The sequence below is a fragment of the Pogoniulus pusillus genome, chromosome 24 (genome assembly GCF_015220805.1).
Source record: "Pogoniulus pusillus isolate bPogPus1 chromosome 24, bPogPus1.pri, whole genome shotgun sequence".
Lineage (NCBI taxonomy): Eukaryota > Metazoa > Chordata > Aves > Piciformes > Lybiidae > Pogoniulus > Pogoniulus pusillus.
The window spans coordinates 12,693,522-12,815,417 of NC_087287.1; the positions used below are offsets into that span (position 1 = coordinate 12,693,522).

Consider the following 121,896-nt stretch of genomic DNA (forward strand, 5'->3'; position numbering starts at 1 on the left):
AATACCTTCTTGCTAACAGCCTTGCAAACATGATGAAGTGTTCTAAAATTCCAGTAGATGTCACCACTTCTCCCCCAGCAAGTCCTTAAGTACATTTGAGAGAAGCTTTTGAAAACCCAGTTTGCACGACATCATGAGTTGAGAAAGCAGAGAAGCGCTTTGCTTTGGGTTACATCTATGTGTTTCAACAGAATAAGAATGTATCCAGTTTTCCAATCTGTGTCAAAGAATGAATGAAGTTATAGAACCAAGGCACACGGAGATCAGCCATCAGATGCATAGTGATGCTGTTGCTGCTGTAAAACAGTCCCTAGTGTTGTATTATTTTTTCCTGTATCACTTGATATCTCAGAAATATCAAACTTTTCAATGACACCTTAACTATAGCCCTGGTTGTAAATTCAACTGGTTTTCCACCTATGGTGTCCCAGTCCCTGCAACACTCATTTGCTTGAGTTTCCCAAGTTCTAACAAGCCCAGCAGCGTCTTCTCCTTAACACTTGGGTTCAATTCTTTACAGCTTTAACTTGCTGTTATCCATCCTATTCGTGAAAAAAGAAAAAAAGACTTCATGCTTCAGTCCACCTGGTTTTCATGGCTACATTTTTCTCCACTCCCACTAGGGACTAGAGTTCCTACACTATGGGAAAGGACTTCTTCTGGTCAGCTACATACAGACAGATTCCTGATACTTTCCCTTCGTACACTAAGTCTTTGTGGAAGATATCTGTAATTTAATAAGTAGCAGATTAAACTCAAGACCAGTTAATATCTGGATCTTTGATTAAGGAGATGCAACATCAGTGAATATTCATTTCTTTGTACTGACCTTGACTCCTTGCATCTAATGACTGAAGCATCTTTCATTGTTCTCTATAAAATTAATAACTTCATATTTATCTGCATCATGGAATAATAAAAAAGAAATTATTCTATTTTACAATAAATTCAAATCTACAAAATATATACAGCTTGTTCTACTACAGAAAAAAAATCTATAGTCTGAACTTCATTTTCTGAATAATTTAATATTCCTTTCCTTTAGAGACAAACTTTACTTTCTCTTAAAAAATACTGGAAGATACACTTATCTCAACAATTCCTAGGGCAATAAACTGTTTTGTTTGACTGTTTTTCATGTGACCAGGTGGCCCCAAAAGGAGCTGGCTTTTTGTCTAAGACTTAGAAGAGAATTTGGATATAAAGCAGTACGTAGTGATCATATATTTCTGATGAGTTCAACAGTGTATGAAAGACTTCACAAAGGTTCATTTGCAGGTCTGTGGATGATCTGATCTTACTCAGGTTTCATCCAGATTAAAACGTCCAAACTGACTAGAGACATTACACATGTAAGGAAAAGAGTCTCTTAGATATTTTAGGAAGAGAGATAAAATTCAAAAGCATCACTAAGACCATTTAAAGTGGCTTCATTTATGGGACTGGCTCATTTGAGCGAGTTAAAAAAAAAAACAACTATCAAGCACTTTTAAAGAACATTTAAAGCATTATTGTTACAATTCCTTTCCACACAGCTGTAAAGGGGCCTCCATATTAGTATATTGTCAGTGGGATTTGCAGAAGAGCAGCCAGAACTAACATGAGACTGAACAATAGCAATACTGTACTTGTGCTCAAGGAAAAAGAAAAATGCAGCCTACGGTAAAACCTTGGGCTGCTGCTTGACTCCTTATCTAAGATTCCTCTGATTGCTTGCTATTTCTTGGGGGAGGAATGAAATCAAACTTTCATTTTAAGATTTTTAAATTCTTTCCTTCTTTAAAAATAAGTTAGCATTAAACCAGTTGTTTTTTTTTTTTACCTGAACAGTTAAAAGCAGTTTATTGTCTTCACTGAAAGTCGGTGACTGAAGAGGAATGATATGTATGACTGTCCCTTACAAAACTGGGTAGTTGCTGACACTGCTTGATTGCAGTTATCAAGAGTTCAGAAAAGCCTGTTGTGTGCAAACAAATACTAAGGAAGATGGTTCTTCAGCAGGCAAGTGACAAATGAAGCGGGGAAAAGGAGGTATGCAGACAAAATTAGAATTATCCACAGGGCTTGCAGCTCTCAGCTGTCCTGATGTGAACAGACAGAAGACACTGTTTAAAAACAATAAAAGTAGACAAGTCCACAGAATACTGAAAGAAGGCAATACACATTTGAACTCACTAGAAGCCATGGAGCCTTCTCCAGTTGAAGCGGACATGGTTGAATCTTCAACAAGAGAAAGCAACTGCAGCAAGACTTTCTCTCTTTCTTGTCTTCATAAACTTTCTGGCTCTTGTTCTCCTATTTGAAACAGACCAGTTTGCTGGACAGGACTACAAAACTGCTGCCACTAAGACCAGATGTTTGTTCACTTCCCTGTGACTGAAAAAGTAGCCCCTGAGTGAAAGTCAATTTTCTTCTGGCCATTGATTTTGGAGTGCCTGGAGTGAAGTTTAAAGAATAAATATATACACAACCTCTGTAAAATATCCTGAAAGAAAACAAAATATGAGAACTTGCTTGGTAAACTCTTACACACAGGAAAACAGAGTATCTAGAACTGCTGAGGTGCTGGACACTTAAGAATTGTTTCAGGACCTTAGAACAGTTGGAAACTGAGAGGTTCATTCTACTTGTGCAGTTGCTAGACCATAGAACAACTGCTGAACTGAGATTGAGTAAAAGAATTTGTGTAATGAGGTTGGAGGGAAAGTTAGCTAACATGTTCCATTCTCAAATAAAATTAGGGTTTACTGATTTAGCTAATTCTACACCAACTATTTCAGTCATGCAAATCATTTTCTTGCTTTCCACCTCCCCTCAAGATCCTGCTATAGAAACTTACTCTTCTTTCACCAGGAACATTTTCCTGTCCAACAAAGCAACACTTCTGCTCTGCACTACTAATAAATTCATAGGGCATTAATGCATTTCTTCTGCTCACCATGTTTCCACTACACATGGTCTGGTTCTGTGGCTAACAGGATAATGTGAAGTCAATGCATCATTAGTATATAGTCCATGCAATGCTTTCCAGATTATTTTCAATCATTGACAACTGCAAGAACCAACATGTGAGCTGAAGTTGCAAACTATCAAAAGGGGAAAGTTCAACATAGTTTTTACTCTATTCAACTAATATCAGATGGATTTATCTGCTTTAGGTAGCAGCATGATGAATTAAAAGAAATAATCCATTTAGGCAATCATAAATTTCTAATTTACAAGGCTACAAGTACAGCTCATACACAGGAGCCATCCTCTGAAGGCAAGAATTGCATGGAAGCTAGACCTGAATTTGATAAATGGACTTCAATATAGAAAGCAAGATCTTTTACATCATTAACAACAACCCAAAAAAATCCGAAATATATCCTTTATCATGAGTAAAAATCACAACTGTGTCGTCAGAAAAACATCTCAGATCTGTGCCATTTTCTCACTGATATGCATAATGAAAAAAATGGGGGGAAGGTTGTGGGGAGAAAAAAAGGTGAACAATGTATAAACAAAGAAGGCAGAAAATCAACCGAGTGTGAGAAACAACAGAAGTATTGCCACATGAAAAGGGGCACTCATGAGCTTGCAAACAATAGATGTAACAATGGAAAACATGTTTGCGTTCAGCTGTTGTGTTTGAATGAGTGCCGCAGCTGAAAATGTGCTTGGAGATGGAAGGCAACCACCTCGGTTAAAGCCGTGACAGATTAACTGTGAAATAAGCTACAAGGTCTTTGCACACAAAGAATATCATAGATTCACAAACACAACGAATATACCTCAGTACCTCCACAGAAGCTGGCCTTCATATTAATATTTACTTAAAATATATTATCTCTGAGTGGCCTTAAATGAAATGAGGGACCTTGGAGAACTTCATGGCATGCAAAAAAAAAAAAGAGAGAGAGAGAGAAAGGAGCACTCCATTCCTGTAGTTCACAGCCTAAATAGGAAAGAGAGAGGAGAAAAAGAGAGAGGAAAAAAAATCATGCATGTTCATCTGATCCTCGCAGCAGAATCCAGAAATGCCATCTGGGTGTGCTTTTCACTAACTGTTCTAAGTAAAATGCTTTCAGAAGGGAAAAACTCAATAAAATGTGAGTATTTCAGGAGAAATGGTAATTTACAGCTGGCAAAACAACCAACCTTTAGCCAAGGTGACTTCCAAAGCATCTTTGAAAGCTGGGAGTGATTCCAGTCAGAATTAGAGGGGCCCTGCCTCCAACCAGCTGGAGGAAAGGGACAGCTGGGGTTATTAGACTGCATGGATCAGGTGGCTGGGCATGTTGAACCCACCAGTGTATAAAACTTGAGTAGATACAGGTATTCAGTGAACTCTGGTGCCATCAGACTATGAGAGCTCTAACCCATTTTTATTTCTGGTGTGACAAAGTGATGCCAGCAGCTGGATATGTTGGAAGCTGAGCACCAGAATGAAAGCCACAGTTCACTTTCACTTGGAGGGGTGGAAGGAGTCACTGGAATCAACTGCCTCAGGGTTGGAAACACAGCCCCTCCATTTGAACCAGTCATGATCCAGACTGTGCTAGAACAGGGTGAGCTCCAGAGCATCTGCAGTGAAGTCTGTACCACAAGGCAATCTCATTTTGAGTGAGAATGGACTGTGAATGACAGCACCAAACAACACACAACACACAGAGCTGAGTCTGGAAGGAGCAGGCTGTGTTAACACAGGACAGTCCATAACAGTTGTTCATTGCTTCTAAGAGAAGCATCCTCTCACAACTTTCCAGTTTTCTACCTCCTTAAGAAGCTGTTTAATGAAATCCTTGTTTAAATATTTGTTATGCAAGAATACATTTCTAAAGACAAATCTCATCAAGTTTTTGAAGTTTTGGCTTCAGATCTGTTCAGCATGCACTTTTCCTTTTTTTTTTTTTCCCCAGTCTCTTATTTACCTAATGCCACATTTAGAGCAAAGCATTTCGAGGTCAAGGGTAGAATATATTTATATATATAAAGCAGTAATTGTCACGAGATCTTTAATTCAAACAAGAAAATATTATATGTGAAGACAACATAATAACTGCACAAGATGATTCTAGAAGAAAGTTGGAAATGTAAGAGGAGGTTTTTTTTCTCATTAGAGCTCAGCTTATTACTTTTTGATAAAAAAGAGATACTGTGTTTGAGGGCTTTTTTTCCCCCTTTGTTTTCCAGTATTAGCTTCCCTGCCATGTTCAATGCAATTTATTAGCTCCATGGTATTTCAAATATTATCTGGATTAGCTCACTTTGGAGACCATTCTGAGCTAGTCATGTGTCCTGTTTTCTTTCTCCCTCTCTTTAAGTGCAAGAGATTTTTTCTCTAATAAGAATCATACAATCTGGTATAACAGTCTGAGCTTGATGAGTTGCTCCACCTCCTCCCTGATTTACAACAGTGGCAAACAGGAGTCATCATCTAGTGCATGCCAAACAAGAAGATAATGTGTCAGTAATTTCAAAGGGAGAGTCTGATGGTGCAAAAAAATCTGGTCTGATGGGAATTGTATTTGATATGTAAACAGCATGTGAAACCCTAGTTGAAAAAGTGACTTCCTTTTGTCTCCAGACTGAGTCTGGAATTCATCTCACATGATCTGAACTAATAGTTAGATGTCAAGGTGTTTAGACATCTACTCTAAACAAATCATTGGCACTTTTTTCCATAGCCACTTATTTTTTTAAAAGGCAAAAAGGCAGGTCCATGGCACTATGTGTACTCTGTCTTGGGAAGTCATCCTCAAAAAGAATTGCGCACTTCTTGCTTCAGTTTACAGAAAGTATCTAAATTACTGATCTGGACTGTACTTACACAAACAGATGAGAGTTTCCCCCCTAAAGCACGTGAAAGATTTCTTCTGACCAAGATATTCTAAATCAATAACCAGTCTAACTCATCCCACAAAGTTTGTGTCCTTTTAAGGATGAGATATTCACATAAAGGATTGGCTGTGCTTTACAATCACTCCCCTGTTTAGCCATCCCTAAAGACAGGCTGAACTTTTGAAATTGTTCATTTGCAATAATTGCTGCTCTGAAAAAGTGTGGCCTATTTAATAATTAAGCAGTACAAAAGTAGAGAGCCATGACAAAGGATGTTGTTGTATCTTGCTTTGGAAGTGGAACCAAACACTTGTAAACAAGCATGTTGCTTAATGTACAAAGTATAGTCCTTAAACATTACTGTCTGTCACAAAATGGTACAGGTTGTTTATCCTTAGCTTCAGATTTTGAGATGTTGTTCAAGTTTAGCTTATTTTATGTGTTACACCTTTACAGTTCTAATTCTACCAAGAATCATGAAAGTTGGGGGTTAGCTCTGTCTGTTCTTTACTGCAGTGCACACTGACTTACCATAGCTTCCAAGAAGGCTTTCCTAGATGCCTTGGGCCCATTTCATAACTTTTTATGCAAGTGCAAACACATATGGTAGTTTCTGAATCTTCTTGGATACATCTTCTTGATTTATCATAAACTTTTGTGATGGTTTGGGTGTTCCCCACCCCCCCCCATGCTTTAGAAATCACCCAGACTAGACTCAGTCAGCTGTGGAAATATGAATGAAGCTTATATTTACAGCAGCACAATATACAAGCAGATATTTACAGTATATACAGTAATATACAGAAATATACAAAGTAAAAGGTAATACAGGCACACAACAGCCCTCCCAGGCACCTGAATCCCTAGGAGGGGCTTCCAACCACCCCTTCACCTTCCCCTTACCCCTCTCAACCTTACCTCAGTCCCAAGGAAGAACGGAGGTTTGGCCAGGGAGTTAAGAAGCAAAGTGGATTAGAAAAGAAGCGGAGGGTGAGGTTAGAAGAGAGATGCAGCTCCGAGCTCGCCAGCAGCAGAAGTGAGACAGGTTAATCTATGTTTTGCTTTTTGCTCTTATACATCTCAGCAAGCCTATAAGAGAAGTAGACATCAGCCTTGTTTTCCTTTCACAGCCTGTAATCTAGTTCTTCTCACCAAAGCATTCTAGCTAGACTAGTGCAACTTTGCTTTACCTAATGAGCACACACAATGGACATACCTGGTTAGGTATATCCTCCCAGAACTACTTCAAAAGATGCAGCATTAAAATCAACCAAGCAAGCAAAACAGACTACATTTCTCTATACACCATAATCATTGAGTTACTTTGAGGATGTGTGCACTTACAGGTCACATTCTAAAGGCTGCAGGGGACATGGACAAAAGCTAGTTAAAAGACAGTAGTAATATCCAGAATACTTGGAAATAAAGGTACAAAGAGTGTACCTTTCAGTTAAATATTTGTGACAGAGGTGATAACAGCAATAAAAAGGGTACCACATTAGGCACACCTCCTTCACAACATCTGAGTCTTTTTAGCCCTTTAAACTAGCAGTATTAGCTACTGCACCTTTTGCACTGGTTTCTCATCGGTTCCCTTGGGTTTCAGGTGCCCTTGAATTAAACAAAAAGCCACTGACTAGCTGTTGAAAAAAAATAATCTGTGTTTTTTTCCAGTAATTTGTCTCTTGGTCTAATGGTTTTCCTTTGCTACTTGGATTCAGTGATTATTTGCCAGGGGACTATCAATTTATCAAGTTATAGCTAACAAGCCTCCTTGTAGTGTACCAGTACTTGAAAGCAGACTTTAATATCATGGAATGGTTAGGATTGGAAGGGCTCTTCAAAGGTCATCTAGTCCATATGTTTTCTCTCAAGTTTTCCAGATAATATCCTCATTCTTTCCCTGTTATGGGAACAATAAACATTTCTTTTTGTTCAAGGTTATCTAGAGTACATTTATTTAACAAGCAATTTTTGTCATTTAATTTTTCAGCAAGAACCTTAACAACATAATAATCAGCAAGACCAGATTTTGGAATTTAACTTCCTCTATTCAGATAATTAGCAGTTGAACAAATAACACTCTGAAGAGGAAAAGAAATTGCCAGAGCAAAGGAAGTATTTAAAGTAGATGACCCAGTGTTTTCCTTGTTACTGGTTCTTCAGCCTTTCCAAAGCTGAAACTATTCACCTGCCACCACAGCATCTAAGCACTTCCAACTCAGATTAAAATCCTTCAATGCTCAACATCATCTTCCCTCTGTCCTCTTAAAAATGAGAACACTGATGAATAATTTACTGTGTCTAGAGCATTACTTTAAATGCATTACATGTAATAATAATAATTTCAAGTGAAAATTAAAGCACATTTCTCAAAATACAAAAGCCACTTATTATGACTGCATATTGCTGTTATGTAAATGAAGGCAGTCAGCATACATCTTTGGAACAATCCATGTAAGATATCAGAATCAGTCCTCTCCTGAGGGAACGTGACCCCCTGCAGACAAAGTCCTATTTTTTGGATACTAACAAGCAGCCCTATAAATAGGTTAGAACTCTTGTAATACAATTGTTTTAAAAAACAGGTCAGATAACTAACATTCCCCATAAATGATTTATGTACCAAACACACAATAAACTAAGAAAAAATATTCCACAAATGAAACATCTGGGCCACAAATATCTGTAAACAGTTTAAAAACTAGAGCTGGAATTTGAGCACTTCGTCCAAGGTCACTGGAATGAAAATCAAAGTTGCAAAGAATCTTGCAGTCCACTGCACATTTGTCTGGCATTTCTAACCATATACAACATCTAAAATGCAATTTCAGCAGAAGGACAACATTTCTGATAAGCATGACAGTCAGTTTGCAGGAAGTGTAAGCTAATACCTAGGCTACATGCAGTCTCTATAGGTCAGTGAGTCCACATGTAAATTGATATATATAAACTTATTACGCATACTCTCTACTAACTGTATATAGATATACACAGGAAGGCCAAAAATTGATCCACCAAAACACATACTTCACTGAAAAAAATCTTTTCATATCAAATATTTTTAAATACTGCATGGTGGAGTCACCACCCCTGGAGGTGTTTAAGAAAAGACTGGAGGAGGCACTTAGTGCCATGGCCTAGTTGACTGGATAGGGCTGAGTGCTAGGTTGGACTGGATGATCTTGGAGGTCTCTTCCACCTGGTTGATTCTATGATTCTATTTCTACTGTCTCATTACAGAGAAGTTTTATGAAGGGGCAATTAACTGTGAGATGATATTTTCAAAATTAATATTTTTCATTAATTTTGATATTCAGAACTCTTGCCACCCCTGACCACTAATTTTAATAATAATTGGTTCTTTGCATGGTCATGGAAACATTATACAGATAATAACCTAAGATCTAGAAATAACTTGCAAAAATATATGAACATGAATTGAAGTGGAAGAGAAGGCTCCTGCAGTCAATACACCACTGGTGGTCAATATACCGCTTGTCCCCTAGATGGGCTCAAGGTGCACCTGTCTGCTTATGGCAGAAGGCAGTGGCGAGTCACAAGAGGCTCTAAGTATTTACTCTCAAAATGTTATCTCCCAACTCACAGGGCTAGCTACAGATTCCAACTGCCCAAACACTTTCAGGCAATTCTGTCTTGTCAGCTGCTGAGGCTTCTGGGGAAAGCAGGCAGACAATCTCTGACCTTTTATCCTGGCTCCTCTGGACGACCTGTATATCTCCAGGACTCAGCAGGAGACTTTCAGGTGTAGGCAGGATGTCTTGCTATGTGGTCTTAGCATGATGTCATCCTGGCTATGCAGGCGGATTGCATGGAGGCATTTAGAGCCTGTTCCTGGTAAACTCGAGACAGAGGAGTTTCCAGGTAATTCAGGATGCACTGAGGCAGTAAGCAATAGCAGCAGGCAAGAAGTAAACATGAATGGAACAGCAGAGCACGTTGTGTTACCTGCTCCACTCTTTTATCAATATAGCTCGAGACTAATGGGTCTTTGAACACACAATAGCCAATCATAATGGCAGTTCTCCAAGCCTGAGCATATTAGGTGAAACCATAGGCTTGATTTACCCAAATTTGGGAAAAGCATAGGCCTTGCACAAGCAAGCACAAGCTAAGCACGTATACCTCGTGTACCACAGGAGTAAAATAAGTCTGGGCAGGACAGAGTCCTTAAACCCAGTGGCTCCATGTTCTTTGTCCTCTTTGCCATGGTTGCTTCTCCCCAAAACAGGAGGGAGAGCAGAAAAACATTCCTGGGCAAGCCAGGACATGTATAAGCCCATTTCGACCTACCACGACAAGTCACTTCCAAATAAAATGTTTTAAATCCAGAACAATTTACAAGTAATGAGAAAATAATCATTGAGTATTTTAAGAGGAAAGGAATGAATACATATACTTTCTCATAAGCTTTACCATACACAAAAATAAAGTGCATAACTTTAGGTGAAAAATTCAGACCTAGAAAAAATGGCTTAGACGATATTGGCTCTTTTACCATATATTTTTCTACTACATATGTGAGGGTCACCTAAATGTATCTTGTTTCTAGAATGTGAACAGCCACATTCACAACATGAACCCATGTCAATGGGCAATATGGGCCTAGAATTATGGCTACATGTTTGCAGACTGAGAGTATCTCTAGTAAAATCAATTAATGTGGATTCACATTATTGTATCTGGGCAAATTAGACTCATTTAATGCTACAGCCCTCCTCACTGAATATTTGATTGACCTGTTAGAAATGGCTTTAGAACATCATGAGTCACAATAGCATTTCAGTAATAGCTACTTGAGTTCACTTTACTTGTGTGACATTTTTTTAATGAGATTTTAACTGTGCCTATTATGAGATAAACTCTACCTCATCTACAAAGTCCTGTCTCTGGTTCTAGTTGCAACTGACAGAACAAGTTCAGCACAGCAGATTCACAACAGAATTTGATGCAGTCTACTGTCTTAGGAACTATCAACATGATAGCAATGGGACCTTAGTGAATTCATTTGTTCATGAGATTTATCAGTTTACTGTTTACGTCAAGAATGTTGACTTTACCACTTCAAGCACTGATGGTTCATACACGTATTTTTCTGCTAAGTGAGGAAACTTAAAGTCCATCACTTGTCTAATGCTTTTAAAGTACCATACAATCTTAATCTCAAAAGTTCAAGGAGCTGCCTCAAAGCAAGCAAACAAGACAGAATTAATTTCTGCTCTTACTAGAAAATTACATCTGTGAAACATCTGATTCAGTGCTTATCTTTGAGTAGTTGCTTATGACTGAGTGAATTTTGTGTTTTTTTAATGTTTTAAAGTTCCAGTCAAGGCAGAGGTCCTAGCTAAATGAAGAGATCATGAGGAGGAAACTCTAAGGCATTTTAACCCATAGACTGAAGAGAAGAAGATGGCCACCATCTCTCACGGTTTGAAACAGGATAGATTTCTCTGCCACAGAAAATGCAGAAGGCAATCAAAGCCTTTCTTCTGAACATCACATAATACTAAATAAATAGTAATTCATTAAGTTGTTTAATGTATCTACAGAGTAAGTAAAGAAGAAATGTACTTACTGGTTTTGGCAGATGTCCTAGTGCTCTAAAGTCGCTGATCATAAAATGATCCAGAATCATAGTGGCAAGAAATCCAGAGAAGGAAAAAAGTCCACCCCACATAAACTTTCATGATCCACAGGGTGTTTTATGAGAAGCTAGGAACCTAGAGGGGGGGACACTCCAACACTCTCAATATACTGTTGGTTGAGTAATTTTAAATTTATATGGTTTCTTGCTGAAAATAAAAAGGCACATTTCAAGAGGAATATTCATGAAAACTGTAAATCTATTTTAAAAATCAACTCTATTCTTTATGTTGTATTCATTGGTAAAATCCATTTTTGTCAGCACCAAGACCTTCTGGAAGGCCTATTTCATAGTTTTAGAAATTATAGAATGGCTTAGGGTGGAAGAGACCTCAAAGATTTACCTAGTTCCAACCCCCTGCCACAGGCAGGAACTAGCCAGAAAAGTGGGAATTCAGATTACAATGAATTTATCTGTTCTGATTTAGTGTGTGCACGCACAACTTTTCACAAAAGCAAAAGCTTGGATATAAAAAGCATATCTGGACATGCTCATTTCCAGTCTTTATAAGGCTTAGAAAGGAGGGAAAATTACCAGTGTGTAATCACAGAAGGTTAGGGGCTGGAAAGGACTTTGAAAGGTCATCTAGTCCAACCCCCCTACCAGAGCAGGATCACCTATATCAGATCACACATAAACACAACCAGGCAGGTCTTGACTATCTCCAAAGAGGGAGACTCCACAACCCCCCTGTGCAGCCTGTAATGATTTCAGATTTTATGTGCACTGTTGATGTGTTTGATTTCATGAAGGCTTTTCTAGAATTCTCTCAATTTCCTTAAGAACCTTCAGTAAATATAAAGAAAAGAGTTGTCTACAAGCGCGTATCCTCGTGTGGAACACACCTCTATACAGCATAAGAATGTCCTTTAGCATCATTCCAAGCCAGTATTTGAAAACTTTCTGAAAAACATTTTCAGCTAATCACAGTTACTTATTTTCACAAGCCAGTTTAAAAATAACAGTAACAAACCAGATTCAGAGTGTAACATGCCTTTTATTTTTGCAAAATATATGCTTGCAGCTTTCAGAATTATTTTTCTTCCAATTCAGCAAAAGGTTGAGACAGAAGCATTTCTTTAAAAAACTGCAAAGTATTTTAACTGTATAAAAATATTCATCAGAAAACATTATTAGTAGTATTTATTCTTGGCTTTGTTACTTGGATTCAACTATAGTGAAAAGGACAAAAAAAAAAACTTTGTTAAGATTCAGTGACAAGGTCTGCTGATATGACTTGGCAAGAAAATAACAAATTACCTTTGCAAACCACTGAAACCAATTTGCTCATTGTGTTTCTTTGCTCCTACAAACAACACGTTCACAGTTTGTAATAAATAAGTCATAAATAACAATAGGACTAAAACTAAAGTTGTATTTGTAGTATCTTATTGTGTACCTATCAGCTTGGTTATTTTTCCAAGTGTTTTGGCTCACATTTACACAAAGCTCTCTTCCATATTTGTGCAGAGCAGAAAGGAATCCACAAGTCTGGGCTTTACTAGCTGCTGAAAATCTGAATCTTCAAGCCCATCAGGACTCATAACTGCAAGTCTCCGCAGAGCTGCCTAGAAAAACAAATCAACACAATTATACTGTTGAGCTTTGACAAAGCTTTCATTGCAGGAATCCATTGTAATGATCTCTAAACAATAGCCAAGGCTCAAAACTGAACTCTGAAGGTCTACAGACTTTTCTTAATGGGTAATATCTGATCACTGTCTTCATCTGCTAGATGAACACCCCTTCAAAGACAGCTATTAAATGATGGGGGGTTTGGTATCTCTGATCTGCTGCATGTCTCACACTGCATCTTTGTATCTCAGCTCTCAGCTTTTGTCTTATTTCTGAGAAGTATAATCCAACTGACTCAAAAAAAAATCTGCTAGGTAAGTTTTATACAATGCCCACAATAGGTATTAGTGTAGTAGAAAGAAGCAATATGTTTCAAACCACTTGGGAATAAATAAAACTGACAGTTCTGGTTATGAGGCCGCACAATAGAAGTTGCATTGATGTTTCTATTATCTTCATAAACTCTTCTCCTCCTGGAATATTTCACTGGATGAAAATATACAACCATGTCAGACCTTCTAGCAACCTGACATGACAAATGCAATGGGAAATCAGACTGGCTTTCCTCAAGAGCCAATATCATCTTCTATTAGTAAGGTCTGATGGCTGGGATCAGTTTATCACTTTGTCGTCAATGCAGGACTAACACAGGAGTTAATCTCCTGATTCAAAATATATTAAAAGTAAATAAACAAGCTAAAAATAGCAGACAGTACTGAGTTTAACTACAATACTTACTAGAACCTGAAGCAGTTTTTGTCTCAAGGACAATATTTTTTGCCACATTTATCAGAAACTGTCATTAGGCAGCTACTGAAATATCAGGACAAGGAGGAGAATTTCTGTGATGGACAAGCAGGTAACATTTGAAGTTACAGGCAGGAATTCAAGGAATGTGCAGCAACAATTTCAGTTTGCTGCCATCATTTTATGGCCTCTGCCCCAGCCATAGAAGAAGGCTTTTCTGCATGTATGAGGAATGACCACAGGATATCTTATGCTCACATTCATGCTTTCTTCATCCTGAATAAGCCCTGCTTAACCAAACAAAACTTCTTGTGTGCTAGTACAAAGCTGTCTGTTAACCAAACCTGCACTAACCGAGCTTTATTTCTACATTTAAAATAATGTTAATTCCCCAGAGAACTTCCCTCTCAGAGAACAGTAGGTGAAATTACTCAGCTCCAGCAGTTGGCTGTGACTCACAGCCCATGCAATGCAAGGCCAGCAGCTGGAATCATTCTCCTATGCAGAGGAAGTGTTAACGTCCTGTTGGTTGGCCCTTGGCTGGACATTATAAGGACTTGGCTCCTCAAATTAAAAGATTAAAATGGGTTGTAGAAAAGGCAAGAAATCTCCTTTCCTGTCTTCAGCCACTTCATGTAAATATTTCCATATGTGTGCAGAGGAAGGGCTGCTGTCCCTGTGATTCAAGACTCATTTCAGCAAACACAGCATCATCAGAAACTGGAATTCAAGAATTACTGAAACCTTAAATTCTGAAGTGTTCCAGTGAATTTTTTAGTGCTCAGTAATGTGAAGATGAAGCCATTTTTCCTTGTACACTTAAATCTTCAATCAAAGGATAAATAATTGACGCTGTAGAGAATTATGCTTAAGGGGAAAAGCAAGAGACCCTGGCATGAATCTAAAACATTGCTGCAATACTTATGCATTTCAAACTCTAAAGTGCTGTTTTTTTCTGCATTTTTCAGGATAAACATGAAAGAAAGATTTACATGTACTTACCAGGCATGCCACTAAAACAGAATCACTGTTATTTCTTTCAGTTGGTGATCTGCAAAGTTTAATTAGGCGAGGAATACCTGGGTGCACAGAAGAGTATTAAGAGAAACAGTTGAGAAAACTAAACTCCTCACTTTGAGATGGAGTCCTTTTTTTAGCTGTTTCATATTTTTTATCTTCCTTATTTGATATGATTTCTAATGCAAAGATGATATGCAAATACTTAAGGGACTGTCCATAGAGCTATGCACTTCAGAGCAGCCATATTCAATAGATGCAAAGAATAAACAAACAAATGCATTATTTTTACCTGCTATTGCAGTTTCAGAGTGGATATTGTTACCTTTATTTTTTCCCTATCCATCTTCCCATGCACCCTTAACATACTCCAGCCAAAAGAACATATTCCTTGCTGTTAATCACATCTGAACCTGCAGAGGTCCAAGTTTTCTGTGATCCTGCACAAGGGTTTAAACAAAGGAGTGGAGAAGGCAGCACTGTCAGTTGGCACAGTCTGCCACAGCGGTGTGTTGAGTGGACAGTGCACCTCAGGTTCCTCTGGGAAACAAGCCAGAAGTTCATTTAGCATAACATCCTCAGCCACTCTCTGGACAGACTGTATATGTAGCCTCGTCTATAAAGTGTACCAAGTGAGGCTAAAAATTAAAAATAGCTTCTCCACAACAGGCAATTCCTCCCTCTTTCAGCCTGCCATTAAGCTAGCAAATACATCCTTACAGCTGAGCTTCACGGCTGCATCAGCCACTTCAGGATCTCGGCTGAGTCGTGCCAACGTAACAGCAGATTTCTGCTGGACTCTCTCACAAGCAGCAACTTCTGCTGAATTTCCTGAAGATGATCTTTCAAAGAGCATTTCCATTAAAAGTTGAACACCTAAAAGGATGTAAGAGCCAATGTTATCTTCTCTCTAACAGCAATTCATTCAAAAAAGTAAATGTAAAAAGAAGCCAGGAGAAATACAGACCAATCACTGCCCAAACAGGGCATGAAGAATGTGTAAATGTGGACTGCCATTTGGCCATCAGCATTCAAGCACATCTAACCTGTGCAAAACTTTGCCTTTTTAGGAAGTTGCAGAACTTACAGAACTAGAAAATGCACTAACTCCTCCAATTTCCGAAGGTTAATCTTTCAGATTTCACTAATTTATTTCAGTTAAACCAAGTGCAGTTCCTTAGTTGCTTCGAAAGTAACCTGAAGGTAATGCTAACTTAAAAACCTGTGGTGACATATTTCAGAACTCCAAATGAAGATCTGTGTTCAGTTAAACCCTTTTTTTTGTTGTTTGGATGGGGTTTTGTGGGTTGGTGTTGTTGGCTTTTTTTCCAAGCCTTTTGAAGTCTTTAAAAGCTCCTATCTTAAACTCTTTAAGGGTATTTTAGAATGGGGAACCATTAAACAATGGAAATGATGAAAATCTGACTGAAGTTTACTGTGCAACTAACTCTTCACTTCCGAAGAGACAATGTCATCCGTGTTGAAATGGTTTCATTAACTTATTTCCTGTAGGAGATGATATTCTTATTGAAGCAGCACAAAACCAGATGAGATTGTACTGATTTCTATTTTCTAGATTACTTAAAATGCAACGACAATTATGTGCTATTAGACTGCACATGCTATTAGGCATTCAGATTACTTCAGGTAGCATCAGAGGATTTTATCTGTTAGAACATTTACATAAATAATTAAGAGAATTAGCATCAGAATCATGCAGCTAGATAATACTCAATCAACACATAAAAAAAAAGGCAAAAGTTGAGAAGAAAATTTATCTAAAATTTCCAGGACTCAAAAATGCTTCTCAGTTCATGAATCTGGCTTCTGACCAGCATCTGTTTGTTACAACATTAGGCAGACACAAAAAGCCTTTCTACACAAGATGAGCGTCTATCCTTTTTAAAAGCCTGGGGACAAATACCTCTGTGAGCTTCCATTTCTGCGTGCATATTCAAACCTTGTGCTTGCCAAGCCACATATACATCTCCACATAGTGTAGTATCTATCAGGAAGCTAGGCCTAGTTGGCAAGCTGTTAGTATATTTTCATAAACTTCAATCAAGTTTCTGCTGTAGAAGTAGATGAAATATGATCCAACACCTGTCCTAAACAACAGAAGAGTTTTTGGTGCGCTTAAGTAAATAGATATCCAAGTTACATGACCAATCTATTAATCATAAAGGAATGTGAAATCTTCCAGGGTGTATCTGAATCGTGAGTGCCAACAGCAGCAAATTAGACGACAAAGCACGTGTCGAAGACAAATCACCAACAGGATATTCTCTACCCAATCCCATAATTACAGACACAAAATGCAGGTATGCAGGGCTCGGTATCAGATGCTGCCTTTCAACGTGTAAGAATTGTTACCTTATACTGTGTAACCACCAGAAAAAAAGTTCTTGGAATATTTCGTACTACCTTGCTTTGCATCTGTCAACAAGTCATGCAGAGAGAGAGCAGCAGTAGTTGGCCATACATGCAAAGTTTTCTGAAGCAATGGTAATCTATTTCAGTTACATAGAACCACCCCAAGGATTTAGTTTGCACCCTGAAGCAACACACAGTATCTAGCAGAGACAGGATGCAAAAAGAAGCAAATCCTTTTTGCCTTCACTTGCAGCCACTAATTTTCCATCTACTCACATTCCACACAATCACAAGCAAAATATATATACACATACCATTTCCTTCAATGATTTCTGAAGCACATTGGTCCAGGACAGACATGTTTGCCAATATTGTTACTACCTGTTATTAAAAAGGAAACAAATTAGGAAGTTCAACCCTACCATTCAGTAATATTGAATACCATTGTGGTTTACAAAATTAGTCCAGCAGAAGCATGGCAAAAACAGTAACACTCAAAAGCATTCTTGTAGCTGATCAGTCTGTTCCCACCTCTGTGATTCCTCAGGGGTCTTTATTTTATGTATGGCTGCTAACTGAAATCTAGATAAGAACTTTTTCTCAGGCTTCTATGTCCATGCATAGAAATCTGTTGTATAGGAATCTAAATAAATCAATCAGTAGTTTAGTGGTGAATCTAGTAGAAAGGGGGAGATACTAAATTATTTAAATAATTTAACAGCAACCAACAGAGGAAACCCTGAAGCCCTGAATTCAACTAACAGGTGCCTGCCCTCAGGACCAATCTTGTAGTCACATTTCTTCTCAGGGAGAGCCCACAGTGAAAGCTAAAAACCAGCACATAACATATGTTTGGTGGTTATTGCTGCCCTTCTGCTTCAGGGTTCAGCTGAAATGTCAAATAATCCTCACAACAGGTTTGGGGTTTTGAGCCTTGATTCAAGGGAGCATTTAAGGAATACTTTTCAGTTTTATTGAAGCTAGAGCTTGTGTGCATGTGAGAGCACCGTCCCAAAAGGAGCTGGGTTTAAAAATCCATTTATACCTTTCCTGAGCCAAGGCCAAGATTAGGTTTCACACCAACAGAAGCACATTTTGAGATCACTATTTACAAAATTTCTTCTTCAAAAACGCACTGCCTGTTTTCAGCAGTAAATCACTGACAGAAAATGGATCACAAAGATCTGTTGGCTTTCAACAACTCCTTTTCCTTCAGTGGTGGCACATAATTCCTCAAGATATTCCATTTTGCTTCATCACTCAACCTGCCTTCTGTATGCAAACATATATCAATATTAACAGCATATGTGAGGGACCAAATAATAAATAGTAAGGTCTCCAGAATGCAATAGTGAAATAACAGTGTTATTTCTTAAGATATTTGGATTTTCTCTGTTCTAATTGAGAAAAAATGATCATCATCAAAAATTTCAGAGCTTGTTATCTGCTTTTTAATGGTACAGTGTAAGCTCACATCTAAGAAATTTGCTCATTTGTAAGTAGGCATGAGATCAAATCACCATTCTGATCTCACTTTGCCATTTAATAACAAGGATGACTCATTTTGGATGCTGTGACATAAAGGTCTTCCAGTTTTGAAGGTAGTGTTACTGTGTCATCTCTCTGAATAAATATCCTTGCTTAGAATGCAAACGAGTTGCTGAAACTACGGAGTGACAGGTAGAAATATGGTAACTCAGTATATGTCTATGTATTTATTCCATATTAATTATTAACTGTGTTTCAGGCAGAGTGTATGTATGTGTTTTCTCATTCTAAATTATATCCTGTTAATGAAAATTGCTTCCTCTATGCAGAATCTGTACCCCATGTGGCTCTCTAAGCCACAGATGAGAATTCAATTAACCACAATTTGAATACATGCCAATTATTCCACTGCTTCAAGTTATTTTGTCTAATAAGTATTTTCATACATAAAAATATTTTGTGTGTATCTTTTGACGCCAAAAATTATTTGAGGTTATATCTACACTTCCTTTGTGTTGATTATGTGGCCTCCCTATATTTTGCAATGTATTTGTGAACTAGTGTAATAGGTTTATATATAGTCTTCTCCAGAGGGGTTGATAAATGAGCCTCACCACCAGTAGCTGTCAAGTTCTACCTATGTCATCTTTTAAATTCTTAGATGTCATCTTTTCAATCCTTAGTAGGACTTGAAAGGCAGTTAAACTATAGATTAGTTCACTGCATATAGACAGATTTCTCTGTCCTAAAAAAAAAAACACATTCTCCTGTGATATAAACAATGTACCATGAAATAAACACATAATATGCAAGCTGAATAAAGAGTTGACTTTAAATGCTGTGTTTCCACTATACATGCCTATTTTAACATTCAGTATACATGCATCTTACACAAAAATTCCTCTGTAATACAAACCAAAGTTCAATGAATTTTAATACTAAAGATTAAATCTCTAGAGGGAAACACAAACTTAAATGTAATCTCAATTTGCTTTGAAGAGCAACACTTCCATGAGCACTGATACTAATGAAGTCTCATTTCTTTGGGATTTAGAGTTGGTCAAAATCCACAAATAGTTCTTTTCCAGTAGCATCTCTCCCATTGTAGATTTATGTTGTCTAATGATATGTAGGCTCACACTACAATCTTTATCTTAGCCTCTGTTTTCCCATTATCTGGCCTCAAATTTTATAAAGCCTTAGGCAGTCTCTCAGATGTTCACCAATTCAGATGTTTTTTGTGAGATATGGATCATGTAAACAGATACAGATAAAAGTGACTGCCTAAGCCTCATTTCCACCAGGAAAATAGATGGAAATTACTAGGAAAAAAAAACTGATAGCAAAAACTTACTTCAGAATTAAAATGAAATAATTGAAAGACTTGAAAATATTCAACCTGGAATCTCTACTGTTCAGCTGCAATATTTAGTGTCAATGTCATTAATTGTTCAAGACATTTCTTGTAAACTATTACATTCCATGATTAATAAGGACTGGCACCTGAGACAGTTCATGATCCTAACAATTTTTCTGGATTCTTAAGCCATGCAAGCAATTTATAGTCAGCTCAAAGTATAAAGAACATCTCCTCAAGACAGGCTCTCTTCATCTGCCACTGCTATTATGCTATACAGAAAGTCTGTGCTGAAACCACCCACAAATTGCACTATTATAGTGCTATCTTGATATGTGTGATCTGTACATGTGGGGGAAAAAAAGTTACTTCATCACATGTAGTTTGGGTTGGTTTTTTTTTTAATGAAGCAGCTGTTCAGCTGTTCTCACATTCTGTTGCTGAACATAATGCAGGATTATGGTGGACTGCCTTAGAAAACGTGCTGCAAGAACTGATCCTATCCAGTGTAATTCCCTGCCTCAGTGCCTGCATGTCTGTTAGGCACCTCCAATATCTGTATTCCAGCAGAGCTCCTCAGCAGACTAACCCAGTCTAGTCCAAACTCTGGTCTAGATCCATCAAAAACTGCAAATGTCTCCCAGTAGCAAGACTCAGATAAACCCAGCAGATGCAGCTTTTTCTGCAGGAACCAACAGCCAGACCACCACTGTAGTAATGAACACCAAAGCGAAACAGACTCAATCAACACATAATGAGCTAATACCTTTGTTTGCCACCAGATGAAAGTTGAATTATTCAACTCGAAGTCACCTGATTTACACTACTGAAAATAACCATAGGAACAGGCCCCTGGGGTTTATCCCTGCACTCACCTGCCTGATACATTCTATGCACATGGCACCTAAACCACATAGCAGTGAGTTAGCAAAACACAAAATGCCAGGAAGTGAATTTTCAGAGCAACTCATGGTTTAGCACCTTTTAAAGAGGCACAAACCTAACCAAATATTAACATGCAGATATTTCCACTGGAGTAGTAAGAGTCTTCATAAGAATAAGAGACACAGTAGTTAAACTTTGAGCACTTGTAAAAACATACCAAAAAAAAAATTAAGAAGCTTTTGAAGTTCCTTTTTAAATTCTTTGTTTGTGAGCTAAGAATGCAGGGATATTTGTAGGAAGGGAATTCCTTTTTGCTCCATGGTGGGGGGAGAAATCATTTAACAAATACATTTTAAAATAGAGATATTTAATCAGTACAGCAGTCTCACAGGTGTTCCAAAACAGAACCCCCACACTAAAATCTAAGCAGGAAGCCCTCTTCCTGTTAGCTAAATAAATACATAGTAAACAAATACCTCCCTGTAGTGACAGTATCATCCATTATTATAAAATTACCAGTGTCCTCCATCTTGTTATTCACTCTCACAGACAACATTTCTTTTTATAGTTTGAGAAGTGGTTTTAGTTCCACATAATTTCCTTTCCCTCACCCAGCCTTTCATGAACATCCCTCCTCATTTCTAGCCTGCTTTACACTGGACTAGAGTTAGTCTAATTGGAATCACTGTCTGAGTATGTGGGAGGAAACTTAATTACTCTTATTTTAAAGGAGGCAGAAAGTGCAAAGGACTAGTTCAACTGCCACTAACTCAAGCAGAGTGGTCAGGAAGAGATTTCTGGTGGCTTCCTAGAAAGCAATAGTAGCAAAACTTGTTATGAGCCCAGATGCTCAGAACCAAGACTGAAATCACAACTTTCACCTAGGCAGTGATTCTGTTTCAAAGGAAAAAAAAAAAGAAAGAGATGAGTGGCAAAACTCAGAGGTCATTTGAAACCTGCCATCTCATTTCCTGGAGGGCTGAAGAGAAGACAAGGAATGCAGCAAAATGCATACATAACCATCTCAAACACGCAGCTTTACGACTGGTACAGCCTGGAGCAAAGTGTGTATAATTTTTGCAGTGAACAGCCCAGCACCAGCCTGATTGTACTGTGAACATGGCAGGCAAGGGCAGAAAAGAAAAACTGCAAAGAATTGTGCTGATATAGCACTTTTGTTTTTTAGAAAGACTACACTGAGTAAGTTCAATGTCTGCCCAACTTCATAGATGATGAAACAGAAGTACAGGAAACTTAAATTGCTTCTTCAAAATCTGAGCAGCAGCCATATAAGGAACTGATCCCAAGGATACAGTCCTCACCACACTAAACTAGACAAGAACAGCAGAGTCAAGATTTTACTCTTCCAACTAATCCTCTTGTTTGTCAAGTTGGAGTATGTTGTTTCATCTTGCATCAAATCTAAATTCTAAAGGCAGAAAAAAATTCTTCCTAAACAGTCATTTTGTTTCCAAAAAATGTAGTGTTTAAGAGAGAGAGTCAGTGCTGCACCTTTGAGACGTAACCATCTGTAACATAAACCACACAATGCCAGCCAACACTGTTACTTACACTTTTGTGTTGGTCAAAGGTGTGTGTTGAGCTCCCAAAGGGATGTGGGGACAGGTTGTTTTGCCACTTAGGACTGTTAAATATTACTTGTAGAAGATCTTGAAAATAATTTCAGGATTAAACAGGAAGCTTAGGTCTACTGAAGTGAAATGTGACATGGGCAAACCACCAAGCTTTGTTTTCAACCTTGTCACTGGTTGCTTGAGTAACATGCCATAGGTGACCGAGGCCCAGGCTACCACATCGATTTCTTCTCTGGGAAAGACCTGCTGATTGCTCAGCAGTGGAAGAGGTATTCCTCTTCTGAGCCATCTGGGAGAGGGAACTCCCCCTTTCATAATCTTCTGCTTTAAGAAGCATAAACAAGGACTGTCTTCAGAGCCTGCAGCATCTTCCAAACACCAGCAGGAAAGAATTTAGCAGAGAAAGAAAAAGGGCAAAAAAATTTCCATTTTCTCCTTCCAACTTAAAAGCCTGTCTCCACCTTCAACTTTTTGAAGCCTAAATCACTGATTTTAGGCCTAGAAATAACCTCTTCAAAATGGATGTGCTCACTGCACATCAATTCTCTGGCTGAAGATCACAAGCTGTTAAGACTATACCTCCACACCTTCACAGGTAAGGTGAGAATACTAGCAACACTGAAGAGACAAGTGGAAATGCAGAGAGGAAAAAAATATTATACAAACATGCATATTTCATATATTCCTGTGTAAGGTCTAAGATGATGGTTCAAGTTAAGAAGGCCCTGAAAGATTAGGGGTTTAGCTTCTGACAGTGCCATTAAGGCATCTGATTGTACCCATTTAGGCATGAACCCTTCTAAAAGGCTACTGTGATATTCTCTTGAAGTAAAAAATATCTAAAAACTAAATATCTGCAGCATGAAAAAGAACATGACACATTCATCCCCAAAGACAGAGGCTCGTATATTCGGAAATTAAGTTTATCTGATGACATTTATGCATCTTAAACAAAATATTTTGTTATAAAACTAAGCCATCTCAGTGTAATAGTGCTGGATAATGATTATCGTGTTTAGCATTAAGTCCATCACCCACTCAGTTATAAATTTCTTACCTGACCTAATCTCACTGTCTGAGAAATGAAAGAGGAAGGTTGGCTTTCAGACACCAAAAGCAGGGGAAAATTGTTATTCACATGCTTTCCAAAGTCAGAAGATAGAGCACTGATAGAGGTGCTTGAGCAAGAAAATACTCTCTACAGGCAATACACAGTGTACCCAGGAGCAGAATGTTTGTTCATAGCATCATGGAAGGTGAGAACTAATCAGTGCTAGCTGTCCTTTAGAAAGCCTGTATTAAAAGACCATACTCTGATTTTAAGAGGAGATTATATGGCACAATTAGAAACAAAATTCACCATTTCTCTCTTGAATTTCAGACATCTTTCTTCCATCTTCGACTTACAGTCAGCATGCTGCAGCCTGTTTTAGAAATTACAAGATTCTTAATCAGCAGTGATGCTGAAGTAGTATTGTATTTAGAAATACTGGGTAGTTTTCTACAGGATAACTGTGTTCCTTAAAGTTCACTTTGAAGGCAGTTAAATTTGAAAGGTTCTTTTACAACATTTTATTATGATTAGACCATATTTCATTGCATTTGCTATGAATCTTATTCTTACTTGTCTCAACCTTTACTACATCTTCATTCTAATTCACCTATTTTACTGGCCAGGACTACTTGATCATTTACAATGGACAACTGTCCATAAAAACATGTTCCATGTGGTTGCATGTTTCAAAACAAAACTTTGAATCAAAAATTTCCAAACCTACTGAGCTGTAATCTACATGTCTATGGGCTGGGACATAATAATATATAATAGGGAAAATTAGTAAATATAACATGTACCTAAAAGGCAATCAAGTATATGCATCAAAAGCCAAAAGGGCAATCTAGAATACCCTGATAAAACGCTGTGCTGCTTTTCTCTCTAGCTAAGTGTGTTCTCATTGCAATGATGAGACAGAGAGCAAATTAAAAAGTAAAATATCCCATAAAATTGTCAGAGTTTACAGACACCCTTCCTCCCCTTACAGCACTGCTCTCTTTGCAAAAGGGTAATTGTTTCAATCTACTCAAACATTTATTGGCTCAGAAATTTCAAGGAAGACTTTCTTTTAAGGCTGTTGCATTATCCAAACTGCTTGTATACTAACACTGACAGTTCTTAAAGACAAGCTGTGCAGTATTTAGATTCTATTTGAACATCAGGTGCTCAGTTACAGACCACCACAAAGCAGGACTGTATAGTCCCCATTGCTGCAAAGAGCACACCACAGAAAAATTGATACCTTTTTGATCTGTTTTTTTTTTTCACTTCAAGAAGGAATGCAAGGGCTTTTTTGAGATAATATTTTTGTAGTTCTAGGAAGGAAGCCATTGAGTTCTCCATTCTTCTAGCTAATGAGACATCATACAAACTGGAAAAGTCCTGGAACTGGTCTGTTCCCTGAAGCCATGCACATTTAACATCTGTCTTCTTCACACAGATAAAAGACTTGCTATGTTACCTGTAGAGCAAACTCACCACTGACACCAGAATTAAGATGAGGGCAGAAATCAACCTATATGAGTGTACAGGATCAACAAAAATTAAATCACCTGAAGAATTGTCTATCTGTAATAATAGTATACAACCATGGTAATCACTACAGCTCATGGCCTTGATTTTGCTCAAAGAACAATACAGCAACTACGGATTAACTCCATCTCCTCGTAAACACTCCTGAGCTGGAAAACTAGGAGAAAGTTCTTCACTGAGAGAGTCATTGGACACTGGAATGGGCTGCCTGGGGAGGTGGTGGAGTCACCGTCCCTGGGGCTGTTCAAGGCAAGATTGGATGTGGCACTTGGTGCCATGGTCTAGCCTTGAGCTCTGTGGTAAAGGGTTGGACATGATGATCTGTGAGGTCTCTTCCAACCCTGATGATACAGTGATCATATGCTAAAGCAGCCCTAGCAATGCTAAGGTCCCCTGTGTCTTGATTTCTATGGCCTGGCTCTTCTTGAGGGGTTTATATGGCACTGCAGATCCCACAGCTGCCATAAATCATCTTTTAAGTACTTCAGAGACAGGAAGGAGATGGACTTGTGAGATCCAAGTTACAGACTTTTAGTTATATTCATAATGTCTCATAAAAAGAAGTAGGTTAACAGAGCTGACTAGCAAACACCAATCCTCAGTAATAACTACTGAAACTTTCAAGCCTCATCATACTTGTTACTCTGCTGAAGTAAAATTCATCACTCAGATGCCAAATAAGCAGTGCCTCTGAAGCATCCCATTGCATGGCAGTACCTGAGAGGAACAAAAGAATTCTCTCTGACTTACTCTGTGCATTAGCACAGACAATTAATTTTCTGCATCTCTTTACTACAAGAACTGACAAAGACAAAAAAAAAAAAAAAAAAAAAAAAAAAAAAGGAGGCAGAAGTACATCAGTAATATTTGGCAGTAAAACTTGCAAACCATCTACCACGCAGTTAGGACTTGATTCAAAGCCCACCAACGTCAATGGGCTGAGGATCAGATCCTTATTCAGCTTTTGGAGCTAATTCATCTCTGAACTGACAACTATATATTTAGGCTGCAGTCTCCATAGATATCTTATTTGCCTCAAAGTTCTGTCCAGTCAAGTTCTGAATACCTCTCAGGACTGAGGTCACATAGCCTCTCTGGTCCTCTGTCACTGTTTGGCCAACTTGATGTGGGGAAAAAAAAATCACAAACTATCATCTTAGAAATATGGAACTTTGCTGTTGCTTTTTTGGGGGTTGGGTTTTTGTTGGTGTTTCGGTTGGCTTTTTTGTTTGTTTGTTTTAATTTTCTTTAGTGGTTTGTTGGTTTTGGTGGGGGTGTTAGCTGGTTTTGGTTTAAGTTTTGGAGGTTTGGGGTTTTTTTAAATCACATTAAAAGCTGTGGTATTTCAGAGTAGTTATTATAAAAAGGAACAGAAGCAGATAAAGATCCACGCATTGAAAAGAAGCAAGAACAGAAGACAGGAGCCAGGGGTCTTAGTTGATTAAAAGCTCAACATGAGCCAGCAGTGTGTGAGTGCAGCCCAGACAACAACCATGTCTTGGGCTGCATCAAGAGAAGTGTGGCCAGCAGGGCAAAGGAGGGGATTCTCCCCCTTTATTCTGCCCTCATGAAACTCTACTGAGAGTACAGCATACAGTTCTGGAGCCCTGAATAAACTGTGCATCAGGACATCAAACTGTTGGAGCAAGTCTAGAGGAGGCCACAAAGATGATCAGAGTCCTGGAGAAGCTCTCCTACAAGGACAAGCTATAAGAATTGGGGGTCTTCAGCCTGGAGAAGAGAAGGCTTCAAAAGGACCTTGTAGTGGCCTTTCAGTATCTAAAGGAGGCCTACAGGAAGGCTGAGGAGGGACTATTTACAAGGTCTTGTAATGACAGAATGAGGAGTAATGGGTTTAACTTGGCAGAGGGGAGATTTAAACCAGATATTAGGAAGAAGTTCTTTATAGTGAGGGTGGTGAGACACTGGCACAGGTTGTCCAGGGAGGTTGTGCATGCTCCCTCCCTGAAGATGTTCAATACTAGGTTGGATGAGTCCTTGAGCAACCTGTTCTAGTGGGAGGTGCCCCTGCCTATGGGGGGCTGGAACTGGATGATCTTTCAGGTCCCTTCCAACCTAGACCATTATATGATTCTATGACACAAAAGCAACTTTGGTTTGACTACGTCAAATCAGAGCTGAGATGCGTTGACTTTTGCACAAATGTGCAGCCAGACAGCATCCTGCTGAGAAACCACTCACCTGGTCTCGGGAATATGGACTATCCACTATGTGTTTGTCTGAGCATGCTGCTAGAAGAATCTTCATTGCATTTAACTGGAGCAATATTTCACAGGCCATTGTATCAAAGAAAGTAATATTGGCAAGAGCTGCTGAAGCCAGCAGGAAAACATCGCCAGATGACGCTTCTTTGCACAGTTCTAAGAATGCAGAAAATAAGTTGAATAAAAGCCATTCTTTTATTACAAAAATCAAGCAATATTTAAAGCAACTTGCATTGATAATCCTAGCATCTAAGACCAAACACATAATGATCAACATTAAAATCAAAATGAATAAAAGAAAATTCTTTGTCTTGTCAGTTACATATTTTCATATAACTATTTATGTTGGAAATGACCTTTAAAATTGAGTCCAACTCTTATCCTACTATAGTCAAGTACACCACCAAACCATGCCCCTAAGTGACACATTCACACATCTTTTAAAATAACTCTGGGGACAGTGGTTCAATCACTGCCCTGGGCAGCGTATTCCAAGTCTTGACAGCCCTTCCTCATGCCAAATCAAAATTTCACTTGGCACAACTTGAGGCCATTTTCTCTTGTTCTATGAGCTCTGTGGTAAAGGGTTGGACTTGATGATCTGTGAGGTCTCTTCCAACCCTGATGATACTGTGATACTCAGGAGAACTTGCTGCAACCTCTTTTCGGGAAGCTGTAGAGGGCAATAAAATCTGCCCTCAGCCTCATCTTCTGCAGGCTAAACAATCCACAAGAAAGCTTCTGGTATTTGAGAGGGATGAAGCACTGTGTCAGAAATAAGAGGTCCCGCTCTTTACAAAGTAATGAGAACTACCATCTTATTTTGCTGCAGTTACGGAAAATCTCGCTGGCACTTTTGGCTCATTAACATGGACCAAAGGCCTAGAGAAGGAAGATTCTTTTTTAAAATTTATTTTCTTGTAATAATGCTCATGGATTAGACCATATTGTACTTTTCCTCTAAAGTATTACAGAAATTCAGATGCAGTTCTGAGATTGAGTTCTAGCAAGCTTAGAAAATAAAGCAACTATTAGAAATTGCTTTTGTTACAAATACAGGGCAAGAGGATATTTGTTGAATCTTTTCTGTGGCTGTTACAGCACAACTTCCAACAGATATTACTTTGACAAATTTGCATACATTCTCCTCAACTGTGAACTGCTCTGATTCAGAATTATAAATAACTGGTTTCATGTATCTATTAAGGAGATAAATGGCAAACTTTAGGGAGCATTTCTAATGAGAGTCCTACCCCACTGTGTTCTGTTAACTGGAAAGGCTCGGAAGTCCCATAAAGAACTTACTGACGAGTGCTGTTACAATTTCTTCCATGTTTTCCAGAAAGCTGCTGAGATGTTGAGTGAATGTGAGATGTGGAGATGTGATCTGTGCAATAACTGCTGCTGCCTCTGCGTGAGTAGCTTCAGAGTGGCTGTTATCAGTAAGAATGTCGGCCAGGCACAGTATCCCATCAGCCTATGGAAAACAACAGGTGTGCATTGGAAATACTTCACAAAAATACATCTGCAACCAAAGATGGGTTTACAGTTCTCCTTTTTTGGCTCTGCTAAAACAAAGCAGGTCATTTTAAAAAAAAACACACAAAAAAAAAACCAAAACCCAAACTTAAACTTGGGGGTATATATGACATCAGAAGTTTCAATTTAGCCAATGCAAATGAGTTCAGCATAGAAATTTGATGACCAGCAATAAATCCTGCATTTCCTTCTCTCTTTATATTGCTGCTGAACTAATTTTGGTCAAACCAAGATGCCCTCTCTGACAGATGTCTGAAGCTAGACATTAATCCAAAACCAAGCTCTGACAAGCAAATGCTAACTACTACTATGCCACACCCTCACCTGAGCTCTTGTCTGAGTGTGTCTTACTGAGAGAGTCAAACCTAAGGGCAGAACAAGTTTTTCAATTGTATTTTTCTTGTGAACTTGCCACACAGCCAGTGCAGGATCACAAAAATACTGTTAAGGAGAGACTCTGACCAACCCGCACCTGATGAGCTTGCACAGCTCCCACATTAAAGCTAAGTCTGTATATTCCTTTCCTACTTGGAAGAGAAACAGAAAGAATCATCGAAATATGCATAGGTTTTATGCTTTTAGCACATAAAGACTTAAGCATTTAAATATGGACATGCTTACCTCAAATTCACATTAATTCACTACTCAAATCTTCATAAAACTGATGTAGCCGTTAAAGACAGTTTACAAGTGATCAGTTGCTTTATGTGTTGCTTGGCTACAAAGAGGAGTTGTGAAGGCTTAGCATTGAAATGAACTTCAATGGTGAAGAAAAGCCAAACCCTCATTTGTGTTGCACTATTTTCCAGGTCTGTTCAGACTGCTTTCTCTAAAGCCGACTTAGAACATGCATGTGAAGTCCTATCCATTATCTCCGCAAAGGGTATTAAGCAAATCTCTTATTCACCATTTTATTATTCATTAATACTAAATGTTATCTTAATTACTTATCCTGCAGTGGGGATGAATTAAATTATTTGAGAAGTACTGACAGTTTCTGTGTTTCACAAGAAAAGTCCTCAGACAGATGGGAGCAAAAATTACCCTCTGGAAGATTATTCACTGGGATGCACTTCTTAATAGGCAATAGACTGTATCATTGGAACTCTAATAACAAAGATAAATACAAAAGAAATTACGTCTATTTTCCCTCAGATTACAAATGGGATTTAGTACAGAAGCTCAAGTACTGGCAAGAAGAGGAAGAATAAATTTTCAACATTAAACTTTTTCTTGACAAGCTTTCAACATTAATCTAACTACAGCAAAATATTTCCTCTTAGTTATGGCAGAATTCTACAGCTTGAAACAGCAGATTCACATAATTCACTTGGCTTCAAGGTATATTAATAGATCTCAGTGTCAAGAATTAATATATGTCCTCACAAGATGATTTAGTAGCCGAAGTGTGCGAGACAATATCGTATGCAAAACCCCCCAACTTTGTCACCTTGAAACCTCCCCAGATCACACCTTGTCCGGGGGCCGAAGGATGCTAATAACAACAGTCAGTGTAAAAAGTTATATCTATTTTGAGGCATTCAAAAAACACTTCACAAGAAACTTCTTCTAAGATCTGGTTACAGGATACAGCAGTCTTCAGCTCTAAATTTACTGGTTAAAATTCATTTTGCCAATTCCTACTCAGTGACCTTGACAAAATGACTTTGGAGTAGTTTTATGCTGTTGGGGGACAAGCAACAGCTCATGAAAGATGGGCACACGCACGTGGTTAGATTTTCCCATCACCACTGATTGTATCTATACCATAAACCAGAAGTTACCCCATAAAACAAGTCTGTACCCAACTTTTCAAGTACATTATTTGATTTTTTTTTTACATGCTAAGTAATTATTTTTAGAAATTGGGAGTTGTTGAATTGTAAATAGAAGTTGATATAAGTTTTGATGCATAAAAAAATATCATATATACATATATATATATATATATATATATATATTTGATCCCTGAAAACACCACTAGGCAGGTTTTTTCCTTTCTATTCAGAATCATGAGAAATACTAACAAGTTCAGCCCAAAATTTGCCCTACACACTTTTGTCTCCATTCTTAAATATGGAAACCAAACTAAAATAATTCTACTTCAGCAGGCAACCCCATTTATAAGTGTCTAGCAATAAATTCTGAAATGACAGGGGAACAATCTAATAAAAGCACTTTAACATCCAAAAAGAAATTGCTGCTCAAAGCATTTTTATAATTAGTTTTCACACTGAAAGGAACTTTGGATCACTGCCCTGTTTTCTGTTTAATTTTGGTGAAGTAATCAGCTAAATGTCAAATCTGTTCATCACCTTGGCAATACAAAAGAACTGGTTAGCCAGATAATGCAAACAAATGGATTCCATGAACGCCACAAAATGCTGTGGAGCCCCTGCATTTGAGGAATAGCCTTCAGTAAACGCTCGATCACCGATATTTCAATATTGATAACTGGAAAAATGCCAGGAACTTACATCCTTCTGAACATAGCCCTGCTACAGAAACTTCGTCCAAGTGACAAAATAAATGCATGACTGCTCCACTTCATAGATCAAGTCTTTTGAAAGGAAAATAATTTTTCTCTGTAACAGAAATGGATGAGTTCAGGAGCCCTCTTCTTTCTTCAGGACACCTATTCTTCCTGCTGGGAATATTACATAGAACTAGGCATTTGTTATGGATACTAATACACAATTTGGGATGAATTGCATTAACAGCTTCACGATTGAAATATTAGACACAACAAGTCTTGACTCTCTACTTCCCACAAGGAGGTTCAAGGTAAACTTTCCATGCCACTTCATGAACCAAGACCTTTTGCCTTTTAGTCCACCATCATATGTACAAAATGTTGTCTTTTCTCACACGATGATTTCGCCTAAAATTCCTGTTTGTCCACTCTTAACATTCAGATGATCTTTACATTAGTAAAATTTCCCAAAGGGTTTTTTGTTTGTTTGTTTGGGGTGGTGGGGCTTTTTATTTGTTTGTTTTATTGGGTTTTTTTCATTGGTGGTTTGGTTTTGGGCTTTAGGGGTTTGGGGTTTTTTTTTGCTTGGTTTGGGATTTTTTTTGGGTCGGTTCAGTTTCGTTTGGGATTTCTGGTTGGTTGGTTTTGGTTTTTCCACATTCTCTAAATTAATTTCCTATGTTATCTTGCTGATTCTGGAGTGCCCACTATCAAATCTGTGAATAGCACTACCAACATACAATTGGTTGCTTCCAGTGGAGCAGAACCAGCAGGTTCCAAAGCAGTTTTTTAAAAAAATTGGAAGGGAGGCTTCGAGATCTGAATATAAGACAGCAAATGTGGAAAGAAAACCAAAAAAAAAGTGATCACCTCTTAAACATTGTCTCAACCTTCTCCGGAGGATAGAGAAGAATCTCAAAAGCAGAGGCTGCAAACAGTCAAGAACTGACAGATTTGAGTTGTGTTTCATCCTTTCACACATGAGGTGTATTAGCACTTTCAGCTTGAAGCTAGGACAGGTTAGCTATATAGGTGAAGACACAAACACTAGCAGACTAACTAGGAAAAGCATAACTGGGGGAAAGCCCAAGCATATTAACATTTATAGGATGAGGAAGAGTGTGACAGACAGGGAAGGAAGAAAACATTACCATATTCAGAAAATATTTGAACTCTCCACTTAGCATTCTTTGAACACAATCTATTTCACTCCTCAGCCTAACACATAAACGGTGAAGTCACTTCACTGTTCTGCAACTCTGGTGAAAATAGATCCACAGTCTGTTATTTAGATGACTTGATATTAAATGCATTCTTGATCATCAAGGTTAAAGAGTATCTTGTGTCAATTTCTGCAACTTACTCTACACCTGTAGAAGGTCTACAAGTCTTATACCATTTTCCCTTCCTTCAATAAAAAGGACAAAATTATTCTACCTTGCATGAGATGATCTTTCTCTTTGAAGACTTGCCCTGCAGTTATAAACTGCCTTATCTCTCCTAACTGAGAGCTGTGCTGATTTATACCATGAAGATTTGGTCAGCTATTTTTCAAGTAATATGATATATTAATAAAGTGATGCCATTAAATGTTCACAAATACTATTCCAACTAATCAAAGCTACTGGAGCAATTCCATGGCAGCAGCAGTGACCAGTGAACCAAACTGCAATGATTTTTATAACTACTGCTGTACAACAGCAGCCACAGGACCTAATTCATAAGCTATATTTATAAGCACTGCAGAGTACTGTGGGGTTGAACAAAGGCTGAATAGTTCCCAACTCTCTAGCTTTAAAACTCCTGGCAGTAACCTTTGTATCTAAATTGGCTGAGAGTGGATGCCTTCATTCACGGCAACTGAAACTAAAGCTTCCCTTTTAAACTTCCCTCCTTTAGAACGTAACCAATCCAATGAAGAGGAATTTATTCTTCCTTGGTTTTAGCCATCAAGGGGCAGTAAGATTATCTGATCTTTATGAGGAATATTATTACATAACACAAAAAAATATAAAATCCCTCCACTCTCAAAAAAAAAAAGAGACAGCTGGCTTTATTGCTTGAAGGATGCATTAAATGTGGCAACACCTAAGCAGCAACCTTGCAGCCATGCTGCAGGAAAAAAGAATTGCAGAGCATGATGAAAAAAGTTCCCTTCCCTCAGTTGACTAGGAGGGCAAGAACAAATTGTATGGAAAGCTTTTTTCCCTGTGCAACCCAGGGAGTAGTCACAGTACAGTGCATGTTCCTTGGCACTCAGAGATGCACTAAGCTTGTTGTAAATAAGAAGTACAACTGTTTGTCAAAGAGGTCATTTTACAGAAAGGATGGACAGTAATCAATAAGATCAACATTTAGACTTCTCTCATCTTCACTTCAAAGATAAGTAATAGCTGGCTTTGAACTCCCTGAGTTTTGAGGACTGATAGGAACTGTTAGACAGTCTTGTCAAGTATTATTTCTGAAGTTGATAAAAGAAGCCAGGAATTCAACTGATATTAGCCTAGCAGCTCATATATTCCAGCTTCCATAAAGCACAGCTTACATTGCCTCAAAGTAGCTCTACAGACACAGGTGAACCACCCAAGAACACATTCAACTTTCCTGATCTACTCCTCACACACCTACAGTTCTACAGGGTAGCTGCTGGTGGGCTCCAAGGGACAGGAGCAGAAGAGTCTGCAAAGGAATTCACTTGCAGTTATGCAGAAGTTCTCTGTAGCACAGATCCTTCTGCTCAGACTCTGTGGGTGGTTATAGAATTGCAAGGCATTGATACATGGCAAACTACAGAGCACAAATGGGTACAGCAGCTTGGAAATGAAGACATTTCTAATGACCATTTTACTCAGCATTTGTTACATTCTTTCTCATCTTCTGTCACAGGTACAAGACAATCACAATAACGCCTGTGCTATCTGTAGTCTCAGGACTCTTTGTGCTCACATATAATAAAGTTAGAAATTAAGTTGTCGAAGTTGTGACACGTGACAAGTCAAAGGTTTCTCACATTCTTTTGCCCCACATTTTGGAGGGCTGGATATATTGGCATGGTCTTAAGCTGCCTGAACTTATGTCTGTTTGTAGGATTTTTCTCAATATCTGCATTACAAATTCCAGACAGTCTATGCTTGTTTCTTTTAAATAATGGATAAGGCTTTATATATTACACTTTGGGGTCTGAATTTCATTAAAATAAAGCCATACAGGCACAAAATGGACTCAGCCACAAGATGAGAGGAACTGTCATATAAGAATGATCCTGGGACTTGAAATCTGAATTAGGAAAAGACCACACATTAGTACTATTCACAGAGCCCTCATTTTTATTTACCCTGAGGGATCATCCTGTGAGGAAAAAGAAGAAAAAAAAAATAAAGCAGCTCAACTATTGCTATAAACAAACAGGGGCTGCAAGGTTATGCATAGTGGGGCACTCCAGAAAATGAGATGTGATCACTGAAAAAAACATGCTCCCATCATCTAGTTTTAAATAAATAATGTCACAGACATTTCAGTGCATGAGGGCATATTCTCTGACACCTGGTGTCTGGCACTTGAAAATCAAGAACACTCTTTCAACAAGTTTGATTACTTTGTATTATTTAGGTTTTGGTGTGACACAGTAGATTTTATTTTCAAGAAGTGTCTGTTAGTGTACCTCTTCACGAGAAAAATGAATAAATCCCATGTTCACCACGTTTTTAGAGGACTCTCTTCATCAACTCCAATAATGAAAAATGTGCCTCTATCCAAAACAAACAAACAAAAAAAGAACAGCAAGGAGGTCACAGCCAGAGAATCAGTCATTATCAGCTAATCTGACTTGTCATAGTGTCTTCTTTCTCTCAGAAAAAGTACCTGATTATCTTCCTGGCAGAATTCTGGATGTATCCAAGTCAATACACTCAAACTTTAACAAGATTATGCTAAAGGGATAATAAAAGGACTTAATACTATTACTGTAATTTCACATGCAACTTGTCCTCTCACGAGATGAAAACTCAGGAACAAGTCATTATACCATGAAGTTAGAAACAAGCATAACCCTGCTGTATGCTCAGGTATGACAATGAAAACACCACAGCAGGAAGTAGGGACTTATATTAGAAAGGTAGAGAGAGCTCTACAGTACCTGAATCACATGTCTGTTAATTAAGTGCACCATATTGGAATAGAAAGTATTAAATATATACAGCAACTCAGTTTAAAAAAAAAAAAAATATATATATATATATATATATAATGTCTAAATTCACATAATTGCCAAAAGTGACTAAGTGCTTCGCTCATTTTGTTCTCTCTACAACTTTTTTTTGCCCTTAGAAAGCCACTGTGAATCACCAAGCATTAATATAATTGTTTGCTACGGTCATTACCTCGCAATGGCTGCTCAATTATTTTAATAAATTAATTTAAATAAATTAGCTCCAGAACAAACCTTATATGTGCCAGATCTTCATTGGCTGAGAATTTCTTACAAGCAAGTTACAGAGCTTTATGATAGCCATTTATAATGAAAACACTCACAGCACTTTAGCCATAAAACTTTTAGTGAGCGACTCAATAAGAGCCCATTTGTGTTGTAATAACAGAGGAAATTGCCACCCTTATTCAAACAAGAATTTCAGAAAAGTAAAAAAGTAGCAGTTTTCATCTGGTGAAAATTGATGGAACTTTACTGGCTGCAGCAGATTCAAGCTATTTGGTCCTAAGATTTCTCTCCTGACAGTTAGGAAAAATCTCCTTGGGTCTCCTACAAACATTGATTTATTTCTATGACTGCAGTGGTAATAAAATAATTTCAGAATTGCTTTAGGCATAAGAAATTCCAGTTTAAGATCTGTTGCTTGCATGGAATCTTTATGAGCAGTCAAAGGTCTAGCATGAGCCATCAGGCAACATGATGTCAGGAGTTTTTCTCTCCATTAGCACCTTCTAGTGCTATTCTTTGGTTAAATGCAGATGCTATATTGATGCTATTGCAGAAGAAATCAGGAAAATGCTAAGAGGCTGAGAAAAGGGCATATTTTTAGAAGCTGAATTTTGATTTTTCTTCTCAATGTTTGTTGCATTACCAGGGATCAAATAAGAATCCTTGTCAAGGATAACAAACGTATATTTAAAGTTAAGATAGCATTTGAAAGTTGCATTGGAGGAGGAACAAGGCAACAAATTTGTACTTTCAATAGAGATTCTTTTTCCAACAAACAAAAATAGCACTCTGATACAGGGGCAGTTCCAATCTGCATTCAAAAATCATATTTGTCAGTTAGGCTTACTTTCATAAACTGATGTCACGTCAGAAAACTATGTCATAACTCCCTAAAACTGAGTTTACATAGTGAGCAGATTCCAGCTTCAATAGCCCAGGATATTATCAGGGCAAGGGGGTGGGGGGAGGCAGGTGATGTGTAAGGAATGTATGGCAAAGATGAAACCTCCACATGCTGCATGGATCTGGCAGCATAAGCATGTTATTGGGAAAAGTTCCAAATACTCTCCTGATTCTGTCATCCAGTCACTGTCAGTGTTCCTACTCTGAGCCAGTTTGCCCTCTCTTAGAAAAATACTCACAAGAGATGTTGTGACAGAAGCCACTTAACTAGCAAGTACTAAATGCTAGAATTCCCCAATATATCTTTCCTATATCACTCTGTTATTTTCTCTGTCCTGCAACTCTGCAATACCATTTATCAGTATAGACTTACCCTGAATGACTTCCTTTTAGGATTTGAGGATGTCAGCACTCAGAACATTCTTTAAAACCAAGGGAAAGAAAAAAGCCAGCATAATCTCTACTTAAAATTATATCCTTTGCCATTACCATTTTCAGCAATTGCCATACTTCCTGTCCTCCTTTTTTTTCTGTGAGAAAAATCAATTGTAATTACATGAGTATGTCTCAATTACCTGTCATATTTCAGGATGGAAGTCTTCACTTGACTTATTGGACTTCTCTGTCCTAATGCCTTCTCCAATGCCCTAGGTCCTAGGCACCTTACCTTCTTCATATATTTTGTGGCACATCTGCATTTTGACTAGCTCATATGAGACAGAAATCCTTCTAGCAGAGAAGTGGCAAAACTGCACCAAAAAGTAAATGTAAGCATGTTATTTCAAAGGAGCTTGAAGAGAAGACAAGCCGAAGGGCAACAGCTTTCAATACAACTTGGATGGCAAAGTCAGAATGGTAAAGGTGTAGGGTGCACTTTCTGAAGCAATCTGACACAGAAGTGCTATGGGCTGGGAAATTCAAACTCAGTTCCACACGGTGATTCCTCAAAATCCTCTTCCAAGGATGGGGGGGGAAGTAGCCTGTTATGTCCTTTAAGCTGTCCACTTACTTTTAGTGACAGTGCTGTTAATATTGCCAAAATTTAAAACATTATACTCCCTAGAGACCTCCTTCTCTATATGACATATTTCTCCTGTTCTCACTCCTGTCTCAGAGTGAGAACCCTGCGTCTCTTCAGACTGCTGCATCTAAGCCTTGACTGTGGCTGAATCAGGAAGCATACTTTCCATTTGTTCCCCCTTGCCCCACACACTTGTGCTGCTCCAATTTCTCTCCAAGCTTTTGAGGCTGTTGCTATTCAAGCTATACTTTTAGGGCAGTAGGAGCAGAGGGCAGTTTTCTTCCACTCTCCCACGATGCTCTTGCATTAGATGTTGCTTAAGGTTTTTAAACCAGTGGAGCTAAACCAGAGGGTCTATCCCATGGGAAAAAACTCCCACGCTACCCAGAGTTTGTTGTGAATAGATAAATTCAGAGACAGCCTAAGATTTTCAAATTAAAATCACCATTGACAGCTACAGGTTCTTGATTTAGGAGAGTATTTCAGCTCTACACAGCTTTTGTCCTGGTAGACCTGCCTTCTCCAATCAGCTCCTGCAGCTCTGAACTAGATTTGGGCAAGCAGCAGCTACAGAAACTTTGCTGTAATTGCAGCCTCCACTGGGTGCCACTATTGCATAACGCAATGCTGCGCAGGACAACACAGCGGCAGAAGCTACAACTTGCACCTCATGCTTGTGAAGTTTCCAAACCCTATACAGAGAATTATTGCTCAGTTCTATCCCTAAAATGCTGTTTGGTAATTCTTTTTGAGACAGAAATACAGGAAGGGTTCAATCCCACATAGATTACTACAGTTAAAGTCTCAAACACAGTAGCACTTAGATTATCTGTTTCCCAATTTTGCACCTTAAAAAGCCTTTTAACCCCGTAAGTGGATCTCTTCCTGCAGGATGACTGATAATCAATTTAGCAGGCTATTTCGACCTATCACTTTTTAACCTCTGATGGAACAATAACCACAAAGCTCTGAGTAACCTGATCTAATTGCTGATGCTGCACTTCACTACAGGGCAGTTGAACGAGATGACCTGTAAAGGTTCCCTTCCAACCCAAGCTAGTCCATGAGTCTATGTCTCATCTAAAGTGCTTTGATGACATCTTACCTACTGCAAGTGTAAAACTAACCACAAATACACTGGTGACCTTAACAACACTCACTTCCTGAGTGTTCTGAAACCGTGTGCACATCAGGATGGCAGTAACATTAAAAATACATTATCAGACAACTTTTAACATAATGGCAATGAACTATTACAGCAGTTCATAAAACTAATTTCTATTTGATCATCAGTGAATAGCCACAACTTGCTAAATACCAAATTTCTTCCTTCTACCTCCTTAATTCCCCATGTTAATCCCACAGGACCAAGACCTCATCTCAGATTAAGATCCTGAACGAAGCAAACTTTTGCTTGAAGTCTAAAGGCAAAAGGAGTTAAAAATCAGCTATACACAACAGCCTAAGAGTCAGTTTTCAGGACTCTGGATTAGAACTTCCAGATTAAAGAGTAACACTAAACACTCATCTTAAATTTCCAGCTCAGCATATTATCAACCCTGAGTAATCTCTGGACTTTACCTACCTATCAAAACACAAGGTGCAGAGTGAAACCCAGCATTCTAAGACAGGCAAAATATCTCCGAAAACTGAGAATGATTTTGCATGTGAGTATGCCCCTGATCCATACAAAACCTCCAAATGCCCAAACTGAACAAGAAACTCTCCAGACAGCATTGGCAAGGGAAAGAACAGTCAGTGAAAGAGTTATACTCTCTAACAAGAGCACTAAGTTACAGTAAGTCTATGAGGAATGCTGTTGGAGATTTAGTTTTTCAAAACTTATCTGAAATGGATAAGACTGTTTTTCCAGCAGCTCTCTGAATGTTTTTGAAGACATTGTGCAACATTAAATTTTTGTGCCAGATCTAAGTAAATTCCTGCAAAGAAGTCTAAGGGGGAAAATGTATATAGTGACAGAGAAACTTTCTTCTACATCACCTGACATTAATTACTATTTAACCTTCACTTTTTGAGGAAATAGAGAATTATACATGCCGTGGGTGAGCTTCAGCTAAGCCACAGGGCAGCTGTTAGGTCATGACAAACAGAAGGCAAAGTAAAAATGTATGCAGTTAACTTCCTTTGTTCTTACTAGGACTGCACAGAGGATACTTTCCCTGACTTATGCAATACTTCCAGAACCAGCTTTAAACGGACACCACAAGGAAATGGCACTGACTTTCAGATGATTAGTCCAATTAAATTACACTGGGTTTGATTTCACAGTATCACAGCATCATCAGGGTTGGAAGAGACCTCACAGATCATCAAGTCCAACCCTTTACCACAGAGCTCAAGGCTAGACCATGGCACCAAGTGCCACGTCTAATCTTGCCTTGAACTGCCCCAGGGACGGCGACTCCACCACCTCCCCGGGCAGCCCATTCCAGTGTCCAATGACTCTCTCAGTGAAGAACTTTCTCCTCACCTCCAGCCTAAATCTCCCTTAGCGCAGGCTGAGGCTGTGTCCTCTCGTTCTGGCACTGGCCATCTGAGAGAAGAGAGCAACCTCCTCCTGGCCACAACCACCCCTCAGGTAGTTGTAGACAGCAATAAGGTCTCCCCTGAGCCTCCTCTTCTCCAGGCTAACCAATCCCAGCTCCCTCAGCCTCTCCTCGTAGGGCTGTGCTCAAGGCCTCTCCCCAGCCTCGTCGCCCTTCTCTGGACACGCTCAAGCATCTCAAAGTCCCTCCTAAACTGGGGGACCCAGAACTGAACACAGTACTCAAGGTGTGGTCTAACCAGTGCAGAGTACAGGGGCAGAATGACCTCCCTGCTCCTGCTGACCACACCATTCCTGATGCAGGCCAGGATGCCACTGGCTGTTTCTTTTTTTACAACTAGGAAAAAACTCATCTCCAGTTAAGAGCTAGCAGTTGCCTATACACAGCAGTTGGCATATACCAATACTGACTTGAAAACCCTACAATATTTTTGTAGTTATATAATGTTATTTGAGTGAGAAAATTACATTTCTAATTACTGATTAAAAACAAGCAAATCTACTGAAAGTTTAATACTGTCCAGTAGATTTGAAGCTACCACCATAAGAAAAAAGGTTTCCTGTATCTACTTTTTCCATTTTGTGAAGCAGTTTCTCAATATGTTGCAGTGGTGGGTACTGAAGAGAAGGAAAAAGAAGAGAGGTTTGGGGCATAATTTTGGCAAATGTGGCAAAAGAAGACTGTATCTGTATAAAATAAGATTTGTGTAAAATACAAACTGGTGGTTTTCCCTCTCAGTAACAGTGCCTAGAGCTTGTGTATTTTGGGAACACTGCTATGACTTGATTTGCAACAGCTAGAAAAGATTCTCAGCTTACACCTGCACTGAACCCTGTGGCACAGCAGGGCTCTTACAGCCTCACTGCATAAGTGTGAACATTAATAAGTGCTGTGATGCAAGAGACTTGTTAAACCCATGTTGAACCCAAGGGAGCTTAGTAACACTCATGGAAGTACAAGAATTACAGAAGTGGTTCTGGAAAAGGGCCATGGTCTCAGCTGAGCATAAGCTGAGGTTTGCATAATTTGCTAGGTTGAACTAGTACTAAAAAGACAAGCCCAGGGAAGCTGTCAAACTGAGAAGCTAACTCCGAAAATGGATGCTTTTGTGATGAGAAACAGTTTTGTGCTCAGGTTCTGACTCTCAGTTCAATAAATTACCAGTATTCATTACCAGATCAAACTAAGTCAGTCACTTTGTCTAGCAGGCTCCATTGTGTTATCCCCAAGTAAGATTTAGATCAGCTCATTGATGGATGAGTTTAAAACTCAACAGATAGAACATTCAGAGTTTTCTGCTTCCAAATGGCACGCTCCACTGGTCATTCAGTACTTCTGTAAGCACAATTTTGTATTTGTGAGGAATTCTACAGATGCAGTGAGATGAATGAAGAAACTATTTCCTTCTTTTGCTTTTTAGTGATCTGCATCTGTGAGAATTCAGTCCTTCAAAATTTCTGTGAAAAATTTTCAAAGTCAGTGTTACAGAAGCAAGAACAGACATACAGGAAGCCATATGGCACACCAGAAAATTCCAAGAATCATCATTAATTCAGACAGGAAAATAACTTGATAGAAGCCTTAGAACAGAAAATAATGCCATTACAGAATTCCCAGGCTCCAAAGAAGTGTAAATAACCAAATCTCTATAGGCTTGCTTTTCTTTCTGCAGAGCTCTCTGAAATCCATGGGAGCTTAGGCAAGCCCAAAGGTTAAGCAAACACGAAGTAGAGACTGAGTAGTAAACTCTCCAGACTTTTCTAATGAGTCATAAAAATCATCAGCCATACTGAGTCATGAAGTCTGCAGCAGGATGGGTCAGTTAGACTGGCACATCTAATTTCAGCAGAGATTTTTATGTGCCTGGCTTAATAAGTATTTTCACCCCTATCGCTCCTCACACTTCTTGGGGCTACAACTGCACTATTTAGTGCATGTGACGTAAGTACATTCAGTAGGTGTGTTTACATGAGCATATAAATGCAGATATGCAATGCCACAGTTCCCCCCTGAGTGAGAAGAATTATGAAAGCTGCTTGTGTGATGGGTCTTTTTGCAAGGCCATGACTTTCTAGTTTTTTTCTACCTCTATCAAGGGACAAGAGAAATATTTGAGGTCCAAAATAGCTCTCCCTCTGCACTCTTTTTAAATGCTTCAATTAATTGTCATTAATCTCTGCCTTCAGATTAGGAGCTGAGTAAGCTTTTTCTTTCATCTTAAAATTAAATTTGCTTGATAGATTATTATTATTATTAGATAGGGAAAACCCACCTGTCATTTCATGTGCTGGCTTCTGTTCCTTCAGAAGTCATTCGTGGATCATTTGCTCCCCTGATTATTGTCACTGCCTTCAGCAATATTTTAAATCATTACAGAAAAATCATCATCTGGTTATTTCCAAATTATTTTTCATTTATAAAATTCTCTTAACATCCTGACTTTTGAAACATAAATCTAGAGCTATTTGGAGTGCTTTAGATAAAATACTTAGTGAAATATAAAATCAATAGATAGCATAAAATACTAACATTACTGACTGCAAAAACCATGTGTAAATTATATAGCAGCCAAACAAGTGCAGAGTGGTAACTTGGCACCAGCTCAAATGTTCAAAATGAAGCTGAAGTTGGAAGGATGGCAATCTGCAGGCACTGCTCCAATTTGATCTTGCACGTTGAAGTGTGCACCTCACTAACCTGGCATAGTCTGAAGACTTCCCAGCTTTCAAGATTTATTATTTCAATGGAACTTGTATTTTCAAAAACAAGAAGGAAAGTCTGAGGATTCTCTTCTGCCCCTAAGGTACAAAGATAGAGGTGTATAAGAAGAGAAAACTGAGGGACAGATGAGAAGAGAGTTTTTTTCCTTCTATATGACTGCACCGTATAGAGGAGCCAAATGCCCAAGTACATCCAATTCTGTCAGTTCTCACTCTGCATGAGCACTGTCCTGGAGTCTTGAAAAAGAAAAATGCAGTAGAGCAGTGGCAAGACTCACCCTCAGCAAATCTGAAGTGGTAATACCTGAATGCTTCTGCTATGCCTTCCCCTGATCAAGTCTTACTGAAACATAACAAGCCCCAAATAAAACAGGGCTGCTATGATTTTTTTTTTTTTTATATGTGAATATGTTATCACAGATCCATGCTTAAGCAGTATGCCACTTGAAGCACAGGACAAAGAGAATTAAGGTCCAAATCTGCAGGTTGTCATAAAAGTGCTCACGCTAAATGCAAGAAGAATTACAGTGTTCATTGGTGGGTTAGAACGCAGCTCACACATCTGTTACAGAAATCTATAACTTGGTATCAATTCATAGACTGCCTGCAGCAGCTCGATTGGAAAGACAGGAAAGGTTAAGCAGCAAGGTCTGGTGCCTATCTTATCTGGCTCCATAAGTTTTACTCTGTCCCACAGCACTATGTGCTCTGAGCTCACCAAATTAATATTTAATCTGTGAAATTTGCCTGAGTCTGAAACCTCAATCAAGAGCGAACCATCAGATGTACATATTTGTTGACACTTTTAACAGACAGTGGTGGTCTCGGTTTTCCATGAAATTACTCACATTCTTAAGGCTAACTGCACATGTATACATTTGTAGAGTCTGTGCTAGACATGACATCTAAATGAGGATCTGCTGATAAACAACAGAACCTGTGTGCCCTTCACCAACTCCTTAGCTAAGTCTCACATTTTCCTACTTCACTGATGTTATCAAAATGTTTATCTTTCATGCTATGCTTACTGGCTTCTTTCTCTCTCTTCTAAATTCTATAATATGATTAAAGTGAAGCATGGTTTGTAAGGAGAGGTAATGTGTTTTGTTAGAGCAACTGATACCATCAGGGCTACAACACAACCACTATAATTTAGTCATTTTACCAGAATTGGAATAATGACAGTGACCTCAGCTAAAGCATTTTGTGATACTTCTTTCCTACAAAGATCTGGCAGAGTACCATAATCCTGAACTAACACATCTGTCTTTATTCTCCATGTCTCTTAAGTAAGTTCATTTAAGAAACCCTTTTTCTTTCCTTTATGCATAACCAAGAGCGGGGTGGGAAGGGTGTGTTTGCCCTTTTTTGTGGTGTTTGTTTTGCAAATCATTTTTCATGCTCATTTTCAGAAACATGACCCTGCCATGAATTCCAAAACATTTTGCCCTAGAACCACAGCCTGTCACATTAGAAGACTGGTCAGATTCTGCAATGACCTAAGAAGTCTTGCTGCACTTGCCTGGGATTGTGCTGAAAGAAGCTGCATTTATTACTTATGTATACATAGCTGTAATCAGGAGGTGAACCTTGAGACACTGCCTAATATACATGATGCCAACAGCTGAGGAAGGGCAACTTCTGCAAGCAGATATGATTTAATGAATCTTGCAGGGGTTTTGACAGAAATGTAATTTGCCAAACCCAGCACATTTTTCACTGCCAATTAATTAAACAGCTTTACTGAGAAGAAGTACCCAGTAAATTAAAGACCTGCAAGCCTAAAACTTTACATTATCTAATTGTACTACAAACAGCTACTGAAATAGATTTCCTTGGTTACTAAAAAGACTATGTGAAAAGCTTTTGGAAATAGTTGCTTCCCACACTGTTCCTTAAGGTTCACTTGCTTTTCTGGTTCATTGTAGCTCTTCATTATCCTCTGACCTACACAATTACCCACTGACGATGGTAAGATAGTTCCCAGCTCCAGTTGTCAATGACATCAAGTTTCAATGTGCTCTGCACTGCATGTCAAAAGTTGCCTGAATTAGTCTATAAAAGGTTATCCTACTCTCTCAAAATTCAAAACAGCTGAAATCTCTTGATCATCCATTCTTGCTTACAGTTCATCATTTCATAACTGACTTGAAAGCCTGACTACAAATGGCCATGAAAAATGAGCCTAAACAATGTTCTTGGGTGGGAAAAAGTGCATTATGCAAATCAGGAGTTGACTCTCCAGCCAAAAAGGTTATAAAAGGAACACAGCATTTGAACTCTTTCCATCTAAATCATCTCATCTGTTTTTAGCACACAAACCAATGCTGTGGTCTTAAGCATACAGAAAAAGTTTCCAGTCTCTTCCAACCTCAACAAATTCTCTTCACGAATGACAGGAACCCTGTCACCTTCTACTTTTCATAACAAATCTGAATGAGCTGGACCCGCTCAGCTGGCAGAAGCACTACTGTTCACTACCCAGGTAGCTTGGGCTAGATGTTCCTCCCAGTTCTGTAAGGTTCCTCCCCTCATTGCTTTTTAAGCTGTTTTCAGCAAGCCATTGTAGTGTTCAGTTTTGCCTGAGGCCGATGCATAATAGGGGATGGGGTATATCCACTCAATGCTGTGCTCTTCAGCCCAAGTTTTTGTGAGGCTGTCCTTAAAATGAGTGCCATTATCCAATTCCATTTGCTCTGGAGTGCCATGTTGCCACATGATTTGTCTTTCCAAGCTGAGAATGGTGTTACGTGTAGTAGCATGGGTAGCTGGATAGGTTTCCAACCATCTGATGCTTGCTTCTACCATGGTGAGCACATATTGCTTTCCAGTCTGAGAACAGGGTAGAGTGATGTCATCAATCTGCCATGCCTCACCATATTTGTACTTCACCCATCGCTCACCATACCACAAGGGCTTCAGATGCTTGGCTTGTTTAATAGCAGCACAAACATCACAGTCATGTGTAACTTGCATTATAGCATCCATGGATATGTCAGTTGCTCTACCCTGTGCCCATTGGTAGGTAGCATCTCTACCTTGATGTCCTGAGGAATCGTGGGTCCTCTGGGCTAAGAAAAGTTCACCTCAGTGTTCCCAGTCTAAATCCAAATTACAGTTTGCATCTCTTTGAAACACCTTGGCAGCCTGGTTGTGCTGATGTTCCTCAGTAGCTTTACTCTTGAGCATCTATGTCACACTCTTTCAGGAACTTCCAACCATGAAGCTCCACGTTTTTCGTGTATCAAGCACTGTCTTTGGGGAACAAATAAGAATTATATTCTTCTTCATAAAAGAGTGCTGAGAATGTGTTTGTCAATGTGACCCATGAAAAGCTCAGAAAATACTGTACTTGTTTTTTCAGCAAAGAGACAAGAGAAGGGCCTCTTACTAACTTATCACCTTCTAATGACTTCTAAAAGTCCTGCATTTTGCTGTTAATACCTGGCCTGATATCTTGTAAGTTAAAATTTTCCATCATATACAAGGTACTGTACAATGAAAACATTCATGGTTGTGGAACATTCACAGGCTGTGACAATGAAATCCATAAGCCATGACCTAACTAAGTTCAGCTTTTAGAAACGCTGAACATATACTCAAACCAGGTCATCCAAGCTCTCATAATCAAAACCCTCTCCATAGCTGTCTGTCTTATCATACAGCTACATAAATAGTCGTGGTTTTAGCAGCTGAGATTCAAGGCAAAACAGATACATCACCTGAAATGCTACTGCCTGATTTAGCCTGAGGTTATTGTTTAAAACTGGAAGTCCTAAACACTTGCTCTTCATATACATACAATTACATACCACCACACTACATTCCCAATCAAGCAGAAATTATATATATGATCCAACAGAAATTATGTATATGATCTTAGTGCTTGAAAATTGATGCAAGTTCACAGTGAACAATAGATTTTACATAACTCATGGTTAAGAAGCCTCCATGAAATGAATAGGTTCTCAACCTCAACAGCAACATACTTAGTATTCACTTCCCCCTCTCTAGATTATTTTTGAGGTTTGTCATTTGATTTAATGTGCTTTAAATGAAGGATTCAAAGCACTTAAAATCTATACCTAGGCAATTTTGCTTAAAGCTCAATGACAAAAGCAGTGTCATTTGTTAAAAAGTAGGTTTTATTAATGAAAGTAACAAGTGTTATCACCAGTCTCCCTGGAATATCTTCTCTTAATGAGTTGATTCCAGGTGTCTTGCTTTCTGGAGTACTTTAACTAGTGTAAATAAACACACACTGCACAGTGTTAATGTTTAGGCAGCTGCTTGACTGATTATTTGTATAAAATATTATGGTTCTGTGGTAGTTGAGACCAGCTGAGCTGCAACTTCTTAATGGAATAATGTTTCATATTGTTGTGAACTTGCAGTACATTGCATGATCTGTTGGCTGTATTTCTGAACTAACTCTGCCTTTCTTTTATTGGAGCAGTAAGTTTGCCTCAGGGAAAAATACATAACTGAGCTGCAGTGTAGGGCAAAAATTGGAAAACTATGCCTTCTAGCACCAGTCAGCAACAAGCACTGTACAGACAGACCTGAAGCAGAGAAACTGACAGAGTCTTTCAAATTTAATGAGGCAGCATATCAGCATGTGTATAGGAGACACTGTTCAGGGAGATCTGCAAAACAAGGACCTAATGCAGCCTCAGAAGAAAATGCTGACGAACTGCTTTAAGGCAAACAATGTGCTAAAGCTGTATGATTGTATTCAAATATGAACCCTTTTTCTAAGCAAGTCTGCTTCCTGTTGAAGACAGTCTCTGTTAGATTTTATGTGTCTGACAAAAAAAAAAAAAAAAGGTATTTCAAGTACACTTATTTCTAATGTAATCTGTAGGATGCACATTAACAGATAACCAAGATCACCTTTTTTATCTTAAGTTTCCTGATATATACACACCAATGTCTCTGAACTTTGTGCCTTCAACAGTTCTTCCTATTTGTGAATTAAGTTTCCAAAGCACACTGATGAAGGTTCAGATATTCTTTGCTCTAGAACCCTTAACAAATATCTGTGTTGAGAATCAGTCTCCCATTACAATGTCTCATGGTTGGAACAAGATGGTTGGTTCCTTCCAACTCAAATCATTGTATGAATCTGTGTGATGACAAGAGGGTATTGCAGATATATATCTAAAGACACCTCCCCCCTCCCCCTTTTTTTTTCTTTTGCCTTTTTTTTAATATATAACTGAGGGAAACATTTTTTGCTTCAAATAGACAATTTTCACATCTGTAGAAACAAGGCAATCGATACTGTCCTGTATTAATACAAGATGGCAATATTTCCACACTGCTATTGAAAAACTCACTCAAGAGAAATGGTTTCTACCCAGTATAATATCAGTCATATTAAATTTACTCTAATTGTAAAGAAAACCTATTATTCAAATATCTTAAACCCCAAGCAAATATTGAAATACTATTGAAATATTGATCTATTGGATTGCCTTCTGTGAACTTCTGGCTTCCTTGCTTACTTTCTAAATAACCATTGACATGGTTTGTGTCACCTTCTTGTGTAGCTACTGAATTAGCAACATCAAAGTACACTGGATAAATAAACAATATTCCTAATGTTTTTAGTAATTAAGCACTGCAATTACTGCAGAAAGCATACCACCCCTTTTAGTTCACCTTTCAGACAAATGTTCCATTAGAAATGATAGCTCTTGCTGCTTTCTTTAAAGTCATCTTTTAAACACTTTAATGCTTGTGAAATCTAATTGAAAAACGAAGGCAGAGGGTAGTGGGGGGGGTTAATTCTGTATGTCTGAATTGTTTGGAGGCCAAATTTTGTTTTTTCAAATGAAGTTTCTGTCATTTAAAATCAAATTCAAATTGCACTGATGTTTTAATGCACTAGGTGGCATAATGATATTCACACTAGAGCAAATTAAATACTTCATCACCACCCAGGTACTCAGTTGAGTAACAGAAGCCTCCCTTTCTGCCAGATATGTGCTGTGGCAACTTCTGTAATTATAAGAATGCTAATATTGTTAACCCTCTCTTTTGTTCTTTGCAACAATACTTCACATTTTTAAACAATCATTGCCATTTAAAGAGTACAACATGAAAAAAAAAACCAGAGTGCTGTTCACATCAAAATGCTGGACATCTGAGCCATTGATTCTCTGCTGCCAGAATATCTTCTTGTTTCTACACAGATGTACAAGAAAGGTGAAAAGAGTACAAGGAGTAGTAAAACTTCCTGTCATTCCTCATCTCTATGTATTGACAAACCTGGGCTGTTAACAGCTGACACAGTTACAGGTGACATAACATTTACTAGCCTATGTTGTTTAACCTCTGTTAGCACTTGGAGGGACACTAACTTCCTTGCAGAGAAAAATGTCTTTTTCTGTTGTTATACCAGGTATTCTACTCTCCTTCACCAAAAACACAGACACATATTGGACTCATGTAACATACAGATCCTCAGCAACACAATTTGGGAGAAAGGAAGCTGATGAAACAATAACCAAATACTCCAGTTATAACATCTTGTCTGATCAATCAGGTTAGTAAGATTAATGTCCAGCTCCTTGTATTGCAGACTTCAGTTTTGCCAAGATACAGAAGAAAAATTAACTACTGAAAGCAGTGGTACTAATATACTGTTCCAGTCCTAATTGTGACAAAGTTTACCCTAAGCAATTTCACTTGTGACCAACATTCAAATAGATCAAAGGCATATGAGCCTGAGAGTTATCGCTTTTTCTAGGACTCCTGTTTAGCCAGGTTTGAAATGGGCCACATGAAATGCATGTTGACGGTGCCAGGAACAGGACCAGGTGAACCAAATCAATCTTTTCTATTTCTAACTCTATTAATTCCACTGCTACAGTGGACATAATGAAAGATCCTTTTAGACTGATTCTGGTGTCAGTATGAACCAGCATTATGTAAAAAAAAAGAAAAAAAACCACTAAGTAATCTTAATTTACTGTAAGCTCAGACACTTGCTTTCTGCTGCAGATGTTCTGTCAGTTTGCTTGAATTCTGGGCAGTAAATTACAAGACACGTCAATGTAAAGTGGCAGTGAAATCATTTATCATTAACTTGAAGAGGCCATTATTCAGCTGTGGAAGATTACTGTTTTATGAAACACAAAGGATGAGATCATGATTTAGTGACCAGAAGTGTTCATTTTCCAAAACACAGGTGTATGTAGTGAAAGTGAGAAAGGAACGGAGCCTAAGTAGTTGCTATCATTTCATCTGGATAATGTTTAGATGTTTGTGATCCCAGTTAAAATTTGCTTTCATGAGACCCGCTGCTGACTAGCATTCACATTTTCCTATTGGCTACCTGCTCTACTTGTCCCAGCTCTTCCTGTGCAATTACAACTCTCCCATGTTGCTTCAATATCACAAACAGGTGCCCTATCTGAGTGTCAGGAGAGGACTTAGAGGCAAAAAGCTTTCTGTCTTAAGGGTTATTTGAAATATTGTAGAACACTTCAGAAGGTCTGGGAATTAAAATTTCCCCAGTATTTTGATGTAGCCACTGACATATTTTCTTCTTTTATGAAAATTATCTCCACTTAGCTTATTTTTGCAAGCAACTGAATAGGATAATGGTTTCAGTGGGATGAATTTTGAGAAGACTGAAGATGTGTTCAGCACACAAAAAGCAAGCGTAGTATGGAGCACAATATTAACACCATCAAGTTATCCACTGTTAGAAGAGATTAAAACGCAGGATTTCTCTGGTTTACAATGCAGTCAGTAAAGAACATTCAAGTGCCTACCTTTTCCAGTTGGTGCATACCTTCTTCTACGCAGCAAATAGATGCCAATGTTCTCAGTGTCTGGGGATAAAGGCACCTGAAACAATCCTGGCGACAGATCTTAAAGAGAGCAACCACACCTCCTTCCTGCAGGGGAAAAGCAAAGCAAAGAAATCAGGAAAAGCAGAACTGAATGTTTCCCTAATATTTAACTGAAATTGGGTTGGGAAGTAGATTCCTTTAGTAATTTATCCAAATTAGCTATCATCACAACACCAACAAAGAGGATGTTAAGCTCACACAGAGAACTCAAGTTGATTAATGCTTATACACTAAGTGATGAAAAAGTAATATAGCCTCTGTGGGAGGTGTGCTTAAGAGATTGACTTTCAGCAATTACAAGCACAGTTTAAATTAAACTTGACATTCATGCGAAAATTACAAAGAATTATCAATAGGCAGCAATTGGAGTGACATTTAAGTGTTAGTTCAGCTTATGCTGTTAGTTTAAATCAGATTTTTGTTGGCATGTATTTCCTATTCCTCTACATATATGAGCCCCGTACAATATTTACTTAATGCTAAAATATGAAAGAGAAGATTATATGATTGAAGAGCTACTGCAAAATAAGGTGGAAGTGTTAAGTTCTGTACAGATACAATATCATCATTCTCTAACAAAATTTACATTCCTGCATTTTTATACATATGTCAGGAATGACAAAGGATTGAGTATCACAGTATCACCAAGGTTGGAAGAGACCTCATAGATCATCAAGTCCAACCCTTTACCACAGAGCTCAAGGCTAGACCATGGCACCAAGTGCCACGTCCAATCTTGCCTTGAACAGCTCCAGGGATGGCAACTCCACCACCTCCCCGGGCAGCCCATTCCAGTATCCAATGACTCTCTCAGTGAAGAACTTTCTCCTCACCTCGAGATTAAATTTCCCCTGAGATAGCTTGAGGCTGTGTCCTGTCGTTCTGGTGCTGGCCACCTGAGAGAAGAGAGCAACCTCCTCCTGGCTACAACCACCCCTCAGGTAGTTGTAGACAGCAATAAAGTCACTCCTGAGCCTCCTCTTCTCCAGGCTAAATAATATACATACATCTTTACAGTAAGTAGCTTTAATTTCTTCTAACACAGCTTGTAAAGATGTTTGCACAGTCCACATGTAAATGGAAAGACACAGATATGGACGATACACACACTTGGTGTTTTTAGATTGCCCATTGCAAAATATTATGCCATCGGATAGAATATAGATACCGTATATTATGTAAGAGCAGACCTATAGTAAAGAGCAAAGCACCAAAAACATTAATGTCAGATGAAAGAGTGACTAAAGCTTTCAGATTATATCAGAAAATTACAGATCATTGGAATCATGGACCAACTGTAATACACACTTTTTTAAAAGCCCATTTCAGTAGCTCCTGTATAAAAGTATTTTTCAGATTCACAGAAATGATCTTTTTCTCCTCAACTGTTTGTTATTTGAAAACTCAAGAAGTTGTGTAGACATAAAGCTACACAAACTACGATTCAGACTACTGACATGAACTACAATTCAGACTTGACTCCTTTTCAGAATTCTGCTTTTTTTGTACTAGCTCTGGTGGAATAGAGACTAATAGAGCAAGAAAAGGTACCTGTTCAGTCTGACAAAAATATATACACTAATTTATAAGAAAATCAGAATTACACAAAATAAGCACCTCGATATATTTTCAAAAGAGAAGGTTTTTTTGTTATGCCTTTGCACATGTCCATGTAATTTGTGTGAGATCAGTAAAAAGAGGTTTGCAAAATTAAAAGGATTTTTATTTCTGGTATTGTAGGAAGTGAACATGTATCTGTATGAGTTATTCTGTATCTAGTACTGCTATACATAGCCTATTGCAGAGACATGTTTCTGAGCCTTTTAAATAGAAAAGAGGAAATACTCTAACAAAAAAGTTTCAGTCATTTTTCCTTCCACAAAAGGATATATTTCAGCCAAGCAGTAATTCAATTGTAGGTGAAAAAATACAGGTAAAATACATTTCGGTGTTGTCTCCAAACCTAAGTTATCTGGGGATTTTATTTTATCATCAGCTTGGAAGTCCCCACAGGTCAGATGGAATCAAAGATGATCTGAGCCTCTGCTTTCGCCACAGTAAGTGGAAATTTGTGGACAATGCTAGCAAAGCTCAGGTGCTATTGGCATGTTTGCTTCAAGCTTTCTGTATGACAAATGGATGCCCTCTTATTTGCCTGTGATGGTCAGGAAGTGATCTATCACTGTGTTTGTCAGGACTTACAGACTTTATTTTATGTCCTGTGTGGCATTACCAAGCAGTAAAATACTGATCACAAGTAATGAACCTAAAAAAGTTGTAGGTGAAATATGGAATCAGTAGGTCTCTTGGGTTAACACAGCCCACTGTCACAATCCTCTCTCCCCCTATACAGACTGGGGGGGAAGTAACACCAACAAACCCAACTAAGGGTTAAGATAGAGTTTTACTGGAAAGGAGGTAGTCCAATGCATAATTACCTTAGCCTGTTTGCAGAAAAGTGCAACAAAGTGCACTTGCAGCCATCAGCAAACTCCCTTCACCCACAGCCCACTCAAAAGACCAACACCCCCAAAAGAACCCAGAAACTGGAAGAAGCAACCAGACCAAGAAGCCTCTCATATTACAATCTGACCTTCGAGCCCCATGGTGCTGTGCTCTAGCCAGCACTTTGATTTTGAAGCTAGCATGACAGCAGCACTGCATTGAGCATCAGCAGCAGATTCAATTCAACCCATGGCAGTAGGAAATACTGAGCCTGATTCTGTGGCTTGTCAAAAACACTCTCCTTGCTGGGATCTCAACATTCCTCATGATCTATTTACTTTCCTCAAGATTTGTCCACCAAATCTTCTGCACTGATGATAGAACTACTCCATGTGACTAGGATATGCATAAATTGATCAAATGGATTTAAAAAACCATTCAGACCAAGAAACATAACATTACAGAGCTTTGCTTGTATTGGGGATTCACCTGCACTTTTCCAAAAGCCCCCAATGTGTCTAAGTATTGTGACTCTCAAACTGATTTTCAGTCATTCTTCTGGTGGTTACAAAACCAAACCAATTTAGAGCCAGTCTACTTCATGTAATGTTAGCTTTCAACAGTTGCTCAAGTCTGCTCAAATTTCTGGTTTCAGCATCTCTTCATTCTATCGGAAGATGAAGGTCAAGTTTTAACAACCAAAACTAATATAAATTTTTGATATGAAAGATCTCAGGATGAAAATCTAACAGAGCATAATAAAAAATACTTTTTGGGAATACATCCCTGCAATGTAACTCTAAACAATGATACAGCAGATTAGTCATATTTGATAGCTAAGTATGCACCATAATACTTGATAGAAGAGTACTTTTGTAACATATGGCTCCAAAGGTAGGAAACCCATCTGCAAGCAGAAACCTAAAACATTCTCTGTTAGCTGAAACAAATACCTCCTTTGGCTCTTCCTTTCTACATTTTCTCTTCTTTTCTTTTCAAATTTCCTGAGTGGTGGTTTCCATTATGCTGCCACCAGTGTAGTTGCTTGTAGGTGAACGTTACGTATTATGGTTCAAAACTCACAGCTCAGTGTTGGCGCTTCTATTAGCTCAGAATAATAATAATTATTATCATTATTATTATTATTATTATTGCTTTCTTCCTATTTGTATCCCTTGATACTACTCATTGGTGTTACAGATCTTCGACTTTATACCTCTGACAGCTGGTGAGAACTACTAGCTGGCTGCCAGGGTGAGTCAGCAGCATGACTCTTTTGCAGCAGATTATAAAGTTACAAGCTAAAATAAAAAGTTGAAGAATGCCTGCAGGTGAAATAAAATTATAGGTGACACTTCAGCATAGAGAGCTAGCATTTCAAAGCCTTTTCAAAGTTTGGTAAGCTATTAGAGGAGGATACAGAAGAGGAGAGAGAGTACTGGTCTTACCTATATGTGCAATGAGAAACCAGTGCCTCTAAGTTGTAACTTTTCGATATGACTGTGGTTCTTTGTTGACATACTCAAAATTCTGATGTGCTTTAGAAGTGTAATTTATAGCTTGCAATAGGAAAAAAACCTGACACCACTGTTCCACAGTATTGCACATTGTAATGGAGAGTAAAACTTCTAGCTTACAGGAATAAATTTGCTGAGTTTTGCTTTCACTGTAAATGTTCTACTTCTCTGGTTAATTTTTACCAATAGTAATATCACAACTCTCAAGGGACCTTCTGTATCTGTGGGAGGTTTTGTCTTGGTATAACTTGAATCCATTTTCAAATCATTCTCTGCTCTCACATTCATAGTTAACTACTCAAATGACTGAACTCAAAAATTTGGGCTGTTACAATTCCCAGACTTTGTTCACTTGATACAGATAACAGCCAATACAGAGGGTGAAGGATGAGGGTGAGTTGGGATAGGTGTATTTCATAGCACAAAGAGGAAACAGACACAGGACAGGTGATGCAATCACCACTGTAATTTGGTAATCAAATGCTATTAATGGCTGTCTGCACGAGGGATGCATTTCCTCACTTGTAGACATTGTTCTAGCAATAAATTAAATTTAGTGATTTATAGAAAGTCAGACTTCACTTTTTCTAAGTTAAACTCTTACAGAATTCACACAATGACCAAAAGCACAAGACTAGTTTTCCTGAATTCGTTAGCTCAGCACTTCCTCAATACTCAACAATTTAACACTGTTTTTGGATACCACTGAGTGGAGCTCAAATACCAATTTAGAAAGAATTAAACCTCTCAGGATGTTGTCAGGATCCACTGCATGTTTCTAAGTGTACTACATTCACAGCCTTCAGAAGAGAGCCGTACACCTTTTGTGGTGCAAACATCCACCTTAAACGTTGCTGTTTAACCTCACCTCGGAGCAGGACAAATGACGGGCATGCCTCTCCACAAGCAGAAGCTTGAGAAAGGAGGTTTTCTTATTTCTGTACACACTGTGGTTGTGATTATCCTATCCTTGACCTCATATAATGCACTGCCATTCTTGCTTTTTCAAGATCCGAGTCTCCTTAAAGGTGCAAACTCTTCAGGGATTGCCAGGATCACTGATCTTGGCAAGACGAGTCACAACAAAAGTTAGTATCAACTACTTAGAAAACAAGAACACACACTGTCATAAATAACTGTAATGAGGTCCTCTGTAACAGGAACATCACGGATGCAAAGTATATCTAAATTTTACCTCTATAGTAATAACTCTAACCTCCTGTTTACACACATCTGAAGAGATCTTGCTGTTTCTTTACATAGCCAGCCACATGCATGGCCAAGTAAAGTTCCTCTGCACTTACATGCTTGATAGTTAAAAAGTATGGTCAAAAGAGACTCTTAAGCCCATGATGCTGAAGAAAGTTGTCTACTTCAGGATTCAAGTAGAGCTGTAGTAGAATCAATGCCCAGAAGACTGTTGGAGATGACCATCCTACTGTGGCTGTTTACACAGACATTGAGCTTTATTAAATTAAAGATTTGGAGATTTACAGGGTTGGGTTGGGTTTTTTTTTGGGGGGGGTTAAATTTTTTTTTAAACAGGATAATTGTGATAAACTCTATAAAGTAAGGCTTACAAAATAGGAAACAAGTTTCTCAGAGTAGATTTTGGTGGTTTTCAAGCAAGGTTGTGTTCTGAGATACAGAATTTCATCCTGTACTGAACATTTCAAAGCTCCCAACCACTACTAAGTAAAATAACCCATTTATGTAACTTGCTTCCTTTAGATGAATCCTTATATCCCCTTACCTTCGCTATAATACGGCAGAGATGAGCACCTTCCTGGGTAAGGCTGAATAAACTACTAATGGCCAGCTCAGTGATGTGCAAACTGTCCGACAACTCAATCTGTCTCAGCAGGTTCTATGCAACAAGGAGAAAATAAACATCACTTATCTTCAATGAAAAACATTAGTGTTAGATTTAAAAAGAGAAGACTGTGGAGAAAGTCTGGTTCACTTAATGTGCATCAACTTGCTTCTCTCTCAGAGAAAGACAAAAAGCCACAGGCAGGAGTCAGACTGAGAACCCTGTAACACATTTGGCATTGCATTTGAACAGCTGTAACCAAGAATTATTCGTACTTATATATAAATATCACTGAGTAAAAGAATAGGTATGCGTGTGAGAGCACACAATGAAGAATTCTTGAGATATTTAGTACATTATTATGGGGTTTGGCCTGGGACTGAACTAGCAATTTTAGAAGGCAACTAATTGTGTCTCAGTGCAGAATGTGTATCGCAAGGCAATAGAAGACTTCCACCTTTTTTAAAAGGAATACTATAGAAGAAACTTTTTTCAAGCTTTCTAAAGAAAAGCAACATCTGTATGAAAGGAAAAAAAAAACCCAAAACCAAACATGACTAAAGGTTTTGTTAGCAACACACTGTTCATAAATTAGATGTCTCTAATTTCTGAAACATAAAAAGGAGACATATCAGGAAAAAAACCTAAATAACAGTGAACAGTGAGCCACAAGATCCGTTTGTTTGTGCGGTAGTTTGAAGGATCCTGGGTCTCCCTTAACAAAACTATAGGGACAGAGGCCCATCCCAGGGGCATGGACCTGTTCATCCCAGGATATTGTAATATTGTTATCATATTCCCTCTTCCAGTATCACAGCTTAAAATATAGTGCCTGACTGGTCTCTCCCCTTTCTCTTCCCTGCCTTTCTTGCTGCCACTTCTACTCTCCGAGTACAGCACATGCTCTTATCTCAGGGTTCGTGGAGGAGACAGCTGGCAGGGAGTTGAGCTGTGTCATTGCAGCCGCTGAGGCCTTGTATGCCCCATCTGGGGAGGGCGGTTTCAGCCTACTCTCAGGCCAACTGAGGGGTGGAAGGGGTGAGCCAGTTTGGGCCAAGTGGGTTTTATATTTATTCTACTTGATTGCCTTTGGTATATAGGCTCTTATATATAGAATTTCTCTTTAAACCTCCAATCAGTGTGCAATATCCTCATTCTCACTCCTGGAAAAGGGTAAGGGTCATCTCTGTCCTCCAGTCCCAGGTACACTCGTGGTCCCACACTGGGGCAGTTTGAGACATTATTTGAGAGTACAAACACCTAAATCTCTTTGCAAGATATTTGAATCACTGATCATAAATTAACTGAAAATCAGGAGCTGTAATTGTAATTCTTCTCTTAATGGATGGTCTCCCTCAAGAATCAATTATTTGGAAAGATTATTTTCATAGGATCATAGAATCAACCAGGTTGGAAGAGACCTCCAAGATCATCCAGTCCCATCTAGCACCCAGCCCTGTCCAGTCAACCAGACCATGGCACTAAATGCCCCATCCAGTCTTTTCTTGAACACCTCCAGGGATGGCGACTCCACCACCTCCCTGGGCAGCCCATTCCAATGCCAATCACTCTCTCTGGCAACAATTTCCTCCTAACATCCAGCCTATACTTCCCCCAGCACGACTTGAGGCTGTGTCCCCTTGTTCTGTTGCTGGCTGTCTGGGAGAAGAGACAAACCCCACCTGGCTACAGCCTCCCTTCAGATAGCTGTGGGCAGCAATGTGGTCCTGAGCCTCCTCTTCTCCAGGCTGCACACCCCCAGCTCCCTCAGCCTCTCCTCATAGGGTTTGTGTTCCAGGCCTTTCACCAGCTTTGTCGCCCTTCTCTGGACACCTTCCAGCACCTCAACATCTCTCTTGAATTGAGGGGCCCAGAACTGGACACAGTCTTTTAAACTAGGGACTAACCTGTGCTTCCTGTGTTAAAATCAGCTCTATCAACTGGCCAAAATACTGAGCAACTGTAGTGAGTGTTTCATTAATACAAGATTTCATGGACTTCAGTATCTGTTCATCTTCAGTTTGTATGCACCTGAAAAGAAAGGATAAGGCTGAAAGATAAAAGATGCAACAGGCAACTTGTGCTGTATCAAGCTGATTGTCCCAAGCGAGCTCTGTGTAATAACAGGCATATAACTGGAATTCAACTGCTCCTGACAACACTGGGATTGTGCTGGCAGCGTCATATCACACCTCAATCAAAGCCTTGTATACACATAGTAGGCATAGTAAAGATAACAGTGAACATTAATGAATAATTTTGGGATCATAATTTACTTCAGATAGCAGGCGAAATTTTGCTGCACATTACTGTGCTCATACAGGATAACTCTGCCATTTTCCACTCTTGCTACTAGTTACAGACACTCTAGGATGTTTGCATTTCACCTGGAGCTGCACACATCCATCCATCCATCCATCCCTCACAGCCAAAGAAAGGTTTTCAGTGACTTCAGTTTCTTTAGCTTCTTTGCCATAGTTCAATGACAGCCAGATAGGAACCCCAAATGTATGTGTGTCCAGATGAGCAAAGTCCATTTACACTTGAATACCATACTCAAAGTAAAATTTGGCCTTCTATGCAGGAAGATGACATATGGCAAGTATAGAAAGTTAGTCTGACTATTCTGTAGTCAGCAATATTTGGTTTTAACTAAACAAATGAGATAGAGATGGAAAACTTTATAAATTCAATTGAAGTAACTAATACTTTCTCACTGAAATGCATTCACTTGAATTGGTAAAACATATTCCATCCACAGAGGCCACTGTAACGGAAGATATAGTTTGGCTGATTAGTGTCTCCACCCACACAGTGTGTCCCCTTTTCACCTTTACCTGTCAAACAGACAAGGAGGGAGAGGGTTGATTCAGGGCAGGCACTACCGAGATCAGAGATCTCATTAAATCAGTGCATCTCACAGTAGACTACAAAAGTAAAGTCTGATCTGTGTGGGTTTGGCAAAAAGCAGTAGCACTCAGGAAAAGTTCTTTCCTGATTATTAGATAGAGTCTTTTTTCCTGATGATTCCCTGAACTTGCACAGTGTTTAAAATAAACCAATAAAGACTGAACTGTGCTGAAGGAAACAAGATGATTTCTGTTAGACAGGGGACATGTCATGAGAAGCATTATAAAGATATTCCTATTCATCAGTCTCAGCATTCTGGAGTGCATGGAGCTACAACTGCAATTTAGTGGAATGTGTGTTTCTGTTTGGCTTACCAATACAAGGAGATGTTCATACCTGAGCATGCAGTATGACAGTTTCACAACTTAAGTTTCGACACCAGCTGGCTTCACAGAACTTGAAGGGAATCCTGTCACTGATATCAAAGTCAATCTTTTTTCCTTGATGTCTAAATGCCCTGAAAAATCCACTTCCATGCAGCTTTGTGGCTATGCCAGGCTCTTTGTACAACAGCAGATCCCATCTTCAATTTGGATGCAGCTTAGATAAAAGCAGCTCACTGTATGCTCCAGAGGTTAACATATAGAGAGCTCTCAGGGCTGCAGAGGTCTAGTTTAACCATTTCAGGGTGTTAGTAAATGAATACTTCTTAGAAAATCTACAACATAATAAATCAGCAAAATTAATATTTCAAGTAGAAAAATTAGATTACCTTTCTGTGAGTGCTGTAAATTCTGAACACTTGTCTATTAAAAGTTTTTCATACTGCAAAGAGAGAAAGGAAAGTGTTTTTAAAAGCAATATCCTGCACACAAATGCATTTTAAGTTCTTGTTTACGACAATTAGCTGAAAACCCTCTGAAAACATACTACTTCATATAGACTTTTTTTAGTTGGTTTAGTCCAGTAGTCCTCAAAACCAAAAGTTCTTTTCATAGAATTTGTCAGCATTACTAACAAAATCAGGTTTATGACAAAAAAGGATCCAAAATGAGTCAAGGATGACTCCATTATTGAAAAAGGAATTAGAAAGCCTCAGACAAAGGACCAGCATTGATACACAAGAATCATAGAATTGTCAAGGCTGGAAGGGACCTCAAGGATCATCTAGTCACAATCCCCCTGCCATGGGCAGGGACATCTCATGCTAGATCAGGCTGCTCAGAGCACCATCCAGCCTGGCCTTAATGACCTCCAGGGATTTCCTCCCAATTAAAAAAAAAAAATTAAAATTGTATAAATAACAACAAAAAAATGAAACAAGACAAACATGACAACACATAAGGCATCCTACCTGGTGCATTTCTTCTGAAGGATTCCTAGTGAATGTATTGTATTCATTTATCATAGAACGCACATGGCAGTTGACTCTTACTGTCATGCTGTGGACCCTCTGCCATCTATTCTTCTCCAGCTTTTGAGTAATCTTAGTCAACTCTGTGCTTATGATCCATGCTCTTTTTAGTAACAGCTGCAAGTTGTCACATGTGCTATATTGTGAGGAAAGGATAAGTTCATTTTGGTCATCCTTCTCAATACTGATTGGCTTTGACTGGAGAATACACATACATTCACAGTCTGTCATCAACTTTAGGTCTTCCATCCATCGCTGAACAGAGTCCATCTGAATGAACTGCATGCTAGAAGGAAGGAAGAATGAAGTAAATCAAAACACCTTTACAGTAACTACCAACAATATCATAACTGCATTCACCGATTATGTTGCAATTGACTGACAAACTGCAGCTACCTGAACAAACAATTTGCTTGCAGTAAGAGAGTGAAACACAACTTTTGGTTTTCTAATCATCTTACAACGCATATTTGTTAGAAAATTATTTGCAAAAAATAAACCAAACTTAGAGACAAATAAATAGAAGAAGTTTAGATTACATTTTGGGGGGGAAATGTTTCCTGTACAAGCATGATTTAATATGAAGGAGTAGAGTTATGGGTGTGTTTGCTTGCTTATGGGATTGTACTATCAGCTTTTCCTAGACACTCTGTCTATGAAACACTTTATAGAAAAAAAAAACACATCTTCTTGTAGCATTTCTCCACCCACACTGGCACAGCCAAACCACTAAAATGTGGTAGGTCAAACGGCAGCTCTACTGAGCTGTTCTGCTCCCCAGAGCCTTAAGGTAGAGTCGCCTAGATAATTTTCCTTATAGTGAGGCACCCAGATGCTAATTAAAACCCCCTAATCCTCACCTCAACCTTATGTACACACAGAGCCAAGTTATGTTAACATAACTGGTATTATTAACAGTGTATCTAACATGGAGATCAAGCATGGGATGTTAGATTGGAGCAAAGTTTGCATAATTGCATTCATCCTTATCTACATTGGTTTTGCAGATAGGCTATAGCTTGTGCTTTTGTTGCATTTAGATCAGAGAATAAGTTAGTGGCAATATCCTGGAAATATTCTCCCTTTTTCTGAAGCCTACCCATCCCACTTTTGCCTCCTGCATTTTCCCAGACCATCTGCAAAAAATGCAAGCTCCCAGGCTGTGGTGGAGGGGCTGCAGCCCCAAAACAGAGGCTTCTCTATGCCTCTTCGTGCCTGGACATGTTTTTCTGCCAGGACCCATGGTAGTAAACAGGTTGTGTAACACACACACACACAGTCCGTGTGTCCCTGGGGTCCGCACAGGTGATCCCCATATTTGGGAGGGTTGAGGCAAACAGCTCCTACCTATTAAGGTTTGGCTTACTGACAGCCTGATTGGTCACTTTAGATGGCCAAAAGGGGCCACGAATCTCGGCCCACAGTCTATAAAGAGGGGTGCAAAGGTGCACCATGTGTTCAGAGGTTCAGACTCAGCTCTCTGATCCACATTGCAGCTCTGACCTGCTTGCAAGGCCTAGACACAGAATCTGGCCCTCACTTGCAAACTCACTGAGGCTCAGCCCTCTTGCATTGATCTCAAGGTGAAGTTAAGCTGTCTGCGTACTCTTTAGGAGCAGAGCACATTCACGCCTGCACTTGATACGTATGGGGAGCCGATAGCCCCTAAGCCGAGAGCCAGCTGAACATACTGGCCTGCTATCTCGATTTGTCTAAGGAGCTCAGTCTCCCAGCAGCCTGGCACACACTGCATGCCCGCTGATATAGCCTGGAGAATCAGGACAGCAGACCTTCTAGATTGTCTGCAAACCCACAAACACAGCCTGCTAGCTGTGAAAGGACCGTGCCAGAAGCTGCACAGACAAATCCTTCTCCTGGACCTGGAATCCTGCCAGCTGACCATCCCTGGACACGCAGCATCCAGAAGACCAGCAGCATCGAGGCAGAGACCACTTCACACCAGAAGATTACAGAAAACCTGTTTACCCCAGAGACTGGGAAGATTTATCATTCTCCTTGCAAGTCGGGAAAGATTCCAGCCTCACAATGACCCGAACACTGGGCACAGACTATGACACAATCCTGGGAGGGTGATTAATGATTAATAATTAAAGGCAATACATCTAAGTAAGCTTTGATTCTTCTGTAGTATAAGTTATCTCTGCCTTAAAACAGATGCAGTTTCAGCCCCTGCTGCGCAAACAGCAGAGTTGTTAAGAGGCATTAAGCCTGAGGGAAATCTCTCTCTGTCTATAGTTGGTAATTTAACAATTATTAATCAAATCTCTGTGTATATACATATCATATCCAAATTGTTGTCATAATCTTGCACAAAAGAACTATTCAGTGGTTGGGGGTGGCACAAATTTGTAAATATTAATTTTAATAAATATTTTTATAAAAAAGTAACACCGCCTCAAATTAATTTCTCACTTCCCCCTACTAAGGGAGGAATAGAGAAATCCCCCTCCACAACACAGGCATAGAAAGTTTTCAATTTTGTATGTCTAAAATAGTATCTGCTGAATTTATAAACACAGGCATGGCCAGTAAATTGAAGATTTATATACACAACATATTTCCAAAAGGGGCACTGTACTTAGCATGAATTTCAGATTATTGATCTACAATAGAAAATTGGTTTTTTTTTTCCTGAGAGTTTTCAGAATTTGAAGACCCAGACTTAATTTTTGGTATGTCAACATAAAATACTAGTATCTCTTGCTCTAGTGAAAGATAGATTGATACTAAGGGAGTCTGACAAAGTGAGTATGAAAGGTAAGGAAAGAATTAAATGAAGTGAAAGCAAGAGAAACTTGGCTTAGTTATTTTTCCCAAGCTTCAGTTAGTATTCTCCCACTACTCTGACCATGTAGTGAATTGCTGTCTACCTTCTGAACACATGTTGCAGTCCTGCATGATGCTATACCAGAAAGGACTGGAAGAAAGGTTGCATTATATCCCTCATTCTGCTGAATTTTCATGGCTCAGCATCACAGCAGTGATGTGCTGTGCTTTCATCTAAAGCATTGCTGTTCAAAGTAAATCTGCAACAACAGTAAAGATGCTAAGGATGATCTTGTACTTCCATTTATACACCAGGTGAACTCAAGAAATCTCCTTCCAGACTACTGAAGGAATATTCCACAAGTGATGAAAATTTATGAATGTACATATGAAAAGGAGGCTCACCTCAAGTACAATTTCATATAAATCAACAGCAAAGAAGATACAAGAGATCATTTTCATTGATCGAATCCCCCTTTTCATCATATACCATGAAACTACTTTTAATTGTAAACTTTACAGGCTGCTGCTATTTAAGGTCTTTTTTCTCCCCATTCAGCTTTGAATATTGTGTAATTGAATTTCATTATTGATTGTGGCTTGCTTTCTGCCTGCTGTGTATAGCCACTTCATTGCCTTTTTGGATCTGAAGCCAGGTCTCCTAATAAACAAAAATAACAACTGTAGAAGTTTGAGACATGATTTATAACGATGTACACAGTTCACATGCAGTTCAGGATAAACTCATAACATAGAGTAATGTATTTTTCATTTCTGAAGTGCACTATGATGGTTGCTGAAATTTGTTTAGTAAGTGCAAAAAAGAAATTCCTAAATTACAAATTCAAACAGGAAAAAAAAAAAAGACTAGAATGGAAAGCTAGCAAGAAAAAATAAAACCAAAAAAGTTTTTATTTCCTCTAATTGCAAAAGCTTATCTTCATTCCGAGGAGAAGAAAAGGATGGTGGAGTAGTACAAATTAAAGATAAGGATGTATGTCAAAGAAATAGTCCTTGTTTGTCTCTGTTTCTATTGATTGCCACAAGCACAGCTGTAGATTTTAAGATTTTCTGTGACTGAAACTGTATTCCTTAACTTGCAGCATCAGCACAAACATCATTCACCTTGCAGACAGAACCACAGAAAGTTCTCCACACTGTATCAGCTCTTCCAGCCTGTTATCCTCTAAAATACACATCATGATTTCTCAGGTACAATACACAAATGAATGCACTTCATCTCTATCTCCCTGTATTCAGATAAAATCTTACTAAGCCTTCAGCAGATTAATTTGTGGACTACTTATATATATATAAACAGGGAAAGCAAAACTGTGATTGTTCCTAATTACTCACAAGGAATCATATTCCAAACAGTATTTACTGAACTCCAAAAACAAGCTGTAAGTGTCCATTTTATCTCCCCATTACTAAAACAAATAAAAATTCACACCTACAAAATAAAAACAGCCATAATGAGTCAGATAAAAAAGAAAAGGGGAAAAAAAAAAAACAAACACAAAACTCAACAACAACCAAACGTACCAAAGGGGAAAAAAAAAAAGTAAATCTGTCTAGCCCATTATCCTGCTCCTAACATGGCCATTAGGAGATGCATAAGGGAAGATCATAAGAGGCATGGCAAAAGCTGAACAACCCCTCCTTCCATCTTCTGGCAATTAGTGGTTTAGGAACTTCCTAAGGCAGAAGTTGTGTCTGAGCAGGATGTTTTCACAATTCATGAAACAACAGTAGCCATTAATCCTTTTTTGAACTCAGTGAAACTTTTGGCCTTTACAACATCTAGTGGCATTGTCTTCTATTGCTTATTTTTTGTATGAAAACAGTGTTTCTTGTTTGACTTAAACTTGCTGTCTGGACATATTAACAGAAGCTCTTTAGCTCTTGTATGCTGAGATTCTGAAATGATCGTTCTGCATTCACCTTCCTTGTGCAATTCATTCCTTTATTTGCTCTACCACATCTTCCCTCAGTTATCTCTCTTCCAAGGCAGACAATCGGTCTGCCACCACATCTGAGTGATTCCACTCCTTTGATCCTCCACTTACTCTACTCTTCTTTTCAAAAGCCTTTTGCAGTTTTTCTGTGTTCTAAGATATGACGATAAAACCAGAATGCAATATCTGAGATTCAAGTAAATTACAGATTTATACATTTGAATTACATTTTCTGCACTGCTCCTATTTTCCAAGAAGTCACAACATTGAATTTCTCTTTTACATCTTTTCCAGAGATCTGCTTCATCTTTACTTCCCAAAAATATATTTATTTTGATTCCACGAGTGACAACACACAATTTAGAGTTTACCATTCTGTATGTATGATGAAAATGACTGGTCCTCAGTTCCCTTCACCTCCTCACATGCACTACTTTATGTTCATTAACATATAATTTTTTCTGGCATTTTACATTTCTGACACTGAGTATTATGAGACTTTGCATTTTCACATTATTTTAAATTGGCCTGAAGAGTTTTGCGTCAGTAGGAAGTGTTGTCCTGCTATTAGGACTGTTTTGCAGGTTGTTAAATACATTAGGCAAGACTGATTCAAGTATATGAGACCTTACTGGTGTCATTTTCTCCATCTGTTTCACCGAGCAACAATAGCTGGGCAACTGGCAGAGATCCTGGTGTATATTCATAGTAGTTCCCCAACAGTTAGAAAGCCTGAATTTAGTATGTCATGGCATATTGACAAAAAAGCAATTTATCTTGACTCTGCACTATAAAAGCAGCATTTCATGCAAAAATAGCAGTAAAAATAATTCAATGCAAAATAAAAATTCGATAGAAAGTCTCCAGCATTTCTTCAAAGTCATTCTGTTTTAATTGAGGTTGTAAAATATTTGATGAAGTTTTCAAGAGCATGCCTCTGAATATGAGTAACTATTTGAACACTGAATTCTAGTGTGCTGGCCAAAAGCCAATCTCTTAAAAATGGTGTTGTTTTGACAAAATCATTTGATGCCACTAGCTGGGACCAGTTGAGAGCAACAGGACATTGAAAGTGCATTGCTTCAAGACGCTCAGACCCTGATTTCATAGAGACATTTCTGCACCATACAACACATTGCAAGGCAAAGGTCATCCTGCAGAAAGACCCACACTAAAAAAAAAACAAACCCTCCAATTTTCAGCCCCTGTATATTCGGAGCTCTGTTACCAGCATTTCTCTGGTTTGCTGTTTTCTGTCATCCAGCAAGCAGGCCATTACCAAATGAATCATAAGATCTTTAAGGTAGACAAGATGGATTGTCATCTAAAGGATTGCTCTGTCTAGAGTTGGTACTAGATGGATACAAAAGAGAAGAATGACTAAGTAAATAATTTGTTTAAAACTTACAATTTGGACCTTGCTTCTACAATTTTACAGCCAGTGCATGCACTTCTTTTTTGAATTGTAAATGTTATTATGAAAGAGTTTTACCTCCATTTTAGTACCGAGTTTCATTAGGTGCAAAAGTTTCATGTTTTATAACATTGTGTTGAAGTCTGAACTGATCAATTCACACAAATAATTCCAATGGTTGTATTTATAAAGTGTAAAGATTTCTGCTCAAATTATGCTTTTGAGGCTTCTTAGCCTATTTATCCCTTCTCACCTATTAGGACAGATTTATCACCAGTCCTAATGAGAGGATTTAATACAGCTTCCAGATAAACCTATGGAGAAAGTCATTGCCAAGTCTTACAATTGGGCAAAAATTTATTATTCTAATTAGTAGTAGGTAATTAATTGGCAACAAACAACTTCTTGACTGGATTTAGGCTTCTCTTTAGCCACAAATCATCTCTATTTTTTTTTCTAATTCATCTTATTAAAATTATTAATAGGTACCAAATATACCCAGGGCCAATTTCTACATCAATACAACGGACGGCCGAAGTCAGATCTCGGTGAGAAGATTTAGTCATTGAGATAGGTCTTATTTATCACCAGCCTATGAAACTTAGAACTAAGCATTTGTGGTCAGGCTGCTGCATCTTATGCATTCACCACTATAGAAACGACTGTAGGAGAAATAAAAACATTATAAACACTTGGAATGTAGAAGGTGTGATGTGTAAATTGACTATACTTCATCACACCTATTTAAAAGGCCACATCAATCATTTAGTGTTAAGTGCTGCACCAATGCTCTTCTCAGATCTTTATATTTTTCTGAGAAATCCTCACAGTAAGTTGCCTCTCTGCAAATGTCTGGAAATACTGTGCCATCTTGGAATTACTGGCACACTACAGAACATAAGGAAGATAGAACAGAAAAATTACAGACCCATTCATCTTGCTGAGCAGCTTATCTAAAAACTAGGATAACCCGATTACAGATTAATTTTCTTTATGTGGGTAGAGTTTAAGTAGAGCCAAGTCAAAAGACAAAATAACTGTTTCAAACTGGTTTTCTGGATTTTTCCTTTATGCCCTAAACACTAAGTTGCTGAAACAGTGGCGGTCTCAACAAGCACATACATCACTGAGTTTCCGTTGAGACTGCAGCAACAGAAAAGAAACATTCCTGAAGGTGAATGCTATAGAAATCCTGTTGCAAACAAATTAGTGAGAACATAAGGCTGCTAATTGTCCTGCCTACAGGCAAAGTTGAACAAGCCACATGCTAATCTAGTCACCATGATCACCAAGCATGCCTGTTGAATTTATATTTGTGTAGTATTAGCCATTGACACTTAAAATGAGTACCGTTGCATTTGAAGCACCATTTTAAACTAGTAAGCCAATTAAAAATTCCCAAACAAATTATTTTGGTGAACCCTGTGGTACGTGCATATTCAAACATAGTAAACTGCTATGGATTCAAATCAAACTTGATGGGCTTAGATCCAGCTGGAAGAATCCAGACATAGAAGCAGGCAATTTTAGTCACTCTACAATGGGAAAAAGTGCTCTCCTACTGGCCTTGCTTCTTGAGAGCCCATTCATGTTGAAATGTTGAATCCTCTTAGATCCCTTGACCCAAATGTGTTGGTATGAGTTCCCAACATGTTTATATATTTTTTCACCTCCACTGGTAAAACTAGAAATGAAGGTGCACTCGACAAATCCTGCAAGTGGAGCTCTGGAATAGAGCATTTGTTTGTTTGTTTGTTTGGGTTTTATGTTGGCCATTTTAAACCTATATGTAAGAAAGTCTCTCTGTCCTTCAGTGAGTAACAGAATCAAATTACAACAGGACACCAATCATCACCTAAACTCTGCTTTCCTCTGCAAGTTCCTCTCAGCAGTAGTAGGCACTCCATCAGCTATGCTGGCCTGAATGTTCTGGGTCCTGAGATTTCTCACTTAGACAAACCTGCCAAAATATATGGCAATTTTATGCTCTGCATAAACAAAAAAAAAACACCCAGTGAATTTTTCCTGGATAAGTTCCTGTTCAATTTTAATTATATTTATCAAGTATCAGTGTGAGATAGAAGAGTAACATGTGAACTTTGTGAAGGATATTGGTTCTTTCGTTCAGCATGCTACTTGATTGTTTTTTATGCAATGACTAAGCATTCCTCAGGCAAATTGCTCTTTGGTGAGGTGGATGAAGGAGGCATTCTATCCATCTGAAGTTTGGTCCTGAAATAAGAAACTATTCTACAACGCACAGACAAAAGCAGAGTCCTGCAAAACCATGAAATAATTACAGTTTCTCTGAAAGCTGAGATACCAGAGCTTAGGGTCCTTAGCTTTGTACACACTAGCAAAATCCATTATTTTGTCCAATTAGCCCAATGGAAGGAGAACAGCCTGCCCTGAGGGAACATCACGAAGCAGACCTATTCACAAACTGTAAAAGTGTTCTTCCAGGTCTATCTTGATAACCAAAACTTTGATAAACTTGAAGAGATGTTGTCATCAGCACACATTTAAATTGCTAATTATTGAGTGCACAGAAGTGTTTTACTTTGAGACACAAAAGTCACCAAGGCCATCTGAAAGAGATGTGTGCAGGGTATCAACCAGATAGTTCATCCCAGTATACTGCTTCCTAATGCTCAGGCTACATCTGTAAATGCAGAGGATGATATTCCCTATAGCCTTATAAAAATTATATGCTGTAAGATAAATTCTTGTGAATACCTAACGGGGAGGAGAAAATAAAAATGAAAGAGATGGAGAAAAAGAACAGTGGAAATTATCTGGGGCCATAGACCATGGAAACATTCATATGGAAACAATCACCAGCAAGCACTATTTTTGAGACTAATATGAGAGTCCATGAAAACAGTGCCAGTGCCTCATTGAGTTTTTTCTTTCTGTCTTCCAAATCTGCCTTAATTTGTAATTTAATAACAAACAGCACTGTTCTGTCCCTTTTCCAGAGGAGTTATGACATGCATTATGAGCACCACCATTAGCCTTTCACCTTCTACTATTTACTCATTTAGGGTCCTAACCCTACTTATTAAGTAAAACCTGGATTGCTTAATGAAGGAAGCAACAACCATTTTACAGGGAGTTGAGATCAGCACCACTCAGACTACCGCAATCTGTGGACCCTGTCACAGCTATCGCCCAGCAGAGCTCTAGCTAAAGTTGTCCCAGAAAGGAATAGAAAAGGATAGCCTGGTGTTGGCTTTTCCAAGATTTCACATTAGAAGATTAGCACTTCAAAAGGCAAATTTAAAAGGTGAGAATAGTAACAGAGGGTCACAAATATCGGAATGAGTTAATAAAAATACTTTAGGTAGTCCCGTTCAACTAAGAAATCACTTTCTCTTCAAACAAATTTGGTATTTAAGCACATGCTTATATATTTCTGCAGGTGTCAGAGGACTGAAAGTGACACCTTACATCATCAAATCAACTCTTCTGATACCAGAAAAGAAAAAAACAGGTCAGATAATCTGTTCATAAGTCAACTCATAAAATAGCTTATCATAGTCAACTTGTAAAATAGCTTATCATGGGCTTAAAAGTGTTCTGTTAAATGGCTGTTCTACAATTGCACTGGTCCAATTACTAGAAGTCTCTTATTTCTGATTTAAATATCTCATTTCATCTTTCCTTTTAAATAATAAATTATCTTTCAACACATTATTTCTAGAAGCAAACACATCCTTTCAGCTTCTGCTGTGCAAGATATAACAAGCAAAATTCTTTAGATCTCTTTCATGAAACAAGTTGCTTTCCACTCCCCCTGCCCTGAAGAGTCTGGTAAACCCACAGTTGCTGTACAATTAATTTTTTCACTGAAAGACTTGATATCATGCTTGATGGCAAATGAAGTTTCTCTTTAACTTGCACAGTGATACAGCCTTATCTTATCTCACTTCATACAGTCTGGAGCTGATCATGCTTGACTTCATCACCACATCTTAGTGGTAAATGCAGTCCCATTCATCTCATTAGCCACCATCATATGTAAGTCCTTATCCTAACATTTTAAGCACTGGATGAACCAGGTTACTACAGACTTTCCTGTTATCAGCCCTTGAATGTATAACCTTGGGATTTTAGCTACACTTCTTCGGTGCTTGAAGTCTAGTTCTAATTGTCTGCTTACAAAAATAACTCCTGCATTATTCCCATTTCGACCTTTGATAGCTACTGTTTAATGCATTTACTAGCCAATTACCTCATGTATAATCTTCACTGTCTTTCCTCTGTTAAAAGAGATATATTTGTTTCTTTCCATGCCTTTGACAGAGTCAAAACTAGATTGTTAGAGTTCTTGCCTACACTGAAAATTAAGTCTCTGTTCAGTCAGGGCACTATGACTGCATTTAATAAAGAAAGTAAGCATTTCTTGCCTTCTCTTTTATTCAGCACAGCTAGTGAATTAAGGTAGCATTCATACATTGTAAATTGCTAAAAAGCCTAATTGGAAGAAGTATAACTGATAGTATATACACTAGACTGGTGTCCTATTCTCATTACAGCAGTGATTTAAATTAAAAACCCAGGCTGGGGGGTTTTGTAGTTGAATTGGGGTTTTTTTGGTTGGTTTTTGGTTGGTTGTTTTGGTGGTGGTGGTGTTGGTTGGGAGATTTTTTGGTTGAGTGGGTGGTTTTTTTCAGATGTGTGGTCAATTCAAGTTATGTGTAGATTGATATAGAGGTGTCAATGTAAACAGTAAAAGATGCTCAATTTGAGCACTTACTGAAGACTTTGCATTTGCAGCAACCTGAACTACAGCAGAACAATTCAAATCTAGTGCACACTTTGAAATACAATACTAGTGCACACTTTGAAATACAATACAGCAGGGCAGCTATGTAGCAGTTTACTACCTTCACTATTTATCAACAAAAATATACTTTTTCAAACATACTGAGCTCAGCCTCTCACCCAGCTGAGAATGGTCAGTGCAACTCCAGTCCTCCAGAGCACAACAAAATGCTGAGAGAAAAAAATATCTTCTTTTCCCCTGGCAACAACACATTGATTTCTTTCCAGGTTTTTTCCTGGTACATTAGCCAAGAGCAATGTGGGGTTAGACTCTGCCCAGCAGAATCAAGAGTTCTCAAATCTATTTGCTTCCTGATTGATTCTCACAACACAAACACAAACCTTACCCCTCCACGCTCACAGCTGTGCCACAGGAAGTGTTGACAGGCTTCAGAAACTTTTATTTGCTTTTAAATGAGCTTAGAAAAAGTAGCTTTGTCCCTCAACCATTGTTGAGAGAGTTTCTATCAAAACAGTGGGGGAAAAGAGTTTTGTAGAACCAGTGCTCTGTCATATTTATACATCCCGACTTCCCACTGGGTGCACTGGACTAAGAGACTGTTAAATAATACTACACACAAATCTGGAAATGTCAGGATTCAAAATGATATTTTAAAGATAGGAAATACAGTATAAGCACCTGTGAATAAAGGACTCCTGACTGATGCAGGCTGGATGCTTCTAACATTCTCTAGATCTCCTTTTTCTATTATATTTTCTCAGGTTTTTTTATTATGAGCTCAGTTCTGCTGCTATTTAAGACAATGGGAAAATATTTCTATTCACTTTATTTGGAGGGAATATGATGTTCTCAATTTAGATGGGTTTTATATTCACATTGTACTCCTGGAAGATCCTCAATAGCAAAGCATTGACAGAAGGAAAAGTACAAAATTCAAATACCTGAAGCATAGTTTACACATGTAGCAAGTTTTGATTAGGTTTGTTTTCTAGAAAAACAAGCAAAAAGTCACTTATCTGTGGTCCTTTAGGAATATTGCCCTAAATAAAGTAACATCCATTTATACATACACACAAACTTCACATTCTCTAAAATACTGTGAGGAGCAAAGAGAGCCACTGTTAACAGCCACATTTCAGCTTAACTCCTGTATGCATTTCACTCCAAATCCCTCAGGGTTAATATGAGCTCAGAAATCCAACCACTAACAGACACTAGCAAATATAATGAGACTAGAAATGAGGTCAGAGCAGTACATTTCTTAAGATCACTATACTGTTTGTCACAAAGGGAAAAAAGGGACAAAACCATTTACAAAGTTGTAGCATTGTTCTGCTAGCTTTCTTAAATTTGCTCATTACAGGTTACTGAACAACTGATTACATGATCCTCCCACCATCCCCAGGCAGCAGTGAACCAGATTAAGAGAGGGCAGGCAATTAAGTAAAGAAGAAATTCCCAGGAAATGTGAACTGAAGTGACAAATATTGTATTTAACACAATACTGGTACTGGTATTTCTAATAAATAGCTGCAAAGGCGAGTCATAGAAAGATCACAAAAATATCCTTAATGAAGAGATTTATTTTTAAAAATCAGATTGTGGGGAAATACCTCAGAAATAACAAGGTAATTAATCACCATCCTCTTCTGTAGCCATAGCTATAAAGAGAATTTAATGAACTCACTTGCAAGATAACATCACTGTGAAAATGATGGTAAAATATATCACATAGAGGGAACAAGTTAGTTTGTGAACAGAAACAGCTTTGCAGCTGCTGGGTAATATTCAACCTTACCAACCTCAACAGTGCAAGAGGATGATGCACACATACCAGGCCTAACAAGAAATATATAGCACTGAGTATGACCTTGTAAGTATCATTAAAATAGCAGTTTGTTAAGATGGGCTAATAAAGACTTCCATTGTGTTTCCCCAGCTGAGACAGAGGAAGGAAATGCACGGGAAGGTAAAGTGGTTTGCCTAAGGCCAAGAAGAATAATCAGGGCAGAATCAGGAGAAATTATGTTCAGTGCTCAAATTCAAAGCTGATGCAGGATCTAGAGAATAACCTTATAAGGGTGACTGAGAGAGCTGGGGTTGTTCAGTCTGGAGAAGAGGAGGCTGAACGGAGATCTCATTGCTCTCTACAGCCACCCAAAAGGAGGTTGCAGTGAGGTGACTGATGATCTCTTCTCCCTGTTATCAAGTGATAGAATGAGATTAAATGTCCTGGGATTGTACCAGAGGAGGTTTAGGTTGGATGTTAGGAAAAATTCTTTACTGAAAGGGTGGTCAGGCATTGAAACAGCTGCCCAGGGAGGTGATGGAGTCACCATCCTTGGAGATGTTCAAAAACTATGTAGATACTGTCCTTCAGGACATGGTTTAATGGTCATGATGGTGTTAGGTGTAAATCATTGTAATAATAAGAAGACAGTACTGAAATAAAACTCTGAGATAAAGATGACAACAGAAATACCATTATTTTACAATTCAAAAAGTTCTCAAGCTTCTCATGGTACAGCTAATATATCCCAAACTTCCAAAGATCCAACTACATTACTTGAAGACTTCACAAAGCAGATGAGTATCAAACTGCAATAGAAACATTTGACAGACTAAAATAAATCAAAGTATTTGCATCAATTAATGCATTGTTCATGGTGTTAGATTTACAAACACAAAGAAATATCCCACACACAAGATAAAACCTTCAGCACCAAAATAGCTGTTGTGGTGGGCCTAATAGGCCAGAATAGACTTATACATGGCCTGGTTTGCCCAGGCATGTTTTTCTGCTCTCCCTCCTTCTGCTATGGGGAGAACCAACCACACTAAAGAGAACAAAGAACCTGGAGCCTTTGAGTCTAAGGACTCTGGCTTGCCCAGGCTTGTTTACATCCTGTAGTAAACAAGGTACACACACGCTCATCTTGTGTCTGCTTTGTGCAAGGCCTGTGTTTTTCCCAAATTTAGGTAAAGCAAGCCTATGGCTTCACCTAATGTGGTCAAGTTTGGATAATTGCCATTCTGATTGGCAGTTATGTCCAAAGGTCCATTAGTCTCAGGCTGTATTGATGAAAAGAGTTGAGCAGGTAAACACAATGTGCTCTGCCATTGCATTCATGCCTGCTTGCCTGCTGCTGCTGCCTGCTGCTATGCTATACTAAGCTATAAGCTAGCTCTGTCATAAAGTAAGAAGCCCTGATAATAGAGAGTTGTTTACCTGGAAACTACACTGCCTTGAGTTTACCAGGAACAGGCTCTAAATGCATCCATGCAATTGGCCTGCATATCCAGCATGACATCGTGCTAAGACTGCACATCACAAGACATCCTGCCTACACCTGAAAGTATCCTGCCAAGACGAGGAGCCCTGGCTACACAGACAGACTGTCCAGAGATAGTCTGTCTCCTTTCCCCAGCACTCTGAAGCCTAGGAAGAATCAAGTCTCAGCAGCTGACAAGACAGTAACAGAATTCCCTGAAAACATTTGGTACTGTTTGAAGCTGTAGCTAGCCCCACAAGTCAGAAGATTGTTTTTTTTTTAATAAATAGTTAAAGCCTCTCATAATTCACCATAGTCTTCTGCCATAAGCAGAAAAGGGGAGTACATCTAGTGGGCAAGAGGTATATTGACACAAGTGGTGTATTGACTGCAGGAACCTTCTCTTCCAGTTCAATTAATGTCTGTATCTTTTTGCTAGTTATTTCTAGATCTAGTTGTTCCTTTGGATGCTCCATGACCGTGCAAAGAAACAATTATTATTAAAAATAGTATTCAGGGGTGATGAGAGTTCTGAATATGAAAATTAAAACACAAAATTAATTTTGGGAAAATAACATCTTGCATTAATTATCCCTCCATAACAGTAACTAGCCAAGCTGTTTTCTGTAAACAGAGCCTAGACATCCAAGAGAAGTGGCAGAGTACATGTAAACCTCATCAGCATCTCTCCTAAAACATGATACAGAAAAACATGGCAAAGATTCAAAGACAAGCAAGCATCACAAATCACATACAATTTCTTTGAAAGGATCTTGCTAGTACGAGGGAAAATTTGCAAAGAAGCATGAAGTCAGAGCCATAACGCAGTAGCTAGAAGATCTAGATACAGTGTGTAAAGATGACTAATCTGATGACACAAAAATGTCATGTAATAGTTGCAAAGATACAATCAGAAGGAAACATCCTATCAGGCAGGTCAAGTAACTTAACATTCAGGCAAGTTCTGCCACCATTATTTCAAAGACGTTAATTCAAGGTTCCTTTCAGAAAAGGATACCAAGTCCTGGACACAAGATATTCATCAGGCAGATGGGATCTGCTGTGTCTTCAGTGCCCAGACAAGTCTTTTCTATAGATTCTCACACTTCAAAAATACACATTCTGAAACTGACCAGTCAGATTTCTTCTGTGATAAAGGCTATACCAGCACTAGCTTGACCACGTTGCAGTGCTTGTGTCCCACGCACTATGAAACACGCTATTGATCCTGACAGGAGAGATTTAGGATAAATTCCTGTCTTTAAGTATGAAAGATGATGCTTGATCATTTTTAAAAGGTCCCAACTAACAGCAAGCCACAAATATGAAATACCAGCTTGAATCAAAAAAGGTCTGCTGAGGCCAGGTGAACACATTGTTAAAATTCATCCATTTGTTCACATTTTAAGCTCCCCATAACTTCACAATTATTATAATGGACAAACTCAAATTTCCTTCAGGTTAAAAGCCAAAATTCTTCTGTGACTTCTGCAGCTCAGCTTGAAATATTTTACAGCATAGCTCTGGGAAATAATATATTTCTATGGAATGTTATACAACTTAGAGATATAATGATAAAGCTATCAGAATAAAAAGGTTAGGAAAAATCTTGCATTCTGTCAAACTTGCACACTCCCAAAATGAATAAAGTACAAGTAAAACACAATGATTTTTACTGTCTGCAAGTGAAACTACTGACCTACATATTAACACCTTGAAGGATTCAAAATGAAAATCTATTGAGTTCACATTCCTCATGAATGCCACCAAATGATGGCAAGTCAATAGTTGTTGTTTTACTAATTTCACCCTTCAGATCCAGTCAACTGACATACCTGAAAATCCTTCTGAGAAGGACCCCATGGATACACACATCTGGTTTAACTATCAGCATCAAACTACTCACAAACAACCTGGCTTTCATTTTGGTTAAAAGTGGAATATAAATCACTAAAACCAGAAACACTTCATAACAAGGTGAGTTTTCTGAAGCTATAAAACTCTTTGTTGAATGGTTATAGGGTAAATGAGTGAAATGAAAAGAACATAAGGTCATTAAATTAGTGTCTGGAGCTACACAATAACTAAATTTATTCCTTATCACCAGAAGCTAGCTTTATGGCATTATTGGCAGTGTACCTTTCTTCTGTAGTACTCACTTCCTAGAGCTTGCTGCAAAAGAGGTTTTCAATAAAACATTTTCACTTGCCCAGCAAGCATTCCATTCATGAATGCTTTTCAAAAATTCAGAGCAATGAATCATAGAGTTATGTAAGAACACTGAACCTTGAACTCTAAAAGTCTTCACCTCTAGCTCCTGTGTTACAGATAATATGCAGTATTTCCTCTAGAATTTCTTACAGTCTTCATCTGAATACTCTACAAGTGCCACAAAACCCAAGTTTCTGACATTGACCACATAAAACTGATTATAAGGAATACAGGATTCAAAGCAGCAGGGCAAGATCAATACAGACTAGCCTGAAAATACTAAATCTCGATCTTCATGGTGCTCCTCCAGACACACTCCAACAGATCTGTGCCTTTCCCGTACTAAGGATTCCACACTACTCCAGATGAGGTGTCTCACCAGAGCAGAGACATAGAAGCCCCTTGCCTGACCTGCTACCCAGCAAACAGATCTTCAGCTATCACATTACCCACAACACAAAAACAGCACTGCAAGAAAAAAACAACACCGAAAAACACTCAACAAATCATTAATAAAAACTAAACAAACCAAAAGACAACAAAAAAATCAACAACAACCTTAAGACAAATACAAACTACACTAAAAAAATCCGAGAGGCATACTGAAGAAGTTTAGATTTCTCATGAGCTGACAGGTATGTTAAGTTTTATGTTCTTGATCACGGAGGGCCCAATAACAGGATACCTAAGGAGGTCCCCTAGAGAAGTTACCAGAACACCTAGAGATTTTGAAGAGCAATGCAAGGCTATAAATACACAGGTGTAATGTCATTCTTATTGTTTTTCATAAGGCTCAGATATTCAGTTCCACCAAAAAAAAAAAAAAAAAAAAAAAAAGGAAGAAAGAAAGTTACAAAAGGAGGAAGGGCTGTCTTTTGGTTAAGAACTGGATGACAGGAAGTCTAACTTCTATTTTTCCCTCTGCCACACAATTCCCATATGGCAAATTTACCAGCTTTGGGACATGAAATCAAGGGAGTGATTTTGAGATTAAATGCTGCAAAGGACTTATGCACAAGTGTCTAGATGGTACAATAGTAGTCTTGTCATTACCATAGCTCCACCTGAAGAAAGTCAACCAAGTTAAAGAACTTGATAGTTTTCATCAGTCTTCAGAGTACAAGTGCCATGGACATCCATCATCAAGAACTGATCCAGTAAAGAGTATCACATCATTCATTGCCATGATGTACCAGGCTGCAAGTATAAAAGTTTGCAACTGCCTTGAGGAATCATCACAGATTTGAACATTAATTCTCAACATTTTGTATGAACATCACATAAAATAGAGTTTTAAAATGAGTTTGAAAGTCTTTGGATCCTCAAAGAAAAGTGTAGCTGTAGCCTTAGCAGCATTTAATCACTTAAGCCTGAATGACAGAGCATGCTACTTACCGCTGAACAGGTAATGGAAGGGAATCTAAGTGGTCCTCACCCTTAAAAGCCATCTTTATTTTATGTGCACTTTTCCATAGACTGAAATCTAGAAAGAAAACAAACAGCCTATTAGTAAGGCCAGGGACACTCCAGCTTCTTCAGTCCAGGGTGACACAGCATCCTTCTGATCTGTGGAGTTAACTCATCAAAAACAGTTCCAAGGGTATTTTTCCTCTCAGACTACTACACAAGTTCAAAAGATAGCCAGGGTCATTAAGTACACTTCATGGCATAAATAACATAGGATTTGCATATTTGAGACCTGGGCTACTGATTGGGTCAGAGTTATCCGAGCTGAGCATTTCTGAGTTAAGTTATTATTTAGCCTCATTTATCTGAAGTAAGTTGAATTTTAGGAGAAATCTATTTGGTATGACTGTAATTCTTCACATTATTGAGATAAACGTTGCAAGAGAATGCAAGTGTGTGCTCCTGTGATTGCAGGATCATTCAGCACTACATTTACAAAAATGATGTCCAAGTTAATGAGGTATTGGATCCTTCTATGTTAATATTTTTTTTGCTTTCTACCATTTTGGAACACTATTTGCATCTTCCTCTTCAGTATTTTTCCTTCATATTGGGTGACCAAGAGATGCATCTGAACATAATTGTACTAGAAAGAGGCAAGAGAGGTGCCACCTCCCTCCTCTTTTAACTACCTCCATCACACACTATATATCAGCATAGATTCTTAACAAAAGCCAGAGAGCATTTATTCTGTCAAAAAAAAAGGCATTCCCACTCACACACTTGGCCAGAGGTAAACTAATGCAAATTACTTGAAGGAAAAGATTATTCTGTCATTCAAGATGAACAAGGATAAGATGAATGAATTTGGAGAAAGGGACAGGAACAGTGGGGAAATTATGCTTCCTCAATGTGAAGAAAAACATGGTATCAGTGGATCTCACTCTTGGAGAAAATACTTTAAACAGGAAATTAACACTGGTTTTGTCACCAACTGAGGCAGGATGTTTTTGATGTAGCCACTTGTGAAATTCTGCCATGTGGGTATTTGCTACATTCTGCAACTGAGTTAGAGAGCATTTAAGGTTTTTTGCCACTTCTAATTGCTCTTAATTGACACAGAGTGGTCCTCAGCATCTTTCCTAGCAAAGTGTTCCCTAATGACTGCTAATGCATGTCCTTGCTTTTATCTCCAAGATCCCACAAATATTGTGTTGAGTACATAAAAATATTACAACCAAAGTAATGCATTTGCATGTTCTGCCCACTACTACCACATTGCTTTGGTAATGGTGTCACCCTGTATTCCTCCTTACTCTTTAAATTTTCCTGGAAACAATAAATTTACTCTTCTTAATCCATTCAGTAACTAATAACTGTACTGAAATATGGGAGAATAATCACTTTAGAAAAATAAGAAATAGACAATTTAAATGGTACCAAATTTTCCAATTGAAACATATTTCAGATATTTCATACACTGTGCCTGAAAATTCATATAGCCAAGTACAAAAATATTAGCAAGTGTTTTTTCTGGTCCCATGGCATCGAGATTTGAAAAACAAGTTTAGTATTGCTATGGGTTCAGTTCTTTTGTTTGGTTTTGTTGTGGGGAGGGTGTTAATATTTAGCATATGATACACAGACTTCTCTAACAACTGGAATAAATAAGCTATCTTCATTTCTTTTTCTTTTTACTAGCAGAAATGGTTTGTTTCTTCATCAAAGTCACTTAAGATTAAGTGATGATTTGTAATCACGTCTGCTGAAAATAGTCAATTATCACTATTGTAATTTGGAGAAGATGCCCTTAATCAAAGATGAACACATCTGCATTAAATCTCCATTTTGAAGATGAAGTTTCTCTCCATAAATCTTCTCATGCAAGGGACCAAGGAAATACTCTTTTAGGCAGCAGAAAACACTAGCTAGGCATGAGCTGTATCTCCTGCTTTTCATTAGGCACATGATTTACCTTCTTTTGCTACCACCACAATATCAAATACTGCCTTCTGGCAAAGCAAAGCTCCTTCACCATTAGCTCAGCCTACTGACAATTTCTACATATACAAATCAAAGCATCTGCTAGTACTCCATTACTTGTGAGTAGTGAAATACTGAAGAGACATAAATTGGATCATTGCATGTCATGATTCCCTATATATTAGGAACCTGACAAAAAATGCAGGTGTCTTCCCACAAAATACACATTTCTATTACAGATGAGAGCCTTCAAGAACATGATCAATTCCGACTTAGAAGTCACTCATGTTCCAGGAACAATAAAAAGCCACACCAGTGCTTTTACCAAACAGCCTGTCTGAAGCTTATGATTAGTTACGAATTCAAGCCTTTAAGCCCAAGTTTATGTTGACAACATGAGGAAAAGGTCCCTTCAAGCACCTGATCATCTGCCAGAGGACCAGCTGTACCACCAGCACAACCAAGTATCACAGTAGCCCATCTAAACCCATGACAAAAAGGTAGGCTGGACACCCAGTGATTGACAGGATGCAGGCTTGAGGTCCTGCCCAGAATGCTTTAACAGTATCACAGTATCACCAAGGTTGGAAGAGACCTCATAGATCATCAAGTCCAACCCTTTACCACAGGCCATGGCACCAAGTGCCACGTCCAATCTTGCCTTGAACAGCCCCAGGGACAGCGACTCCACCGCCTCCCCGGGCAGCCCATTCCAGTGTCCAATGACTCTCTCAGTGAAGAGCTTTCTCCTCACCTCCAGCCTAAATTCCCCCTGGCGTAGCTTGAGGCTGTGTCTCAAGTGCTGGGCAATTATATTGCTCAGTGGCAGACAGGTTCAGTTTTCAGTAGTCTTATTTACCTCCACGGGCAAGACTAAAACAACTGTACTTCCTAGTAAAGACTACGGTGGGACTGGTGGATCCTTCCAGTGAGTTCATGTTGCTTTTAATTAAAGGTAACGATACATTGCTGAGCTACAGTCAACATTCCAAAAAAGAAAAGTCTCCTACTATAGCTGGCTGTAACCTCCTAAAAATCACCTCAAGTCAAAGCAAGAAACTTTCAGAGTATCAAACATTTCATCTTCTACACAAACTATCCTACTCAGGGTCAAGGGGTTCTTTACTCTGGCTAACATAGGACAAGAAGCACAGAGTAACAGAGGTCTGCAGTTACTAACAGAAACACATATGCTAGTAACCTGCCATAAAATCCTCCCCAAGGCTTTTTCTTTGGGGAACTGAAACACGAGCATAGATAATGGTGCACAACTCTATTGCAACTGCTGTCTGAGCCTCGGTGCAGAGACACCAAGAAGGTCAATAGATTTCACACAATAGCTATACACAACCAAAACAGGTGGTGTGTCCATGAACATACACATTCAAGGATACACAAACTGTAAGCATATGCCACATGCCTCTTAATCCTTCTCACTTGCTGCTTCCTCACAGATTGTGGTGACAGTGTGGCAGCAAGCAAAGCTACAGATCTCAAACAGTGCCTGAAGTCAGATTCCAGTCTCCTAATGGCCATTTAAAAGATTCCCTTCTGACTTAAAATCTCATAAGAGCATAGTGTATGATATGTATACATGTTATAGCCATATATATACACATACATGATCACATTTATTCCATACATACTGCATATACATTTTTCCACTGTCTCAAGTGGCCACTGGTCAGAGATGCTGTCTAAGTAAACAAAACAAAAGAATCAATAAAAATCACCCAATACTTATAGACACAGTACTGGTCATTTTTGTACAACCCAAAGTGATACTTGTGCTAAAATAATTAAATTGTCATTGCCAGGCTTTTATGAGGCATTTTACATAAATGCACCAACTTGCATTGCTTCCATGTTATTTCCTCATGTTTAGTCAAGGGAAGCAGTAGAAAAGCAGACCACAAACCACATTTCATTCCCACTGAAGACAGTAAGTCAAAAGCATCTTTTAGAAAAGTATTCTACCAGAGGAAAACAAAGCATCACAGTTGAAACATCATGTAAGCATTGCTCACAAAAGACAGTGTCAGCAGAGCACACCACCAGAAAGAGAACTTTCCTGTATACCAGAACCATGGCCTGATGCTGGCAACCAACAACTAAGACCAGTTTTACAAAACTGTCCAACCAGCCCACCCATAAATTAAAGGAGAAGTCTCATCCTAACTTGCGCTAGGCTTGGCAACACATGTGTAACCAGTGCAGTGCAGCCCAGCAATACAGCTGAGAGCTGTTAAACCACTGGTTACACAAAAGCAGACTCCTCCTGTCTTATAGGAGCTCCTTGCTGGAAGCCACCTCTTGATCATCTGTTTAGTGTTGGAGAGCAGCTTCTACAGTGTAGTGTGGCTTTTTGCCATCCTAAAAAAGATGTTATTTCTGCTAGGAAAACAAATTGTGTCTTGTAAAATCTCCCAGTTCAAATGGTTTCTCCACCATTCAACATGTTACCTTATACTTAACAAGCTAGGAATTCGAAGGATTTTAGCAGTCAGGATTGTTAGAAACACATTCCTGTCCAGAAGTATCATGGTAATAGCACATATTCACAGTGAACTAAGTGTGACTCATTTACTCCTGCTCCTGTTGGCCCTAAAGATGTCCTCCATCACAAAATGATGTCTTGGATAATTAAGACCCAAAATGCACACAATTAAATTCACATTTCAGCTCGTTCCCTGCAGACATGTCCACCCTTGTAGAAGCTTAAATCAAAAGACAAATCCATGAACTTTTGCCACTCCACTTCTAACCCTTCACATCACAATTCCAACATTAAGAGTATCTTGAAATATGAGCTTCAGTTCTTTCAGGAAAAGACAGAAATCCACACATCTAGCTTTTGCCTATTAATAGTAGCCAGCATTAGAAGAACATGTTACCTTTAAGTAATATGGTTAACCTGAGCATAAGTCATTAGCTAAAAGTCATTTCAGACTAGTTATCACTTGATTAATATGAATGGTTCCTGTCTGTATTGAAGTACAATCTTCTGCCAAGCAGTGTCTGCCCTTATTTTACATCTCTACAAGGCAGGGAATCATTAGATATTGTTCTTCTGGTACACAGAAAAACTGTTAATGGAATGTCACAAATCAAATTAAGAGCAAAATTCTGACAACGTTTACGTGATCAGTCAGAAAGTAAATGCACACACTCTTTCCTGTCCACTAGAAGTTTTCCATACTGGCCATTTGAGGACTGAGAATCTTCTTGTCATTTTGCATTATAACAAGCTTATACAGACCTGAATGAATTATAGTAGTAAAAACCAACTCGGATTTAAGCTGCACTTCACAAATCTAAGAAGCCATAAAATAAGGAGCAAGAAATAATGAAGAGTCCCTCAAATGATGCATTAAAACAGGTTGTGTTAGCAGATCACACACAGATGTACCTACCACACTCCTACAATACAAAATTAAGGCTAAAAGACGGAGAGGGGGGAGCAGGTGCTACCTTCAGCATTCATTCATGGCAGCTGCTCTTGCAAAACCAATAATCAAAGAGAAGGCACTGCTGAGTAGTTGATTCCCTGCACCTCAAGCACAATCTGAAGTACAAATCTATTTTAACTCACCCAGGCTTTTATTTTTAGTGCATGTTTCTTCCCATTTTTTACTCTACATGAGTGAGAACTCATTTTAAACAAGTCATTGTCTTTGACAACACTCATATTTATGCATCACAGAATCATATATCAGTTTGGGTTGGAAAGGACCTTAAAGATCTCCTAGTTCCAAATCCACTGCTGTTGGGTAGGGACAACTTTCACTAGATCAGGATGCTCAAAACCTCACCCAACCTAGCCTTCAGTATTTACAAAGAAAAAATATACAGTATAGATGTATTTAAATAGTTTTATATTTTTCTAAAACATGTTATATTCTTCTATATTCTATTACATTACAGATTTGAAAAGTATGTTATGTGTGCATTAAAAAGGGGGGGGGGGGGGGTGTATACACATCTAATGTAGCAATTCACACAAACTGAACTCTGTGTTACTCTTCTATTCTGGATTTCCCTTATCTTGGCCTTACTGTACACAGCTATACCTGGGGTCAGCATGTGCAAGGAAGGAAGACATCTGGAGTCAAGCATTCACCTGCAAACAGATTTTAATTTCTTCATTCAATTTCTGCTTTTAGAGCCTTCAGAATGCCTTCCTTACACATAGACATCCAGAGAAGGACAACAAAGATGGTGAGAGGCCTGGAACACAGCCCTGTGAGGAGATGCTGAGTGATCTGGGGTTGTTTAGCCTGGAGAGAGGAGGCTCAGGGCTGACCTCATTGCTGTCTACAACTACCTGAGGGAGGCTGTAGCTAGGTGGGAGTTGATCTCTTCTCCCAGGCAACCAGCATCAGAACAAGGAGACACAGTCTCAAGTTGTGCCAGGGGAGGTACGGGCTGGATGTTAAGAGGAAGTTGTTGCCAGAGAGAGTGATTGGCATTAGAATGGGCTGCCCAGGGAGGTGGTGGAGTCACCGTCCCTGGAGGTGTTGAAGGAAAGACTGGATGAGGCATGGTCTAGTCGATTGGACAAGGCTGGGTGATAGGTTGGGCTGGATGATCTTGGAGGTCTCTTCCAAGAAGTTGATTCTATGATTGCCACAATGCACAAAAAAAACCAAAACAAAGTAACAAAACATCTGCTTTTACAGCAAAGGATGTCTCACTTCATTTTTTGGTTTTAGCAAGTGGATCATATGGAAACACACTAAGGAGAATATCTGCAATACAAACAGGAGATGCCAGTGCATAGGAAAGAAAAGCATAGAGCCATGTTACCCAGGTCAATCTAAGTTTCTCCATGACAGTGATTAGGAATGGATGAGATCTGTCACCACTTGCCAAGGCATGAGTTCTCTTACAGTATCTGTAGCAAATTTTCCCCTTTAGATATAATCTGTCTAGAAACAGAGTTTACAGCATCATGGACTATATTATGAAAATATTCTAAACAAGGAACTAAAGAGGAGCATAGCAGATTTACACATTTCCTTTCTCCCCCTCCTCCTTAAAATTATTTTGGGCAAAAAGCCACTGGAATAATCACTTAGTTGGCATTAAAAACAAAAAAAACCTCTTATCAGTGAAAGACTTAAAGGATGTTCCCTTCTGGAAGGGGCACACCAATTCATACAGATAGCAGTATTATGGGAGCAACCTGATTAGTGGTCACATTTCTGGCAGTTAGCATTTCAGAGGCAGTTTCACTGGAAAAGAATTTGCTTTTGAGCTTCAGGAACTGACTAATGGGTGGCAAGTTGGTGCACTCCAGAGATGTATTTTATCTTTTATGTGATTCTAAATAATCACCATATAGAAATGTTTATTGGTTCTCTGAGCAGTATTAATGCAACTTGCTACCATGAAATGCTGAGTTGTACAACTCCTCTGTAGATACTCTTCACTAGCTGACAGACTGTGTAGTGCTTTCCACATCCCTTCCTGAAACAACCTGAACCAGTTTCCCATCACCTGCACTGAACCACCCAAGTCTTAATAAAAATAGCCCTGTTCCTCGTCACACTTCTTGGTTTCAAAAGTATTTCTGGAGAGAAACAGATAAATCCTGTTTGGCTTTCACTGTCCAGTGTGTAAGACTTCCTCCCTTCACAGTGACTCACCTTCAGCCATGGCAGTACCTGCAGTGATGACCCCTATGTGGTACGAGGGCCTGCTCTTGTGAGACTCCCCCTGGAGCACTGTGTACAGTTCTGGAGCCCCCAACACTAGAAGGACATGGAACTGTTGGAGCGAGTCCACAGGAGGCCATGAAGATGATCAGAGGGCTGCAGCAGCTCTGCTATGAGGAGAGGCCATGAGAGTTGGGGCTCTTCAGCCTAGAGAGGAGAAGGCTTCCAAGAGACCTTGTAGTGGCCTTCCAGTATTTGAAGGGGGCCTACAGGAGAGACTACTTACAAGGTCCTGTAATGACAGGAGGAGGGGTAATGGGTTTAAATTGGCAGAGGGGAGATTTAAACTAGATGTTAGGAAGAAGTTCTTTCCAGTGAGGGTGGTGAGACACTGGCACAGGCTGCCCAGGAAGGCTGTGGATGCTTCCTCCCTGGAGGTGTTCAAGGCCAGGCTGGATGAGGCCTTGAGCGACCTGTTCTAGTGGGAGGTGTCCCTGCCTGTGGCGGGGGACTGGAGCTGGATGAGCTTTGAGGTCCTTTCCAACCTCAGCCACCCTATGATTCTTTGGAGACATCTGGCTGCCACTGGGCTGAACAACTATGCCCCTACTTTTTTGTGGTTTGGGGTCTTTTCACCGTTTGGTTGCTCTGCTTTGTGGCTGTGTGGGGGCAGGGGTGTTCCTTTTGCCTCCCCCCAAGGCTACACACGGAGCAATGATCAGGGACACAGCAGCCGTAAATTCAGTGCCTCAGAGGCACGGCTCTGAGGTCTCCGCACTGCCTGTGAGAGGAGGCCCAGCTGCCGCCCACTGGTTAGAGCCGGTTCCAGCCAGTTCCAGCCACCCCGGAGGGGAGCGAGAGCCCAACAGCAGCAGCCACGCCCAGCTGCACCACCAGGGCAGCGGCCTTAGGACCCAGCTAGAGAGGGGCCAACAGTCACCATGGTGAGGTGGAACATAAGCCAAGCAGGGCCAGCAGCACCTCAGCCTCCCAGATTTCACTGGAAATAAGGACAGCTGGGGGCTGCCCCAACACTTTTGTCAGAGGTAGAAGTTTGTGGCGTTTAAATTCCCCTGCTTAGGTCTGATTTACACCTTACACCAAAGCCACATGCAAACGACTTCCATCAGAAGAATGGATTCTGTCACCTCAACAGCAAGTGGAACCTTGTGCCTTCCCCCTCTCTGTGCGCAGAGATTAGAAACAAAATGGCTGCTACTTGACAGAATCGACCAGGTTGGAAGAGACCTCCAAGCTCATCCAGTCCAACTTATCACTCAGCCCTATCCAATCAACTGGACTATGGCACTAAGTGCCTCATCCAGTCTTTTCTTCAACACCTCCAGGGATGGCTACTCCACCACCTCCCTGGGCAGCCCATTCCAATGGTAAATCACTCTCTCTGGTATGAACATCCTCCTAATATCCAGCCTATACCTCCTCTGGCACAACTTGAGACTGTGTCTCCTTGTTCTGCTGCTGGTTGCCTGGCAGAAGAGATAGACCCCCACCTGGCTACAACCTCCCTTCTGCAAGCTGTTGCGCAGAGCACAAAGGAAAGCAAGTTTTTGCACCTTACCTTCTACAAGCCTGAACAAGTGTAGACTATGCTGCTCAGAAACGCCTACAGAACAGCAGAGTTTTCTGTTACTTGTTAACATGAGCTTTCTGAATGTAATGAAGCTACAGCTAAGATTATTTATTTCCTCTACCAGCATTGTAAAAAAAATAAAATAGCATTTAAAAGGAGTTAAAATGAAGCTATAAAAATAAAATCATCCCATCATTCCCTATCCAAGCCGGAGACAGAGACTTAGCCAAAGTCAAACATAAGGCAAATACAAATTGAAACCAAGTGTTCAATATTGTAGAAACACACAGAGAGAAGGTAACATTGCATTTAGCAACTTTAATGAATGGAAAACAGTAACGACCTACACGAGAAACTCAATTGCTGCAAGGAAAACTGACAGTTATATCTTTGCACATCACTGTATACAATCCATCTCCAATAATGGAAGGAATTTAGTTCATTACTATCTATTGCAGTTAGGCAGTCTGAAAAACATCTTTGCTTGCATTGATATCCCTCTACAGAACAGTAAAAAAAACAAACTGACATTTTAACAGAGCTGAGCAAAACAGCATTATTAATTCAGGTCACAGCCCACACTAGCCAAGTCTCTACTGGAAGTATCACATGGCATTACATGGTAAACAATGGTGATATTTTCACAATATTTGCCAGCAGCCATTAAGTTTTTCATTTTACAGAGTTAATATCCAATTGCCTTTTTTTTTTCTCCTGCCTTAACTCCAAAAATCTTAAAATCCACTTTAGACCAATACAGGTCAACACACATTTACTGAATGCTAACACAAACACAACAGACCAAGAATAGTTTTCTCTAGTCATTGAGCAATTGCTCTATTTGAATTGCTAATAAGCTTGCCACTTCCAGCACTGAAGTTTATTGGAATTTTTCCCCTTTCCCTTGCATATTGGTGAAAAGACAAAGACATCAGAGAGCTATATAAAAGTTAAAATGAAAGAAAGCAAATGACAGATGTCAAAGTCTGCTAATAGGGTATTCCAACAGAATACAAGACCAGGAATTTCAGTTTAGCCACAGTTGTGGAAGATGAGCTGACACACACCATGGAATGTGTAAGGTGAGAGTGGTTGAGCTATACACTTTCCAGGATCCCATCTCTCTGAACAGTGATTTTCCTTTACTGGGCTTCATGCTAATTGGAGTCTCTGCTTTTAAGCACATCTTTCATAGGTAGACACCACAAACCCAGTAAACCAACTCAAGCTTCTACCTGCAAGCTGAAAAAAGATAACATCAGGGTATGCTTGTGAAATTACCTATACACAGAAAAATATGAATGTTTGAGCCCACCACAACATTTGAATGTTGTCTCTATTTCTTGCTTTTTTTTTTTCCTCTAATAACACAAATTAACACTTCAGATAGCCTGTGAGCAGAGCTTTGTTAGCCAGTCATTCTAATTCTACACAAAGGACAAGTAATAAAGCAAGAGTGGGCTTTTTAAGGAGAAAACACTGCTTTTACATATTTTTGATCAACAGCCAAAGACTCTGACATTGTTTTATTCCTCTGTCTTTTGCACAAAAGTGCCAAAGGAGCCAATAAGCCGTGATAGCAGATAGGGAATCCCCTGCAGGACTAGAGGCAGAAGTGCTCTGTAGGATCATTCTCATATTGGATGTCTCAGAGGAAGGTGTAAAGTGAGAAGAGCACATCTGGAAATCCCTAGAAAATGTAAACACTTAGGAGCACTTTGCAACCTATACCCATTAGGTTAGATCTACAGCAGCTATCCCATTGTGTCTTGTGAACATATGCCATCTCAGGTTTTGGGCCAGGATTTCTTCTGATCCTCTGGCTGCAGAGGTCCAGAACACCAAGTGAAAGAAATTCAAATGGTATGACCTTGTGTAATGATGCCACTTCCATGGTGCTTTGTGGTTTAGGGTTTTTTTCTATTTGGCTTGGGTCTTTCATTTGGTTGTTTCCCTTCTGACCCCTCCAATTATTAAGCTGAAGTATTCGTGTGGAAAGACCAAGGAAGAAAGCATAGGCAATGAAACAATAGGAAGAAACAAGGAAAGGCACATTGCCTGTTGCAAGTGAAGTTACAATAGAGCTAGGAGCTCCTGAAGGAAATCTTGAGGAAGGAAGAAACCTACAATTCATGAAGAAGGAATTTGTCACTTGAGAGAACTATAGAGAAGTTATCAGTGCATGTAGGAAGGCAACAAGGAAAGCCAAAGCCTTCTTGGAACTGAAACAGGCAAAGGAAGTAAAAGAGAACAAGAAAGGCTTCTTCAAATACATCAGTAGAAAAAGGAAGAATAGGGAAGGTGTGGGACCACTGCTGAATGAGAAGGCAGCCCTGATAACTGAGAATGCAGAGAAGGCAGAGTTGTTGAATGTTTTCCTTGCTTCAGTCTTTACACCTAAGGCTGAACTTCCCTCTGTACTCCAGACCACAGATGGAGGAGAGGAAACCTGAAGGAGGGAATGCTCCCCACTGGTCAGTGCCAACTGGGTTAGGGATCAATTATACAAATTGAACATTCATAAGTCCATGGGCCCTGGTGAGATGCACCCAAGGGTGCTGAGAGAACTGCCTGATGTTACTCCTCTGCCACTCTCCATCTTTGCCAAATCATGGCAGACAGGAGAGGTGTCCAAGGGCTGGAGAAAAGCCAATGTCACTCCAGTCTTCAAAAAGGCCAAGAAAGAGGTTCCAGGGGACCATCAATCCATCAGCCTCACCTCCATCCCTGGAAAAACAATGGAGCAGCGCCTTCTGGAGAGCATCTCAAGGCACTTGGAAGAGAAGGTTATCAGGAGTAGTCAGCATGGATTTACCAAGGGGAAATCATGCTTGTCTAACCTGATAGCATTGCATAATGACATGACTGAATGGGTAGATTCAGGGATACCAGTGGATGTAGTCTACCTTGACCTTAGCAAGGCCTTTGACACCATCTCCCATGACATCCTAGTAAGCAAGCTCAGAAAGTGTGGGATGGAAGTGCAGATAGCAAGTAGGAACTGGTTTCAAGACAGAGTTCAAAGAGTGGTAATCAATGGTGCCAGGTCCAGCTGGAGAGCTGTAACTAGTGGAGTTTCCCAGAGATCAGTGCTGGGTCCAGTGCTGTTCAACATCTTCATCAATGCCATGGATGAGAGGACAGACAGACAGACACACGGAGTCTGCTGAGCAAGTTTGCTGATGACACCAAACTGGGAGGCTTGGCTGATGCAGCTGAAGGCTGTGCAGCCATCCAGCAAGACTTGGAGAGACTGGAGAGCTGGGCAAATGAGATTCAACAGGGACAAGAACAGAGTCCTGCACCTGGGGAGGAATAATTAACTGCACCAGTACAGGTTGGGAGATGATCCACTGGAGAGCAGCCCTGTGGAGAGGGACCTGGGAGTCCTGATGGATAACAAGTTATCCATGGGACAGCAATGTGCCCTCGTGGCCAAGAAGGCCAATGGGATCCTGGGGTGTATGAAGAAGAGTGTATCCAGCAGATCAAGGGAGGTTCTCCTCCCCCTCTACTCTGCCCTGATGAGACCTCATCTTGAATACTGCACTCAGTTTTGAGCTCCCCAGTTGAAGAGGGTCAGGTTTCCAGCAGATGCAGGAGAGGGTCCAGCAGAGGGCTACAGGGATGATTAGGGGACTGGAGCACTACCTGACGAGGAGAGGCTGAGAGACATGGGGCTTTTTGGTCTGGAGAAGAGAAGACTGACAGAGGATTTAATAAATAACTATAAATATCTGAGGACTGGGGTCAGGAAGGGGGGTGGGGGGGAACAGGCTCTGCTCACTTGCTCCCTAGGGTAGGACAAGGAACAATGGATGGAAGTTGCAGCACAAGAGGTTCCACCTCAACACAAGAGGGAACTTCTTTACTGTAAGGTCACAGAACATGGGAACAGGCTCCCAAGAAAGGCTGTGGAGTCTCTTTCTCTGGAGACTTTCAAGGCCTGTCTGGATGTGTTCCTCTGATCTGAGCTAGATTGTATGGTCCTGCTCTGGTGGGGGGGGTTGGACTTGATGCTCTCTTTGGGTCCCTTCCAACCCCTGACATCCTGTAAAGTTTGGATGTTGATGGGTGCCTGTATGAAGAACTATGCTACATGTAAGAGCTTATAACATGACTGATCCTGAGAGGATGAAAGTAGATGCCCTTTTCTGAACATGTCCATCATGACTGTCAGCCAAACCAGTAAATTCTTCAGAGTTTGCTTCTTACACTTAGTACCAGGATGAAAAACTATTAGTGTAAAGAGAGCTTTATCCTCAGCCTGTTGAGTTCTGTCTTTTGTTTAAAATCCAGCCATGCTGCAGAGCTAACACAACATCCTCCAACACGTTACCATTCCTACAAATATTGTATCTCAGTAGTGATCTGTGTAATCTGATTCAAAAACTCACTTTTTACATGTCACAGTTCTTCTATCTAGTAAAGCCCTGAAGATGGAAGAGATGAAAGTTATGGCCTATAGCCTTATTTCTCATTGGTAACTCTCTGACACATAGCACCTTGACATGTATCAGCTGAACTACGGCAACTGGCTCCTCTTCTCAGCTGATGTTCAGTAAACTATTACGCAAAGGAACTGGCACACAAGTTTCCTGTACATGATGAATTACTTCACAGTCTGTTCCAGGATGGCTGTATTATTTGTTCTCATTATTTTCTAAAAAGTGATACCAAAAGAAGGGAAAAACTGCCTTTTAAACCATAAAAGTCACATTGCAGAAGAGGGCTACTGTTTTGATTAATATTAGTCATTGTTATTGTAAGTTTCCAGTAGTTTGAAGTGGCACAAGTAAGGACACATACACCAGAAATAGTTGGACTTAAAGATCCTACAGTAAAGCTTTTTTGCCTTTAGCAGCCAAATTCAATGAATTCCTAATCATTAAGGAATCTCCCCATGGACAAACATAACTGTGACCCTGTCTTTGTTATCCAAAATTCAGGCTTCACTCTTGCAGTTATTCATGACTATGCCACAACACTTGCTCATTAATGCTTAACTCAAAGTCAGACAGGGAGATGCACATTATATTCACCTGTGGAAATCAGTCCATTCCCTCCTTTGCAATGCAAGTCTGTGTACTACTAACCCCTGAGGCACACGAGGCTGGCAAAACCAACAAAACCTTTTCAGTTTCCAAGTTCTCCATGAACTTCCATTCCCAGAAATCTATCATTGACTATTTCAGGTGAAAATACATAAAGACACAGCAGAGGTCACCAAGCTGATCCACTGCCCTGAAAACTTCAGTCTTCAGGTTTGTTTCATTACCTGTGACATGTAGGCTGTGGGGCAGACTAGTCTCCCATTTGCAAGCATAGCCAGGTGAACTCCCTATCTCTCCAGGGAGCTCATTTCACTATTAAAATACCTGCAATTTTCCATTTTCTGCCTTTAGGAATAAATGAATGTTTAAGGTTCTGACCTCTCTATTTATCATGATCAGCCTCAGAAAACTCTGCTTATCTGATTACTCATCTCCCAGTATTGCCAACGCAACCAAGGCCAGTAACTGGTCTCATCAAGAAAACAGGCATGTACCTAATCTCCTCACAGGGGTGTGCATATGTGGCTTTCCTTACCTTCAGGGTACCTCTACTTAGAGATGCTACACCGAAACCACAATTTAAGTCAGTTGAATCCAAAGAACTGACTGTGACAATTAAACCTGCATTATACCAGTAAACACTTGCAGATCAGGCATCTGAAATACCTGCCTAGGTATTGCCAATACTTCTCTGCTGGTGTTCCAGTGCCTTGGCACCCAAGAGGAGGGAGGCTTTGCCATCTGAGTAGTCAGGTACATTTCTGCCCCCAATACCAGTAGAGACTGAATGTACAAAGTTCTTTTTGGATACTTGTTATCTGGATGAGACTCAGCACAGAGGATTCAGGAGATGAGCACATGACCTCTCTCAGCAAGTGCTTAGGTAAAAGAGTAGGATTCTTGAAGCCACACATCTTCTGTATTCATTGTCATGACTTGGATGCCATGCAGATAACTTGAAGATTGTGTACATGAGCCAGCTTTACTCTCAATATAGACCTCAGTGAAATACTATCCCCAAAAGCAGAATCAATACTTGTTCAGCAGTCCCAAAAACTGAAATGCTTTTATTTAAAGATGGAAGGCAATGACCAGCAGCTTACACGTGCAAGGGGAAAAGTGACATCCTTAAAGCAGAGGAAAAAATTTAAATCACTGCAGTGGTAAATGCAAATGAGTTCTGAGACCCAGCCACCTAATTGTCCATTAAGATATCAAAAAACAGATTCTTCTTTTAATTTAATAGTCTTCTAGAAGAGAACCCAAGGAAATGCTAAGCATTACTCATGGTGGAACTACAGGACAGAGCTTTCGGCTCATGACTCATCCAATAAAAGTGAAAGCAGTTCATAAGCAGATTCTGAAAAAAATTTCAAAGCACAAGATGAATTTACCTTTAAAAAACCCATTTCAGTAAGAAGGGGAGGAAAAAAATAATTAGTTACAGGAAACACAGGGCAGTGGTTACAGCTGGGGAATGAAAATAAGAACAGTCTCCTGCTTTCCACAGTAGGGATTGTCACCCACTTCGCCGCAGCAAGTTACTTTTAACCTCTCCATATTCTGAGATAAGAACATATCTAATATTCTCCAATGCAATAATTGAGGGGAAATCAGCTTTGTTTGTTCACAGCCCTTCAACCTCACCTTGATTTCAAACTACCTGCCCAAACCTAATTCCAAGAATTGAAGAAGTGAGAGTGGAATGTCTCGTGTGCACACACACACAAAGTTTTGAATTACTTTTTTTTTTCATCCTTAAAAAAAGTGAAATAATTGACCACTAACAGGAGGTGACTAAGAGGGGAAACTTAGTAGGGGTTAAACATGGAAAAATAGGACACGAACCTTAACATCCTAGAATCTCTGGGAGATTAGGAGAATAAAACTAACTCAAAACTCCAAAAGGAAATTGCCTTTTTTTATACAACTTATTCCCACAACGTCATTGTGATTCAGAGGCTGATATCACATCCTCACAGAATGGTAGAGGTTGCACACAGCTCAGTAAATGTCAAAAAGGAGCATTCTCATGGGGAATACAAACTATCTAAGTTGCTATTAGTTGAAATAGTTTTTAAATCGAGTCCCACATGCAAGAGAGTTGCTACCTGCATTTCATCCTCCTCTTACAATACCATCAAAAGATCAGCTGAAAACCAAACTTTTCCAGTGTAACAGGGAACTGAGTGGGAGAACTAGACGGGACCACAAGGGGTCAATGAGAAACACAGAGACATTAAAGCACCCAACAGCCCTGCCACTGACTTCAGCAGTGAAGTAAGCCAAAAACATATTGTACATTCAGGAGTTAAGATTGACTGGGACCTTTCTAAAATTACACATACAAAATACCAACTTCTGCAAATAATTATCAGGTCGTATAGCCATAAAAGTCAGGAAAAGATATTTTATTACCTGCTCATCTTATTTAAGGAACAGAGCCAATATTAGTCAGCACAAAGAGCTTTTGCAAGCAGGAATGCTTCAATCAGTAAAGAAGGGAGGTAATTAAAAAGAGGGAAATCCAAAACACAGTTACACCTACCAATCACGTCATTTAAATTGTACTATTTTATTCATTAAAAATAAAGCTTTGAAACAAAGATGCCATATTTTAGGCAAGTTCTTGATTACCTTTCTGCCGAGGGAGCATGTAATTTACAAGAAAGAGGACTTAAAGCTTTAAGTGCCTCTGACTTAATTCAGCATGCTGTATTGATGGTCCCATTTAGATGATTCCATTTTAGGCCCCTCTAACGCATTAAAGGCATGACTTACTCACATCCATTTGGCTAATGATCTCCTACTGCTCTAAAGTAAATGACAGCTATTTACAGTAAATTATTCAATTAGATAGAGGGAAGTGCAGCATTCATTTTATATTGTTTGACACGGCAAGACAGAAGTGTGCAAGAAGGCAGGTGGGGCATTTTAATCTTCCAGAATCAATTGTTTAATCCACAGCAAGAGAATAAATACCCTCCACAACACTTGTCAGCATCAGATGTTTATTGTAAACATTCTGAGAGAAGCTGAAGTATTGCAACTTCAGATAATGAAATTCTGCTCACTTGAGAAGTCAGCTGTGATACAGCGTAAGGAAAGCTACTAGCCAGCATCCCATGGATCTTTATTTCAAGCATAATTCCAAGTGACACACAAAGTAACATTTCCCTTTTTTTTTTTTCTTTTTTTTGAGAAGACAAGCAAATAAACAGATCAAACCCCACCAAACCAAAAATACCTGCCAGCAGGAGGCTGAATTTCCACTAAATAAAGAAACATTTTATAAAAGGTAAGTGATCCTGAATCCTATTAATTTGTAATGGGATTTTTTTCTACTAAGCACTTGCCTCACTTTCAGAAACAGGACTGACCCTCCCAAGACAAACATAGGATAGCTAATTTAATTCATGAAATCCCAGGAATGGACAGCACAGCTGCCCTCACAAATGACAAAGGAATCCAAGAAGAGGGAGGGAAATAACTTGAAATAAAAGACAACCTAGAGAAGTGTATGTTGGGACTAAAATACATCCCAGAAAGAACAATCCCACTGTGATGATTCAAAAACAGTCTTGGATTTGAAGACCTTTTCACTCTTTCTTGTGTTCTTGTCCAGGTGCTGAAGTGTGGTTTCATACATGAGCACAAGCACATGTTGCAGTCCCCAGTGCATGTACACTAGTGTGGCCACCACACCTGGAATAAGGTTGAAAGCAAGATTTTTATGCCCCCTGTCAAACCTTTGCCTCATAAAAGGGAAAATAAAGGTGATATTGTCCTTATTATGAATATGAACAAGAAGTCCAAGGTGCAGGTGCAGTTACTATGCATCCTGAACCTGCCAGCAACCACACTACACACTTCTAAGGACTCCCAGCATTTCATAAAAATTGGAAGAAGGAAAAGGCATTTTGACTGAGCCCTCCTGGCTAGCCCAAATTTTTGAGAATTTCTTTGTTCTGCAAGCCCAGAGTGCTTCAGAATGAATGCTGAGGGTCCCAAATAGAACAGTTTCCTCTGGCTAACCTGCCAATTCATTTAATTTTCTGCAGGCAGAGGGCCAAGTTCAGCAAGCTCAGCTCCCACTAAGTTTAATGGGAGTTGCACTCTCCCATGCCAGCGAGCGAAGTTTGCTGGGGCACTCGAACAGAAGATAGAGCTGTAGCCAGCATCTGTATTCAAAGGAAGTATTTGAAAGGACTATGGTTTTTTTTCTCTTGCTGTGTCAGTTCTAAAGCTGCTGGCACAATAAAACCCTCCCTACTCTTGGTACACATTCACTCATTTCCATGAGCAAAAATTCCAGACTAGCCTTTGGTAATGATGAATTTAGTCACAAGACTGACTTATCACATCTAGACTATTATGACTTCAACAGTCATTTGATGTCTTATATTTCAAAAGTGCACTCTAAGTTGTTCAGAAGACCTTCTAAGGAAGGTCCTCACATCAGTGGCTCCAGAAGCTATTTTCTGTAATTCAATGTTTATTGCTAGCTACTCTTCCCTCCTCTTATGAAAGACTTATCTTCATGTCTAGTTGTACCAAAATCAAACATATTAAGCAAACTCTAGTGCAGGATCTCAGTGTCTCTAAGTTATGGATGCTATGCCAGTATTTACTAGATAAAGATTGTTCCATTATTATCTACAGAAACCCAAAAACGTCCTCTCTTTAAAACACCTTTTAGAGGCTATAGCAATACAAGTAAAAGTAATACCAATTCTAGACTTCAGCAAGGAATCTTCTTGTCTTTCTGTCTCAAGTGGCTATCTCTGCTTGACCTACACCTTTTCATACAACATCTTCCTTGCTTACCCTTCCGCTCTCACACTAAGCACTTACATCTGCTGCTATTCCTTCTGGTGCGCAAGGAAGCAGCTTGGACTTGCATTTTCTAAGCATGTGATGATTCTCTGAAACATTCCACAGTCAACTTCAGCTGAAAAATTACCTGCCTGAAAGGCACTGAGTTAAACCAGATTGTGAGCCAAACTCCCACCTAGCAAGTATAACAAAAACATTTACCATGGCACTCAAAAGCACCCAGGAAGTCCAAACTTACTTTAAAAAAAAAGAAAAAAGAAAAAAAAAAAAAAAACAAGGCTAATGTGACTTTTAATGCACATTTTTAACAATATAGTTGACTATAATAGAATTCGCTACACGAAATAATTAACATTTGTGACTTTCTAGCTCTGAAAACCCCCAGACGGTCAAACAGGAAAGCTCAGAGCAACTAAGATATTCAAGGTACATTGCCAGTAAAGCTGCTACACATCATAGCTACACTGAGCAGCATTAAAAAGGAAATACTGAGTGCAGACAAAAAATAAATACATGTGTCTGAGCAGCTGAGAATAGGAGGGGGCGATGAAATTTAGGAGGCATTGGAGAAGGCAGAAGGAGCCCATTTTTCCCTAAGCTCTTCACAAAGAACTCCTTCCTTCCCCAAAGCCAGGCTGTGATGAGTGCTCTAGCTGTCCATGCAGTCAGTGATAGCACAGCTCAGCTGGACACTCACACCAGCAGTGACAGCATGGCCAAGATTGCCTAAAAATGTGGCTAATACCATTGCCAAGAAAATATAATAGAGACTATTAGAAGGAATGACTTAACATCCTCCCCTTTCAGATGGTACAGACAGGAACGCTGGGGCCTAGGGTTGTACCCAGCAATCCCTGCTGGCCCAAGCAAGAGCCTGTTGTGCACGAGTCTCTCCAAAACAAATACATCGATTCCCTCCACCTTACACGGGTGCACTGCATTTTCATTCATATTACAATTAACAGACATTACAGGTCAGCCATGCACATCAGCTAGAAAATGGCACAGTGATGATTTAACCCCACTCTGCTCACACAACATCAAACTTGCTCTAGTTATGTTTGGAGGCTTCCCCCTCCCCCAAACCCTTGACATTGTTTTCATGCTACGGCAATACTACAAGGAACTTTTCCACACAAGATCTTGAGTTTGCCACCTTATAATGACCTCTTTCCCTACTTTCATAATTCATAGATGTTTAAATAAACCAGCATTTTTAATTGAACTGAGTAGAAGGTAGAACAATTCCCTGAGCCTTTCCAGGTCTTCCACCATTGTCAGAAGCTGTTTACTACATCTCTGTGGAAGTCCAGTAACTCATTTTAATTTTTCGCCCCCACATTTTCTTTCTCAGCAGCCAGAGGTCACCATCTTCTCACAAGCCAGATGAATGTTCTCCTAAGTCATACATTTAGGAGGCAGAACAGAGAAGCAAGAGCATACAACCACACTAAGACTGCGAGAAAATAGATACCAAAGGAAAAAAAAAATCTGCTCTAGGGAGGCACTTGCTTTGAAAAAGGACTACAATCTGATCTGAAAAGTAAGCAAAGAGACACCACTAAAAAAAATTCATTGCAATTTCATGGCATCCTATGATTCCATCTTAGTACATCAGTCTTTTGGAGGCAGCAAGTCTGTGACATGGGGCAATGGTCCAGCAATGAGAAGAGCTCATTTCAGGCACAGTACTATGCTATGTTTTACTCCTGCATCCTTAAACCAGACAGTCTGTGCTGGCTACACTCTCTTTTTGTACATCAACATAATTTGAGGGTTTTTAAAAAATTCCTCCTTTTCTTCATTTAATCATTTCTCCATGAGCCCTTAAAAATCTAGGACATCTTGAGAAATGGCTGTACAAGACCTGGCATATGAAGGCTCAAATTCCTATAAATAGATATCCCATTTTCTGGAATTCTAATCAGCTTCTGCTTTTTATTTCAGCCCTATTAAATGGCAATCTCCATAGCATTTTTATGACTGCTGAATATTCATTTCTGCTTTTCCCTTTAAAGGAAACCTACTTATTGGCTGATTTTGTAACCAATGTTAAAGTACAGATCCCAGGAGATAAAAAAAAAAAAATATTATATAGAAGTACCGAAGTTTATACCTTGTAAGATAGGACAAAGAAGTTTCAACAGCAAATCTTTCCACATAAGGCAAGGGTAAAACTCTGCACCTCACAGACTGTATGTTGGTGTCTAGCAGTGCTGCTCAGCATGGCCATACTCTAATATTTCTAAGGAAATCCAGCTCTGGCATTTTCTCTTCTTCATGTTCAAAGAAGAGCCTCATTTCCTCAGGATGAGAACCAATATCATGGTTATATTAGTGCTGTAACTCAGGGCTAGCAAAAGGTCTCTGTTGGATAGCAGAGACTGTGTGAGAAAGAAGGAAGGATGAGTTCTGCCACAAACGACACTCTTTAGTCTCCTAGGTTTTTGTGTCCTGCTCCATTGTCAGCAGTTTTTCCTCCTCCAGCTGTCAAATCCCCTCAGAAGCATTGCAGTGGGACTCATAAGAGCAGAATCCAGCTTGTGTCAGCCCAAACAGCAAAGCAGCTGTGTTGAGGAGGTAAGCAGTGTGGTGAGGAAGCTGAAGGCAACACTGGATGTCCTGTCCCACACACAACTATCAAAGCCTTCTCATTTATGAGCCCATGAAAATATCAAACTAGAGCTGCTTTTGTTGATAGCCATATTCCCTACAAGCCCTTTATATAAGAAGCAAGAAGAGGGAGAAGCTGCCATGCAAAACACACCTAAAGCAATCTCACTTCAGCTGCACTTTGGCAAAATGCCTAGGCAGCAGCATGATTTTTTCCCTGTAGCTAGCAAACAGATCCCATTTCCCTTTTTTCCAAGGCCCACATCTGTATACTCAGCTATAGTTTTGGTAGCAACATTTATAGCTTTCATATGGTTACCATTTCTAAGGAAACCACTTCCTCAGTATAGACACAGTTAATATATTTTCTTATTTTCATGTTATTCTAGAGCTGGCAGAATACACATAGAGTATGAAAGAAGGGGAAGGAGAGGCTGCAAGGGACAGAAATCAGACCAAGAAAAACCAAAGGCAAGCATGGTTCTTAAGACACAATAGATCAAATACAGAAAGATCAGTATGAGACAGTGTCTCAGACTCACTTTTTGGGCCTCCCCTCCCCCCACCCCCCCTTTTTTTTTTCCAGTACAGCTATCACAACTATCCAGATCCTTTCTGGCAGGATTTCATGTAAGCACTGCATGTAGTGGAACCAAAGCAGCCAGATCATCGGTTTCATTAGTAGCAATTGCCTAGGTGCATCCAGCTCTGCTTTCCTGGGGAGTACAGTGCCCTGGAGAGAACAGTGACTTTGCTCACCTGCACTGTCTTGGATATGAAACCATCACCACAGGATCAAGAGAAAGCTCCAAGAATTTCTGTAAGTGCAGTCTGTAGGACATATGTAGCACATGATGGTGGCTAACAGAAGTAGCAAAAGAAATTGAAGTCTCCAGCACTGGTTGACTATTCTTCTACCTTCATTTTCTTCTGTTCTAAACAGTTTAGAAACAAACCAAAACTATGAAAGAAATAAATGTGCCACTTCAAGACTGAGTTTTGAAACCACAGCTCCAGAACGCAATATATCTAAATGCTTCAGGCTCTGAGATGAAGATTGGCATTAAATGCTATAATTTTTAAAGAGAATATAGCCCCAGTCCTAAGCTTGTGCTGGTATTAGCAACTACAGTCTCCCAGGAGTGGGCTTTTACCTGCACTAACAGTTTACAGGTCAACACATTCAACTGATAAAGACAAGTCCAGGAAACTCAAGAGCACAGGTTTCATTCTGCCACAGCTGTGGCAGGGATTGACGTCAACCACTGTAGCTGCTTGCTCCATCACATCTCTGAATTGTTTTCCTGACACGTAATGAATACCATCTTCAAAAAGCAACCAGCCACCTATCTTGAAACATCTCATCCACCTGGAACAAACAAGAGCTGGAATATATCAAATATCAAAAGGTCACTCCATTAATGGTACAATCAGGGCCTTCAAAATCCCTCATATTTGGGATGAAAAGACGTGTTTAAATCCTGCACGCAGTGTATGCCTGGCAGTGTAGGTCCATCATATGAAGATGACTGATATTTGCAGATGCTCCAGTGCTGACCTTTGAGAACATGTTGACCTCGTTTTAATTCTTCTGGTGCTTGACTCTCTGAACAGGTTTGCTTTCACATCTGCAGTGCTTGGGAAAGTGCCATAACCCAGTCAGGTCTCACAGAAGGAGTTTCTTTTTCTGATAACAGAGAAATGCTTACATATCTCTACTCATTTATCTGCTGGTGGCAGTCCACCTGTCTTCTGGACACAGCTAACAATCAGCAGGTCACTCAAGTCAAGTGAGCAAGTTTCAAAAGATGAAATATTTTTCTCCAAATGAGAGTACATCTCATGAAACAGGAACACCACAATCTCCTGCAGAATCAGATTAAAGGGATCAGATTTTCAAGTAAAGAAGACGTAACAAAGAGAATCGCAAATCTTTTCTAAATTTGACGATGGTTGGATATATGGATTCCAGGATAACACCAAGCACACATCTGGCAAAAAGAATTAAAGATCTATTTTTCTGGATCAAAATGTCATGTTGTAATATAGGTTCCTTACGAATACGGCCTGTGGTGAATCAACAGCCTGATTTGCTCAAGGACAGCAATGGATGCTGTGCTAGTTTGAAGCTAGCTAGAATGTTTTGGTGAGAAGAACTAGATTACAGGCTGTGAAAGGGAAACAGTGATCATGTCTGCTTCACTCATAAGGTTGCTGAGAGGTAAGAGAACAAGAATCCAAACATAGATAAGGCACTTCTTCTTGGGAGCTCTGAGCTACGTGTCTCTCCAGCCTCTCTGGTGTCTCTCTGATTAATCCACTTTGCTTCCTAACCCCCAGCTGAACCTCCATTCTTCCTTGGGACTGGGGTAAGGTTGAGAGGGGTGGGAGAAGGTCAAAGGGTGGTTGGGAGCCCCTCCTGGGGACTCAGGTTTCTGGGAAGGCTGTTGTGTTTTTGTATTACCTTTTACCTTAAATATTTCTGTATATAAATGTATATACTGTAAATATCTGCTTGTATATCCTCCTAAGCTGTAAATATAAGCTCCATTCTAATTTCCAGAGCCACCTGAGTCTAGTCTGGGTGATTTCCCAGACCATCACAGATGCCAGTAAGAGATGGCAACCATGGGGCAGTGCCAGGTTAGACCAGCTGAAAAATGTGACTCCTTTCTGTCATATGGAGAAGTAGAATCTAGGAATATTCTGCTATGAACCAAGTTTATCAATGTGCATTTCCAGCTATCGTAGTCTCTCCAACATTTTCATATTCTAAAGTAGAAAATGAGCTAAAAATGACCACAGGCAATACAATGAACCAGTACTGGGGAAGCACAGCACCTCTGGGTACCACTGTCCTATACAGAAAACTCAGCTGTAAAGGCTATACTTTTCCATATACATTGCTCTTACCTTGCAACGTAGGGTCAGTGAAAATGAAAACTGCTTTTCTGCAGAATTACTGCACAGGCTGAAAGTGTACAATTCAGAAAGTCCTCTTCAGGATATACAACATAAATTTTTTTTAATGTTAAGAACTTATTAGCACCAAAAATCATTTGTGTTGTTGCTAGAGTATATACAGAATATCTTTTACATCAAAACAATTTGAAAGATGTCACAAAGCAGGAAAATATTTAGTTGCCTTTCCAAAAGGTGTTCACCTCCTTTTGTAACAATTACATGTGCTGTTTAATTCCATGAAGTTCAGAAGTTACCACATAACCCAAGAAGTGACTGAGAAGAAAAGCATTAACAGTTCCTTCTGATTATGTGACACAAAAGTGCTCACATGGAGGCTTCAAAGCCCTTTTCAAAGCTACAAATAAAATTAAAAAAACCCAAAAGCCAACACATGAATGCAATATAGATGTAAAGTTCAATTTGCTTTTGACAGCATAGGAGCACAGCTTAGTACTCAGACATGGCATTTACTTTTCTGACTTTTAATCCACACTGATAAACAAGCAGGTATTTATCCTACGAGACACTTTTTCAAGCTATCTGTAGGACTGTGAGTGCATTTCTATCCACCACAGGCTTGCAGAGCAGAGAACAGCACTGTAGTAACTGCTTTAGCCCTGCATGGGCACATCTCATCTCTTTACCTATATACATATCTCTACACTTCCTCTAACAGGTAAAGCAAAACCTATATGTTACTCAAGAGGTTGCTACACCTTCCACATGCTCCCTGTTCTGTAACCACAACAAAACCTAGCAGAATTAAGGTCTAAGAGACCCAAGGGACATTTACCACCATTGAATTAACAGGCTTACAAGGAAGGGGATGAATGGTGCATGCCTCTAGTTATTTTACAGTTCTTGTGAGCACTAGCCTACCTGCCAGTGCAGATACCACTGGAATAATAGATATTTGGATGAAAATACCTTTGTCTGTGTGCATACCCACCACTATCAGCAACTACTCTGGTGTACAATTAGAGCAGCATTGTTCTTCCTAGTGAGCCTTCTGTGCAATTAGCTGGTGAAAAGGAAACAAGGCTTGGAAAGCAAACAGGCTGCACCTTGAATTCTGTATCTAGTTATGGGCCCCTCAATTTAAGAAAGATGTTGAAGTGCTTGAACGTGTCCAGAGAGGGGCAACAAGGCTGATGAGGGTGCTAGAGCACAGCCCTATGAGGAGCAGCTGAGGGAGCTGGAGCTGTTTAGTCCTGGAGCAGAAGAGGCTCAGGGGAGACCTTATTGCTCTCTACAACTACCTGGAAGGAGATTACAGCCGGGAGGGAGTTGGTCTCTTCTTCCAGGCATCCAGTGACAGAACAAGAGCACACAGTCTCAAGCTGCACAAGGGCAGGTTTGGGCTGGACATTCGGAAGTTCTACACAGAAAGAGTGACTGCCCATTGGAATGGGCTGCCCAGGGAGGTGGTGGAGTCACTGTCCCTGAAGGTGTTCAAGAGGAGCTTGGATGAGGCACTTAAAGTCATGGTTGAGTTAATTAGAAGGGTTAGGTGGTAGGTTGGATCCTAGAGATCTTTTCCAACCTGGTTGATTCTGTGATATTTAACTGAAGCCTTGGCCAGGAGCTGACGTAATGCTAAAAGCAGACTCAGTTCCTTTTACTTCCACAGGAGCAAGGAATGAAAGCTGAGACTGTTTCGTTACCAAAATGGAATTTTTAGAAGAGAAATGAAGAGGCCAGTTCAGCCCTTCTGAAAAATCTATGCAACCTCAAAATAATAGGCAGGACCACAATGAGTTTGAGGCAACTAGTATCATAATTTGGGGCCTGCTTCTTTGGTATGCTTTTGAAATTACAAGGTTACATCTGACTGGAAGAATAGCAATAACAATGCTCATTTCCAAAAGATCAGCATTTAATTGCTAAAAATTTTTTTTAAGTAAAGTTCTGACTGAACTTGCATCCTCTTGGGTTTCTTTCTTGCTCCAGTTTTCAGTACTGGAAACTGCTGAAGTCTATCAGAGACAAACTCTTTAGCTGGGAAGACAGAGTACCTAAAGCTGGAACAAAACACCTCTGGCTGAATAGATTCCTTCTGCAGTGATGAACTGCTGCATTCTCCCTCTCTTTAGGCCAAAGAACACTCTCAATCAATGTGTAAAACAGTTTCAGAAGAAAAGCAGGAAGCCAGCAAGCTATGATAACACAAACTTCACAAGTACAGCCTAGCTCCTGCTGTTGCAGCCATGGTTCAGCTTTCCTCTCATCAGCCAGAAGGAACCCATGTTGTTATTTGCTGAGAATTCATTCAGTGGTTATTAGCATTGTAGTTGGTTAGTCTATTCCACCACCTTTTGAAAAATTCATTATTTGCCATCGAGCCTCCCAATTCCTTATTCAATAATATATAAAAACAGCATGAAGAAACTTTACAAGAGAAAATTGTCATTACTGGAGAGACAGAGGAGTGTGTAATGCAATCATGAAACACAAGCAGAGGAATCATGCTCAACAGCACTTATTTTCTAGTACAACTAATACATCATTTATGATGGTTTGCTGTTAGCAGTGAGCTCTTAGCTGAACATCTTGTTTCAAAGCAAAAGCATAAGCTCAGCTGTTCCTGGATGTGCTTTATCTTTGGCTTCATGCTATGGGCAGATGTAGCACTCACACTCTTGTTTGCAGGCTAGAATAGAAATAATTCCTTCTACACCATGATTTATTTCACAAGATTACAATTTTCTCTATGAGCAGACTTGGAGCTCTGGAAGTAGAGTATTTTCTGCTGGCTTTAGTTTTGTGAGCTCCAAAAAGGAAATAACTGCAGGGTGTTTTCTAGCAAGGTGCTCTTGCTAAGCAGATGCAGAAGTCTGCTTCCCTTGAGTAGCCCCAGCACAGTTATCCTTTTGCCATGATATCACTTAGGCACAAGCTGGTCATCCAGTCTTCAAATCAATCTAGATTAAAAATAATTACATTCCTTTCATCACTTCTTACTTTATACCATTCCCTCATCCTCCAGTAGCCTCAGCAAATCTAGCTCCTGGCTGCCACATTTGACAGGTATACAGGTCACATTCAGAAACCTGGATTTTCTGGACTGGACAGAAACTCATCAAGTTCAAAAATTTAATAGCTCTGAGAAAATGTTTCAGTCTATTTTATCCTCCACTGTGTGAACATAACTCTCAGTTAAAGACCATTAGGGTAAATTGAATAACTTTAAGATGTGAAAAGGTGTCCAACACATTTTGTCAGACAAATTAAATATACAAGTATTGTAGTTGGCAACCTCTTTCAAAAGAAAATGAGACACAGCAATATGCTGTACAGACTTGCATAGCTTTCATACTAGAAACAGGCTAAAAATCCAAGGGTAGCTCTACCATACATAGAGTAGTTCTGGCACTTTGCAATCAATGCAGGCTTTTTGCAGAGATACAGTCACAGTGATTTAAATGCAGTAGTCCAATACTTCCTGGGAGCTTCATGCTTCCTGCAAGTGCACACAACATCACAAGCACGTGTATTCAGGCATGAAATCCCAGACTGGAATAGTCATCTTACACACACAGCAAGATGAGTCTTCTTTCATCGACCACTAGGAAGCACAGATCCTTCAAACAGGGCACAGTGTTTCCAAAAGAACTTCATCTGATGCTTACATCCTCAAGGAATGATAAGGGCACTCCAGAATATATGCAACAGTCTACTATTGCTAGTCTTATTTATCAGGTGACTCTGCTCACGTCTTGTCAGCACAAGCACTTCTTTTCAACACCAACTCTTTACTGAACCAGAGAATATAGTTTTGATACTGCAACATTAAAAAACCTAAACACATACCTTGCATTTAATCTAATTCTAGTATTGCCTACCATCTCTAGTGGCCCTTTAAAGTCTAAATTTGACTCTTCTTCAACAGTGCTATGAAAAATTAGTGCTACAAAAACAGGCCTGTAGCTGCATCTCGAGTTTTCTTTTATCAATACTCTTTTTCTTCATGCCACAAACAAGGACTAGGTTATACTAATACTGATCAGCACCAAATTATAAGAGATTCCCGTCAACAGAGCTGACTTGTGTTGTTTTGGCCATCTGCTCAACTTTCAGACAATTTCACTGAAGTCATTCTCTGTTATTTCAGAGGACAAACCATAAACATCTCAAAAGTTCTCTCACCTTTTGCTTACATGTTATTGGGTTTGAACCATTGGCATGGTGTTAGAGGGCAGTACTACAAGAGTGCTCACAGGCCAAAGAGGGGCTGCATACAGCTGCCTTGAATCAGTGCCACCCAAAGAGTTACAAGAATAAGCAAAGCTACTTTGACTGAAGTTAATCCTCCATCTTGCTTAGCAGACTTCATAAGCAGAGAGAAGGAGGTAGACAGGAGCTTTGTTCATTCTGTGCATTCTGCACACTTGTATAGAAAGTCAATAACTGATCTCATTAGTAACACTTTAGAGTCCTTCTGGCCTCCCTGGTACCACGCTGCCCCTCTGAGACAACAAGCTTACTACAAGTCATACACCAGACAAACTCACGCTAAGTTTATCAAGCACACAACCTTCTAGATAGCTCTAAGAGAGCTTTCAACGTCCAAGAGATGAAAGAGATAACAAATACATCTACAGAACCGAACCTTCTTCCACTCACAGTTACAAGATTTCTACCATGTAAGTTTTTCATCATTTTATCAATGATTTACCTATTAACTGGCCACCCACAAAGTTTTTATAAACATATTAAGAAGCCACTTCAAATTCAACTACTTCTCATGTAAGCATATACCATTAACTGCAAAAATTAATTTGCAAAGTAACTCATTTGAATCTCTCCCACCTTTGAAGGTAGCACTAAAGTTAGTTTATAATACATTTTCAACTGCACCCTGGTTTTCTCCCATTAATATTAGATGGGCATAGAGATTACTAAGGCACTATTTAAACCATCACTTGGACAAAACAAAAAGTCAGCTTTTACAAGTCCTGCATGGGTGGCTGCTGCCTTTGATTTATTGCAGCAGAAGCCACATCAAACACCGCGTGTGGTCTTTGGTAGTGCTGCAGGATGGGTACAAGGAACAAGCAGGAGTCAAGCCACAGAATGGACCAGGACAAAAGTAAATACATTATGAAAACATTACAGACATGGGAAAGCAGATTGAACCCCAGACATGTCCTGAACTCTGAAGGACTTGGAGGAGGAGACAAGACTCCCCATATTAGATGGGCTGCCAAACAATGGTCACAGCCAGGCCTCAGGATTTTATTTCCCTGCTGCTTTTAGTCTCTTCTTCCCTAGATCAACACTATATTGTTCAACAATAAACACAGCTGATTCCACTCCTCATGCAGAATGAAGCAAGTGTTTACTAGCTGCCCCAAAGCCATGAAAGGCTCTGTCATGAAAGAATAAAGGGAAAAACTGAAGTCTTTGATCATCCCGATATATGGAGCTATTAAAGTGTTTGAACTTGGATATTGTTGTATCCTTCTTAACGCTAAAAAACTAGCAAACAGTGGTCTTGTACTATATTTGCACAATGACCTATTAATCAACATCCCTACGCAAAGTTCACCTCTTGTTAAAAACAATTAGCTTGACAGATTAGCTCTACAAGAGCAGAAAGCTGCCAAACTTAAAAGCTGTGCTGCAGTTCTCACGCACAGCTCTTGGCAAAAGCAAGATTGACATAACATTTCAACATCCCTATTTAATTCACTGGCAAAAGGTAGAAGAATTTATATGCCTCTTCTGTAAGGTTATGTCAAAATTGCATCTATTTTTGCAGTACACCTTACACATCCAAATCCATCTGTAAATATCCCTCAGCTTCCATAAAGCTGAGGGCTTCAGGAATCCAGTGAATTGGAGCTCAGGCAGGGACCAAACCCCTGCCTTCCCACTTGCAGTGTGTCATATGCAGATTGCACATTGCCTGAAAATAAATAGCAAACCTCTGACGAAAAGGCAAGCTAAGGATTTACTCTTGCGTTGCTTTTAGGTGCCATATATTTGAGTTGGAACTCTACAAATTCCAGGAAGCTAAAGAGCAAATCACATCAAACAAGCACTAACACAGCAGAGTTTTCCCAGGCCTGGCACCACCTGTGTGCTGGTTTAGAAGTTCCTGTAGAAAGTGGTCTCCTTATACATCTGTTTTAATTTCAGCATCTGAGACTATTGCCTGCTTAGAAAAATATATTGGTCCTTCTGTTCTCACCTGTGCCTATGACTAAACAAGACTGTGATTATTCACTAACTTATCATTGCTACAATTTACTCCATATTTGCCTGCCTACACATGTATAAATCACTTAAAAATGAAGAGCTGATCTAAAGACTCCCTAGGAAAGGCATTGGGGCATGTGCAGAGAACCAAACAGTCTTTCTGGGCACTTAGGAAAACTTAGCTCCATCAGAACAGCTTTCACAGAATCCCCCAAAATACATTTTTCCTATGCTTGCCACACCACAGTATGTTATGTGCCACAGCCATTTTCTCTTTCTGAAGATGCCCATAATTGCAGTGTCTTCGATAATGTAGTGAGCACAAAGAAATGGTAACTTTTGAAATGGAAAAATGGTAGTTTGCACAATAATTGCAAGCTATCAGAAATGCCAGATTTACTCAACCGCAAGACAGAACAAAGGCTGGGCTCAGTTTGAGGCAATTAAACTCCACAGCAATCAACAGAAAAATAAGAAGCCTTTGCCACAAACATACATTTTTTTGTTTTACTGGAAATTGTGAAGCAGCTCAGACTCAGTGAACTAGAGACTGAGCCAAACTACAGGTCTCTGCTCTGCAGACTGCAGTCTCTGCTCTTTGTGCTTTCTCTGGACAGACAGCACTGAGAAAGTGAGAAGGGAGGAAAGGAGCAGACACTAAGACAAAGTTTCCTTTCCAAAAGTATCAGCTAGGTCAAAGGGAAGAAGGCATTACTCACAGAGACCTGAAGCTGTTACACAGTTTGTCTGGTATTTAAGATGTGATCTCATCTCCACTGATGGGCACTTTGTTTATGGAATCAAATCCATAACAAGTAATGAACAGATTGATTTGGCACAGAAAGTCACACTTCATTATTTCTCCAAAATCTACAGTTATAGTTAATTTAGTCTATGTAATAACTGCTAAAGCAATTGAGTTAATACAATCTGAAACCTAAAAATGTATATATATATATTCAGCATCAAGAGGGGCTCAGTTCCCTCATTTGAGCAGTATTCTTTCCTCATAGAATCAAGCAGGTTGGAAGAGATCTCCAGTCCAACCTAGAACCCAGCCCTATCCAGTCAACTAGACCATGGAACTAAGTGCCTCATCCAGTCTTTTCCTCAGTACCTCCAGGGACGGTGACTCCACCACCTCCCTGGGCAGCCCATTCCAATGCCAATCACTCTCTCTGGCAACAACTTTCTCCTAATATCCAGCCTAGACCTACCCCGGCACAACTTGAGACTGTGTCGCCTTGCTCTGTTGGTGGTTGTCTGGGAGAAGAGATCAACCCCACCTGGCTACAGCCTCCTTTCAAGTAGTTGTAGATAGCAATGAGGTCAGCCCTGAGCCTCCTCTTCTCCAGGCTAAACACCCCCAGCTCCCTCAGCCTCTCCTCATAGGGTTTGTGTTCCAGTTCTTTCACCAGCTTTGTTGCCCTTCTCTGGACACCTTCCAGCACTTCAACATCTCTCTTGAATTGAGGAGCCCAGAACTGGGCACAGTACTCAACGTGTGGCCTGATCAGTGTTGAATAGAGAGGAAGAAACATTATGCTCTCTTTCTCATCCCCATCTCATTTTATTCAAATCAATTACCCCTGTGTGCCCACTCAATTCAATTTACTTTGGACATTCCTAGGCTGGGGAGGGAAAGAGGGGGGGGTGGAACAACAACAACCAAGTCCAAAACACAACATAAAAAAAGATGAACCAGAAAACCCACCACCCACCCACAACACCAAGTATTTTAAATCAAAAAAAGTTCTGGACACCATGACCAGATTTTTAACAAAGGAAACCTGAGGCAGTGTGAAGAACCTTTTACATATCAGCCTTTTATAGGAACTTTTTTTCCCTGGCTAGTTCACTTTTCTTACTATTCAAAAAAAAGAGTGTTAGCTCCTTAATCTTTTCCCCTCTTCTTCTCTCCTTTCTGCCATGCTGTATTTGTTCTCAAAAGGAAGTCTGAGCCTTCTCCGTACCCGGTATGCTAGCTGTTATACAGGCCTTTCAACAGGAGATTACATAAATGGTACTTGAAGCAATAATGGTACAAACCAATATTCTGAAGGAACATGAGAATTGCCTCATTTATTTTCCATAGGAAAATAGATAGGATTAATTGAATGTTTCTGTTTTCCAAGCCCATTAAGCTGAAGCCTGCCTTCAGCAAATGATACAGAGATTCACAGTGCTAGACAATGGTTTGGGTTTGTTGCTAAGTTTTACTTGCTATTGTTTTCTGACATAGATTCTTGTGCTCAGGTTTTGACAATGGCAAATAGAATTCTGTTGAAAATAGAAACAAGTTCTAAGACTGATAGGAGGAATTCCATTTTCCTGGCCATGTCCAAAAAATGCAAGACTCTAGAGAAAAGCTGAAATTATCTCATTTGATGTACTGATAAGTGCAAGTGCTGCCAGCCCCGATCTTAAAAGCAGAAACCAGAAAGAAGAGCTCAAGGTACATAGAACCTGATTAATCTCAAACCACTCTCCCTCTGTCCTTTAGGCACAATTTTCAGCCTCTCCACAGAAATCACTCCAAGATCTGTCACCAGGTGTTTGTGAATTAGTTTCACTCCAGGAAGATGCACATTTTATAAGCACCTTCTTTAGATGACATGTTTATCCACAGAAATTCCCAAGAAACTAAGAGAAGAAAAAGAATGTTCTCAAATCAAACAATATTGTCCATGTCACATCCTGACACAAGCTCATTTTTCTTCACACAAGGGTTTTTGATGAGAGATGGCAAAGCAGACCACTAGTCCACGAGCTCTGGCACTGCTCGAGTACTGCAATGTAGGTACCTGCCACTCCCATTAAAAGCCACAACTGAACAGACAAAATCAATGTTTACCTCATGCACTTTGAGTAGGATCATTTTTAGAAAGGGATGTACAAGAGGCTGAAGTCCTGCTCTAGGACTGGGGTTTTGTCTTTCTCTTGTGTCTTAAAAGCATTTCCTACAGACAACTGAATTAAGCTACTTTGTAAACAAAGTAATCTCTTCTCTTTTGTGTATCAGCATAGTAACAAAGTACATAGCCCTTAGCACCCAGAAAGCATCCTTCATAGAATCAACAAGGTTGGAAAACACCTCCAAGCTCATCCAGTCCAACCTAGCACCCAGCCCTACCCAATCAACTGGACTATGGCACTAAGTGCCCCACCCAGTCTGTTCTAGAACACCTCCAGGGAGAGCGACTCCACCACTTGCACCTTGGGCTCTAATTTGGACAAGGAATCGTGCTGCAGTAATAGCTTCCAATATAATAACCAACATGGTTTTGTCAATCTGCAGTGAACCTCATCTGGATGATTATCATGCTCAGATTAGCATCAAAATTAAGATGGTGGTTCAATTTCCACCCATTATCATGAAGAGAGTATGAAGGATTGAGAAGCATTGGAACTAAATGATCAGCCTGAAAGAAGAGTGACTGTTCTGAATATTTGTCCTATTTTTGTTTCAAACCAGAATGTAGCAGTGGCACATTCACAACTATGACCAAATTGCCTTGCCATTTTTGTACTTTATTATGAACAAGTGATGCTAACAGGTGGGCAAAGGGCTTCATAGTAGTCCTGGCAATTTACAGCATATTCTCTCTGCTTTCACATCCATACAAAACAATTACCATCCTGCTCAGACCAAAACAAAGACTCTATTTTTGTCACACTGCTGCCCTTCAGCACCAGCAAGACACTTACCAGCACTACAATTTACTGTTACATCATTTTGGACCTGTTTGTAGTACCTAGGCCTATTTCATTGTTGACCTTTCTGTAACATGCATTGGATCCTGCAGGATATTATGAAAATAATTGTATAAATCATAACTTTTTCTAGAGCTGAGCTGCATACAGCTATTCTGAAGGTCTTGATGGGAAGCTGCACACTGCTTTGGACTGATAGAGAGTAGAGGCTGGAGGGCATTTTAAAAAGAAAATGATAAAGTATATTCTGGGAGGCTTAGAGAAAGGAAGCGGGGGAGAGGAGAGATTTGTACACTCAGGAAAAGAATACTAACTCCTAGGTATTTACTAGGAAATGTACAGCATCTGCTTGAAACATAAAACACATAGTTAGGAACACATTCTCCATTCCCATGGTCATTATGAGCCAAGCTCCTTTTTAAAAGCACAAACCAACATACACAAACCCAAACCACCCCACCAAAACCTAGGAGACATGCACATCTAAGACTAAGTCATCAGAACAACAACAAAATCAAGTTACAGGTGTTGAAGAAAAGACTGGATGAGGCACTTAGTCCCATGGTCTAGTTGACTGGATAGGGCTGGGTGATAGGTTGGAGTGGATGATCTTGGAGGTCTCTTCTAACCTGGTTGATTCTATGATTCTACTTCACTTTCCAAAGCACAGGAAGTAGCCCCTTTTTGTGGGTATTTCCTTGGGGGTGAAAGTTTGAAACAGACCAAAAAAAGCCACCCCATTCACCAATCTACACAATTCACAGCCTGGAAACACATCCATTGGATACATCGAAGACAACCTTCGACACAAACCCCAGAAAATTCAAACAATGAAACCAGAACCATTTATTTGCCATTAAGGATGCTCACTGAAGAACAGTGCCAAGGAGAGTGTTCTGCATTTTAAGTTTTCAGGGTCTTTACTGGTGCACTGAGAGACACTTTCATAGAAGACAGACATATATCTGCCATATACAGGCAGTTTCAAAGCACAGCCTGACTGATGGACAGTGTATTGGAGATCACCAGATTTAAATACCTTCTAAATCTTTCTCACTGATATCCACTTCAGTTACTGCAAACATAAATTAGAGTGCTAACAAAGTGAGACTTCGGCTCCAGGTCTCCAGATATATGCAAATCACACGACAAGGACAAACTAAATGCCCAGAGAAACAAGAGACAACTTTCCACTCCCACCTCTGGAGCCACTGAGGTGGAGAAGTGATCTCAAGGGAAAAGCCTCCTGTAATACACACTAAACAACTTGCTGTCCCTCAGCCTCTTTTAGCAAAGACTCCTGCAGTACAGCAGTGACTCAAGTTAGAAGAGCTCACGAAGACTGCCTGTGGAGAGGAGAAATACCATGGGTACTACTGTGGAGATACTTCCAAATAATACTGGGCAAGAAGACTCACAAGTGCCCAGAGAGAGCAGCCAGTATCCCCAAGAGCATCATCAAGGGACCTTATTTTATATGAGAAGACAGACTGCCTGCATAGAGTTTCACCACGGAGCCAGAGGGTGAGGGTCTACCATCATCATCAAGCTCCACATACAGGCTTGTTTTTCAGCTTAAAAAGAAACCACCAGAGTGAAATCCACAGAAGCAACCATACTTACACACTCTCCAGCTCCATAGAAAAAAGCCATGGCCTTCCTCTCATGCACTGATGCTGTCACCTTCTTTTCCTGTCTCAAACTGCTCTCTGCTGCACTGGTTGGTCAGTGACATCCATAAGTTTCATATTTGTCCAACACCACCTGAAACCAGCACTCCATAAGCTGCTGAATTTATACCCCCACTTCTCCAAAAAAAAAAAAAAAAAAGGCACCCAGCCAAGAGAATAAAAAGAAACCCCAAGCAAACAAAAAACACCTGTTCTCCAATAGCCTCCAAGCTCATTGGTGTAAAAGCAGCCCACCTATGCAAGCTATTAGAGAAGCCCAGGCTGTGCTTGCTAGCACAAAATGGCAGTAAAGGGGAGCAATAAATAAGCACAACAGAAGCTCTGACAGAGAAAATCTGCCCTGCTCACAATCAAGTCAATGGCAGACGTCCCAACAAGAAGCAGCCTTGTGCCCTGCATCAGCAGCCGAGAGCTCAGTGCAATCATCTTACTTTCCCTATGCCTTCCTGTGCAGCTTGCTAAAGAAAAGCAATCCCCAGTGCATTTCTTACACACCGTGCCCCTTGTCTTCTTACTGGAAACACAAGAAAATTCATTGTGGCCAGAGCCTGTGCTGTAATGCTGATCATATTTCAGCACAGCTGATAAATAAAGGAAAACTCTTACATAACACTCTTCATTCCAGACACTTCAACCTGCAGTTGCACATCCACTTTGTGCACTTTCAGTCCCGTGAAAGTAAAAGCACTTTCCCCTAGAAGAAAGCTGAAGATGGTAGAACAAGGCAATGTATTTCAGTGGCCCATTTAACAAATGAAACGTTTACTGTCTGTTTGGTGTAAAGTGACAGCCGGCTTATTAGAGCTGACACTGATCCTCCTGAGAGGATTTCAGCTAGAGACTCATGCAGGTGAAGGTCAAAGCACCAAAGAATTAAATGAAGAGAGGAAGGAAGCAGCTTCCTCTTAAGGATAGAAATTAGCTAACAAAAATGCTGTTCCCAATACAGCCTTGCCTAGTTAGAAACACAGCACCTGCAAAATGCTCCCTTCTAGAGAAATGCTTCTAAGACACTTGTTGAATTTCAGTTTTTTATCCCTGGTCACCAGCAATGTGTGCTGCAGACACAGCTCCGGTGCAGCTCCCAGGAGCCTGCAGTGAGGACTCTGTGGAAGCCGTTTGTGCTGTGTCACTGACTGACTATTAAAGGCAATATAGGTAATATTAATACTTATGAATCATACATCACTTCTACATACGTGAAAAGGATAATTAACATGGGATGATTCCCCTTTTAAAGCCAGTAATATGACAAACACAGCTGTGCTGTCTCGATGAGCTTTACCTCCCTGCCAGACGTGCACACCTGGCTGCAGAACGCTGAAGGACACATCTGGCTGCCCTCAGCAGACTTTCAACATCCCAGAGGAATTAACAGTTTAGCCAAGAGATGATCTATTTTTGCCAAGGTTTGTTTAGCACTCTGGCCTTTGTTTCCCCAGGTCCAGCCCAGGCAACAGACATCCTGGAGCACCAGGACCTTGGCAGCTGCTGCCCAAAGCAACAGCTGGAGAGGGAAGTTTGCTTTCCCTCTAGGGGAGATTCAGAGCTGGTGGCAGAGGGTGCAGGCCTAGTACATGGCTCTAGAAAGAAATGGGGAGTTGAGCCCTGACAGCATAGGAAGTCCTTCTTCAGATGAAGTGCACCACCTTGTTGTGACAACCTCTAAGGTGAGATGGAGCCCATGCTGCCCAGAGGGTCTGATTTCTGTTCCTTCTCATGTTTACTCTGCTAAGCTTACAGTAGTGAAAACAAAGCAACACCATTTCACTCATCCTGACTCCAGCACACCAAGAAGGGCAGTGTTATCTGTGTCCCAGCTGGTGCACATCAGGATACTTAGGTGCTCACACACATGCACCCAGTCTGGGTGCTTCCACAGCCTTGTTGTGGGTGATGCAGGATGGCTAGCAGCCATCTGATGCTGTGGTCTAACTCCAGGGCAAGCCGGGTTTGACTTCCAACTGGGTGAATCCCAAAGGACTTTGGTGTGAGCCACGCCTCCTGAGCTCCATGACCAGCATGTTTGTTCAGCCTTTCACATTTTTAAAGAGATGAAGAGCAGCTGAAAGTGCTAAGCTGAACTTTGGCCAGCACAGTCCCCTCTGGGAGTCTCTTACTCTGAATATTTCAGCACCCCTCCAGCACTGGCTTCAACTCCTTCCTGATCAAGAACCCAAAAAACATCAGACCAAGCAGCTCCTGGTTATCATTGGCCCATAATCACTTTGGGTTTCCCTGACAATTCTTGAAATCAATCAAGTGCATTTCACTTAGCAGGGAAAGGTCACTAAATTAAACCTGATGCCTGCCAGCGTCTCTGGTTTTCATCTCAGCATTCTTCAAGCACAGTTCTGTGATACAAAGTCACAGATTTTATTCTTCCTTCATGTAGATACCATTTAATTAAAACTATGAGGGCCTATTCTGGCCAGACACAAATTAATGTGTCTCCACTGACTACTTCAGGGCTCTGCCAAGGTATACAGGCTGGGGATGCAAGCAGATAAAACCAGCACCATTTCTCTAGAAACAGGTTTTCACTGGTGCCTGTTAGGTCTGGCCAAATAATTTTCTTGGTAGCTGACTTACTGCAATTTTGATGAGTTGGCATTCTGGCATCACAAATGAGCATGAGCAGCCCCTTGAGAGAGAGTGGTTAGGACCACAGAAACCAGGTTGTTGTCGCTCCATCTAACCAGGCATGAAGGTCCAAAAATAAGCATGTTTGAGAATGATTTTTCAACTCCTGAATTGCATCAGTCAAGTAATTTAGTCGCTTAAAGAGCGTGGTCTCTTGCCAGAGCTAGGCATGGCACACTGCGCGGTATTTGGCCTTTTTCCTCCTAAACACAAAGAGTAAGAAGCAAAAGGAGTTAGTACCTGGTTCTTTGCAGTCAGGGGGTGTGTGATGGTGGCCCTGCATACCCTCAGAAGCTCACACAGGAGCAGTTTCCAACCACTTCCAGCTGTGTTGCACACTTTTCCCATATGGCAGAGAGGCAGTCAGGTTTACTTTCACCAGATGAATGAGGGACACAAAGCAGGTGTATTATCCCCACATGTCATGACTTGTCCAACAAAATAAGAGCCAGAAATCTAACTTTCCAGTTCTCAGTCCTCCTTCAAACCACCCCTACTGCATTGGAGCTGGTTTACCAGACTGTTAGTATTTTGTTTGGCAACACCCCTTTCTTATGCTAACAACATCAATACAGGAGTGCCTGCATGTCAGAAATATGCATGTAAGAAAGACAGGATCTGAGGAGTTTGGCTTAGCAGATAAGTTTTGCTGAATCCCAGATCTTCTCACCTGATCTACTCCAGGTTCAATCAACAGTTTCAATATGGTTAATAGCCTGAGTTTGAGCCCATCTCCATGAAATAGGTATGTGTAATCAAATACATTTCCATGAAATACTGAAGAAAGCCACTTGCAAACTATTCACACTTGCTATAGAGCACCTACTCAAACAGACATGCTGAGGCAGAAAGGAATTAATAACCAGCTCTAATCTCTTTTAAAGGTCACAAGTCTGTTAAGTTTTCAGTGCGTTTTCAAGCATGAACCTATGCAAAACCTGTGGATCTCTTTGCTTCTGCTGGGTTGCCAGCACAAGGTGCTCTTCCTCCCTGCAGAGCTTTGCATGCAGAAGTTCAGGCCTTCACAGGGTTTTTTGTTTGGACATCTGTAGAGCAAACATCTCTCACCAGATTGTCTTCCCTCTGTCACTTCCCACCCCACTGATCTCTGCAAGTTAGAGTCCAAGAGACAAAGGGGACAACAGTGAAAGAACTGAGCTGCTTGACTTACAGCTAAGCACAAACCATTTAGAAGCCCCCTTATAGAGGTTACAGTTATCACCATTTGGAAGAGAGGGAAAGGGAGAAAGAGAGATGAGAGAATAGGGAGGGAAAAGCAAAACAGGGATCTTCTTGATTAAGAGATAGTAAGAACAGTATCTAATCCCAGCTGAATTTCTTCCCTTCATGCTTAACAGAAGTTCACTCCATTGAGTTCTCTGTGCAGCTCTCCCAAACCTATCTAACCTTCATCTGATGATCTACACTGCTCAGAAACTCTTGCAGCAGTCAGAAAGAGAGCATGGGGACCCATCCTCTGAATTACTTTTTAGACAGCAGTGCCACCTTTGACGCTCCCAGAAACCTCTACAAAGGGCTGCAAGAACCCCTACACCACAAGGCATTTTCATATGGACCAGTGCCACCCATTTTATGGCCTATTATGACCAGATAGCCACCTAGGGAGATGACTGAAGAATGAAGAATGGACTTAATTGGGCCAGGTACACTGTAGGCAAAAGAAAGTTGGCACACAGTCGCTCACACTACTCTAGCTGATTACACTGGTAGTAAACCTTGCACTCAGACACCACGTTTGCTTTGCAGACCCAAGAAAAATATGTGCTTCCTCCTGTGTTCATTAAGTCAGTGTGAAGATTGGTACATGGCTCCTGCAGGAATAAAAAGAAGAAACAATCTTTCTGTGCTTTTGCCATCCTGCTTGTGTCTCTCCAGGAACTTGCTTCGAGCTCGTTGTATCTCCTCTTTCAGCATCAGAACTCTCTGCCAGAAATGGCACATTAGGTACTTGGCATTCAGAAAACTCAGAAAGAAAGGTAAATGGGGAAAAAAACCCCAAACATCTGCACACAGAAAGATGTAAAGGGAGCAAGAGCAATGTCAGTGCTCTTAAGAAAAATAATTTACACAGGCCAAAAGAGGACTGGCAATAAATACTGATACCCTTTATTAGACATTGTCTGTCTTAACCCCATTTCCCTTAATGCTTCATTACACATTTTGCCTCCTACGGCGCTCATGGAGCCATCTCAAAAAGTACAAGCACATATTAAAAAAAGCAAAGATATATATTTTTGTCTCTCTGCCAGTGAAGAGGAAACAAACTAGTGAGGACAGTAAACTGTTAAAAATGTATAACCTATTTTGCAGTCTTCCTCCCCACACACACTCACGTAGACCCACAAAAGCCATGAGGTATTTCATTTTAGTCTCACCCTACAGGTGCAGCACAATTTCAACCTCCAACACAGTATAAAGCTTTCTTGGTGAGTTTTTCAGCAAACAAATTAAAACCAAACTGTCCAAGGACTAGACTCCTGCAACATGAAACTGCAAATGTGATTGAAATTAATATTGTACCCTGTGTCAACCAGTTCCAGTGAGACTCATGATACACACTTTGTGTAGGCATCAAACTTTAGACTATAAAAGCCCAGATAAGGAGGTTTAGACAGATGTATTTGTATTCTGAAAACTAAAATAGATTTTCTATTATTCTAGCAGCTTTCAGCCTTGACATTAAGATACATATTTCTTTCAGTTAAAGACAGGAGGGAAAGAAAAAGCAGTGAATAAAAATGTTTAATGAAAATGGTCCTGCTTTAGAAGGAACCTGGTACAAGTGGCTTTGCACTGCCAACACACTTCCACGCCCCATCTGGACGTGAACCACTTTAAACAAAGAGCACAGATATAACATTACAGCTTTTTCAGTCTGTCTGCAGAAACTGCCACATGTGCAGCTGAGAAAAACTATCTACCCCAGTAATAGCTTTCCCTTTCCAAGAGGAAATATTTGCATCAGTGCACGCAAATTTCAGAAACACAGAACCAAGTGCTTAAGGGCTGAGCTATTTCCACTTTCCACAGCCTTCAGAGGTAGGACTGCTTGCATAAAACGAAGATGCAGTTCAAAATAAAGCAGCCACACAAAAACATATGCTAAGATACAGAAATATCAAGCCTTGACCAGCAGAAGAAAGCATTCTGAAAAGCGGTTATCACATATACATTCACCTCCTTTTTCACCCTAAAATCATATAAAAGTTCCAGTCCAAAACGCATTGACAGAAAAGTTGCCTAAGCATCACATCTTACACACTCACTGCTCTTACACCGCTGCAGTATGGATTTGATCTCACAGACAGCTCAGAAGACTATGGACAAATGTTATCACCCAATAATAACTACCACTCGTTCTCACTTTCTTTCTGTATATGCTAACAACAAGCTTTTCCTGCTTTTCCAGCTGAAGCAGCCTGTTACCTGCTGTGCTGTTAAGCTCCCATCCACACTCCCCAGGAACCGGCTAACGTGCCATGCAGCACAGCGAGGAGAGCTCACTCAGAGGCAGAATAATTCTGAACTTACTCAAGTCAAGTTTCTCCGCTGCATTTGCAGGCTGAGCAATGTGTAACTGTATTTATTCACCACTGAAGGACTATGCTTTACAGTTACAACCCTGGCAAATGCTGAGCATTTCAATAATTCTACTTTTGCCTAGATGCACAAAGGGGTTTTATACTTCTACCACAGCTGTGCACAAAAGAGTGCCATTTCAAATCAGAACTCCTGAAGCTGCTACTTACCAGCTCGTGATTATATTTTCAGTAAGCCAGATGAGCTGAAAAGATTCTGTTGCAGAAGACAAAAGTTATAGAAAAGCAGGAAAAGTTAACAAAAACGAAGGGAAAGTAGCACAGATCCTCTCTTCATTCATCTGCTTAAATGTTCGCGAAGACTAAAAAGGACCCTAAAGAAAGTGCTCTCAGCAAAGACTACATCCTCTTGTCAGTCAAACCCTGCATAGTTTCAACCAGGCATCCGTCCAAAAAGACATGGAATTATTCTATTTTTGTCTCCCAGTGCAAGTGGAAACATTTTTACAGATCTGTGGTGAGGATTTCAGTTTTCGTGGTGGTCAGCTAGCAGAGGAATATAATTAGAGACCCTGTTAAACTCCAGACTCTCCACAAAGGAGGGACTGGATAAATCTGGAGATAAGTAACAGTTCCATCACAATACAGACTG

At 39.6% G+C, this 121,896-nt stretch overlaps 1 protein-coding gene across 10 annotated transcripts; it reads right to left on the reverse strand.

Annotated features, from left to right (window-relative positions):
* Positions 1–12,465: 12,465 nt before the first annotated feature.
* INSC (INSC spindle orientation adaptor protein) lies at positions 12,466–121,538 on the reverse strand. Of its 10 annotated transcripts, none has more exons than XM_064163644.1 (14): positions 115,648–115,797; positions 114,974–115,114; positions 78,726–78,813; positions 60,840–61,185; positions 60,258–60,310; positions 58,543–58,666; positions 56,576–56,689; positions 50,780–50,905; positions 28,643–28,814; positions 27,315–27,493; positions 17,515–17,581; positions 15,548–15,703; positions 14,813–14,889; positions 12,466–13,056 (listed from the first exon to the last, which is right to left on the reverse strand). In XM_064163644.1, exons 3-14 carry the CDS (start codon positions 78,776–78,778, stop codon positions 12,928–12,930), a joined length of 1,596 nt encoding a protein of 531 aa, XP_064019714.1. In that variant the 5' UTR covers positions 78,779–78,813; positions 114,974–115,114; positions 115,648–115,797; the 3' UTR covers positions 12,466–12,927. The 10 variants fall into 10 exon arrangements, 8 of the variants coding, with proteins under 8 accessions (XP_064019714.1, XP_064019715.1, XP_064019718.1 ...); XM_064163645.1 differs by lacking the exon at positions 115,648–115,797 and adding an exon at positions 115,537–115,555; XM_064163648.1 differs by lacking the exon at positions 115,648–115,797 and adding an exon at positions 115,276–115,297.
* Between the last annotated feature and the right edge of the window lie 358 nt (positions 121,539–121,896).

Bases quoted from the DNA above. Each gene is read 5' to 3' on its own strand.
- INSC (XM_064163650.1), bottom strand. From the start codon at position 78,778: ATGGCTTTTAAGGGTGAGGACCACTTAGATTCCCTTCCATTACCTGTT. The intron at 27,494-28,642 runs GTAAGTTCTTTA...CTGCATTCTTAG, and splicing joins AATTGTAACAGCACTCGTCA to AACTGTGCAAAGAAGCGTCA. The intron at 15,704-17,514 runs GTATGTGTATAT...ACATCCTTTTAG, and splicing joins AGAAATCATTGAAGGAAATG to GTGTTCAACTTTTAATGGAA.